At 40.3% G+C, this 120,424-nt stretch overlaps 5 protein-coding genes across 7 annotated transcripts; 1 reads left to right on the forward strand and 4 right to left on the reverse strand.

The window, feature by feature from the left end:
• Positions 1 to 2,590: 2,590 nt before the first annotated feature.
• On the reverse strand, positions 2,591 to 29,069 carry LOC105937490 (TBC1 domain family member 10A). Of its 3 annotated transcripts, none has more exons than XM_036148096.1 (11): positions 28,620 to 29,069; positions 18,197 to 19,135; positions 13,290 to 13,389; positions 13,079 to 13,186; positions 10,189 to 10,295; positions 9,056 to 9,170; positions 5,466 to 5,531; positions 5,198 to 5,387; positions 4,176 to 4,330; positions 3,384 to 4,019; positions 2,591 to 3,350 (listed from the first exon to the last, which is right to left on the reverse strand). In XM_036148096.1, the coding sequence occupies exons 2-11, from the start codon at positions 19,117 to 19,119 to the stop codon at positions 3,105 to 3,107; spliced, it is 2,646 nt and encodes an 881-aa protein (XP_036003989.1). In that variant the 5' UTR covers positions 19,120 to 19,135; positions 28,620 to 29,069; the 3' UTR covers positions 2,591 to 3,104. The 3 variants fall into 3 exon arrangements, with proteins under 3 accessions (XP_036003989.1, XP_036003988.1, XP_036003987.1); XM_036148095.1 differs by having other exon boundaries at positions 3,381 to 4,019; XM_036148094.1 differs by having other exon boundaries at positions 2,591 to 4,019.
• Positions 29,070 to 31,525: 2,456 nt separating this feature from the next.
• Positions 31,526 to 45,465, reverse strand: hsd3b7 (hydroxy-delta-5-steroid dehydrogenase, 3 beta- and steroid delta-isomerase). The gene is made up of 6 exons (XM_036148620.1): positions 45,212 to 45,465; positions 41,197 to 41,352; positions 38,111 to 38,219; positions 35,820 to 35,919; positions 35,161 to 35,323; positions 31,526 to 32,439 (listed from the first exon to the last, which is right to left on the reverse strand). Exons 1-6 carry the CDS (start codon positions 45,372 to 45,374, stop codon positions 32,027 to 32,029), a joined length of 1,104 nt encoding a protein of 367 aa, XP_036004513.1. The 5' UTR covers positions 45,375 to 45,465; the 3' UTR covers positions 31,526 to 32,026.
• A 4,101-nt stretch (positions 45,466 to 49,566) lies between these two features.
• On the reverse strand, positions 49,567 to 97,860 carry setd1a (SET domain containing 1A, histone lysine methyltransferase). Its single transcript, XM_036147739.1, has 21 exons — positions 97,729 to 97,860; positions 95,702 to 95,846; positions 95,513 to 95,611; positions 93,780 to 94,050; positions 93,531 to 93,661; positions 90,057 to 90,313; positions 87,497 to 89,135; positions 82,208 to 83,197; positions 80,170 to 80,337; positions 79,080 to 79,155; positions 78,856 to 78,998; positions 78,580 to 78,616; positions 78,311 to 78,503; positions 77,490 to 77,533; positions 75,729 to 77,014; positions 71,044 to 71,395; positions 68,691 to 68,872; positions 55,894 to 56,004; positions 54,558 to 54,677; positions 51,592 to 51,729; positions 49,567 to 51,492 (listed from the first exon to the last, which is right to left on the reverse strand). The coding sequence occupies exons 2-21, from the start codon at positions 95,837 to 95,839 to the stop codon at positions 51,319 to 51,321; spliced, it is 6,549 nt and encodes a 2,182-aa protein (XP_036003632.1). The 5' UTR covers positions 95,840 to 95,846; positions 97,729 to 97,860; the 3' UTR covers positions 49,567 to 51,318.
• A 2,647-nt stretch (positions 97,861 to 100,507) lies between these two features.
• Positions 100,508 to 108,608, reverse strand: ccdc47 (coiled-coil domain containing 47). Its single transcript, XM_012878827.3, has 12 exons — positions 108,315 to 108,608; positions 108,116 to 108,217; positions 107,182 to 107,356; positions 105,629 to 105,750; positions 105,476 to 105,541; positions 105,271 to 105,372; positions 105,035 to 105,145; positions 104,836 to 104,921; positions 104,678 to 104,736; positions 104,485 to 104,594; positions 101,347 to 101,514; positions 100,508 to 101,137 (listed from the first exon to the last, which is right to left on the reverse strand). Exons 1-12 carry the CDS (start codon positions 108,600 to 108,602, stop codon positions 101,057 to 101,059), a joined length of 1,470 nt encoding a protein of 489 aa, XP_012734281.2. The 5' UTR covers positions 108,603 to 108,608; the 3' UTR covers positions 100,508 to 101,056.
• Positions 108,609 to 111,234: 2,626 nt separating this feature from the next.
• On the forward strand, positions 111,235 to 118,906 carry dcaf7 (ddb1 and cul4 associated factor 7). Its single transcript, XM_012878828.3, has 7 exons — positions 111,235 to 111,626; positions 112,450 to 112,608; positions 114,286 to 114,397; positions 114,884 to 115,002; positions 116,277 to 116,486; positions 117,695 to 117,812; positions 117,912 to 118,906. Exons 1-7 carry the CDS (start codon positions 111,489 to 111,491, stop codon positions 118,082 to 118,084), a joined length of 1,029 nt encoding a protein of 342 aa, XP_012734282.1. The 5' UTR covers positions 111,235 to 111,488; the 3' UTR covers positions 118,085 to 118,906.
• The last annotated feature ends 1,518 nt before the right edge of the window (positions 118,907 to 120,424 follow it).

The raw sequence follows: 120,424 nt of genomic DNA on the forward strand, positions 1-120,424 counted from the left end.
GGCCCCGTTTTGTTCCTTTTACCTCTCCTTAACACTGTACGTCAATAACCTGGAGGCCCGAACCGAGAATGAGAAAGCTTAGAATAAAAGCAAAGGAGACGCGTCAAGCTTTGACGTGTAACAGCAGAGGACATGACGTGCAAAAAAATTAAAAAAAAATAAAAAAAAGAAGATCCTCCGCTAAACTACACTCTGCAGCCGAACGCCCTTCCAGTCCCCCCAGGTGTCTCTCACGCTTAGAAAAATAAGTCAGATCAAAATAACAATTCATAATATACTATATCTGATTAAATTAACCCTTCTGTACATAAATACAGCCATACAGGGCGAGTGTAGACGTCAATGCTACATTGGCACACCTTGCACCGCTTTCCTACAGGTCCTTCAAGGCTGAGACTTCAAACTGGAGAGCGAACAACTTCAATGGTGCAAGTGCAACAAAAAAAAAAAAAAACACATCCTTCATTGTTTTTAAGATGCTCTAAAAAAAAAAAAAAAAAAAAAAAATCACAGCCTTCATTGTTTTTAAGATGCTCTAAAAAAAAAAAAATCACAGCCTCACCACTTAACGAGCTTAGGGAGTGAAATATTGAAATGTGATTGGATGAAACGTGTAAGGTTGGATCAGTTGGATTAAAATTAATACCAGTTTAAGGATGTTGGCTTTGTCTAATGTGTCAAAACACACCATTTTTCAAATATATACATCTATATATATAGATATATCTATATATATATATATATATATATATATATATATATATATGTATATAGATGTATATATAGGCCTGAAATAAAGCCAAACATCCTCCCCGTTAATCATTTTCTCACGGACAAGAAACACCTTTAAAAATGTCCGTCATGGTGTCTATCCGCTCGTCGGCTTTACAGTGCAGCTCAGAAGTTTACATACACTCACCGTCGGCCTGAGTGGTTAACGGACCCGTTCCTTTTTCAGGGTGGACTGAAAATACACCGAGAACTTTGAAAATAAAAGTTTAAAATAAAAAAAAAACAAGAATCGGGTGCCCAAAATGTTAAATCTGTTCCGGACTTTCTCTAACCCGATGCTCAGATAGAGGCTCCACTAGCCAGTTGGCAGAGAAACCATACGACAAAGGTCCTGCTGCTGAATATTTGACCCGTCTTCTTGGCAGAACTCGTTGAAACGGGTCGGTTTCATGTCACAAGCTCAGCTTTACGCCATAGCCTAAACATCCCTGGCGTCAGAATATTTATCGTCAGCCTGCTTTGTCCACTCTGAAGCCCGTTTTGCAAGCCAAAGGTGTTCTGGAGGGGGAAAAAACTATATATAACGATTGTGCTATAATGCCAAAATGACAGGAATTACTCTCAGAAGAGTCAAGATGAGGCCTTCTGTCAAGCATGGTGGTGGAAGCATCATGCTGTGGGCGTGTTTGCCCACCAGTGGTGCATCGGACAGGATAATAAAGGAGGAACGGCTTCAACTGACTTAAACTAAAACAGCTGGAACATGAAATTAAACTGAAACGGATAAACCAGGCTAACATTTAGCTTCTGATTCCTTATTTAAAATTAGTAGATTAAGCTTAAAAAGGCGCCTGCGCCTGGAAACTAGAGCTGGGCGATAAAATCGATTTAATCGATTAATTCAAATTTTTTAAGGTTTAGATTTCAGATAATGTAGATTTTATTTTGCCAACGCACTCATTGGGCTTCCATGAAGAGAACAGCAGCAATTCTTAATTTACATGTTTTTTTTGTTTTTTTTTTACTATAATAAAGAGTAAAGTATTTTAATTTACTCATTTACTTTTAAGTTAGTTTGAAGCTAAACAAGTGAAGTGAAGCAGCAACATTTTGTTATATTTTCATTTATAATGGAAGGACCGCCATCTTGTTTTACAGGCGTGTTTCACAGATTGTATTTAGTTGAACTTTGACATAAAAGCGAGCTTTTAAAATAACGTCTTTAATTTCTTCTTTGTGAAACAAAAAGGAGAAAAATAAATCGATTAATCGGATTTGTTATACTCCATATCGCCCAGCCCTACTAGAAACTATTTTTCCGGGATCTTGGATATTGACGCCAGAAGGTTGATGATTGCTACAAATTACATGTTTTCTCTGCAATCTGCAAACAAAACGTGAAGTATAATAATATCTTATATTATTAGAGGAGTAGGTAAATATTTGAGCCCAAATGTTGTTTTTCTTTTTAATTTGTGAACCCAAGCTTGCAGTAATTTATTGTAGGATCAGTTCTCCTCAGAAATAAGGAACGGTTCTGAGCGGCACTGTATTTGTGCTAATGACAGAATAAAGTAACGTTCTGGGAAGAACCGCAGCGATGATTCGACGTTAGTTTGAAATTAAAGCAAAAAACAAAAAAAAAAAAGGAAAGCAGGCTGCTTAAAATCATCAACACACTTCACTACTCTACTAAGGCACGCACTCACTCACTCATTCATTCATTTACCAAGACAATAAATACATCCTCAACATCATAAAAAGCCTTTTTGTCTTCAGTGCCTACATTTGAGATGGCCATTTTAACCCCCCCCCCCCATATATCCAGTTTAACCTGTCCACAGATAAGACTCGACAGAACAGCTGCAGCTAGATTTTAATTTAAATTAAATTAATTTAACACACTATGACACAGTTTCTAGCGAATCCCCTCGTGTTTCTTTTAAGAACTGCCATCAGCCTGATTGAACAAAGTAAAAGTCGGTAACGACTGTAAGTTTCTCAGCAAATAAACAAACAAAAACAAAACAAAAAGCAACTAATCTGATTCCCAGACGGCGCTCCAGTTGTAAAAAGTTTCCAATGTCAATAAAACTTGGAGTGGGAGTGGGAGTGGGGGGGGGGGGGGGGGTGGGAACCAAAGCATTAAGAGGTGAACTAGCCCTCCGGGTGCCATTAAAACCAAAACCCAGTCGTCTCCATCAGTCGTTGAAATATATAAAGTCTCAGAACGAACAGGAAGCCGTCTCCTCTTTTAACTTAATCACCGTTTCAGGAGTTTTTTTGACCTCTTTTTTTTTTTTCCCCCCCGGCTTCCCTTTTACATTTTCCTGGAATGACAGGGAGAGGAAAAAAAAAACAAAAAAAAAAAACTAGGTTGAATCCTTCGCCGCCGCAGCTCCGTTCTTCTCTTCCGCCTCTCCGCCCCCTTTGTCCTTTTTCTTGCCCCCTTTCTTTTTCTCCTTTTCTAGCCTCTCCTTTTCCTTCTTGGCCCTCTCCCTTTCGACCTTCTCCTTCTCCTTCTTTTCCTTCAGCTTTTTCTTCTCATCCTCCTTCTCCTTCTTCTTGTCCTCTTTGCTTTTCTTCTTCTTCCTTCCCTCTTCCTCGCCGGACGCCGCCTCTTTCGGTGGCGCTTCCTTCGGCGCCGCCGCCTCCTTCGGCGGCTCTGGCTGCAGAGGAGCGTTGTTGGCCGTGGGAGAGGGGATGGTGGGAGTGATCTGCTCCGAGACGATCTTCGGGGAGGGGGACAGCGTGTTGGGGGGAGGCGTGCTTTGTGCGGGGGCTTGTTGAGCCGGCTGGCTCTGCGCCGCGGTGCCCTCTGCCGTTTGGGGCGGCCCGGCGGACGATCCGGCGACTAAAGGGCTCTGGACGTGAGGCGCCGAGGCCTTCTGACCTGCTCCTGGAGGAATGGGAGGTTTCTGGTTCGACGCAGCAGGAGGAGGAGGAGGAGAGTGGGGAGGAAACGCGTCCATCCCCGACGGCCCGGAGAAGGAGCCTTTTTTAGGCTGGGAGAAAAAAGGGGCCCTGGATTTGCGGAAGCCAGGGAGCGAGAGGAGGCTGGATGAAGCCCGCAGGGGGCCAGGGGGCGGGGCCGAGCTCCCGAGGAAAGAGAAGCTGCCGCCTGAGCTGATGGCGGAAGCCCGCCGCTTGTACTCGTAGATGGCTCTGGTGCCGTGGAGCCGGCGGCCCGGCTGGTGGGTGAGCTCCCCTCTGGACTCCCTCCACTTCCTCACCTGGACGCTGCACTCCTTCTCGATGAGCGCCTCGGTCACAGGGAGCGTTATGACCTGGGCATAAAAAAAAACAAAAAAAAAAAACCAAGACAGACAGAGAGGAAGTGAGGAGTTGGCGACTGGTTGCTACATGGAAAAAAAAGTGACTCATAGCATGAGTCTGTGAGGAAGAACAGAAGCGGGATTGTGTAAAAAAAAAAAAAAGTTCACCTCCTGCACCAGGACGTCCTCTCGGATGGTGTCGGGCGAGATGTTTCTGAGGCGCTCCATGGTCTCGTACATGCCCTGCAGCTCCCGCAGCTTTTCCACCGAGCCCAGCATCTGCTTCAGCAGCACCAAGCCCACACGGAATATTATCTTCACTCCTGCAACCAGGGATTTAAAATAAATAAATAAAATAAATCAAAATAAAATTACGTTTCTCTCAATCAAGAGACAAAAGCCAGCTCACACTGCAAAAACAGAACTAAAATAAGTTAAACTTTTCTTGAAATGAGTGTATTTTTACTTTATTTGAGCGGGTAAGTAAGATAATCTGCCAATGAAATAAGATTTTTTGCACTTAAAATAGGAAAAAACTCATCTCCATCAACTTATTTCAAGTGCATTATATCTAATTATTTTATTCTAGGGTAAAATTACTCCTTCCATTGGCAAATAATCTTATTTACCTGCTCAAATCAAGGACAAATACAGTAATTTCAAGAAAAGTTTACTTATTTTTTGGTTCTGTTTTTGCAGTGCAGATCTAAGGTTTATCAGACAAGCACAAAGAAAATGCAGTTTTCACACGATTCTTAATCTTTAAAGGGTAGAAACAATGCAAAACAAACTCATCATTATGTGGAAAAAGTATTTGCACCTCAAACCTCACAACTGGTTACAGCACAACCTGGTATCAACAACTGCTTTCATGCTTTAGCAACAACAGGTGTCGACCTTTTAGCCTGTTTCGTGTCATCAGACTAGTTGTATTTAGGCTGATTTTTAAATTCGAAACGTGTGGCTGGGGAAGCTGGACCACAAATGTTATTAATCCCAGTTAATTTAGGAGTTAACGAGGAGAAATTAGCATTTTAACATATGGTCAGGGTGGTTTGGATAGTATTTTCCCTTTAATAAATTAAATTATCACTTAAAAACTGCTTTTTTTATTTGCTATCTTTGTTTTTCTTAATTTGTTTTAATTAAAAAAATAAAAAATAAAGGCTGGAGGTAAAAAGCAATCATACCTTCACAGAAAAACATGTCCCAGACACGCAGAACAGACGCCCAGGGTAACGTGCGCGAGAATATGCACATGAACCACTCGGTCATGTAGAGGATGGGATCGATCTTGAACTTCTTAAGATGGCGGTACGCCATCGGACACGTGCGCCGCAGGAGGGAGAAAAAGATCTCTCCGTCCAGCTGAATCGCTTCCTAACAAGAAGGAAAGGGAGCGTCGATTATCCTGTGAGGCTCGTTGGAATGAAAAACGGACGCGGTTCGTTCACTCACCAGCCCGGCGCTGTAGTAGCCAGGAAGATACTTCTCGCAGATCTGGACGAGGCACCAAAAAGCTTGCTGTAAAACACAGAATTAAATGGCAACATTCAAGGATTAGAAAAACAGGCACATGATCTGATTAGGTTACAACTAAATATCCTCCACAAAACGCATTTAGTGCATTTATATATTTATTTTAGGTTTAATTAGATCCTTATTATTATTATTATTATTATTATTGTTGTGTTATATTACCATGTTATAAAGGTCACTCATTCCTGCTGCTACCTGATCATACTCGCTGCTTTATAAGTGTAACTATTAGAGTAACGACTGCAACCATGCTGTAATAACTTATGTGCAATAAGCTATTTAAACAAGGTGCTATAATCCGTGCATTAAGCCTGTGCAATAATCCTGTATAAACTGTATAAACTGTGCAATAAGCCTGTGCAATAGTCCTGTATAAACTGTATAATAACATATGTGCAATAACATATTTATACATAGGAGTGTACAGAATTGTATATTGTATATAGCTGTATAACTGTATCTAACTGATTCTACTTACCTACTTTGACACCTTCTTCTGACTTTTGACTATTGAGCCGATGGGACAAGTGAATTTCTCCACTGTGAGATCAATAAAGCTTATCTTATCCTTGTTTATTTTATATTTATATTTTTAGATACCGAATAAACAAGCTGTTTCTTTTTTCTTTTTTTAGGTGAAAAATTAAGCAATGTGTGGCGCTACAGTGGCGCACTGAATCTAATGGTCATCCCGCCATCCAGAGTGTAATTCCCGACCTTTGCTGTATTCCTTCTTCTCTCTCTGCTAATTTCCTGTCTGCTTACTGTCAATAAGAGCTGATACAGTTACGCATAACACTTTACCCAGAGGAAGGAAGAAAGACAGACATCAGCCATGTTTACATGCACAAAATTTCACCATCGGATTGTACCGTTTATGCAGGAACGTAATCAATTAATCCGATCATAACGTGCGTGTTAATGCACCTGGCTTTATTCAGAATAGAACCACTCTGACATGCACTGTTATCAAATTCCCCTAAAAAAAAAAAAAAAACACAGAAGAAGAAGTGCTTCTGTCTTTGCTAAAAAAAAAAAAAAAAAAAAAAAGTAAACAAAGCAGTTTTATACGAGTCTGTTTGTCTTCCCAGCGCCCAGGCTGGACTTCCACGATGTTCTAATTATGGTTGAAACGTCACTGAGAAAGCAACAATTTTATTTTTTAGAAAATAAAAGTATGAGGAGCCCTGACAGTTTTGCTTCCTGACGTATTTCCACCTAACCTGACTCTAGCCAGATGACTTTCGCTCCGCCTAGCTCCACTCATACATCTGGAACACCGCCATAGGAATTGCCTTTACTGAAGGCTGGGCCTTATCAAAAATTCTTGCATATGATTGGATAAGCCACTTGTCTGTCATCTTTATCGACGTGCTATTTCAACCACTCACACCGAAGCTAACCCGTGACGCTGATGAGAGCGACGCAGGAAAAAACTAAACTTTTTTTAATGTGTTTGCGGCTCTAGCGGCACGCGTTTTATTGACAGTGAGCTGACAGGAAGAGGGGGGAAGACAGGCGGCAAAGCGCCGAGGGTCGGAGTCGTTGCCGGGCCGACCGCGTCGAGGACTAAAGGTCTCCTAACATGGTTCATGCTAACCGCTCCACCACGGGCGCGCCCCGGAAAACAAAACTTGCCAAATCCGGTCGGGAGAAGGGCGAAAACATGGTTTCCACCAACAAAAGCCTTCAGAGCCGTTCTCTGATGTTCTTTTAATGAAACAATATTAGGTAGATTGGACAACATGGAAGAAATAGCAGCATCAATGTTAACGCTTGCTTCCTCGACGAGCCGCCATTGCTGTCTGAATCAAAACAGTCTCACGTCACGGTCGCTTCTCCACTACGTCACATCTATGAAACTCCAGCCCTGCGTCCTGATTGGCTGGACAATAAAATTGGTTGAAGAAATCACTCTCTATGGGAGAGGTCCCAGATGGATGTGAGTGAAGCTAGGCGGAGCGACATACAGCTGGCTAGGGTCAGGTTAATTTCCACCACCTAACAACGCGGAAATAAGTCACATTTATGTCAGGCGCACATGCGCACTAGGTCAGTTTGCCGAATTCTGAATAATTTGAGCCTGACAAGCGTTTATATGCGCATATATATGCGTCGGATTATCAATCAGCATAAACCACATCTCTCATTGGGATTACAATTTCATTCCAATTGAGCTTAATCCGATCATCCTATTCCGATTGGCTTGTTTACATGACGCTTTTTTATTTCGATCGGCCCTTTATTCCGATTACCTTTGTCCATGTGAACGCAGCTACTTATATATAAGTTTTAATAAAAAGTTAAGACACCTCACCCTTGTTCTTGTATTATTTTGATATCTGTATCTGCAACGATTTTGAGTCATGACAGCTCCCCTTGCGCAGCAAAAACAGAACAAATAATAATGTTTTATTGAAATGAGTGCATCTGTCCTTGATTTGAGCAGGTAAATAAGATTATCTGCCAATGGAACTCATCTCCATCATCTTATTTTAAGTGCAGTATCTCTAAATATTTTATTATAGGGGTCAAAAACTCATTCTATTGGAAGACCATCTTATTTACCTTCTCATATCAAGCACAAATACACTCGCTTCAAGAATATTTGACTTATTTGTGGTTCTGTTTTTGTCTGTTGTGTCTGATTTTTCTTATGTTCCCACTCTGCCCACGTTTTTCTGTTGTGCGTAAACTGAGTGGGCACTGGCGTACACGCCAACACAGATACATGATTTCTAACCCAACAAGGAGCGCGCACACACACACAAAAAAAAAAAGCAGCAATATGGATGTGACACAATAACGTTAACTAATCTTCCTGTCCTTGGGTCTTGCATCATGTTGGAATGATTTTAACTTCACGGATTATGCCACAGCCACAAACGTCACCTTTTTTTTTGTGCTAGTGCAACAAAAAAAACAAAAAAAAAAAATCACGAAAGCACGAGTTAGCAAACAGCTCCAAGAAGACGAAACTCTGCAGATAGGTCAGGAATAAAGCTGCAGGTAGATTCAGGACAAATTCCTGGCAGGAAATTTGTTTGAGGTAGCAGAATATTTAAGGCGGTGGTAATAATCCACCTTTAAGCAGAACAATAACCTCCCATCATACAGCTAGAGCTGACATTTTCCGGTTTAGATCAAAACATGGGTGTTCAAATGGCCTAAAGTCCAGACCTAAAGCTGTCTGGGCATCCGTGGAAAGACTTTAAATCGTTCAATCAGATTAAGTTGAAGCTTTTTTGCTTAATTTTGGGCTATTTTGTGTTGGTCTCTCACATAAGATTGGAATAAATACATTGATTTTTGTGGTAACATGACAAAATGAGAACATGTTAGAGGGTTAGGAGTACTCTAATTATTCTGATGCACATGTAGCATAGCTTCAGGGTAACTAAACAACACCCATTCAGTTTTTTCCAAAAGGGCCTCAGTAGCTTTGAACAAGTAATTGTAGAGTTAACACGTTTTTTTTTCCATCAACAATGTCATGGGGGAGCTCCAACCTCTGCAGGCATGTGCATGAGCAGCACTGCAGCCACCGGAGCCTGGGCCTGGCAGTAACCCTCGTCCGGCCGGTAGACAGTGTAGGCCTTCAGGATACGGTATAAATCCTGTTGTCTGTAAAAAAACAAACAAAAAAAAAAAAAAACATTTGTGATCAATGTTTTTCAAATGTTAAGAAGTTCAGAGGTTTTATGGTGAAATTTCTCCCTATTCTGGAGGGCCAAAAATATAAATCGCTTCTTAAAAGGTGCATAGCCACGTTATTTGACTTTTTTTATTTATTTATACGTCAGTAGCTCACTCTGGCTGCATACAACGTTTTTATGAAAGATTATCACATCCTGAAGACGTATTAGTTGCTATTTTGGGCGTTTTACGCTTTGTTTTTGCTCAGTTTTGTTAGTAAATAAAGGCTTTTGTGTTTGTTTCTAGTAACAGAGGAAGTACAACACTGCGCATGTGCAGCAGGGGTTAAAACAAGGAAGCGGCTAACGGCTATTAGCATCTCCCAGCGAAACAATGAAGAATGGTCCAAGATCCAGTGCAAAAAAAAAAAAAAAATCTGATTCCAACAGGGAAAAGACTGGAATGTCTCTGGGAATCCAGTATAAATGTTGGTGTTCACTGAAGCGGACAATAAACCTGCCGAGGCTCAGATGTGACGCAGAGTTGACTGACGTGAGTAAATGTTCTGATATGAGGCTCTTAAAGTTGCTGTAGATCAGTTTATTTAATTAATAACGTTGGTCTTTGACCACGCCGAGCTGCCGCTTTACTGCGAGACATAGCAGAGGGTCAGGCTCTGTCTGGCATTATTTAATTTTAGTTTATTAACTAAGCAAACCGCCATTATGAAAGTTATGCAATACTGTCGCTAGATGGCGCCACATGTGTTTATATCTGCTAATCGCGCCCGTTGCTTAATTTTTTTACCCACAAACAGGACCATCAAAACATTATCAGGGTGGAGGCTTGGTGTATATAATCTTATTTTATCATGATCAAACTGTTTTTGGTCTTTTTTTAAAGCATATAATGTGGCTATATACCTTTAAGGTTTATGAGCCATTTTACGATAACAGGGCTACCTTTGCGGGAAAACATTAAGATGTAACTTTTTCCGTAAATTTACCCATGTCCTCCGCGTGCAGCAAACATCTCGTGAAAGGGGAACTGCCGGTGAAGATCTTTCTCTATGATGTCGAGCCATTTAGCCTCGCCTGGTTCTCTCTCCAGCTCCTGCAGAGGAAAGTAGCCCAAAAAAACAACAAAACAAACAAGAATTATATATATAGGATAGACTTATTTCAGATGTATGATGAAATATGACACGTGGGGTCAGGCAGAAGTGTTTAAAGTAAAACAGTTTTAAAAGAAGCAATGCTTCTTTAAAACAATAAGGATTAAAAGCTTGTGACTGGGGGCAAAAAAAAAAACAGAGCCCTTACAGAGGATTAAGAGTCCTGATAAGAAGCTTACGCCTTCTTTGGTTTGTGTCTGTAGCCATTTAGTACCTGCAGATTTAAAAGTGCTCCACGCAGTCACAGACATTTGTTCAGCTAATCAAAAGGCTGTCTAATATTTATAATTCATAATAATAGAGCTGCATGAAACGTGCGATAATACTGGTAAATGTCCCCATGACGACACGAATGGGAATAAATTAAGAAATACTAAACAAAATAGGTTAATATCGTTCTGCTTTGGGTTTCGTTGCGACACTGAACCCAGACAGTACAAGGCTGGGTTGTCATGATGCTAATATTTCAAACTGGACACAAGACACTAACAAAAATACTCAATAACACTACAATTTTTTTTTTGAAGGCACCGGGTTATTTTCGGTTAAGAGCAAAAAAAAATATAGGATTAATACCAATATCACAAGCAACGTTAACTTGCTTTATCAGGGCAAAAGCAAAAAGCAGGGAACAATTCAGCCAATTTTGGAGAAATGAATCAATTCTGTGCCACTTCCTTCCTTAACAAACACAAAAGATAACACTAATTTAAGTGTTAAAGTTCTTTATGGACCTTTGATCACCTCCCTACTGAAGCTGCTACCCCCCGCGACCCAACCCCGGATGAGCTGGATGAAAAGATGGATGGACCTTTGATTCAATCTTGCAATTATTCTGTCACAATCACTCATCTTTAATGTGCCACCGTGTGCCTCCATTTGCATGTAAATTTGCTGTTGAAACAAATAATAAAAAAAGGGTCCTACTAAACTAGATCTGGTGCTCTACCATGACCAGGGTTATTAGCCTCCAATAGCTTAACAGAAGATTTCACTGGCACTGACTGTCAGCTGATTAAAGTTTTCTTGTGTTGATTTGAAACCACAGAACGAATGAGATGAAGGGAGAACCCGGTCGTTGGGCTCTCTGCGTCTGTATAGCTAAGATTTACACAGATGGGGTTAAGCTCATGTCATGCAGGAGGTTCTCTACTTCACTTTTGCAAATCGAGTCGATTTACAGACCTTTTCAATGTTGCGCTAAAACATCAGAGTCATAGGGTTTGCTTGTAGCGTTAGCATACATTGCATCGTTTAGCATTTTGGTTTTGGTTTTCTTGTCTGTCTGCCTTATAGGGAAAGTTTCTCAACGTTTTGTGTTTTGTTGTCTCTCTTGTTGTGTCTCTGCTCTGTCTTCTGTAACCCCAGTCGGTCGAGGCAGATGACCGTTCATACTGAGCCCGGTTCTGCCGGAGGTTTTTCCTTCCCGTTAATGGGGAGTTTTTCTTCCCACTGTCACTTCATGCTTTCTCAGTATGAGGGATTGCAGCAAAGCCATGTACAATGCAGATGACTCTCCCTGTGGCTCTATGCTTCTTCAGGAGTGAATGCTGCTTGTCAAGACTTTGATGCAATCAACTGGTTTCCTTATATAGGACATTTTTGACCAATCTGTATAATCTGAATGATTTGACTTTGTAAAGTGCCTTGAGATGACATGTTTCATGATTTGGCGCTATATAAATAAAATTGAATTGAGAATTTAATTGAATTAAAAAGTGCTGTATGTGTTTTTAGACTTAGACAACTTTATTTGTCATTTTGAACAAAATTTTGTTTGCATACAGCTTGAAAAATCACAATAAATTGCACTAAATTTCAGGATAAAGATGCAGCAGCAATTTATGTAAACAATTGAAATGTAAACAATGTGATTCCTGGTGTCCAGCAGAGTATTATTTAATTATTTTTCTGGCTGTACTCGACATGTTAGCAGAGTTTAAACAGGGAGTCTGAGCGTCTCTGTTGCAGCGCTGCGGTCGGAGGAAATGCCACAATTTAAGCTTATGTGAAAGGGTCATTTTACATAGACTGGTGCTAATGAATATCTTTGAATAATTATTTTTTGTTTTGTTTTGATTATACACATACAAGTAACTTATAAATACCAAGTAAGAAGTCCATCCAGATATTTAAAAAATTACCAAATCTCCATCATCCCCGCAAACCGGTTTTATGGAGAAACTTGCATCTGGCTGCAGCTGCAGCTTTTGCAACTTGATGTTCTCCTAAAACATTTTCCTGCTGCATTAAACAAGCGTCAGCAAATATATCACTAACATGGGGCGTGCTCCGATATTGCAGGGGTACAGAGCACGACCTATATATGGAGGCATTTGTCCTCGGCACGGCTGACCAGGGTTCGATTCCGGCCTGAGGTCCTTTACTGCATGTCTTCCCCCCCTCTGTTAAACCCCCTTTCCAGTCAGCCTACTTTGAAAAAAATTAGCCACTAGTGCCAGAAAAAGAATAAAAGATAAAAAAATATATATATCACTAACAGAGAGAGCCTGGATACTTGTATAATTTGCTATTTGTTGCAGTTTGTTGCAATACAGATATCTTGCACAATGATACTGCAAGGACAATAAATGTGTGCTATATTGTGCATCCTTAGAAATAATAATAATGAGTTTAAAATTTAAACATTAAAAAAAAATAATAATCTAATACATTTCAGGATTATTCCAAGTAAAGAAAGAGAGGACATGAGTCGTTTTACCTCAAACTTTCCGGGGTTTTCTTCCAGCAGCTTTTGGCTGTCAGACAGCAGCTGCCAGGCTTTGGACCTGAGGGAAGATGGGATTCCCTTCCTGCAGCGCAGCTTCACCTGTAATCCACAGACACTGCGTAAAGTATAACCAGTCCAAGTCATAAAAGGCCTAACTTTTAAAATCGCACATAAATCCCACATGAGAGTTGCCATTGGGTACCTTCTGGAAGCGATGTTTGACCCATTTATCCCAGTGGCAGAACATATCCAGCCATTTCATCTCCCGCTGCCTTGCAACTTCAACTCGAAGGTCCTTCTCACTGAAATAGTTGGTGATTTAAAACAACTTCACATTACTGACGCAGATATTTCTAAAATCACACAGCAGTTTTTTACATCATGGAGTAATTTGCACCTACAGCTGCACCTTCAAAAAGTTCAATGTTGTGAAAAAGCTCCACACTCATTTCAGAAAGTGAAACTCATGTTACAGTTTTAATTCAATTTAATTAAATTTTATTTATATAGCACCAATTTATGAAACATGTCATCTCAAGGCTCATTATAAAGTCAAATTCAATCAAATCCTCCAGGTTGGTCAGAAAGTTTCCTCTCTAAGGAAACCCAGCAGGTTGCATCAAGTCTCTCCAAGCAGCATTCACTCCTCCTGAAAGAGCGTAGAGCCACAGGGACAGTCGTCTGCATTGCTGATGGCTTTGCAGCAATCCCTCGTACTGAGCATGCATGAAGCGACAGTGGAGAGGAAAACTCCCGTTTAACAGGGAGGATGGTGGTGATCTGATTCGAGCCTCAGTCCACTCCTTGTGAGGCTCTACTAAATTCTGACGTGGATTATACTCAACAATCCTATGGAGTCTGCAGTTATCTCTGCTGTGGGAACACTTTTTCCCTTCAACTTTCTATGAATACACTTGGTTACAGCGCTCTGAAGAACCAGCTTCCTTAGCAACGACCTTTTGTGGCTTCCCCTCCCTGTGGAGGGAGTCAGTGACTGTCTTCTGGACATCTGTCCAGTCAGCAGTCGTCCCCATTCATCATCTGCAAGCCATGATCATCAAAATTACAAGAACTAAAGGGCAGAAATATTTCCCTCTACATGTAATGATGACTCTATATCAGAAATGAGTAGGGCTGAACAATTAATCGCATTTTCAATATAATCGCGATTTTAAAAAAAACACAATTTCCAAATCGCAGAGTCTGCAATTTTTGGCTATGTAACAATTAGGGAATTAGACACGTCCATTAGGTGTTGGTAAAATGTTTAAAGTGGGTTTGCCTCCACATGGAAGGGAAGACAGTTGCAGCAGTGAGATAATCTAATTGTATTACTTGTTTTAGAGTTTATATAATCATACATAGCATTAAGTACAGGTCAATCAGTTTAATACATAGACTTGCTTGTTGGTTGGTTGCACTTCATGTTCAACAAGGATTGATGTCCAAATCAATTAAAAGCTGTTCTCTTGAATAATATTCTGATTAATAGAAACATTAAAAGTTCTTGTTTTGAATAGTCCTTGTTTACAAACATCTTTATTTAGACGCCATTTTAGTTGCTTGTGGTTAACGCGGAGAAAATTCAAAATTGCAATTTTGGTTGAAATATATTGTAGGCAGAACGCAATCATTTCTGCTCTGAGTTTAGACGCTGTGGGTCTTTTAGCAACTAATCTGCACAGCGAGGAAATAAAATGATTTGTTGTTTGTATATGTTTAAAAAGACATGATAAATTAAACTGGGAAAAAAAAAAAAAAAAAAAAACGCATTAAATCGCAATATTAAGAAAAAAATCGCAATTAGATTATTTTCCAAAATCGTTCAACCCTAGAAATGAGTTAGAAATCTATTGAGATGTAGCTGCAATAGCAAAAGTGTTCAGACACACACAAAAAAAAGTCTGAAACGCAAAGAGCAGAAAACTACATCCAAGGAGTCTAAATTATTTATCAGTGGCAGTGCAATTAGCCGGTCAGATAAACAGCAGCCGATCTGACCAAAACACAGCGAGAGAGCTGTTGGGTTCCTATGTGTGGGGGGGCGAGTGACACCACAGATACACAAAGTCAGTCCGTACTGAGTCACAAAAGCGCCCTCAGCACCATCTGAGTCAGACCGAGGAGAGATAAAGGACAGCGACGCGTTCGACGCAGCAGAAAAGAAACGGAGCACAGAGGAGGGCCGGGGAGAGACGCAAACACTGGGAAGATTAAAAGGAAGCTAGCTTAGCTGAACAGGTGATTAAATAGGTAATACTAAACATTTCAGCTTTTTTAAAAAAAAAATCACACTTAACTGTTCATCAGATCCTCAAACCACTTTTAGAATGACATATCCAAACCGATCTGGCCCTGCGTGATAACTTAATTTCCCCCTACAGCCTAATTACTAGACTTGGCAGAGAAAACTGCCATCGAGGGCTTATGGTACCTGAGCAAATTAGGGTCTTTATACGTCGCTCTAGAGCAGGGTTCCTACAGCATAAGGCAAGTTAAATTCAAGACTTTTTAAGCCTTTTTAATGCCACTTGAAATAAAAAGTTAAGACCAACTTCACGATAAACAAGATAAACCTGGTTGCGACAACTTAGGGCTGGGCGATAAATCGATTTAATCGATTAATTCGAATTTACAATTCTTTAAGATTTCATTTTTGGAAAATCTGGATTTTATTTTGCCAATACACTCATTGGGTTTCCATGAAGAGAACAGCATGTGATGCTGAATATATGTTTAGGCAAATATATTGTCAAAATATTGTTAAGTGGAAACTTTTTTTTTACCATAATACGAGGTACTTCATTTACTTATTTACTTTTTTTTTTAACTTAGTTTGAAGTTCACAAGTGCAGTGAAGCCTGTTCTTAGCTCAATGTGTAATACCACTAGCAGCAAATGTTTTGTTATATTTTCATTGTTTATAATGGCACGGCTGCCATCTTGTTTTACAAGCATGTTTCACAGCTTGTTTTTAGTTGCACTTTGAATTCAGGTCAACTCTTTTTATGAAACAAAAAGGAGGAAAAAAAAAATCGATTAATCGGATTTGGTATGATAAAATCAGAGATTTATTTTTTAATCCATATCGCCCAGCCCTACGACAACTTCATCCAAATGTTTATTTTAACATAAACCATTACTTTCTGGCTCAGTAGACATGTTAAAGATTTTGAAAAACATTCCATATAGGAAGAAAGCTAAAAAACACACAAATTACATATATATTTTTTAACAACTACTGAACTGAATTCACAAACTTTGTTTTGTTCCCTACTAAAATAAACTATAAATCAGTGCCAACTCTTTTTAACAGCTATAGTCCGGCTGCAACAGTTTTTTTTGGTTCCGCTATCGGGACGGAACCAATAATGGTTACATTGAGCCGTTCAGTAAATTTAAAAAATATATAATTGTGTTAATTATTTTACTGTTTGGTAAGGATTACAAAAATAAAATCCTATTTATGACCTGGTAACAATTTTAAGACCTAAGAAAGACTGATTTAAGACATTTTAATGCCAATTAAGGCCTTAGTTTTATATTATAGAATTCAATGCCTTTTAAGATTTTTTAAGGATCCGCAGGAACCCTGCTGGAGGCTTTGATTGAGCCACAATGATTGAGCATGAACGTCCGGTTTATGCTCATCCCACAACATCTGACTTGCAGAGAAGAAGTCACGCCGCTGGGTATTTGCACCAGCGAATGCATCAGGCGTACAATCGTACTTTGAGGCGTGGCCGCGATAACGGCACATTGTTTGCACACATGCGTGATGGTTTTTGTGCAGCGTTTAGATTATGTTGTTGAACCCTGATTCTGCGCTGCAAGCTCAACAGGCCGGCCAATCCTGGGAGGTTTTCACTTTGGTGGACGATGGCTCTCGCAGTTGAGAAACAAAGTCTCGGAAAAAGGCTTTCTAAGCCTGTCAGACGTCACTAGCTGCGTTTACATGGAGAAAAGTAATGGGAATAAAAATGCGTCGAGTAAACAAGCCAGTTGAAATATTGTGATTGGATTTTGATGCAATCAACTGGTTTGCTTATATAGGACATTTTTGACCAATCTATATAATCTGACCCAATCTGTATAATATGATTGAACTTGATTTTGTAAAGTGCCTTGAGATGACATGTTTCATGATTTGGCGCTATATAAATAAAATTGAATTGAATTGAATTAAGCTCAAAAGCAATGAAAACTGTAATCCGAATGAGAGAGGTGGTTTACGCCGATTGATAATCCGATCAACATGCATATAAATGCTTGTCAAGATCAAGTTATTCTAAAAGTGGCAAACTGGCCTGACTGCGCATGTGCGTCCGACGTAAACGTTACGTATTTACGCTGTGAAATGCCTGGAAGACAAACTCTTATAATGTTTACCATTTTATGTTGTTCAGCAAAGACGGGAAGTTCTTCTTCTGTGTTTTTTTTTAGGGACATTTGATAACTGCGCATGTCAGAGTGGTTTTATTCTGAATAAAGCCAGGTGGATAAACTGTGTGCCCAGAAAACCGCACAATCCGATTCTTTTTTTTGGCGTTTAATCCGAAAACATTTCAATCCGATTGTGAAATTTTGTTCATGTAAACAGATGAAACCGTAAACTGACTTAGTTTCTCATCTGTCATTGAGTTTCTTTATATCAGAGTATGATGAGTTTATCTTTTATGCCTACTTCATGTTGTAAGACAGGGTTTATTAAATGTTTTTTTTATTCTAATCAGTCCTGGTTACCAGCTTTCTAAAGAAAGTTGTCTAATCACAGTTAATTGATGATCTAAGATCAGAACCAGGTTAGTTTGGATAGTCTTTTTCCCTCCTTTAATAAAAAGGGAAACCGTAAACTGAATTTGACATTTACCAACATGATTTTTTTTTGTCTGACATTAAAATGAGTTTGATGATCTAAAACACTTTAAAAAAAAAAAGCTGAAACAGAACATCTCCAGAAGCAGCGCTCTCTTATTCTCCGAGCACCGATCTGTCTGAATGACGCAGCTAAACCTAATGTGTGTGTGTGAAACAGACCAGGAAGTATGAGCGAATATGAGCAGCATATTATGAGCAGCTGGGCGTGTTAGCGATTAGTCGGTGACTTACGCTGCATCGCTGTACTGATTCCCACCCAGGAATCCGTATTTATCGGTGCGCCTCGTGGTTAGGCCGTTGATCTCGGAGTCTGAGCCCAGGGAGCTGCCGTCCTCTCCCAACCCGGACAGCGACTCCAGAGTTCCCGAAAACAGGCTGGCTGAGTCCAGATAGCTTAGGGTGTCAGGGGCCGGCTTTGGGTTTGGCAGCGGGGCGACTGGCTCGTGGATCACAGGCACGGTTGGGCTAGACGGTGCCGCTCTGGTTGGTGTAGCGGGCAGATCTCCCTCCCAGGCTTCACCGGGGGGACAAACTTCAGGCTTTGAGGACAGAGGAGACGGCGGCGGCGGCGGCTTATTCGCCGGTTTTTGTGCTTGTTGTGGTGGCTGAGGTTTCTCCTCATCAGCTGCTGCTTCTGCTGCTGGAGGGGCAGGTGTCGGGTCGACATCAACACTCGTCTGCGGCGGAGCGACGTCCACGGCAGGGTGTGCGTTAGAGGAGACGTGGACGTTTGGGTACAGATTAGGACCGGGGTTCAACGGTTCCTCTGGAGCTTTTGTCTGAGCTGCAAGCTCAGAGTTATCCGTCTCGGCGTTTAGGGGACCTGCAACAACTTGGTCACCGGTCACGGCATCTCGTTTGTTCCCCGCCGGCTCAGGAGCAGCTGCCGGGTTCAATGAAGGCGGATCGGGATCTGCTGTCGGCTTTGTTGAGCTGTTAGGAGGCTGGGCGGTGCAGGGCGAACCGCCTGAAAGTGCTGACGAAGTGTTTCCAGTCAAAGCTTTATCGTTGTAAAGGGAAGACTTGGGTAGAGGCATCTCCTTCGTCGACTCGGTGCAGCTGGAAGCAGGCATCACTGACGGAGCGATAGGTGGCGCTGCACTGGGGTCACCCAGTGGAGGTGGTGAAGGAGGCAAGGTGGACAACTCGGCCATGGTTCCAGTTTAATCTCTTTGGAAAAATTGAGAGAAAATAAAGATTACAGCAAACAAACAACAAAAACAACAACAACAAAAAAAACATGTCAGAATACAAAACTGTTACAATAAGCATATAAAGAGTCATGGAAGATATAAGCTATTAAATGCATACATAAAACCAGAACATGTAATATTTTAAAATGTCACACTTAGTTCAACATAGGGCTGGGCGATAAATCTATTTAATCGATTAATTCGAATTTACAATTCTTTAAGATTTCATTTTTGGAAAATCTGGATTTTATTTTGCCAATACACTCATTGGGTTTCCATGAAGAGAACAGCATGTGATGCTGAATATATGTTTAGGCAAATATATTGTCAAAATATTGTTAAGTGGAAACTTTTTTTTTTACCATAATACGAGGTACTTCATTTACTTATTTACTTTTTTTTAAACTTAGTTTGAAGTTCACAAGTGCAGTGAAGCCTGTTCTTAGCTCATTGTACCTTACCACTGTAATACCTGTAATACCACTAGCAGCAAATGTTTTGTTATATTTTCATTGTTTATAATGGCACGACTGCCATCTTGTTTTACAGGCATGTTTCACAGCTTGTTTTTAGTTGCACTTTGAATTCAGGTCAACTCCCTGACAAAATGCTTGACATAAAAGCAAGGTTTTAAAATAACTTCTTTAATTTCTTTTTATGAAACAAAAAGGAGGGGAAAAAAAATCGATTAATCGGATTTGGTATGATAAAATCGGAGATTTATTTTTTAATCCATATCGCCCAGCCCTAGTTCAACATGCACAAAAAATATTTTATTTCATAAAATTTAATCACAGCTTTTAATATGCTTGAAGATATCCCCTTTTTTTCTGGCTACTACGCCCCCCCTTGCGGCCTAAAGTTTCTGCTCCGCGCACCTAGGAATATTTCCAGACCACGCTGACAGTCTCGCGCCGAAAAACATGGTGGACATTTACGAATGTGGTACAGAGTCCATTTGTCACCAGAGGGGGGCAGACTAGTGCAAAAACTCTGGAACTCTGCGCTATACAACTTCAAAAAGCAAAAAAAATGTCAAAACATAAATGAACAAAATGTTTATGATGGCACTGAGTAAAAAGAAATGAATATTTGGGTAATTTTCCTATCTGGCTTTATGCAATAAGTGACTCATTTCTGCCTGAAATACACAATGAAATTACAAGAAGTGAGTAGGTTGGGCTTCCTGTTTAAACTCATTTTATGACAGCTGGAAGAGCCCCTTTACAATTACACTGATTTCAGCACATGCATTGACCTAATTTGAAGTTTTCACTAAGATCTGCTGTGGAAAATGCAGTGACCAGTCTAAAATAGACATTTTCACACTGGTAATTAGTTATTACGAGATTCTGGGGTATCCAAATAAAAATTCGTAGTCTATCTTATTGGAAAAGAGAATTAAAAAATAAGTGCCTGAACCTAATAAAGTCTTGTATGTATACTTTAAAGTAAAACAACAACTAATTTTTGGGCTGTAGGAAGCTGTAAAATCTGAAGAGAACCTACACAAACATGGAGAAAACATGCAACCTCTATACAAAACCCCCCTGACCAGGATTTTAATTCAGAACCCTTGTTTCAAGGCCACGGTTCTACCACATGCCCCTTAGCAATCTTTACAAATGACATGTCACCAGGGTGGTAAAAATAATTGATATCTCAATATAATTGACACCAAAGAACAAATTATTACCTAAAGATACTCATATGCGTCAAAATCGACAAACTAACCTATTGTCATTTGACCAGATCGTTGCAATTCTTCTGTTAGCAGCGCTTTAGCATTTATTGTCACGTTTATTTATTTAGCAAACATGATTCTGTTGAGAAAGTCCCATGTTGAGATTGAAAAAGGTGAGCTTTTAATGTTAATAAAATGTTTTTAGGCCTTTAATTCTTTCTTTTTTTTATCCCAGTGGTATAGAAAATAGTGTCAATGGTATCGATATAAAGTTTGAGGTTTGAATTCTGTTCACCGCCATTCATTACAGTCTTAATTTACATTAGAAGTGCTTCGCCCCACTGAAGGACCCAGAAATGTTTCCAAAATATAAAAGCCAGTCATAAAAACTCAAGTCAGACTTAAAAAAAAGCCACTCTGTGGACGTTAAAACTGTTAAAACTGCATCACGTTTTTTTTTTGTTGCATCCTGACATTTTAACTAGATATGTTCTACAATGGGAGGATGCAGAGAAGCTTTATTTCTTGCTTATTTTTGCGCATTTAATGTCTAATCGTTAATTAAGATTTTGATAACCGTAACGGATATAGCTCATCTAATGCATAAAATTGCTAATATACACACTAGAATCCACGCACATTCATTCAAATACTCAATATATCGAAGGCTTTAAGACAAACTAGGTCTGTCTTTAGTAATTTTTTTTGAAAATGTGGATGTTGTGATCGTTCCGTTTCCTGTTGGTGAGGCATGATCTGTGTATATTGACTATGTCCAGTAAAAATTAGAATCAAATCTATTTTTAGTGGATGGCCGTTGTCCTACGGCGCCCCACGGAGGCTGTGTAAATGCTCTTTTTGATTATATCTGTAGCGGAGGGTGAACTGAGGTAAATTAGGGTAGTAAATCTCCCAGAAGACATAAGCTAATGTTATCTGTTTTAATATTAGCTTCACAGACACGGACAGCACAACAATAGGGTTCTGTTGGTCTGAGCTCCCCTGTCCAGGTGCATTTCCTCAGGTGTGCGGTTCTCAACCACGCAACGCAACGTAGTCCAGCAGCTCAAACAGAACAAACCATTACTTCTCCATTTAGTTGTGAAGGCATTGGAGGCTAATGTGGCTAATAATAACACAGGCAGTGGAGCCACACTGAAGCTGACAATTAGAGCAGAAAAATGTGGGAACTCATAGCAACCTAGCCTGCTGCTGTAGTCGATCACTGCAGAAAATATAATGCTAAATTACCAGAAGGGCAGAAATTTAACATGGTAGCTGCTGAATGCATTTGCATGGATTACATCCTTGGTTATAAATGTATGTTTTTTTATTTGCGCCAGAGCCATGCTTGTTTTGAGACGCAGTTTATTTTAGTTCAGAATGAGCGTTTATTTGTCCCCCAGTAGTAAAAATGTATCCGTACCAACAGTAGATTTACAGGCAATTAAACAGAAACAATTCTAATAAATTAATTGCGCAACTGAATCAAAGCTGCATACCACCATGAAGGATCATAACACACAAAGTTTTATCTTCTCTAATATTTTGTGAAACACGGAAGTGACACCTAAATGATTCATTCTCCTAAACAAAAGCTGAATTGTCCCCTACTTATTAGTTTTGCCTCAATTAAGGAAGTTAAGATTGTCATATTGTCAATAATAATATTTTGGTCTTAAACAGAAGTAACCCTGTGCCTTCTAAAGATGTTGCCGTGGGATTGAAAACGGGATTGTTTCCTAGGTAATAAATTATTGCAACAGCAAAGCACTGCTTGTATGCAATATATAGCAGAATATTAAATTTTAAGTGTCTTCTGCATGGTAATAATATCGGGCTCAGATCTGTTGCATGTTTTTAGTGAGCGAGATGCTAAAGCTCACCAAGAGAGGATGTGATTAATCAAAAAGGGAAAAAGTTGGGTAAATAGAGGATAATCATGTAAATGTCGTCAAAACTTTCAGCAATAGCATCCCTACTACAAGTTTTACTGATCATTTCAATTCAGTTCATTTTCTATGCGGCAATCTAAGGAAACCCAGCAGGTTGCATCAAGTCTCTCCAAGCAGCATTCACTCCTCCTGAAAGAGCGTAGAGCCACAGTGGACAGTCGTCTGCATTGTTGATGGCTTTGCAGCAATCCCTCATACTGAGCATGCATGAGGTGACAGTGGAGAGGAAAACTCCCCTTTAACAGGGAGGAAAAACCTCCAGCAGAACCAGAACCAGGCTCAGTGTGAACGCTCATCTGCCTCCACCCACCGGGGGATAGAGCAGAGACACAGAAGGTATCGTGTAAACCTAATCTATATTGTAATTTTTAAGCAGAACAACGTTTTGAGGAACTTTCAGTTAGCAAGCGTTTGCTTTGTGTTTTCACTGTGACATGAACGACACGACACCGAGACCAGGAGGCTGGACCGGTACGCGTAAATCTCACTGCTGGGGAACTGCATCAATGAGTGGCATCCCGGAGTCACACAGTTACCCCAGCAGCCATTGTGCACCATCTACATGCCAACCGGGTTTGGTAGTGATCCCAGAAACAAAAGTCTTTACTCTCCTACGATCACAATAATCTGCATGTGGAGTTAAACCCCAACGAGAGCTCAACTGGAGTCATGGGCCCTGGTCAGGCGAGTCTAAGCTTGAGCTTTTGAAAACAATCTAGCTGCGATTCAAGCCAAACTAAAGACTCACGCCCAAGTCGTGTTGCATGGACGGCATATCAAACTCTCTGAATTATCAGACGTCAAATACAAATGTGCTGACGTCTGTTAGGAAAATTAAAATGAGAGATCACGTGGTGGTAAAAAAAAGACAAAAAAAAACAGGATTATGATTCCAAACGTATCGACAAATCAACACAAACATGGTTCAACAAACGCAAAATCAATTTCAGGCTACAGACCAAATCCTACAGGAAAGCCACCTGAACAACAGATCGCTTCCTCTGTGTGCTAAGACCTGGTGAGATGTTACGAGAAAATACTGACAGCTACCCTAATGACCAAAACTGTGCTATATATATATATATATATATATATATATATATATATATATATAAATAAATAAAACAGCATAGGGCTGGGCGATATGGATTAAAAAATAAATCTCCGATTTTATCATACCAAATCCGATTAATCGATTTTTTTCCTCCTTTTTGTAAGAAATTAAAGAAATTATTTTAAAACCTTGCTTTTTATGTCAATCATTTCGTCAGGGAGTTGACCTGAATTCAAAGTGCAACTAAAAACAAGCTGTGAAACATGCTTGTAAAACAAGATGGCAGCCGTGCCATTATAAACAATGAAAATATAACAAAACATTTGTTGCTAGTGGTATTACACATTGAGCTAAGAACAGGCTTCACTGCACTTGTGAACTTCAAACTAAGTTAAAAAAAAAATGTAAATAAGTAAATGAAGTACCTCGTATTATGGTAAAAAAAAGTTTCCACTTAACAATATTTTGACAATATATTTGCCTAAACATATATTCAGCATCACATGCTGTTCTCTTCATGGAAACCCAATGAGTGTATTGGCAAAATAAAATCCAGATTTTCCAAAAATGAAATCTTAAAGAATTGTAAATTCGAATTAATCGCTTAAATCGATTTATCGCCCAGCTCTATAACAGCATAGTAATAATAATATAGTAATACTAATATCTTTATTGTCATTGAAAAATGCATTGAAACATACATTACAGCGAAATTTGTTCTCTGCTTTTAACCCATCACCCTTGGGGAGCAGTGGGCTGCCGTGTGCGGCGCCCGGGGAGCAATCTGGGGTTAAGGGTCTTGCTCAGGGACCCAGAGTGCCGGCAGTGGGGATCAAACCGGGTACTTGCATCCTTCTCTGAGTGCAAGCGCGCTGCTCTAACCACTAGGCCAACACCTCCCCCCCAAGTGTGGCAGAAGTGCTAAGAATTGCATAAGGTGTGATTTTGTAAAATAATTTTTTTTTTCTTAGGCTTTGCCTTAGTTTTAATTTTTTAAATGAGATTATGTAACTGCAAGAACAATGATAAAACTGAGATCCTCCTCATAGAAACCAAATCTATATGATCCAAAGCTGACAGCCTTTCCCTTTCACTTGTGGTTCATTGGTCTCCTCTTCACCTCAGATCAAGAGTCTGCGTGTCATCCTCGATAGTTCTCTGTTTGAGTGTTAGCTTAGCGCGGGCGCTAGCTGCACTTTCCATTGATTTCCATTGTTTACAGAATCATAGCTAACAACTATATTAGCTAGCTGTCACAGTTATAGAGTAATGTTGCATTAGCCTGCTATTTTGTTTTCATTTGACCAACTGGGTTAAAGTCAACAATAACCTTGTTTTATGATGGTTATTGGCTTACAGCCTTTACATTTATAGGCATAAATGTTTGATAAAATGCACTTCTAATTTGTACTTACGTACAATACCATTTAATATGGTAAGGGGATTGTTTAATTGAGTACTCTATGAATAATTGTTTTGTATATTTTAATTTAACAATTAAGATAAATCATGTACATGTTTATATTAATATAATGAATATAATGTTTATGGTATTAATTACAAGCTAAGCATTGTTAATTATTGGTCATGCTTATACAGGCCAGGATCTTATTTTCCCATTCGATGGGTGTGGAGCTAGAAGTAGGCCTCGAGCCTTAGCCCAGAAAAAAGCCAAATGCATCTCCCATCAGTGCGGTAGGAGGCGCTGCAGCTTTCTCCCCCCCACCCACACACACCACATATACTAACGTTGCAATATCATTTGATCTCTTCCCATAACCAAACTTTTGGGACAATTATACCAGCCTTGTAAAATGCAATATGAACAGGAGACTGCAAACCACGCATGGATTTAGTGCCGAATTTGTTGGACTATGTTCATTGAAAAAAATAGAACTGACTTTTTTCTGTCTTTATCGTGTACAACTGTAAATATTGTTTTTTCTTTTCACATATTACACATCTACGCAACATTAATCGCCGTCGTCCCTCCCTTTCCCCTCACTGTGAAGCCATTCTCGTCTATAACCCTGTCACCTCCCGCATTGATTACTGTAACTTCCTGTAACTTTATTCTCTCTGGCCTTCCTCAAAAATCCCTCCATGAGCTACAAATGGTTCAGAATTGAGCTGCTCGCATTATTACCAAAAACCCTCTCATTTCATCACATCCACCCAGTCCTACAGGAGCTCCACTGGCTCCTGGTTAGATTTAGAGTAGAAATCATATTCAAGGCCATTTAGCACCATAGGGGAGCAGAGCTTTCTCCCACTTTGCTCCCAATCTCTGGATCTCTCTCCCTCCAGACTGTGTACGGTGTCCTTTAGTGTTCTGAAAGGCTCTTTTAAAAAAATAATTGTAATAAATAAATTTTTCTCTTTCTTTAAGCTGTAATTTTAAGACGATTTAGCAGGTTCCATCCTTGCGTTTAATCCGTTGTGCCTCTTCTACCTTTTAGTTTACTGCTTTCTTTCCGCTCATTTTAAGACCTCTACACAACCAAGCTTTAAGCTGCTCTACGTTGCGTTTCTCAATTGAAGCATGTTGAAGAAAAGCTCCCAGGACGTCGTAGTCCTCTTCCATCATTATTGGTTTTGCAGATGCTGCCATTCTGAGTTTGTACTCCGGGCAAACGTGACATCATTCACGAAAAGCCTTGTTGTCAATATTTTCATACCGTACTTGGGTCTTGTACAGCCATCCTTTTAATGCAACGTGGATTTCCTTTTGTTATATTGCTTGAAAAAGCAATCTATTTGTATTGGTGTGCCTATTTTATAGCCAGTTGTAGCCTTTGCAATAATTATAAAATTCTAAAACAGTCTATTGTTTTATTGTTCTTTTATGATAAACACTGAACATAATAATCATATCTACATAACTGGATTGCAATTGATAGGCGTCTTGACTCACCTTTCCCACCACACACACTATACTGGTATAGATTAGTGTATAATCCAAAAAAACGTAAAAAAAATTAAAACAACTGGACTTCTATTCTGAATCTGAAGATGTTTCTCTTCCCATCAAGGAAGCTTTAATGAGGAGTTCCCAGCTTTATAGACCTGCAGGCGAGGCCTCGTTAGAGCTTAGATTCACCTGTAGATTCACCTGGAACTGGTCGCCCCTATCAATGGAGAGTTGTTAGCCTGGTTCACAGGACAAATGCTGTGGTCACATGCAGAGGTGTGAACTGGGGTGAAACTTGGCAGGAATCAAACCCTTTTGCTGTGTTGTAAGTTTTTGAAAGTTGAAACCTGAGTCCTCCTCCTCCGTTTAAAGTTCGTTTTGTCTCGCTTTACCTAAATGGCTTCCTTCACATCTCTCTCAAACCATCTGTCTTCTGTCTAAAATGTGAACTTTTTGGTCCTCAAAAGAGTGTCCTTTGTCTTTAAGGTGCAGGTGGACGGCAGAGTCTTGTCCTGAGGAGGTAGCTCTCCTGTGTTGAGCCAATCATCTGTGGAGAGGTTGTTTGGTTTCTTCGATATAAAGATCAGAACATTCCTGCACTGCACTGAACCGCATACACCACTCCGCTCATCTTAGGTTTGGGGGTTTTGTCCTTAGGATGGACCAGCCTCTGTCTGAGGGTCCTGTCTGGTTTGAAATGTACTGGGATCTCGTGTTTTTAGAGAAAAATCCTCCTGAGTCGTTCAGAGACTCCAGCAAGTGAAACCTCTTCAGCATAAAAGGCCAGTTGTTTTGTTTTTATCTTTCTTTTTTTAACTATTTTAGATCGATCGTGACCTGGATGACTGAGAATCTTCACCAGCAATAGCGTACAATGTTTTCAGATAATTCATTACCATATCCATCAAACTCAGTAGTATTTAAAGTTCTGTTAACAGGAAAGTCATCCAAATACATTGACATTTCAGCTGCGAAAAAGTAATGACATATTTAGTCTGACAAAGCTGTGACTGAGTTACTAATTAATTTTTATTTTTGTTTTAGGGAAAAGTAGCTACTAACTATAACTAGTCACTTTTTTAAGCCACTTGCCCAAAACTACATGTAGAGGGAAGGGCTTTGCGGTCTGTGGTATTTTTAAGCTTGTTTTATAAAGATTGTGCACAAAAGAAAAGTTTTACCAAACACTTATTGCACTCTAGAACCATGAGAACCAGTTAAACCTATTTGCTTAACAAAGATCCGATAGTTTAACGTAAAGAAAAGGGGGGGGGGGGCTACTGTCGTTTTGCCGCAACTCAATACATGTCATCGCATATTTATAAATCAAGGAAATACAATAAAGACTAATATAGACCCACGGGAAACACTTGGCGGCCACTGCAAAACACGCAGAGCTCTGAACCCGTGTTACAAACGACCCTTTTAAAGCTCGTGTGCTGCAGACTTGAAAGCTTACGACACACAAAAACCTCATTAGAAAGCTATAATTTGCAACAAGCGTACAATTCAGTAGCCGTAAATGAATGCATGTAACCCCAACAAAGCGTCCGAGCCACCACGGAGATGCAGCATTTCGCTGATAAAGCGGCTTCATGCACGCAGCTACGCGGTGAAGGTGCCTCAGCAGCGAACACCGTCGCCGCCTTTGTTGCCATATATCCTCCCACGAAGGCCGAAGCGACTCAACTTCCCGATTCGGGGCTAATGGTTTACTAATAGCTGATAGTTAACACCCTCGCTGCCTGCCGAGGCCTTGAGCGAACAGCCTCCACGGCCTCGCCCTGCCCAGTGCCCCGGTAAAGCTACAACTTTGCCCCCTCCCCTCCCCGCCGCCGCCGCCGCCATTCAACTCACCAACAACACCCGGCGTGTCACTTCGGTCCGTCCGCCTGGGTAGCCAGGGGGTTCCCGTCGGTCCCTCTCCCCGCCACAGCTCCGGTTCTGCACGGCTCCTCCGTTTACAGAGAACACGATAAAGGCCAGACCGGGATAGGAACCGCTACACGGGCTGAAGCAGTCAGAGGGGGGGGAGCAACCGTCCGGCTAACTTAGCTTATTTTAGCCTAAGGTAGCTGTTAGCATTGAGGCTGTTAGTGTCCCGTTTCGCTTAGCCTGGCTAGCTAAACGTCTCAGATAGACGTGCCGAGCTGCTGCATACCCCCCCGACGAAATAAAAGCGTCAGTTTTAGTAAAAACATTACATTTTGAGTCAAAAATAACAATAATAAATCGATCCTGCTACAGCCGCGGGTGTGCATCCATCCAACAGCGACCGAGCGTCCTGCTATTGACAGCTACGTGCGGGTTCGCGTCAATGTCAACGGGCGCGCGCACGTACAGCAGCCTCCCTTCCGTACACATCCAGCTGATTTGAAAATTAGTCTTTTTTTTTTTTACCCCTATGTAACGGATTAATATGATTTACTAATAAAATATGCGACCATTGAGTGATAATTTTAATTAAAAAAAATTTGACCACTCAATAAAGCAGATGTTGCGTTTAAAATCACATATTATTATCACCACTAGATGGAGTAATGCTCCTAATTTGAAGAATCACTGCTTGTAAACCACAACATAAGTTCATAATTAGAAAAATTCTCAATACAACTCTTGTTTGGTGTCTGTAAAGGAATAAATTATCTAAATAACCGTGTCCTTGTCTCTTTCTTGTACAGAGCCAGTTAATGAGCTATTGCATCGACTAACTATTGTGCACTCTTTGATTTTTGGTCCTATTAATTTACTGGCCCGGCCCTTCTCTCTATTTAACCGTTGATTTATTTCCAAGACTCTATATATTGTATGAGTGGACCAGTGTTTATGTTAGTTTTCTCAAACCCTCAGTTGATCTTGGTATATATTATCTCACACTGAACCTGGTTGTGCTTGAGGTTTGTCTTCAACGTCACCACATATTTCTCAATATGTGGTGACAGTGAGGAGTTAAAAAGGTTAGTGACACATAAAAAATTGATTTGGCTTCCTTGCATAGCTAACTTTTGACTAAATTGCAATATTAACTAAATTAAACTCCCTCATTCAGAATGAGATTAGGCTGGACTTCATTCAAAGTAAATGTCTATAAGATTGGATTGTGTTAGTTTAAATTTGAATAACTGTGTGGCTGTATTATTGAAAATATACTAGACCTGTTTTGCTTGCAAATTCCGTTCAAGGTGACATTTTGTTGAGTATTGTTAAGATATAATAAACTGAATTGGCTTCAGAAGACTTTAAAATGATTTTACATATTACCTTCATCTTTTTCTTCCTAAATTACCAAAACCAAATTAATATTTGTCATGTTCTTGTCTTGAAGGGCACTCAGGGATTCTTACATATAGTTTTATTTAAAAATTTATTGATTTACATTAACAATCACAAACCACTAACGTTGGATTCCTTTAGCTTCACGCTCAGAAATGAGTGGCCAACATTGTAGGTTAAAGTATACAAATATTGATAATAAGCCAGTTTATCAAGGGACTATTGTGCCACGTTAACCATGTATTTATTATCTAGAAATAAAACGATGCATCTTGAATGTTTGATGCATAATGTCATTTATCCATTGTCTATGCCTGCTTAGTCCTCACAGGGTTACACCCAGGAATTTAATGGAAATCATGGTTCAACCTAATTTTTGTAGAGGCCTAAAGAGTTTTAAAACTCAGGGTTTAAAAAAAAAAATCACTGACTTGGTGGATTCAGTGATTCGGATTGTACTGTTTTGTAAACACATCCCTCAAATTACACTTTAAATAAGATTTGTATCCCTGCAGCCCTACTAATATTAAAAACACACATCAAATCATGTGTGTGTGTGTGTGTATATATATATATATATATATATATATATATATATATATATATATATATATATATATATATATATATATATCCAGTTAGTCTGTGGCTGCTAGTAAAAGTAACAAAGACATAGAAATGCCTGCTCACATTTTAAGCCTACTACTAATTTTGGGTTGCTATTTCCCCATGTCAGACTTGTCTGTTGTTTTGGCTACAGTTGCTACGGAAATCCCCAGAAACAGGAGAAACCCCACAAAACCGAATTCATGTCCCATTACTCTGCCCAGGAACTCCCTTTTGAACAAGTAACTGTAAGCCATCTGGCTCCCAAGTGACAAGTTTCCACTAGAGTAAGAAGGGAGTTGGCGCTTTGTGTAGGAGAAAATGTAAACAGCGTGTCCACAGCAACCAGAGGTGAAGGCGGAGTCGTCACTAGGTGGAAAGGAAACATATGGATACAGAAACAAAAGAAGTAAATAAATACAAACCTGAAACTCCAAGTTTCCAACTGACTTGCAAAAAAACAAACAAAAATAATATCCATGGAAATACTTTCTGAAGTTTGGAGAGGAAAAAAATGAAGGGCACATGAAGAATAAATTACTCTTTATTCATAATTATAAAAAGATTTAAACAAATATATTCTTATGATACAGTTTTAAATAAAAACACATGTTAACAAAATGCACACATATACCTGTTCTGTTGCTTTTGGTTCATGACTTAACGAGTCTGGAAGCTGAGCAATCCTTTTTTCCCCCAAACAAGCAAGTGACCAAAAGAAATAAAGTTGCGTGAATGCTACAAGTTTTTATAGCTGTTCATAAAGTGCATTGACTTTGTGTTTAAAATACAATAGTTGACATGTTTGGGCCATTCTCTCTGACTTTCAAATATCACAAGCCCTCGTCATAAGGACATATTTACTGACATAATCAGCGTTGTTGTTTTTAAACTGTCATGCCTTTAAAAACTACTATGAAAGCAACAGGTCATAATTACATTGCTGGACGGCGTCTACTTTTCACAACAGATATTTCATAAATCTTGTATAAAAATACTTTACAAAAAAGAATTGCGCAAGGACACGCAGTACCGGGAGCTGAAGCTATCACAGCGTTGGTAACATGACTTCAGAATGATAATTGCACAGAGGAATAGCTATTTCATTTCAATAACTGAAAGACACTGGAAACAAAAATCCTTTATATTAAACATTAATTATGATATATATTATGACTAACAGCAAGGAATTATCCTTTATTGCGATTAAGATGTGATTAAAACAGTTTTTTTTCCACACGTTTCCTCAGCCACTGCATATAACATGCAGGTTTTTGCTGCTCTTTATTGCTCGTTTTCCCACCGAACAGCAAAACGGTCTCCGCCTCGATCCTGCTTGTCTGCATGACGGCGCCTGAAATGACTTTGTAGTGGTTGACGTTACGCTAGCAGTCCTTTGGTTTGTCGGATGGGAATGTCCTGATCCACGACTGCGTACGCGCTAGACACTGATTCCAGTCGTAGAGCGGCTGGTAGTGGAAGTATCTCTGCGCCTTGTCCGTTTGCACCGTGAAGGTGGTGCTGGCCACGGCCAGCGTGTAGCGGTTCAGCAGCGGCGTGTAGTTGTACATGGGACTCAGCACCCAGCGCAGAAAGTCGTTGAAAAAGGCCAGGAACCAGAGGATGATGGCAGGCATGGACACCCTCCGAAAGTTGAACTCGGACAGCAGCGTCATGTTGAAGTCCTCGTAGCTTTTGTAGGGGGACTCGTCGTAGCAGAAGAAGGCTTCGCCGCCGACTTTCTCGGGATTCGCCCTCAGGGCTCGAGCTGCCAGAACATGCATCCAGGCGACGTTACCTGGTGGCACAAAAAAAAAGGAAAAAAGAGAGGGGGTTAACACCAAGTTTGTTCTCTGCAAAAAATCCACTTAAAACCTACAAGTAAGCATTACAAAAACACTTCTACACTGCAAAAAGGAAACTAAAAGTAAGTAAAAATTTCTTGAAATGAGTGTATTTTTCCTTGTTTTGAGCAGGTAAATCAGACTATTTGCCAATGGGATAAGATTTTTGCACTTAAAATAGGAACAATTGATCTCCATCATCTTATATCCAGTGCAGTTTATCTAATTATCTTATATTAGGCATCAAAATACTCATTCCATTGACAAATAATCTTATTTACCTGCCCAAATCAAGGAAAAATACACAAATTTCAAAAAGATTTTACTCACTTTTAGTTCACTTTTTGCAGTGCAACATTCCACTTAAAACCTACAAGCGTTACAAAAACATTTCTAACCTCAAAATAGATCAAGCCTTCAAAAATACGTGTCATTAAAAAGAGAATTGCATGCTTTTCTCCAAATATCACAGGGTTGAGAAAGTTAAAAGAAAAAAAAAAAGAAGAGATCCTGAAAATATATGTGTGGTAGGTGTTTCCCTTTTAATCCTGAAATTGGGGGCAATTACTTTAATTACATAAACGGCTGCATTAGAAACAACCACCCTTATATTGTGGCTCCAGTTGAAAAAGGGTGTTTTTCAAATATGCTCTACAGGAGCCTGTTTAGACCAGGGATTAAAATAAGTACAGCGGGGTGTGCCTTTCTGATCAGCTCCACCTCTCACTGCAAGCCTTATGCATCTACCTGCTTTGGTAGACGTTTAGGGATGTTGTCCTTCTGGAAGGTGAGCCTTCACCCCAGCCTTTCACATCTTTTTGTCTAGATTTTTATCATGCATTTAGCTCCATCTACCTTCCTATCAAACCCTGACCAGCTTCCCTGTCAAAGAAACGCATCCCCAGAGCATGATGCTGCCAACACCGTGTTCCACCGTGTCTATTACGATGTGCGGTGCTTCGTCGTCTTCACACGCAGGTGGGCCAAAAAGTTTAATTTGTGTCTGATCTGATCAGAGCACCTTTTTTCATATGTTGGCGTTGCATCCTAGGGCTTGTGGCAACCTTCTTCTCTCCAGTCTTTTTTATATATATATATATATATATATATATATATATATATATATATATATATATATATATATATATATATATATATATATATATATATATATATATATATATAAAAAGGGCCAGATTTGCTGAGGGTACAGCTTGTTACAACCAGGGCTTTGAACCGGTTCAAGGAACGAAAACGAAAACCGGGAACTTTTTGTATTTTACAGGGAACAGAAACGAAACCGGAAACTTTATTGTTTTTTATGTTCTGGAACTGGAACACTTATTTAAAAATAATGGTAACCGGTTAATATCGGTTTTATTTCGTTCCTCAAAGTTTTCGTTGCCTAATTAACTAAAAAAAAATAATTATCATTTTCCTGCACACGTTACCATGACGGCTGAGGTTCACTTCCTGTGTGACATCACATCACACATTCGCTGACTGAATGGAGAGAGAGCGGCGTCTCCACTAGAGCTACACATCTTAAATAAGAGGTAAATTACGATCCATCGTTAAGTAAAACGCTCATTCCAAAACACAATATCAATAGCTGGTTTAAGCTGGATGAGAAAGATGTGACATAATTCTATAGCATTAAACAGCTGACAGGAACGAAATTAACCGTTCCGGGAACAGTATTTTTTTTGTTCTAACCGGTTCGGGAACGTCAATTTATCGGTGGAACTCATAACCGGAAACGTTATAATTCCGTTTCTGTTCGGAACGAACCGATTGGGAAAAAAAATAAATAAATAAAAAAAAAAATCGGTTCAAAGCCCTGGTTACAACTAGTGTTGCACCGATACCGATACCAGTATCGGCCGGGGCGCCGATACCGCACTAAAATGTTGGTATCGGTATCGGCGAGTACCAACAAATAGGTCACAGATACCATTTTGATGTTTGTATGTCACTTGAACGCAGCCTTCTCTCTCCCGACACTCACTAGTTCTACTGGATTCACTTTGTCTTAGTCTTTTTTCCTGCTTTAATAAGGTAGCAGCTTGACAAAGCCATGATAGAAATTATTTTACATCCAATTAGTATGCAGTTCTTCATATATACACACACACACACATAAATTTTAAAGTAATGGTATCGGTCAATACTGTACAGCCAGGTATCGGTATCGGTGCCAAAAAATGGCATCGGCGCAACACTAGTTACAACTAACACCTGTTGAAGTATACCGCTTCTCTGACGAGATTGGTGACCAAATCTGGTTGGTAGAGTCTCGATGAGACTGCATAAAACCCAGATTATGTGAAATATTTCTACTACATGTTGTGCCTCAATAGCACTTGTTTGGACACATCAGTTTTAAGCTGCTTAAGAGTCTTTATTTGGATGTAAACCAGCATGAATTTAACCATTAGCAGGTGCAACAGTAAAAAAAAAAAGCCTTCTGAGAAATGTGGAGGAAGTGTGTTTTTTTTTTTTTTGTGTTGCACATACTTCTGCTTTGTAGTTTTGATCTGAACATGGCTCGTATCTTGAAATCTACTTAACCTGAATATTTGTTTAAATAAAAATGTAGTGAAGCTCGATTTGTTGGTTGCTTAGAGAGAAAGCAACCAATAATTTTTTTTTTTTAAATAACTGGAGGTTTTTACCTGCATAGACACGCCCGTGTTCAATGTGAGCTGGGACGCCACCGATGACCAGGCCTCCCCTTTCTGCAGCCAGGTTGTAGAAGTCCTTCATCAGCTGGTGGCCTTCGCCATAGATCCCCGTCGGTCTCAGCGAGCAGGTGTATAAACGCTTCCCACCCTTTACCTGCACAGGAAGCAAAACAGAAAAAAAACTGTGTGTCAGCAAATTGTGATGGCTTCAATCAAACAGTAAAAAAAAATAAAACACAACCCTAAATGGATCAACTAGAAGATTTAATGGGTTCGGATTGCATAAGGCTGAACTAAAACAACAGTGAGACCGCTCGGGAGATGCCTTGGCATTCTGTGGCAGAGAAGTTGCACAAGCGCCCCCCCCCAATAAGGATTTCGCCATGCTGAAACCCAACCAGGCATTTGACAGCGACTAAATAAACCGCAGCTGTGAGATGATTTTTCACGTTAAAGACAACCTTATTCCTGGGTAGTGCAGGAATGTGGAAACTATCTCAGAGAGTTGCATGCAAATATTCTGGCTTTGTTTGCATTATACATCCTTAATTACACCCTTCATAGTTCCAATGTGCTTTTTAAAATCACCTTGCGCTGCAGGAAGGTGGTTAAAAGTGCACAAAAAAATGTTTTATTAAAACAAATCTCACCGTTCTGCCGTTGGCTTCCAGGACTACTTGCTCTGCCTTGGCCTTACTCTTGGGGTAGGCCATAGTGTGCTTTATTTCATACGGCGTGTCTTCATTGCCTCTGCAAAGACAGAAAAAAACCTTTTTTTTAAGCATTAAGGATGAATGATGACACTCGAGCTGTACATTTATTTGTGAAAGAACTTAAGATAAGCAGATAGAAGAACAATGCGTTGTAAATAAATCTGTCAAAAGCAGCGACTCAAGAGGAAACCTTCCACAGGTGGATTCAGTTAAATACACATACATAAAAAAAACAATTTCAGCACCTTTATTCTATATAAGTTTCTGTGCAGACGTTTGAAGCTTTGGATCTTGCCTGCATTTATGTTGCCAAAATAGCTCATGTCTCTAACAAGAGAGGACAAAGACTCAGTCTTGAACAATGACTTAATGTTGTAGCTATTGGCAGAAAGGTGCTGGATTTTCATTGTGATGCTGCAGCAAGTTTTGAAAAAAAGTATCACGTCACTTTCTGTGCATAGCCCAAATAAGTTTCAACTTGAAACTGCAATCAGTCTCTTTTCGTGTCATGATCTCATCTACATCCAATGCAGCACACACCAGGGCTTGTAAAAATCAACACGCGGTGAAAGAACCGGTCAGATTCAGACAATAACTCGCTGATTTTTAGACCGCAAGAACTGAAAATGTGATCAAATGTTTGCATTATGGTATGGAGTCCTGTAAAAAAAAAAAAAAACAACTGTTGATTTCTGAATCCTTCAGACCAAACTAATTTTAATGTCAGGTAAGTAAAATAAAAAAAAGCAGCTTTTATAATGATGAATTAATGGAAAAGGCGATCTAAGCCCTCAGAGATCATCCCTTCATCAGCGGGTGCTGTTTTTATTTACACAGCCTATAAACCAAATTAATTACATTTATAAAAAATACTACTTTTGATTTGTATCGATTTCCTTAAGGAAGATCGTCAACTGGCCTCAGTGGGAGGAGAGGAGGCCTTGGACTGTGTTTGGTTCATCGATTGGTTTCGACCTTTAGTTTCTCGAGTTAAATCGTTTATTTACACACATCTCTGGAAAATAAATTAATTTAAAGTGAATGTTGCCTCCTTCCTTTTTGATTAGGAGTGGTATTGGCTGTAAAAAAGCTGGGTTGACTGAAACATTCTCCGTCTCTCAAACCTTACATGAGCATTTTGACCGCAGGTGAAATTATGAGTCAACATTAATTAGCCTCGTTATAGAAAGCTGGGTTCAAGTAGGATAAAATATGTCAAATAAGCTTCTTTTGATGTTTGACTGGTATAACGAAAATGTGGTTTGTGGTCTGAAACAAGTGTAAGAAAAAAAAAGTTAGCTAAAAGGTGCCAAAACTTTTTTTTTTTTTAACTCTTCTGGTGGTTTTATTTCTGGAAAAACTATTTTTGAAGGGAAGTTAAGATAAAATGAGTCACGTTTTGCAGCTGTAATTTGCTCGATGTACAGCTCTAATTTTATTTCTGTCTAGTCAGGGTCCCTTGTTTAGACTCACAGTCATCTGTGATGAGTGACTGCGTGCGTCATGACATTGTTTTCCAAAATAAAAGGGATGAGATGCGAAATAATCACGTGGTTTCTACCTAAAGAGCCACTTAATGTCAACATGACCTACGCCTGTAGTCTCCAGTCTTGTACATTCTGTGGCTCGGTAATTGCTCTGAAACAGCGCAGATGTGTTCAGACAGCATGTAATTACAAAAATCAGTCTTCTTCAGTTCCCCAAAGACTGAAGAACATTCAACCTCCAAGCGTTTAGTCAACACAAGGATCACAGAAGTCGTGCTTAACTGAAAATAGAGATATGGCGCTGTTGTTACATGGCATTATGATAAATGTTGATGCCTGTTTGCAAACAAAGCCACAGGCGTCGTGCCTGCAGCTACTCTGAACGTCTGTCATACCAGAGTGACGCACGGGGGGGAATAATGGAAATAAATTACAGGTGGGAGACCGATATGTTAAAATAGCGGGAGAAAATGTTGGTTTTTCTTTCCAGTTTATTCCCTGAAATTTAATTCAGGGTGTCCCAGATGAAGCGCCTGCATTGTGGACAATGTGAGCTACGAGCATTTTAATCCATCATGTCATAATCATATTCTGCGCAGCAAAACAGGAAAGGGATGAGGCCAAAGCGGCCGACAATGTGGAGTCTAAATTAACACCATGTGGGTTTGGTAAGTAGAACACATGGAGACTCGAATGGCACATAAAGATCAAAGAGGACTGTGCAGGGAAATGACGTTTTACCTCTTGAAGTGATCTCCTTTAATGTTGGGTCCGATCACTTCCATGCTGCTGGTGTAGACGAGGCGCTCCACGCCGCATTCCACGCAGGCTTTGATGACGTTCTCCGTTCCTGAAAGGACAGGAAATGTTCTTTTTAAAATAAGCTACATTAGAACGCGGCTATATTTCCCTTTTAAAGCCACACGGGCCACTCTGACAAAGCTGGATGTCTTTTAAAAAAAACAAAACAAGCTTTGATATTCACTCAGCATAAAGATAATCAAACAATACATTGAATTAAACAGCTGTGCCTCTGTTCGCCCAATCATCCTAATGAAGTGTATGTGGACTATATAAACATGCTAAAAGCAGCTTGAAACTGGTATTGGATCCACATGTGTTCTGTTTATCGGAAACCAACCCCCCCCCCCCCCCCTTTATTTGCTCCGACTAAATCTGGACCGCTATCATCAAAGGCGGACATCCATTGGAGAGAAACACGAGAAAGGAGTGGAAACTGGAAACCACTTATTGTGGAATTTAACAATATATTCACCTTTTTTTATGACATTTTCTGACATTTGAAAAGATAAAGTTGGACTTGGATTTCTAGCAGGGACAAAGTTCAACAGCTCCACTGCTACATTTCGTGTTGATTAAAGACTAAAATTTAGCATTAACTTTAGAAAATGCTTTATTTTGTGCTCCACCTGTGTCCCTTGTATAAAACCCAATCCACTTTTAGAAACATTGCAACATATTCTTTTAAATTTTCTTTTGAATAAATGCCATTATAAACAGTTATCCCCTAGTATACACGACAAAATTCCATTAACTTTCAGATTTTCTTTTAACCAATTAAATGCCAGTTGAATGTACTAAATGCTTTTCATTGAGGTTGCATTTAGAGAACCAATAACACATGCCATTTTAAAGACAGTTCAAATTAGGGAATAAAACAAAATTAAATAGACGGTTAAAACTTATTCTGAATGAGATTCTATGGCAAAATAAGAAAAAGAAATATGGAAAGGAAAACAGATTGTTTTATTTAGCTTAAAAAAGGAACACGAAGACCTAATAAAAACGAAAAGGAAATCCCCAAATAAATAAGCTGGCCAAAATGTATCCAATTCAACACAACAGAAAGTTATGAAAAGTTAAATTGTAAAGTAAAAAAAACACAGATAGGACTTTCAAATCATTTTGAAGCATCAATCTTGCCTACCACCAAGATAAATGATGCAGACATGTTTATTTTAGAGCTTTAAGACGACAAGGTTCTTAAATCTAAAGCATATTTAACGTTTAAATCCAAGAGACAGAGAGACATTTTGCCTCTGAGTGAAAAGAGTGTAGAAAACCAGAACACATTCCCTGCATATTTCTCAGAACTGAAGGAGGGACCAGGCTGATCCACTTAGTTTTGTAAAGGAAAAGGAAAAAAGGGTCAGAATCAAAACCTTTATTTTGTGTTTTTGTGAAACTATCAGCATGCTGGAGTGATTCATCTAATTAATCAACTCAGGCTGCAGGAACTGTGTTAGCCTTCTTTTGTTTTTGTGGAAATGAGCATCCAGAAAGGCTTGCAGCAGCGTCAGCTAACGAGCGACAAAAGTATCTTTTGTCCTACTTGCTGATTCACTGCTTTCTGATTCCAGCCAAGAATCGGTTTGAGTCCAAACAGCCAACAAGGAGCATGAATTTAAAAAGTCACTGTTTTTCCTTTTTTTTACTGAAGGAGTTTAGATCCAGACGGTCTACGTAGAAGAACAAGAAAAAAACAAAAAAAAAAAAAACAGCTCCATTTTTTAAAACAGATATTTATGATTTAAAAGATTAGACTGCTGCAATTAATGCTGAATATTGTGTTCACGCCACACTGTCGGTCCACAGATCTGACGGAGCCGATGTCAGCGCCTTCATGGGAAAGTTTAAACAAAAAATAAATAAATAAAATGTATTTTTTTTTTAAATGAGGCCCCAACAGGGAGAAAACTTTAGGTTTCTGGTTAAAACGCCTGTCTTAAAAACCTGTGAATTGTTGAGAGTTTATCATCTACTGCAGGCTCTCCTCGTCTTCTTTTGTGAATAAACTTCATGGAGCTTAAATCTATTTTTTTTATCCATTTGAAACTGTTATCTTTGCCATTTGCTTTGCATAAATTCAAGAAAAAAACAGAAGAAAATTAAGTTTGCCCTTGTGACCGGCTGCGTTAAAGAGCCGAAAACAACCTGAAATGATCACAGTTAAGAGCAAGGAGGCTGTTTTCTTAACCCTTCATCCAACTCTCTGCTCTGCAATTTGCATTGTTCATTCAGTTTTGTTTGAAAAGGGGGGTTTTGGACTTGATTTTGGGAAAAAAGAAGATAAAAAAATAAAAGGACCTGACATCACAACACATACGATAGCGTGCTGAAACCTGAGTGCACCTGTAGATGAATGGGTTCATTGTTGCCTCCCTTAAAGCTGTGAATGAGGGCTGCATGTTCTCTGTTTAGGAAGGTGGTGATAAAAGTCTACAAAGAGGCTTTTTTTTGGCTCACAGGGAAATTTTCTAAAGCAAAATTTAATTTTCAAAGACTTTTTTTGGCGGGGTAACATTTCTGCTGGGAGTCAAAACTTTGGATCCACAGCGCCGCAAGACCTTCAGCAGTAAAACCCACCAGCAGTGGGCATCGCTTGGAAATCCTAGTTATCTGAGCAATGCGATTGCATGTTTTCTCTTTAACACAGCCGGGATGATAAAGTTCTGGAGAAGCCTGCGTTTGACACAAGACGCTAATAATTGATTCCTCAGAAACAGGTGCGTAGGAGAACCAAAGCATCTAAAACATGCCAGACATTGTTCCCTGTGGACCAGCACCAGTCCTTAAATCCGGTTCTTGCACCTGGTCGCCGCATTCGAGATAACCCTTTAACGTTAAACCTGTCAGTTGTTGGCATTTCTGAGGATTCAATTAACAAAAGCCGTCAGATTTCCTGATAGTTTCCGCTTTGATGAGCCCTGGAAACTGCCCAGAGGCGTGGGATTTCCAGAGAACCTGTTCCTCGTCGTTTCCTCCTTCCTGTTATCAGTCAGACCCATCTGCCTCCGGGGGCGTACCTGTAACGTTGACGGAGTAGATGACGTCCTCTGGGACTTTGTGCCAGACGTCCACCAGACTGGCAGCGTGGATGACAACGTCGGCCCCCCGCGTGGCCTCCAGGACGCTGTTGTAATCCGCGATGTCCCCCTGGATCACAGTCACCTTCGCTCCGTCTGCGTCAGAAACAGGAAGACACGTACGGCGACAAGTCAATCCAACCATTCCTGTATGTCAGGAAACATAACAACTGGATTTCCAAAGAATTTCCGGAGAGGATGAGGGCACATTTTCCTTTTGACATACGTGACAAAATAAGGGCTATAATTTCCAAGGAGGAGCTCAAGGTTCCTGCTAAAGTAAAACTGAAATGATACAAGTATGTTGTACTAAAGGTTTGAGGTGTGCTTCAGCTAAAGGTTTATAAAGCGGTTGCTAAAATTCAATGCAGTAGATGGCGGCTCTCATTGCGTCTTCAACCCGCGTGGATCCTGATTAACGGCCCACTGGTGATCTGACAGAGGTCAGAAACAAAGCAGACATCTGCAACACGTCCACTCGCATTAAAAAAAAAGGTCAGAGCGGTTTATGCAATCGACCATCTCTTAACCCTGGATCTTTAAACAAATCGGTCATCGTCCCCTTTTCACAGGAGGGTTATTTATCCAAAAGCCAACGAGTGTCAACATCTGTGATTTTGTGGCGCCACCAGTGACCTTCCAGTGTAAAACATGTTTTAGGACAGGGGTGTCAAACTCATTTTGGTTTAGGGGCCGCATTCAGCTTAATCTGATCTCAAGAGGGCCACACGAGTAAACTCATTGCAAGATTAAATAGAACTAATAAAAGTGGACTTGTTGTTGATTTTTATATTAAATGAATTACACATTTACACAATATATTATGAATAACCTCAGCGTTTTTAAGAAAAGTATGTGCAATTTCAACAATACTTTTACTCAGTTAAACGTTTACTTAAGTGCATTATGCATAAGAACTGATCACAGTGATTGTACAATGTTGAAAAACATTTATTCACATTTTATGGAACTTAAAAACACTGTCCTGCATGACAAAATACATCAAACAGATAGAAATTAAGAAATTATTTAAAATCAATTTTTCCACATCTGAAGCTCAGTGCTACCATCTGCTGATTAAAACACAGCGCCCCTCGTGGACAATATAGGAACTGCAGATTTTTAATAAACGAAGTACATGTTTTTTCAATAATTGTTTTATCATTCTCTTCCCTTTATCTCCTCTTTCTTTCACATTTTCTTTTTTTCTTGTTCTTCTTCGTTTCCTCTCCTACTTTCCTATTGTAGTCTCCATATCATTTGAGATATTCCCCGCATGAATCATAATAAAACTATTCACATTCATAAATCAAGCAGAGCACTATGGCAAAAGCAGTACTGCTACACTTGTGAAATCAAATCTGATGAGCTCTTTTTGGCATTAAGACAACAATTTATTGCCACATTGCCAGACAGGACATTAGAAAAAAAAAATATTTTTTTGAATAATGATAATGCATTTAGCCATCGGGCCGGACTAAATTGTTCGTCGGGCCGGAACCGGCCCGCGGGCCGTATGTTTGACACCCCTGGTTTAGGAGTTTCCAACTGGAGTGACTGCGATATAAAAGTTAAGAGGCTATAAAAAGAAGAAAAAAAGCTATTATAGCAATTTAGCCGAGTCCTATTATACTGTTAGATTGTTACTCTGACCTGAAAGGCTTCACAGGATCCATTCCTAGAGTAAAAAACCCCGCTTACTGCACACACAACAGTTTAAAAGTCCTTAAAAACAGGAGCCCATTCCACATAAATTGTAATGTTTGAAGTCTTTGAAGTCTATTTTGGTCTTGGGCCCTTTTGAATAAGCCATTAGTTTCATCCTCAGGGACCAGCTGATCTGGATTTATACTAAATAAAAGTAACCAACAGCATTGAGCGATGCAGCTGCGATATAAACAAAAATAACCCTCACACCAAAGTCCTTCCAGACTCTTTTAGTCTGATAGTGAAGCAGAGCCTCGTTATCATTTTCAAGGTCTTGAACTCCTAGCTTATCTTTGCCCTCAAGCCTAGTCCTCCAAACGCTGATATAGTCCAACAGAGGCGGAAAAAACTAAAATAAACTGGACTTTTGAACCTTAATTCAGAGAATCTGGTGCAATGCCTGACCCCCAAATCGTTTTAGCGACCACAGATGAAACGATCCGCCGGCTCAAACTAGTTTTTAAAAAAAAAAAAGCTGAGCGCCAAAGCCAGCGGCTCATTTCTCCCCCTGCTCCCGTCAGCCTCAGCGCAGATGTCAGGTTTTTCTAGCTGACCTCAGATCTGTTGTTGAATAACTCATCACGCCTCAGTCACATCTCATAATAGCCGATCAAAGCTGAACAAGCAGAATTTCCACTGGGTGGCTGGTGCATTCATGCAGCCAGAGGAGGGGTTTTACTTTATGAAGCATATAACGCGAGGAGACAGAAAAGCCAAGCATTTAGCTGGAGACTAATTGCCATATAATTTAGCAAGGAAACTGCAGATCCAGACTTATCGCCGGCTTTCAGCTTTTGTAAGAAAACAAAATACTGAACACCAGGACGCTTTGAGGGAAATATTTGTCCATTAATCATGAGAGCTGTCACTCCCACTCCCACCCTTGAGGGCTGGTGTCTTGCAACCTTTAGGCGCGCCTCTGCTTCAGCACTCCTGCCTCCAATGCGAGCTCATCAGCAGAGCCTGACTGGATGTCAGGGAGGTAGTTTAGCCCAGTGCATTTCTACCTTTTTTTTTTTAGCCAAAGTACTTTTTTTTTTCCCATTGAAAAAAATAAAATAAAATCACAAGGCACACCACCAACTACAAATGTTAAACAAATGTAGCTGCCTATAATAACAATATATCATTCTTATCAAAGGGTCTTGGATAAACACCAAACATTTATTTTTTATCATCTTTTATATTTCTTCTTTCAAATAAAAAAAGTGGACTTAACATGTCCACTTCAAACAAAATACAGCTGGAACAGAGCCACAACAGTGTGGTCTTCAACTTTAAGGAGGTAGTAGAACACTTGTAAGTGTTTTACAAACTCTAATTCTGTCCAAAAAGCATTCTGTTAGCAGGGATACAGGAAATAGTGCTTATTCTGACAGAAGCAATGATATTTGGGAAAGAGTTTAGTGTTGCAATGTGAAGAGTGAGTTGCATGTACAAAATGTCAATCTCAGTATATTTCACTCACTTAGTGTGAAACCTGGGCATGTTTGGATGAACACAGAGCTGTTATATGCGAGAACTGAAGAAGGACACACAAAGCTCTTCCTCAAAAGTCTCTCTCTGTTTTTAGTTTTCATATATATATATATATATATATATATATATATATATATATATATATATATATAATTGAATTGAAAATTTAATTGAATATATCATTTAGGCTTGGGAAGCTCACTTCACACAGATAAGTTGAGGAAAATGGGAGCAATGTCAGAATAGCTTTGTTTGCCAGAATGGGGGAACTCCTATGGCTGCAGTCAACCAAAAAACTGTCCAAAGGTAGATCAGCAAAGCTCAGCTTTAAGCCACGATTTTGTCTCAGTTCAGTTAGTTTTTCCTGCTCCTGTAAAATCATTTCCACTAAGCTGCGTGGGTCCCTAGCCATTTGGTTCAAGTGTGAGAACAAGAGACGCGTCTAAAAGTAGCAGGAGACAGGCAGTCAAGGATTTAAATCTGAGATCAGCTTCTCTTTGACCCGAAACGTGCAAAATAAATAGAAATAAATTGATATTTTTGATTTAGATGTTATTTAACAGACCCGGCAACCAAAAAAAATGCTAATTTTCAATTCATCTTACACTGCAGTAAGATTAACGCAACAACTTCAGTAGGTTGTAAAGGCTCAGCAGATCAAATTTATCCGCAGCGTTTTCCAAGAATTAAAAGCTTCAAACCGCATTATACGCGACTGCAGACAGGATATCGCGATAGCTGCGAAAGAGACGCTCCGCTCCGCTCTCACCTGCGCGCCTCCGCTCGCCAAGCCCTGGGTCTACGTGCTTATCGAAGACCCGCACCTCCTCCAGCCGGTCCTCCTTCTCCAGCAGAACGTCGAGCAGATGCTTTCCGAGGAAGCCGCAGCCGCCGGTGATCAGGTAGACAGGAGCGCGTCCGTTTTCCGCCATGGCTGAGGTGGAAGTGTGCGTGTGTTTGGGGGAGCGCCGCAGCCTAGATGCGCTCACGTCCTCTGTGTGTCTGAGAGCCGTCAGCTGGAGGAGCTAACATATACATGTGGGCGTGTCTGGGTTTTTTTTTTTTTTTTTTTTTTTTTTTTTTTTAGCCGTTGCTTTGCAATCTTACTTACGACCTCTAAATCATTTATGTGAAACCAGTCATGCAAAAACAAATACTAGACATTGTGTATAGAATTATTTTTTTATTACCTGGCACAGTATTTTGTCCCCAATTAAAAACTAAAATCCACTGTATCACGGATCCACACACACACACTATATATATATATATATATATATATATATATATATATATATATATATATATATAAAGATGGAAATCTAAAATTGTTTTTAATTATTTTTTTAAAAAAAATTGGGGTGGGGGGGGATTTAAACCGGAAAAATGCAGTTGAACGTTCATCTTGGAGCAGCTCTTTAATTAGCTGTGGTGAGAATCAGATTTCCTGTCAGCATTGTGTGTTCGCATAACTGCATCAGCAATTCTTGACAAGTTGCCAAAACCATAAACCATGGCAGTGGATGTAGTTTGACAGCGGCACGAAAGCTTTGATGGAAGCTTACATCAACCCAACTGATGCTTGCGCACACATTTTGTTTTATTGTAATGAAATTGGATAATCATAAGGGGAGTTGTGGGATAATTAAAAAAATCTAGAGGTGGGTCCAGACCTCAGTAAGGGTGTGGGATATCCCCAACCTACCGTTCAAGGAGGGTTAAAAATGTCTCTTAGGACGCAAAACTGCTGAAGAATAAACACTAACAGGTAAAAACATTGAACTCCATCAAATAAAACTGCCCCCCCCCCCACACACACACACACATAATTATTAGGGGTGTAAATCACCAACATTTGCACAATACAATAATGTTTCCATTAAATTCAATTCACAAGTCTGCGGTCGATATGATGCGATAGCATCTGCAAAAACAATTTTTTTTCTCCTAGTTTTAAAATAATATTAGATCACCTGTTGGATATAGTCTTATGCCTTGTGAATTTCAAAGTAAAGGCGCATCTTAAGAATGCTGATATGGATCGATGTTTTAATTTAGCATCGATGTGATCGGAACGTTAATCGATACAGAACGATGTATCATTACACCCCTAATATTAATCTCTTCTTCCCTTTATTTGTTTGCGATGGAGGTCTAGATTTGTTAATATTATATGTTTAATAATTACGTATGAGTTGGTATCCTATACGAAGCAGCTCCGTTTTTGTTGGTTTCTCCTGTGAAATGGCTGCGGTTTGTCATTACTGCAAGAAAATCCTAACAAATCCCGTTAGACCTCAGTGATACTGGCAGCGCAGGTCATAACAATGACGTAGCTGATGGGCATGACAAGAGAAACATGAGAAATTGTCATACTCTGTGCTCGTGAATACAATAACACCAGTCTCCATACCAACCTAGGCCAGTAGTGCTCATCCAGCATGAGTCACCGAGTGGTGACTGTAACCATTTGTTGGCAAATACTTGAGGCTGTAAATGGAAAAAAATTACATGTTGTAGTACAAGAATGGAGCATTATTAATGTGTATAGGTTACCTTTGGCTTGGATCAGAATAATTGCGTAACGATCTCTTATTAGGAAGTGGTACAAAGTTCACATGAATATAGGCATCTAACGTTTTTAGATAGGTGTGTAATTTAAAGGTACGTGTATTCTTACCCAAAAAAAAAAAAAAAAAAACATAACATACGCTACTGTGTTAGACTTAAACAAATGCAAAATGTTTTTTGTAGGGAGGTGCAGTTTGGAAAGATTATGCGTTTTAAAAATGCAGCTACACTGGGAGAATGAAGGGTGGACCGAACTTCATGTCAGCAAGCTCGTCTTTTCAACTCCAAAAATCTACTTAGCTGGATCTGCACTGAATAACTCACTGCAAACGTTTTAAAAAAAATAAAAATCAGCTGAATGGCTAGCGGTAGCTTCAGATCAGTCCAGAGCCTATAATATATAACCCTAACCACAGAGGAGAGCGGATTATCCCCAACAGCTGCTCGTGCTGCATTCAGGTACAGCTGGGACACCAAGATGTCAAATCAACTCCAAGGTGATTTAAACAGGTTTTATTCTCAAATGTGGGCAGTCTGATTTATAACACCTCTCAGCATCAACACTGACTGTTTTAGGGAGGCTATATTGTTCTATAATCAAGCTATTTGGCTACTTTACTCTTTGAAGGAATCACACCAAATCTCCAGTCAGCTCTATACTCATAACAGCAACAAAATTGTTCTATACTCGCACTATATCCACTTTTTTATGTTAAAAAAAGATTATCTGTTTAGTTCTTGCAGAAGTGAATATATGTCGTTCTCTTGACAGAAGCATAATAAATCGTACTAAACCGTGATCTTTGAGCACCGTTACACCCCGGATAGTCAGGTGGAAGCAGCTATTTCAGTTCAGGATGAACACTGAAACAGATTTAGAATCCTTTTTTAAGGTCATGACATGCGGTGAGAGCTTTTAAAGTAATACCTACATATCTAACCTAATCAGTTCAGAGCCCACGTAGACAACCCTTTAATTTCCCTTTGACTGATAATACGGTTGTAATTTTATTACCTGCTTAGCCTTGAACAAACTCTGCCCCTAATGACCTGCTGATAGTGTGAAATAGCCTTGACAAAGAAGACCAGTTTAAGGTTAAAGACTTTTACAATGTGAAAAGAGAAGAAAGAAGTATGATTTAAAGGGGATACTGGTACAAAAGAGAATGTAATGATTTCATAGTGTAAATAATTAAACTAATTTTAGTGTCAGAAGATGAGTTAAAGCACTGGCCTCAAAAATCTACAGTACCTTAGGCAACTCATCAAGGTGAACATCAGTCGACGGATTAGAACCACAAAGCAACAGGTGAAAATGTCATTTAGAAACTCCCATTAGTTATATATATATATATATATATATATATATATATATATATATATATATATATATATATATATATATATATATATATATATATATATATATATATAAAAAAATACCTTGATTTTCCTGGCATGTGCATCATTCCCAGCAAGCCTGAAATGGAAAATGTTCAACCCTCCTGTGGTTTAGAGGAATCTCTTACGTTATAACCTTTACCACAGAAACACACACCGCTCTCAGGTCATGGCTCGGTTCGTTTCTGGTGTGGAAAAAAAAAAAAAAAAAAAAAAAAAGTAAAAAGAAAAAGCAAAACAAGACACGGATGCCAGAATCTGTCTGAACCCGACGCAGGGATTTCCCAGCTGAAGGTCGGTGCCATCTTTCCTCTTCCTCTATCCCTTTACAAAACATTTTCAGAGAAGTTACTGTTAGCAGGACTGGAAAAAAAAAGTGTAATTTAATGGTAAAAAAAAAGAAAGAAAGAAAACGTCAGATTTTCTTCCTTTTTTTTATTTAAAAAATATTTTTAATGCACCATTAATAAAGGGTTCAACGCATTAATACAAGAGAAATATTGCAAATAATATTAAAATAATCAAATTAAAAGGGAAAAAAAAACAACAATAAAAAATAAATGAATGAAAGGTATGTACATGTTTCCTCGTCATGGAGAGAGGAATTAGGAACAACATATTTACAGCTTGGAATCGGTTTGTTTCTACGAGAAACAAACATCTCTACAATATTTACATGTACTTCTTTGATTTTTATTTTTATTATTTTTTTTTATTTCCTTTTTTTCCCCCCCCGGTAGTAAATAGTCTTGTGTTGTATGGAAAGCCTTTTGTTGCAACAAGCGTTATAGTACAGGGATTTTCTGGTGGCGGAGGGGAACACAAAAAAAACAAAAATTAAAATGAAAAAGGGAGTCTAGTTAAAAGCTCCAACATCGAAGTTAAACTTTGGACGGCCAGAGCTGTGTGGAACAAAAAAAAAAAAGAAACAAAACAAAAAAAGCCCCGCTTGCTGCAATGCAACGCTCACCCTTACCCAGCAGGAACGCCGCCATTCAGCCACCTTCACAGACATCCACTGCAAACCAATCATTTTTTTGCAAAGGTTGTCGGGTTTGTTGCTAGCAGCTACACACTTATCTAAAATAAATAAATACTAGTGAATTCCGGAAAAGCAGAGGAGGGAATATCTTTTTTTTTTTTTTTTTTTTTTGTTTTTCTATTGAAGATATCGGAACTTATTAAGCAACAGAACATCTGCCTTTCACCAATAAACCAAGTTTGAAACCTTTTGACTTATTTTCAAGCTGAGAAAAGAATCAGCAGAGAGTCTGAAATAAAAGGCCGACATTTTTGTGTTACAGACTCATCCTGTCACTCATATTACTGATATACGTGCTTTTAAAAGGCAAGGCGACAACTGGCTTAGAGCTGACGGTTCCTACAGTTTTCCCTTCTTATGCCAAATTTTTATGGACTCAGATGCATTTTTTTTAATATAAAATCTTGGATATTTGGGTGCAAACTATTCATAAATTCAAAAATCTATCTATTGGATTAGCCGAATATGGTTTGGAGTATCCTACAACAAATATAAACTTTACCAATAGTAAAAAACTCATTTTTAGTGTTTTGACATTTTAACCAGACTTCTTTAACTCTCCCGTTCAACCTGAACTAGAAGTTGTCTAAAGTTTAAAGCATGGTTTAATGGCTCACACTGATGGGTAAAATGTTAAAATCAAGGTTGTATGTGGCTAAATTAAGAATGTCGCTTTAATATGAATCATTTTCAGATTTTTGTCCTTTAGAAAACTATGGATGAGAGAGATTTGATGTAAAATTTAACATTTTCTACATTGAATTGTCTTTTTTTTTATGCACTAATTCAGACCTGAAAGGTGGATTTTCTTTAACTACGCAGGAACCCTGACAGCAAATAACTACTGTTTGCACTTGTTTATATGGTTTAGCTAAACTAAAGGGTGCTTTATGCATATAAGCCATTTGCAACATTTTGGAAGAATCTGCATGACCGTCATACAGAAGAAATGCAGAATGCATAAGAATGCCGCAGATAAAAGCAGGTACATCAGTATCCACACATCGTTGAATTGGAAAAAGACACAAATAAAAAATAAAAAAACATTTGTTTTGCTGCTATGAGAGATATTAACACTTTTAGGCGACACAAGACTGTTTGAAATCAGATGGTTAATGCACAGAACAGAAGGGACACAGGACTGGTTGAATCAAAAAACCCATTTTTTTGGGGGGGAGGAGGAGGAAGCCATTTCGGTTTAAGACGCTTTCAATAAATGCAACAAAACAACAATACTATTTAAGCACAGCGAGATTATTCCAATGAATGCTGCAGGGGAGGAGAAAAAAAAAAAAAAAAACAAGTTCCAAACCAACCATCAAACTCAGGAATCTTGCATAACTGAAAAACCCCTACCTGAAAGAAGTTTCTTCATTCTAAAAAGTTTGCCCGACGACGAGCGATTTTTAAAAACCCTGAATTAATCTGGCATTCCTGTGCGTTTGTGTGGCGGTGAATCTAGACGGCGGCTGAAAAAGAAAGGATCTAACACTTTAGAGGGGTTATTATTGTCTATCAAACGGATGCTGGCGCGGGAATAGAAAAAAAAAAAAAAAAAACTTTCATGACTCCTTCAAGGGAGAACTACAATACTGGCGAGGAGAAGCCGCGGATGAGGACCTCCGCCGATGCCGAGTCACACAAACCCAAACCAAAGGGGGGGGGGGGGCTTTAACGACAACGAAGAGTGTGCGTGAAAAGTGCAAGTGTGTGCGACGCCGTTTCCTCCTTACTGAAGGGACCGCCGAGGCCGTCCAGGAAGGGAGGCGGGCCTGCTGACAGGGCTTTGTGTCAGGGTGAAAGGAGCGGGAAGTAATCCAGCTGCAAAGACGGAGGGGGGGGGGGGGGGGGAAGTGCTGTCGCTAGTTGAGCGTCCCCCGGCAGTTCTCCGTCCCACACAGGCACGGGATCTTGTTCTCCTCCAGGGGGAATTTGTAGTCGTAGGTGATCTCCTCGTTGACGGCGATGGGCTGCTTGGAGTAGATCACGATCTTCTTCTGCGACTCTATGGTGATCACCTTGGCGTAGCAGTTCGGCTGCGGGCGGAAAAAAGGAGACGAGGGTTACGGTTAGGAGCTGCGGAGCGGGACGTCGGCGGGTAAAAGGGGGGGGTGGGGGGGGGGGGGGATACTCACGGTGCAGCAGTGGTTGATGAACCGCGCCAGGTTGCCGCACTTGGTGGCGTCTATTATCGTGTCGTGGTCGACTCTGAACAGGTAGCTGCTCCCGATGCCCTGCTGAGCGTACCGCTTCTCTCGGTTGTCGGCCACCATCTGAGTGAAAAAAAAAATAATTAAATTAATATGTATGAAATTAAATTAATACGCATGAAAAACAGCAGCAGAGGTCCAATAACCTGACTCACGCCAGACGCATGTCGCTCCGTCTAGCTCCACTCATCCATCTGGGACTGATCTATAGGAATTGCCTTTACTGAAGGCTGGGCCTTATCAAAAATCCTTGCATATGATTGGATAAGCCACTTGTCTGTCATCTTTATCGACGTGCTATTTGAAACCACTCACACCGAAGCTAACCCGTGACGCTGTGAGAGCTTTTTTTTTTTTATGTGTTTGCGGTTCTAGAGGCACGTGTTTTATTGACAGTGAGCTGACAGGAAGAGGGGGGAAGACAGGCGGCAAAGCGCCGCGGGTCGGAGTCGATCCCGGGCCGACAACGTCGAGGACTAAAGGCCTCCTAATATGGTTCACGCTAACCGCCACGGACGCGCCCCGGAAAACAAAACTTGCCAAATCCGGTCGGGAGAAGGACGAAAACATGGTTTCCACCAACAAAAGCCTTCAGAGGCGTTCTCTGATGTTCTTTTAATGAAACAATATTAGGTAGATTGAACAACACGGAAGAAATAGCAGCATCAATGTTAACGCTTGCTTCCTCGACGAGCCGCCATTGCTATCAAAACAGTCTCACGTCATGGTCGCGTCTCCACTACGTCACATCTATGAAACTCCAGCCTTGCATCCTTATTGGCTAGACAATAAAATTGGTTGGAGAAATCACTTTCAATGGGAGAGGTCCCAGATGTATGTGAGTGAAGCTAGGAGGAGCGACATCAATCTGGCGGAGTCAGGTTAGAGGTCTAAAGGCCTCTTCGCTAAAATAATTTCTTTAAGGCCTGCAAACCAGCGAGCTGGACCTTCTCGTCAAAATAATGAAATAATCGTAGATTTTCTGAAGGTTTGCCGACGTTTTTTCTTTCAGTCTTTGACAAAACAGCTCACTGTGCAAAATAAGTAGAAAAGCAGAGGACAAGAAGCGCCTGGCCGGACCTGACTAATGCGTCCTCCTTCAGCTGATTATACCGCTGCCTCACCGTGTTTGTCCTAAAATACCACTTTGTGTGTATTAAACATTTATCTCTGGTACCTTTAACAGACTAAATGTAAGAACTGGAAACAAACCGTGTCTCAGAGACAGGCTCCAGTAAAGCATCCTAAAATGAAGGCGCCTGTTATGCGTAGACAGCAGTGCTGTACGGTTTTAGGCCTGAATACGTTACAGATTAAACGAATAGTGGTTTTTGTGTTGTTGTTGTTAAGACCTTAAACAAGCCTGGAGAATTACTGATCAACTCCACTTTAAATTATTACAGAGCCTGGCTGCAAAATCTAAACAAATGAATGACTCAAACTTCACGTTTAATGATTTATGAATATATTCTAAAGACTGTTGTAGCTCCACTCATCCATCTGGGACTGATCTATAGGAATTGCCTTTACTGAAGGCTGGGCCTTATCAAAAATCCTTGCATATGATTGGATAAGCCACTTGTCTGTCATCTTTATCGACGTGCTATTTGAAACCACTCACACCGAAGCTAACCCGTGACGCTGTGAGAGCTTTTTTTTTTTTATGTGTTTGCGGTTCTAGAGGCACGTGTTTTATTGACAGTGAGCTGACAGGAAGAGGGGGGAAGACAGGCGGCAAAGCGCCGCGGGTCGGAGTCGATCCCGGGCCGACAACGTCGAGGACTAAAGGCCTCCTAATATGGTTCACGCTAACCGCCACGGACGCGCCCCGGAAAACAAAACTTGCCAAATCCGGTCGGGAGAAGGACGAAAACATGGTTTCCACCAACAAAAGCCTTCAGAGGCGTTCTCTGATGTTCTTTTAATGAAACAATATTAGGTAGATTGAACAACACGGAAGAAATAGCAGCATCAATGTTAACGCTTGCTTCCTCGACGAGCCGCCATTGCTATCAAAACAGTCTCACGTCATGGTCGCGTCTCCACTACGTCACATCTATGAAACTCCAGCCTTGCATCCTTATTGGCTAGACAATAAAATTGGTTGGAGAAATCACTTTCAATGGGAGAGGTCCCAGATGTATGTGAGTGAAGCTAGGAGGAGCGACATCAATCTGGCGGAGTCAGGTTAGAGGTCTAAAGGCCTCTTCGCTAAAATAATTTCTTTAAGGCCTGCAAACCAGCGAGCTGGACCTTCTCGTTAAAATAATGAAATAATCGTAGATTTTCTGAAGGTTTGCCGACGTTTTTCTTTCAGTCTTTGACAAAACAGCTCACTGTGCAAAATAAGTAGAAAAGCCGAGGACAAGAAGCGCCTGGCCGGACCTGACTAATGCGTCCTCCTTCAGCTGATTATACCGCTGACTCACCTTGTTTGTCCTAAAATACCACTTTGTGTGTATTAAACATTTATCTCTGGTACCTTTAACAGACTAAATGTAAAAAATGGAAACAAACCGTGTCTCAGAGACAGGCTCCGGTTAAGCATCCTAAAATGAAGGCACCTGTTATGCGTAGACAGCAGTGCTGTACGGTTTTAGGCCTGAATACGTTACAGATTAAATGAATAGTGGTTTTATTGTTGTTGTTGTTGTTAAGACCTTAAACAAGCCTGGAGAATTACTGATCAACTCCACTTTAAATGATTACAGAGCCTGGCTGCAAAATCTAAACAAATGAATGAGTCAAACTTCACGTTTAATGATTTATGAATATATTCTAAAGACTGTTGTTTTTTTTTTTTAACTAATGACCTTTAACTGTTGCTGACCAGATGGCACAAAACTAGAAGAAGCAAGCCGATCGAGCTGGCAGAAAAGCTTCAGACTGACCTGTCGGATGTTTTGCCCGACGTACTCTATGACCATCTCGTCGGCGGCGATGGGCTCCATGGCGAACAGGCCCCACTCGTGGATCCGGCTGCGTCCAAAGCGCAGCTTCTTCTTCCGGAACTGCGTGAACAAGAGAGGAGGTGGAAATAAAAACGGGCTCTTTGTTTCTCCACGTGGACTTTTTGCTGCATTAATCAACACTAACACGCTTATAAATAGAGTGGCTCATGTTACTCTTAGCTACCTTTATAGTTTTACTGCTATAGGCTTAGGCTACTGGAGGATATCAGGATCTAATTTTCTCACTCTATAGAGTTCTGTTCTTCAATTATGCATTATGTGTTGTCATTTCTTCTTTAACTTTCTGTTCTCTCTCTTTTCTCTTCATAGTAGGTACACCTGGTCTGGCGTTCTGTTAACTGTGACATCATCCAGAGAAGACGGCTCACCCGCTACTACCATCTAATGTAGAACAGATTACTAGATCAATGTGTGCTTCTGTGCTTTTTTGTCTCTCTTGTTGTGTCTCTGCTCTGTCTGCTGTAACCCCAGTCGGTCGAGGCAGATGACCGTTCATACTGAGCCCGGTTCTGCCGGAGGTTTTCCTTCCCGTTAATGGGGAGTTTTTCTTTCCACTGTCGCTTCATGCTTGCTCAGTATGAGGGATTGCTGCAAAGCCATGGACAATGCAGATGACTCTCCCTGTGGCTCTACGCTTCCCCAGGAGTGAATGCTGCTTGTCGGGACTTTGATGCAATCAACTGGTTTCCTTATATAGGACATTTTTGACCAATCTGTATAATCTGACCCAATCTGTATAATATGATTGAACTTGACTTTGTAAAGTGCCTTGAGATGAGATGTTTCATGAATTGGCGCTATATAAATAAAATTTAATTGAATTAAGTTGTTGATTTCTCTGTGAAGCTTTAAACTAAAGTATATAAGTAAATACATATCTACTGTAACCAACTGTAGTTTCACTAGAATTATTAGAAATCTGTTAATACGAGCAGAAACAGCAACTTTAAGTACTTTCTGTCCACTTCTGTTGCTTATTTCAGACGTTGGAGGCAAAATGCTCTCCACCCAAAGATAATCCCCCTTTTTGGTTTTCTTTTACACATTTTTAGCATAGTTTCATGCTCTGCGTTTGGCTTCGCGTGCCTTTTTTTTTTATTTCAACCACCAGAAACTGACTATTGTTCTTTGCTGAAAGAGACAGCCTGCAGCAGAAATTAAAGCAATATATTGTTCTCCGTATGAAGTTTGCATTCAATGGCGTGTTTGTGATGCCGTGCTCACAGCAGGGGGAATACCCAGGGGTTGGCCGTACCTTTAGCTGGTTCAGTTTAAGTAGGTCAGAGTCCATCACGGCGGTGGTTCCGATGACGGTGAGGAGGCGGCGCTGCTCCGAACGCCTCTCTGATAGCAGCCGATTGGCTCCCTGTTGGGAAAGGAGAGAAACAGGAGAGCTTCAGAGCGGGCGGCCCTGAACGGTGTATCACATTATCGCTTTGGCCTTGAGTGCCGCGGCGCTGCTGATGCAGACGTGCACCTTGACCCGGTTTTGCAATATTCACCCGAGCGCGGGTGAACCTCATATTGAAACAAGTGACGACAGACTTGAACCGAGGACGGGACGGAGTATATACGCCGCCGCGGAGGGAGGTTTCCATTTCCACAACGTAAACTAAACCAAATGTTTTGTTTTTTTTTTATTCCAAGACGATGCCGCCAACCAAATTATTCTCAGCTGACAATTATTCAAGTTTATAGAAAACAGACATCATCGGTTATGCACAGGCTGTTTACTTCATATTTGGACAAAACCATCCCCTAAAGCACAGGTGTCAAACTCAAGGCCCGCGGGCCAAATCCGGCTATCAAGGTAAATTATCCGGCCCTCGAGAGCCAAAAGAAAAGGCATATATCCTTTTAAAGTGTATAAAGTGGCTAAAACTGTGCCTCCTGTAAGTGTAACTCACCCCAATATCAACTTTTTTTGCAGATAAACTGTATAAGCTAGGCCTAAGGGTGCTACTTTTATGTTACTGTGCATTTTTTATACTACCGTGTGAACTGGAATGAAATTATGAAATGAAAAGTATCGTTTCTACACATGCAAGCGGCCCTTTTAATTACTTCATGATGCCAAAGTGGCCCCATATACAAATTAGTTTGACACCCCTGCCCTAAAGAGACCAAAACAAAACATTATTAGCTTTGGCTGTCACTTTGTACATCTTGTATTAAATAATACTGCATGTTGGTTGTTTGTACCTCTGTAATACCTTTTTGGTTTGTTTTGCTCTTTTTATCTCTCTTTCTGCAGGTTATCTTGTCCTCTTTATTTTCTCTACATTGTCATTTTTTCTCCCTTATAATGCTTTTGTCTTCCTTTTTTTTTTCTTTAACCTTCCTGTTTTTGTGTCCACTGAACATGAAATAGTCCCAGCATAAAATCTAATAAAGCTTCTTGCATATATAAATCAAGCGGAGCTCCATGGTGAAAGCAGTAAGGCTCCACTTGTGAAAGTAAAATCTGTTGGGCTCTCTTTGGCATTAAGACAACAATTTTTAACGCTACATTGCCAGACAGGACACATGGGGGGGAAAAAAAAAAATTAAAAAAAATAAATAAATAATATATATATATATATATATATATATATATATATATATATATATATATAAATAAATGTACGTATGCAGGTCAGGCATCGTAAAGCATTAAAATTGGTTCCAGTCTTCATCCAGAGTGCAGCAAATGTATCAAATGCTATTTTCTTCTCGTTTGCGAGATTTCAACTCTCATTCTTTGCGTTTCTATTCAGATGTTTTTCTGTCCCTGAGCGGTGCCCAGCTGTAGTCCTTGAGAGCTCCATCACGCTCAAATCAAATGCCTTTCTTCATCGGCATTCAGTCATTCGGCTCTGCAGATGCCCGATAACGAGCCACTCATGCTGCAGAAGTAAGAAACTGCTGGTTAAAACTTTGCAGAAATCTACAGGACTGCAGTCGGGCGCCCCCTCAGCAAACAAGACTATATATATATTTTTTTTTACAGGAAATATGCACATACTGTGCATATATAACAACAGGATCATCAGCTGCGGCCCATATTTGCTTTTTTTCCTGTATCGCCATCGGCCGGTATGTGCATCTAATCGCCGATCCATTATCCAAAAACAATGGTCAATCACTACGCTTACAGCATCTAACTTTATATAATGTGTGTTTTTTTTCTCCTCCTTCTCCCACTGAACTAAAGAAGCCCTTTTCTCATTAAGTGCAAGCAAAGCACTGAAATTAGAGTCGAGATGCAGGTTTTTTTCCCCATGTACCTTTCAAACTGTGCTCTGAAGCTGATAATATGTTAATATTAGCAGGTTTAAACACTATCTTTGATGAAATTTGCTATCACTGTGCCATTTGTATCATGTAAATGGAGGAAAAAAAAGCAATACTGGCCTTAAGAATGCTCCCCTCCCCAATATAAAATATAATATACACCAATATAGGGTATCAGCTAGACTGATTGGCCTTAAAACAAGCAAACTGTAGGTCAATCTCTACTATACATTTGTCCATGTATAATCAGACCAACCATAGAAAGACCTGATCAAACTAGGCAGACCAGCTTTTGCACAAAAAGGTCAACAGAAGTAAATTTTTCTGCTACCTGGACACAGGCAGAGCGATTCATTGCCTCTGCTCCAAACAACGCAGCAAAGGCTCGTCTGTGCTGCTGTCCTCAGATCATTAGCGATCCCAACTGCGTTAAATTAGGGATGTCGTCAAAACGTGGGCTGCTAACCATCTCCGGTATTATTATTATTGCGGTTATGGTCGACAGCCGATATTTGTTGACATGTACTGCAGTCTTTGATGAGAGGGACCCAGATCTGAATCCAGGTTTGCGTCACGAAGGACATCTGGTGTAAGAACTGCCAAGTCTGCGTGCAAGCTGTGACGGCTTGCTGTGGTGAGCTCTGAATAAAGATGCAGCCAAAAGGACTCGCACACACTTCCCTCCCCTTCGGACCTGCGGTCTCAAACTCCAGTCCTCGTGAGCCGACGTCTGCGCTTCAACACACCTGACTCCAATAAGAGCTCATTAGCAGAGCCTGACTGCATGCCAGTGAGCACTGCAAAAACGGATCTAAAAATAAGTAAAATGTTCTTAAAGTTAGTGTATTTATCCTTGATTTGAGCAGGTAAATAAGATTATCTGCCAATGGAATGAGTATTTTGACCCCTAAAATAAGATAATTAGACACCCTGCACATGAAATAAGATGATTGAGATGACTTGTTCCTATTTTAAGTGCAAAAATCTTATTCCATTGGCAAATCATCTTATTTACCTGCTCAAATCACGGACAAATATACTAGTTTTAAAGAAAAAATTACTTATTTTTAGTTCTGTTTTTGCAGTGAGGTCATCAGGTCTGTAGGGCAAGGGACACTTTTGGGGAAATAAAGTGCATCACTATCCCCGTCACATGACCAAAACCAACCCAACATGGCCAAACCGGTCCCCTCCAAAAACACATGATGGAACTAAATGTCTGTAATTAATTTGTTGCCCCTGTTTTACTTAAAGGGCCGATGCAATACGTTAAAAACAAAAACACAGCCTCTCAAAAACTTTTCTGCTGCCTTGCTTCATAAATTCTGTTAAAATTTTAGTTTTGTGCTAATTTATGTTTCAGTTTTTAAGTCATTTTGTACTGAAATAAAACTTCATAACCTAACCTAGGGCTGGATGATATAGAAAAAAATAGTATATCGATAAAGATGAAATCATATTGATCGATATTGATAATTATCTACAAATTCAAAACATGTTTTTTAAGTGCAGCCCTGGGCATTTTATGCTGTTGCTTAGCAACCTATTTTTAGATACAGAACACAAAGAAACACTGAATTCAAACTCAACCCTTTATTCAACCAACTTTTTACCAAAACTGCAACTTTTTAAAAAGAAAAAAAAAAGATCACATGCTCTCTGTACTTTGAAGGGGGCGGAGCTTGGTGAGTGTTTCTTGGTCTGTGTTGTGATTGGTTAGGAGGACGTAATGACTAATATTAACCTACCTGATTGGCTAGAATGCAAAAGGAAGGAAAACTGTTATTCTATTGAACTTTTTATTGACCCTTTTTTATATTATCGATATAAGTTTATCGATCGATATATATTGTTACTTAATTATCGTCCAGCCCTAATATAAGGTTTGAAAGTGTAAGAGTTGCGTAAGAATCTGTGTCCACGAACATTTTGTGGCGATGCACCTTGACTCAAAAAAAAAGTTAGGAGTTTGGTTTGGAGCAAATTTAAATAGTTTGGAAATTTCTCAACTAAAGTAAGCTAGATGTTTAGGCACAAAATATTCAGTATGGGAGAAGACTAGCATGTCCTATAAGCTAAACATGCAAATGATAAGCTAAACATGCAAATGACGTAAAAAAAAAAAAAAAAACCCAGCAGATAATGAAACATTCACTGAAACTTCCAGTTTCACAAGAGACAATAAGTGCATGTCAGTAACCTGTCTTCGTGGAAAGATGGGGAAGTGGTATGTGTGCAATGGCTGCCGGTAAATGCATTTAGATAGAGGAGGCATTTAAAAAAAAAAAAAGGAAACGCCTCCTCTATCTTTATCTTGCAATGAGAACGCCGCGCAGACGGCTGCTGTGGTCGCAGCAGACGGCATTAAAAACACCGAGCAATTCCCAGAACCAACTTTAACACACACAGAGCAGACGGTAGTGTTCAATAACATCATTATACATAAGGTCTGCAACATGGGGGAAAAGAAATCCCCATTTCTGAACTTTTATACAGCCAATTAAATCGCCCTATGAAAATAATGGCTTCCCTACATTGTTTTTTTCCCCCCTAACTATTCTCTATGGCGACTGTGAGTCATCAGAGGCATTACAAAACAACGATACCACACAAACAGCTCAGGCCCTTCAGAAACTTTTTCCAGGCAACCAAACATTGTGTGAAGCATTAAAAGCCTCGCAACTGACCAAACGTGCGGCAGTGACTGGAAAAGGAAAGTGTGCTTCGTGTCAAGCTGGAGACGGCAGGAGGAAATCGCTTGGTAACATAACAAATCAGCAAAAGTGACATCACATGTGATTAAAAGACACTGGAAAAATGTTTGGTTTAGAAAAGAGACATTTAGCAGATTTAAAATAACATTTTCTGTTTGAAAAAAGGTGGAGCACACTCGAATTATAGAGGATTTAACTTGTGCCTGTCATTAAAAAAAGTACTAATTTCTGATACCAAGGATCCTGTGTCGCCCCTAGAAGCAGAAAAAGGCTAGACAACCCATCAGAAACAACAAAAAAATAGATATAACTGTGAGTCTGGAGCTCCACAGAAGCTAAAAGCCATTTCATCACATTTTCTGACGAAACTGCTGCAACTTTTGCTTTCAAAATTCATTAAAGACCCAGAAAACAATTGCACAAACATACGACGCCAAACTGAACAACAGGAGCTTCTATTGTGCAAAACTGATGCAAATCAGATGAAATGGTGAGGTTTAAGTTTTCCTAACCCATTCTGACCTTATAATGTCCTCCATTATTACTCAGTCCAAGGTGTGTGTGCTCATACCCTGTACTTCTGACCACATTAGGACTCCATCACTTCCGAGAGACACAAAAACTCATTTAAATAAAAGTGCATTTTAATATAGTTCACAATTAAGCCAAATTTAACCTTTAACATAATTAGGTTTTGATTTGTAGCTTATTCACTGGGAAGGACATAAAAAAATCCCCAGGTTTTTTCGACTGGTTTTGTACACATGTTGTAACATGTCATGATACCGAAAGAAGAAAAAAAAAAAAAGACAATGTGGGTTTTTGGGAAGCAAAAAAAATTTTTGGTGGTTGGGATTAGAAATGCAACCAATATGTAGGAGAAATCCCGAACACAAAACCACACAACACAGAATAACCAGAAACATTAAAACATCAAAGATTAGTGGACATTACTTTAAAAACACCAGAATTTACTGAACATTATATCAATTATTGGATACTGGTTTTAGTTTCTGTAGCCGTTCCTGTTGATCCAGTTTCATGGCCACCTGTTAGTGCATTAGATAAAGTAATGGCTTAAATCATTTTGCTCTGTTTAGAGGTGGTCCAGTCACAACTAACTCGGGGAAATGACACAGGATGCACTCATTCAACAGCCGGATGTAACCACAGCTGGATAGAAGCAGAGAGACCACCAACTCATTCAACCATAACGCCTTATAAGCAGAATAGATTCTCTTGTCTTAAAAAGGGAACATGTCCTTTTAAATCCTTCTCTTACACATTTATCGTCCTCATTCAGTTGTGGTCTATCTATATAAAGTGGAAATGTAATCCTTTTGTCTGAATTCCTCATTAATTTCACCCCCCAACTTCCCCTTTTTGCTCCGGTTCTGACCTGCGTCTGAGAACAACTCGTTTTGGTACTGTCTCTTTAAATCTAAGATTTAAAGAGCTCAACTCCACCCTTTTCGGCCATTTTTGCAGTCTGCTGGGGGACGGTGTAGTGAACGAGCAAACTTATCCACTAGTAGCTTCGCCTACAAAGTCGTTGTGAGAAATAAAAACACTGGATTTGCAAAAATCGTTAACCCTGCAGCTGATGACCTTGTTAAGCATCTCTGCAAAAAAATGCTTTATTGTTCTAAAAACAATAAGAGAAAACAGAACGGATTTAAAAGTATGACCCAAACAGAATATAGAGATATCTACGCAGCATCTGGATAAACTACATTCAGATCTTCGGCACTTCTAGAGGTTCCAGGTACACAGCAGCATGGATTTAAGGGCTAAAAATCTGGAATTTTGCATGATATGTCCCCTTTAAACAATCATCATATAAACGTCTGAAGGTTTTGTCATTTCTAAGAAAAACATCCTGTTCTATTTTTCTTTTAATTCAAGATAAGATAATAAATGAGGATATCATTTTGAGTAATTTAACAGACCTGCAGATGTTTTCCGTCTTTACTGGCAGTCACCATTTATGGTTTCTGTAATAAATATTTTGGGTCCAACCGCACATACTTCTGCCTCTAAAAACTGGCTGTATTGGGGCATTGACTTTTACTTTAACCAGGAGACTGTGACTATCAAAGACAGAATACAACTTTGTCAGAAACATTTCCTGTAAAAAGCCACCGTGATCTAGTTTTTGATAGTTTTTTAATGTTGAAACAACATTTTAAAAAAAAGGATCTGCAGCAGAAATGATGAACCCATGTAAAATGATGCTCAAACCAAACTGCAACCAAAGCAAAGATAATTAATATTTCACCCAGAACTTTTGTATTTATATAGTGATCCAATGCTTGCCTTTAATCACAGCAATCAAGCTCAACAGCAAACAAAGTAAATTAGGTCTGAATTAACTTTAAATCATCTTTATTTGTTTAGCTGAGTCACAATTAGATCTGCTCCTTAAAACCGAGCTTTCAATGTAATATATCCCATTTTATTGTTGACTCGAATCAACTTTATCTACATATTTTACAACCATTAAAGCCGGGAAATATTTCAAAGCGAACATGCCTGTGCAAATTCTCAGTTATTCGGGTCATGGCGACTTAAATCGGAGGCAAACAGACTTTTGTTCAGTTCTTTCTGACGACGTTTCTACACCTATCCAGGAGTCTTTGTCAGTCCTGGCTGCTTGCACTGAGCAACCTGCTGCTGTTTTTAGGGACATGGAGGCCCATCATTGTAGGCACTCTGCCAGTCAGTGACACACCACCTACTGTCCTGAGTCACTAGAGGATACTGGTTGGTGTGGGTGGAGTACGTGGTCACCTGAATCATGATGAGATGCTGATGTTATCTCTCTGGAATGTGATGGAGGACCGAGCTGTAAACACTGGAGAGCTGGAAGCTCAATCCTCTGTTTAGGGTTCTGGCTTCTTCCACCCTTCTTTCAAACCATCTCCCTGTCTAAAATCTGGACACCATTGCCGTCAGAAGTGAGTCCCTCTGTGCTGTTTATGTATTTTTTGTTACGTTTTGTTTGTAGCCGTCTGCGTAGCCCCGCCCCGCTAGCCTCGTGAGACCATCCTGATCTCGCGAGCTTTCAAGGTTTCACTCGCAGATCAGTCTGGCTACTCTCCGTTAAAGAAAATTTGGAGCCGTTCACCAAACGAACGTCCAATCAGCGTTGGCTTTGAGGCGGGTTGAGGTGTGACGCAACGAGAAGCGCGACAGTTCAGTCTAAAGAACATGGCGGCTTCAGCCGATGAAACTAGCGTTAGCGTGGCTATCGAGCAAGTTTTATCGGAATTACAGAGTATTTCTTTGCTGAAAGAAGAGCAAAACACTGCTCTGGAGGCTTTTCTCAGAGGAAAAGATGCTTTTGCTCTTCTCCCGACTGGTTTCGGCAAGAGCTTGTGGTTGTGTTTTCGTCTTCGCTTTTGTCATATGCTTCGTTGATCTGATTGGTTTATTTGGCCCGTCTGTCACCAACATAGGCCAATCAGCTAACCAGTATTTTCGCCCCTTCCCAAAATTACTTCAACAGAAGGTTTCCAGGTGGATATGCGGAGCTAATCCACCTGGCAGCGTCAAGTTACCGCCCCGCAGCATTAGATCACAGACACAACTCCGCTCAGCTGTGGTTTTAGGTGTTCTCTCTTTGGGATGTTTTTGCCTGAGGTGTGTTATTAAGGTTTCAAATTTACAGGTGTGTTGTGTCTGGAGACAACTCACCTGAGTTTCTCAGACACTCCTGACACATACTGTATGACAATGTTCTTACGCCTCTCTGTTTCGTTTTATCTGCTAGTTTTTTTTTTTGCTGGTCAATTTAATGGCCAGTTAGGATAACCACATGCCTAAAGGGATTTACTGACATGCTTGTCTTCTTTTTTTGTTTCTTCTCTGTGGCAGAGCGAACGTTGTCAGCCTGATTACTCAGATAACAGAGAGTTTGTGCTCCTGTGGGTGATGTGAATCTGAACGCAGATATTGGTCTCTGTGGTGGGCTTCCGGTAAACTTCAGTTTTCAAGATCCAATCTGCCTCAATGTGCACAACACAGTCTAGAAAAGGCAACATGTTGTTCTCGGTATCCTCTCTGGTAAACTCGATGTTTTCCAATGAGTTGATGCGATTGGTGAATACCTCACCGTCTTTGAATTGTATTTTGACCCAAGTGTCATCCACTTATCTAAACCAGTGAGTTGGTGCTGTTCTCTTGTAAGCATTAAGCGATCTGCTCTCCACCTCCTTCATGTACAAATAGGCCACCATGGGTGCCATTTCAACGTGAATTGCAGAAAAACTGCCAAATTTACATCACTTCAAAAATCAAACTGCAGAAATTTGTTAAACTATTGTTAAATGAATCAAGTCTCAATGTAATTTTAGATCAATGTTATTTAACCAGCTAACTCTGGTTTGCAGCTCTACTTAAATTAAGACAGCTTTAAGTTGGCTATGCATATATTTTCTTATAGAGCATTAACTTAAATACCATTAACCCACTTAGTGAATCAGAATACACGTGTAACACCGGGTGCAAACACGCGTACTTGGACCAATTTACTTGTGACTGCAACAACTGAGACACATAAATAGTATCGGGTTTAATCATGGCCTCAATATAAAGCCACTGACAGCTGTTTTAGGAGCCCGTTTCATTCCAGCCAGTAAACACGATGCACGAAGTAGCTCAGATAAATAAAACCGAATGCCATCTCTGAATGCACAATAAGTCAAACCAAGACGCAGATGGACTATAGCTGCAGGGATTCCTCTCAGCGAAGAGCAGTAAAACTGGGGCTACAACTCAAGATTAACCAAAATTGGACAATAACAGATTAAAAAAACAAAAAAAACTGTTACACTGTCCAATTAATCTGGATTTCAACATTAACATTCAGAGGGTCTGGTCAGACGATGCAACTTTCATTATTGATGTACAGCTGAAATATCATGATGATGTTATCATGAAAATATGAACTAAAGTCTCAGAGGACTGTTTGTTTCCCACATTCAACCAAGATTAAAGGCCAATAGGGGTCCAACCAATCCAGCATAAGCAAGACTAACCTAATAAAGTGGCCTCAGGTGTAAATAGTCAGAATTTATACAACCAACACTCTTGAAACCAAACTTTTCGTCACACGGGACTAAACTGTCCAGTCAATGGAACTCGAGGGTCAAAAAGTGATGTTGATTTTTTTACTTGCTCTAAATCAGGGGTGTCAAACATACGGCCCACGGGCCGGATCCGGCCCGCCGAACAATTTAGTCCGGCCCTGTGGCTAAATGCATTATCATTATAAAAAAAAAAAAAAAAAAAACAGTGTCCAGACAGGACACTGTTTTTTCCAGTGTCCTGTCTGGCAATGTGGCAATAAGATGCCACAAAGAGCTCATCAGATTTGATTTTCACAAGTGGACAAGATAAAAGGAAGAGAATGATAAAACAATTATTGAAAAAAAACATGTACTTCGTTTAATTGAAAATATGCAGTTCCTATATTGTCCACGAGGGGCGCTGTGTTTTAATTAGCAGATTAAGCTTCAGGTGTGGAAAAATTTAAATCATTTCTTAATTTTTATCTGTTTGATGTATTTTGTCATGCAGGACAGTGTTTTTAAGTTCCAAAAAATGTGAATAAATGTTTTTCAACATTGTACAATCACTGTGATCAGTTCTTGTGCATAATGCACTTAAGTAAATGTTTAACTGAGTAAAAGTATTGTTGAAATTGCACATACTTTTCTTAAAAACGCTGAGGTTATTCATAATATATTGTGTAAAAGTGAAATTAATTTAATATAAAAATCAACAACAAGTCCACTTTTATTAGTTCTATTTAATCTTGCAATGAGTTTACTCGTGTGGCCCTCTTGAGATCAGATTAAGCTGAATGCGGCCCCTAAACCAAAATGAGTTTGACACCCCTGCTCTAAATAAATATGATAATTTTAAATAAACAAATCACATAAACAAATCAAATCAGGTTTTCTGTTGGAAATGAATGTGTAAATCATTGCAGATCCACAGGTAAAAAGGGGTTTTGCTGATTTGTTGTACTAAAAGATAGTCATTCAGTTTACTCATTATCTTTAACAATTTAATTTGACTCTTTAACAATAATAATAATAATAATAATAATAAACTGAACTCTTTTAGAAGTAGCATTATAAGAACGTATAAGGATTTTGGTCAGTTGTTCTTCGAAAACACTTGGTGTATTTAGCCAATGTTAATAAACAAATTCCAAGCAGATTTTAAGGCAGCAAAATCTGTATATGAGTAATCAAATGTCATGGCTCCTTCTTATTATGTAATTAAAGAGAATGTGAAAAGTTTGGTTAGTAAAAAGATGAAGACTTTCTGTTATACTTAATATTTTCAAAGTAAGATTTTAACTTTTCAGTAATAATTTTTGCCTTAAGTTAAAAAAAAAAGTTTCCATCTGCATTAGCCACCTGTGTTTGTGGATCAACGATTTCTTGAAATGCAGCTGAAGGGGGGGCACACAAAATCAGTATAAGGGCCACAAATGGCCCTCGGGCCGCACTTTAAACTGTCAGCAGACGAGGAACGAGCCTTGCGGTGTTTGCTAAATCTTCTGTTCAGACTTGTGATGCCGCATTCACTCATCCTGCACAACCTGACAGCACGGAAAGAGCGGGGAGTGTCTTCAATTGATAATCTGGGGATTAAGTGTTTTCTTCAACGGGTCCATTCTTTTAAATTAGCTTCTGATTGATGTTCATATTCATTGTTTGCTTTTAGTGCATTCATCTGGTTGCCAAGAACTGCGTGAACAACAAGTTGCGGAAAGAAAGCAAAATAAATCTTATTCATAAAATCCAGAGACACTTTGGTCTTCTCTTTTTACAGAGAAAGTGGTTTCTAAACTTTTTTTGTTTTGTTTTCAGGAGTTTTAAACATGTGTCGGCCACCCGCTTCACACCCAGCCACATTGGATTACTCCATGCAAACTTAAAAAACCCCCAACTTAATTTAATTTAACGAGCAAACCGCCTACATTTAAATCTAATGATTTACTAGAAGAAAAGACAGAACTGTTGCATAAAATCAAACCCAGATAGGACCCTCATGGTTAGGGGTTGGTTTGTCAGTAATATGAGAGTTTCTTGGGGACGAACGCCACTTGTGTTGCATTTGTTACGTTTTCGACAAGTTACTTCACTATTTGGCATCAGAACCTTGCGGGCTTAACAGACGCAAACCACCCATATTTCTCTGCCAACCAAACTCCTACATGATGTTATTAGCTCACTTTATAAAAATACATCATATTTATATCAGTTGCCAAACTGTGAGGAACGCTTGTTAGGCAGTTTAAATCTAAAACAATATAACTCTTGACTATTTGCACTGCAAAAACGGGTCTAAAAATAAGTAAAATGTTCTTAAAGTCAGTGTATTTGTCCTTGATTTGAGCAGGTAAAAAAGATTATCTGCCAATGGAATGAGTATTTTGACCCCCAAAATAAGATTATTAGATATACTGCACTTGAAATAAGGTGATGGAGATGACTTGTTCCTATTTTAAGTGCAAAAATCTCATTCCATTGGCAAATCATCTTATTTACATGCTCAAATCAAGGACAAATACACAAATTTTAAGAACATTTTACTTATTTTAAGTTCCGTTTTTGCAGTGTGGTAGTCCCTGTGGGGTGTAGCGAGCCAAGTAGGCGTCTTTGATGCGGGGGGGGGGGGACCCCGGTATGTATCTCGGGTTGCGTCTGGCGCTAAAACTGTGTGCAAGTTGCACTGAGTTGCTGTGGCGACCCCTAAATAAAAAGGGAGCAGCTGAAATGCCGAATTAAAAAGACGCACCCCACAGTGTGTTTTTAGTTTTAGACAGAGTTCTTTCATTTTATACCTAATAAACACAGCCCAGCGGCCATTTGCACATAAGATAAACAGCTACCGAGCGCTCCGAAACGCCTTTTATTGCATCTAAATGTTTAACTAAAGTGGGAAATAACGTTAACGATCGGTAAAAACAACATAAAAAGTTAGGAGGGAAGCACAGAAGTGTGTTTGCTGCTGCATAAACCTCCGAGACGAAGGCCCCACTCACCGAGCTGTCGACGTTTTCCACTTCCCGTATGACCTGCTCAGGCAGGTCCAGGTCCAGGTAGACGTCCTTCTCCTTGCGGCTGATGGCGTAGTAGCCCTCGCTCCTGGCACATCCGGTCAGATGCTCCCGTAGCTGGCTGTCGGCGGCCTTCTTTTTGCGACGGGGGTTCGGCAAATTGGTCAGTGCAGGTCATAGGTCAAGGACAAAGACACAACTTAAACATTTGATTCCCTATTTTACATGTTGGCTAAGATAGTGACAGATTCTCTGGAAGTTTGTCCAGGAGTGAATGCTGCTTGTCGAGACTTTGATGGGTTTCCTTATATAGGACATTTTTGACCAATCTGTATAATCTGATTGAATTTAACTTTGTAAAGTGCCTTGAGATGACATGTCATCCAGGTCATGGTCATTCCAAAAAAGTAAAATAAAGCAACTGGACTTGTTTTCCATAGTTTGAAGCAGTGTTGTAGTCAAGTCACTATGCCTCGAGTCCGAGTCAAGGTTCGAGTCTCCAGTGTTCAAGTCCGAGTCAAGTCCAAGACATTAAAAAAAAAATCTGAGTCGGGTCTGAGTAGGGTTGGGAATTGAAAAGATTTTCACGATTCCGATTCCCTTATCGATTCTGTGAAACGATTCGATTCCTTTTCGATTCTCTTTTCGATTCCAATTTGGGGAAAAAAGAAGAACAAACAGTTTGATGATGAGCATCAACTTTGTTTACTTAACTATCACACGACCTTACAAACTAACAAGGTCAAGATGTCCACAGAAAATGTGCAACTGGAGTATCATTTATATTTGTTTAAATAAAAAAGGAATATAAGAACAAACTTAAATACAGTAGATGAGTTGTTTAGAATAAAAGAAAATGTAAGTTTGTTGTGACAGTTGCTTATTAATCTCTCTTTAGATAACCTCAGTCATCTAAATCTAATGGAGAAGCCATCCGTTTAATGAAAAAGCATTACTGTACAATTTTGGGAAATAAACTCATCTCCCCCTGATTTAAATAAACGAGCGTCACCTTTCTCTCGCTCCCTGAACTGCGGAGCAACTTTGTAGCATGTTTTGTTACATCCATTGCAATACCTAGAATCATGTAAGAATTCAAGCTACCAGTAGTTCTAATTAAACATGCTACTAATGAAGGGCTGGATTAACGAGAAAGGCACACTCCCTTAATAACCCCAAAGAGAGACAGGAAATTGGTTTATTTCCAGAAATGGCATATGATTTACTAGGAACCAGTCAGTGATGTAAAACTAGCTACTTACCACCAGAGTTGCCTTCCATGCTGGTCGTAACTTTGGCTTCTGTCCGGTAAGAATCAAAAACACGGCATTCATTAAATTGTATGCCATATTGTGTGCACAGGTGTTTCTGCCTGTTGGATCTATTTCCTCCCGCGGATGTATATGCCATTTTGCAATGATTGCAAAGCGCCTCGTTGCAATCTTTCTCTTCCTTAAAATGAAACCAAACTTTCGACCGCTTCCCCCGATGGGGCGGCATTTTTTTTGTTTGGTTTTTCGCCTGGTCACGTCGTACTTGCTTACTGAATGCCGTGTGCGTAACTTACGTAAAAACGTGACGTAACTTGCGTAACTTGCTCAGAGCCGCAGCACAACGGAATCGAAAAGAGAATCGTTTAGCGAGCTGCCAAACGGTGCCACAGAATTGAAAAACACGGAACCGGTTCTGAACAGGAACCGGTTTTCGATTCCCATCCCTAGGTCTGAGTCGAGTCCACTACTCATCCGAGTCAAGTCCGAGTCGAGTCTTTATTGATCAAGTCGAGTCCAAGTTCCGCACTAAAGTAAGCATAGCCTACGTGTTTTTAAACTAAAAAAAATAATCCACACTCCACCACATTGCACTAATAATTTAGATATTAAAATCATACACCAAATAATATTCTAATGACATTAAAATTATAGCCTAACGATATAAAAAAAAGTCGAGTCTTTTTCTCAATTTCCGAGTCAGAATGATCTGAATGTAGGAGTCCGAGTCCAAGTTCCAGTCATCAGTGCTCAAGTCCGAGTCAAGTCACGAGTCTCTAAATTTAGCTAATGACTCGGACTTGAGTTCGAGTCTCGGACTCAAGTACTACAACACTGGTTTGAAGACGTATCGCTTCATATCCAGCTTTTTGAATTGAGAAAGCTTCCTGAATAGGAAGCGAAACGTCTTCAAACTATGGAAAACAAGTCAAGTCGCTTTGTTTTTTACTTTCTTGAGATGACATGTTTCATGAATTGGCGCAATATAAATACAATTTTACTGAATTGATGGTTTGTCCACTTATAGACAAGTTTGTGGGGCGAAACCAGCTCACTGCAAAGGATATCAGTGTGATTGACCCAGTGGGTGTCGTTGAGCCAGTCAGAACTGTGGTCGTCCTGTAGCAACTTCTCATAAGTCTTCTTCAGGAAGCTCAAGTCTTCCCCGTCCAGACCGGAGTTCCAGATGTCATAAAGGATTGTCATTTGCTCAAACTCGCTGCGGTTCTCGAACTTTACAGGTAGCGGCTCCGGCGCCGGTCTGGGTTTGGCCCAGCGCTGCGGCGTTACCCCGGCCTCCTGCAGGAAGAGGCGCTCGCTCTTCCTGACTTCTTCGACCGCTTCGTTGTCCGTGTCAGAGCTGGACAGCTCGCCAGACTCCAGCTCCTCCACATCGACGTCTTCCTCAAAGTCCGATTCCTGCCGGGGGGGAAAAAGAAAAGGCTCGGTTAAGACATCCATGATATATTGTTGGTAACCTTTACGCTGCAAAAAACTAAAATTGAGTCAAATTTTCTTGAACTGAGTGCATTTGTCCTTGATTTGAGCACGTAAATAAGATGATTTGCCAATGCAATGACATTTTTGCACTTAAAATAGGAAGAAGTCATCTCTTGCATCTTATTTCAGGTGCAGTATATCTAATTATCTTATTTTAGGGGTCAACATACTCATTCTATTGGCAGATAATCTTATTTACCTGCTCAAATCAAGGACAAATGCACTAATTTCAAGAAAATTTTTACTTATTTTTAGTTCCGTCTTTGCAGTGTAGGCTTCTCTAACATCTTTTATGCCATTTAAGAAGCTTTTACGGTGAGTGAAAGAATTGTCCTATATTTTGTTTCTTTTTTTTAAGCATTCCCAATATAAGTTCCTAAATGTATGCCGCTACGTCTACAGTCCTCTAGGTGCTCTCCTTCTGAGAGAGCTTCTTGTTTGCTGTCAGGTCTGCTGTCACACCTTGATGCACAGCAGCTGAAATCAGTCCCACCTCATCACTGGACTGCATAGAAGCAGCTAAAGCAGAAGTGCGTCAGCGGTCGCCATGATAAGGGCTGAATAGTGCAGAAAGTAAGGAAGGAGGTATCAAAAAGAGCCTGTATGCTCCCTCCTGAGGCTCGTTTGGCCTAGGAACCTCGCAACGTTCCTTACCAGATCGACTCGGGTCCTGCGCCTTCTGATGACGTCACTCTATGTGGTTGGTTTAACGTTTGCTCAATTGCGCAAAATATTGTAATTGGTCTGGACAACTTACTAAAGTAATTATAGCGGGGTGTAGGTTTCATTCGAGAGCGGGATTGCGGTTTGTAAACGGACAATTTTACGAAGAAAATCGCCATGGTCCCTGCGCCTCCCGATGACGTCACCTTATGGCAACACCACTCAAACAAACTAGATAGAGCCCGCGGTCTGCATTTGTAACGAATCAATTTTATTACGTTAATTTAGCGGTTTCTTTTTTCTCAAAAGCTTGAACAAATATTCAAGCCATTTTACAAAAATAAATAAATCAATAAATAAAATCAACAAATATTTGACAATTGGCTCAATGTTTGGAAGAATATTGTTAACAAAAATGGAAGGGCTAGCCAGACTAATTTATCCAGCATATATCTTAAATGTATCAAATACCACAATAAAAAAAGAATCAAATTCATCACAATTTCATCTGGAATAATAAAAAAACATGTGATCAGAAAGATCAGTACAAAAAGGAGGAATGAACGTTATTGATTTTAAAGTGATGAATGCCGTGATAAAATTAAATTTGGCTGCTGACTTTTATTAAAAATGAAATGAGTTTATGGTTTAGTTTCCCTTCACAACTTAAAAAAAAAAATTGGAGGAATTAAATTTCTCTAAGGTTGTAACTTTGATCCTGCAAAATTACCGATTAAATTGTCAGACTACCACATAAGTATTCCAAAATGATGTTAAAAGTTTTCAAGCCTCGACTAATTTACAGGAAAATAACCGTAAATTAACAAAATTGATTTGTAACAAATGGAGACCGCGAGCATAATGTAGTTTGATTTGAGTTGCCATATATAGACATCATCGGGTAGCGCCCGAGACGATCTGGTACCTACACCGGCACCAAGAACCCTTAAGGCATCCCACAATCCTTTCTGTCACGTAATAACGTCGGAGAAAAGGCGGTCTGAAATCGGCACAGGGTTTTTCCCCTAAATAAATACTAGAGTTTTTCAAGTTATTACAAGAGTTTTTCCCGCTAATTAAATATTCTATAATTAGAACAACCGTTTGTTGACGCTGTTAAAACTCTGACGTCGTTGCATTGCAAACAGGGAACTAAAAGCAAGGAAAATTTTATTGAAATGAGTACTTGTAATTTAATTTTAGTAGGCAGGTTTAAATGATCTGCCAGTGGAAAAAAAAAAAAGAATCTTTGCACTTCATCACCTTATTTCAAGTGCAGTTTATCCACTTATCTTGTTTTATGGGTCAAAATGCTCATTCCATTGGCAGACAATCGCATTTACCTGCTCAAACCAAGGACAAATGCACAGATTTCAAGGAAGTTTTGCTTACTTTTAGTTCCCTTTTTTGCAGCGTACATGACGGAAACGCACATGGATGACGAGAGTCAAATCCGGGCATCTGAAAATGAACTACAAAGCGCGCGTTGCTCTCTTCTCTTCGGACATTTTCGTTGATTTCCGTGAGGTGGGCTGCGCTGATACGAGTTTATCGCGGCGAACGCCGACGCACTTCCTCTTTGGTTAAGAGTCCTGACCAATTAAACCTTTTTCGCATGCAGCCACACTCGTCCAGTGCTGCTCTTTCATTTTGGGCCTCTGTGATTTGGTTGCTCAGACAATCAGTAATTCTGTGGTTCGCTCGGTTTTCTTTCTGTACCGATATATTTTAGAATACTTTGTGTTAGATGGAAACCTTGGTAGGGGTTCGCTACCATTTTCCCTTCATGTTTTTCACCTGTTTTGTTGCCAGCCAGGGAAATTACGCATTCTACCTTTTTGTTTTGGTAGATATGAGTTTTTTTTTTCTTTCTAGTCAGAACGGGGCATTTTTGTTTGTTGCTTTTGGCCTTAGAGACCCTGAAGTTAACCGCTTCTCCTCGTCTTCGTCAAAACCTGAACGGTAGAAAATGAATACCTTCTGAGCTGAGCTTGTTTCCACGTTTGTTGGTCGCAAGATTTACTTTGTAGATTTTGCGCCTCTTAGATTTCACCTTAGAGGGTTGCAACATGTGGACATCGGCAAGAACACCTACGACATACATTTTTGCACTGCAAAAACAGAACTAAAAATAAGTTACATTTTCTTAAAATAAGTGTATTTGTCCTTGATTTGAGCTGGTAAATAAGACTATTTGCCAATGGAATAAGATTTTTCCTCTTAAAGTAGGAACAATTCATCTCCATCATCTTTATTTCAAGTGCAGGATGTCTAATTATCTTATTTTAGGGGTAAAGATACTCATACCATTGGCAGATAATCTTATTTACAGGCTCAAATCGAGGACAAATAGACTAACTTTTAAGAACATTTTACTTGTTTTTGCATCCGTTTTTGCAGTGTGGCAAAAGGTTCTCAAACAAAGTCAACGCCTCTAACCCACACGGCATAAAAACATTACAATCGTGTAATTTACCGTAATTTGCCTTGTCTGTCAACAAAAATAATGGATGATAAATGGATGCCACAGTCGGTATATCGCCGTAGGTATTTGCTTATCTGCCTTCGCACACATATCTACTTTAGTCATATCTCATTAAATGTTATGCAAGTCCATCCGGTTCTGGAAAGGTTGCCCATAAGGTTTAGTATGTTTCTAGGAACTGATGAAGATTCCTCCCAGGGAGCTTTGACGAGATGAAAAATGATTGTCGGAGTAGAAGTTCTGGCTCGCTACGTCCGCTCTAACTCGTACCTTTGTTGTTTTATTGGGCTGAAGGCCAAACTGAATGCAGGCCAGTCAAGTTCTTCTTGATACTTTTGGCAATAGAGTTTATGATGTGAGGTTTTTGCCAAAAAAAAAAAGAAGATAATTTAAAACAAAACTGCGCTTGCAGCAATTCTGTAAAACTGTACGTGAAACCTTCCTAAGAAAGGCCTGACGAGCAGCACGTAGCTGGTTCACGTGGTGCATTACTTTATCTAGCATTCGCGCCGTTTTCGCTGAATGCACTGACACACATCGCTGCCTCCCCGCCTGAAACCATCTCTTCTTGTCACACTGCAAAAACGGATCTAAAAATAAGTAAAATGTTCTTAAAATTTGTGTTTTTGTCCTAGATTTGAGCAGGTAAATAATATTATCTGCCAATGGAATGAGTATCTTGACCCCTAAAATAAGATAATTAGACATCCTGCACTTGAAATAAGATAGTGGAGATGAGTTGCTCCTATTTTAAGTGCAAAAGTCTTATTCCATTGGCAGATCATCTTATTAACCTGCTCAAATCAAGGACAGATACACTCATTTTAAGAAAATATTACTAATTTTTAGTTCCGTTTTTGCAATGCAGAGGTCACGAATGACTCAAGGCCTCGCTGTAAAGATCATTAACTTCACTGTTTCTACATGGACGACACATGACATGTTCTGTTTTTTTTTGTTTCCGCTGGAAAACGCCCGCATGGCGTAACCAGAGATGGCAAGAAAACGTGCTGCCATTACGCAAAACGCTGACGGTGGATTTTAAAAAAAAATGACGTCACTGCCATCTCACACGGACATCCCTGTGAGCTGAAAACTACACACCTCTAGTTTACGCTTCCTCTGCTTCTTGCCGAGCTGTTCCTTCTGCTTTTTGGCGCGGTGGGGCTCGAGGTTCTCTTTGTCTCTTCGCTTCCTCTTCTCGCTCTTGTCCTGCTCGAGTTCTGAACCTTTGCCGACGTGACTCTTCCTCTTTGGCGACGGCGCCACAGCTGCCACCCGTCTGTCGTCGTCAGAGTCCCGGAGATCTCCCAATGGAGACAGGTACTCTCCTTTATCCACCCTGGACGGTACGGCCTCTCCGATAACCTCCTCCGGCGCCTCCAGCACTCCAGAAATAGAGTTGAGGTCTGGTGAGACCAGGACAGACGGATCTTGCCTGGAGGCGGTCTTTTTGGCGCTGGACGGTGCGGCGAGCACAGGAGGCCTGCAGTAGTTGTGCTCCAGAAGCACGACGACGCCTCCTGGGCTCATAACCAGAGCCAGGGATTCGGGGGAGAAGAGATCCCCTTCCATCTTCTGCTCCTCCGCCTCGTCGGACGTCTCCGTCTCCTCCGAGTCCCCGGCTTCAGGGTCCATTTTCAGGGCTACGTCTGCCAAGACACTCAGGTCGGCGGTGGAGGCGGAGGACAGCTGCAGGAGGCTTGCTCCCGCCTGCTCCCGGATCCTCAGCCTCTGCTCGTTGTCCTCTTCCTCCTCCTCTTCGTCGTCCTCCCTGACAGAGTGACAGGAGGAAGCAGAGATGCTGGGGGTCCGAGTTCGGCCCCTGGACCGTTTGTTGACCGGCGGCGGAGGGGCCTCCTCGAAGGCCATCCTACACATCGAGGCGTGGTCCAGCGGCAGGTTCTGCACAGTGCGACATACCATGACCGGCGGGGCGGGAGATCTGGGAGAGTCTTTGCCTGCGATTCGCTTGCCAGGGGATTTGACAGGCGTGGCTTGAGGGGAAACCAGCGCCGGCTTTTTGGACTCCTCGGCGTCTTGGGTCCTGCTCGGCGGGGGGACGATGAGGGCGTTGCCTTCGCCTGGCTTTGAGGCGAAGGGAAGAAGCTGGATGCCGTGACTGGGGCGAGTTGAAGGCGGCGGCGGCGGCGGCGTGAGAGCGACGGGAGAGTCCGCCGGCTTGTCGGGGGTGGGCGGAGCCTCGTTCGCCGTTTGCGTTGGCGACGGAGACGCAGCCGGCAGCGGAGCTCTGCTGTCGTTCTCATCCGTGGAGAACGAGACGGTCTTCCTGCGCTTCTTGAGAGGGGGAACGAAAGCGTTCGGAGACGACGGGCGCGGGGGCGACGAAGGCGCCGCCGTTATATCCGCTTTGCTTTCCTTTGTGACACCTAAAAAGGGAGTGAGATGGATATCAGAGGATTATCAAAAAATACAAAACAACCTCGGTGCAACTAACTTTATCTATTTATTCAATTCAATTCAATTTTATTGATATAGTGCCAAATCATGAAACATGTCATCTCAAGGCACTTTACAAAATCAAGTTCAATCATATTATACAGATTGGTCAAAAATGTCCTATATAAGGAAACCAGTTGATTGCATCAAAGTCCCGACAAGCAGCATTCACTCCTGGAGAACCGTAGAGCCACAGGGAGAGTCGTCTGCATTGTACATGGCTTTGCTGCAATCCCTCATACTGAGCAAGCATGAACCGACAGTGGGAAGAAAAACTCCCCATTAACGGGAAGGAAAACCTCCGGCAAATAATGTGGACACCAAAATAACCCCCGCCTTGATGCATTGCATTTCTATAAACTGCTTTTCCTGCTAAGTGCTTGGAGATAAGAACTGTTGACCAACCTTTTTTGATGTCCAAACTTGGAACAGCAGCTGCAATAATTTCCCTAAAAGAAAAGAACAGAACAAAAAATTTGACCAATAATTAAAGACTGAATTATAAAAAATAAAAAAAAATAAAAAAAAGAATCGGCCCAGAGCCTCTGGGCCGATTCTCCCATTTATTAACTCGCATTACCATCGTGACCCTACAGATTTCTATTTCATACCCGTAAATAAACATCTGTGTTTTTCAAACCATCCCATAAAAGTTTATTCGTAAGTGTTTTCATGAATTATGTAGCTCAACAGATATAATTTGATTCACCTGTATAGACTAGAGGCCAAAGGCAAAACCAGAACCAAAATAAATAAATAAATCTTTGTTTTGGTTGTGATCCTCATTTGGGCCATAAGCCTCTTAGTAAATATGGCAGATTATGATCCTTAATCATACCTGGAATATTTTTTTTTATTTAAATTTATTTATCTATCTATCTATCTATCTATCTATCTATCTATCTATATCACACACACATGATTTGATGTGTGTTTTTAATATTAGTAGGGCTGCAGGGATACAAATCTTATTTAAAGTGTAATTTGAGGGATATATATATATATATATATATATATATATATATATATATATATATATATATATATATATATATATATATATATATATATATATATATATATATATATCTGTCCATATAACCACTATTTATTTCAGTAGACTATGAACGGGTATAAATGTCTCCATGGCTGTTAGAAAAATGGCAAAAGGGGCAAAAAGAGCAGCAGCAAAACGATGCTTCCCAGAGTATCTGTAAACAATATACCTGTCGTCCTCTTTCTCGGTTGTGCTGTCCATCGTCGACTCGTCCATGGAGTCTGGATCTGCGCTTTCAGCCAGTTCTCCTTCCTCCACATCGTCGTCCTCCGAAGAGGATGAAGAGGACGATGCTGAGGAGGAAGAGCCTTCAGAGGACGAAGAGAGGCTCTCGTCATCGCTGTCACTACTGAGACCGTCGTCTACAACAGAAAATGTTCACGTTAAGCCAAAAAGCCCAAGGATGAACACTGAAGGGATGATGTGGTTGTGCTTTACCATCTGATTCCTTGTCACTTTCCACTTCTTCATCCTCCTGCCAATGAAAAGCACCGTTGGACGTGTATAAAAAAAAAAAAAAAAAAAACCCTGGTGAAATGCTGCCATCTAGCTAAAAACAGGAAATACTTCTGAAAATGTCAACACGTCTAAAACCGAGTTTGTAACTCATCAAAACTTTTGCATAAAACGTTTTTCTTTTGCCCATAATGCCCCAGGCTGATTTGAGGAGTGTGTCGCCGTCTTTCAGAACTAATTAAAACCAGTTTCTCGTACCTTTTCGCTCGAGGAGCCGTCAGACGTTTCCTCTCCCTCGCTGTCAAGCTCCCAGGGTTTACGACTTCTCGGCTTCTTTTTCCTCCTCTTGTTGTCCCTGTCGGCTGCGTGCCGGTCTGCTTCGGGCATCCTGCCGTCCGCAGCTGAAACCCACACATTAATTTAACAGCTGTTGAATCTATGACTATTAAGCCCCTGCTTTCAAAGGCGCAACGTCAACAAACCTTCGTCGTCTTCGTCTGGTGGAGTTGAAGGCCGAGGCCTCTTCAGGTCTCCCTCCTGAGGCTCTTTCCTTTTCACCTGCACCGTTAAACATTTGTTAATGAAAAAAAAAAGCAAATATATATGCTCCAATATTTCCAGCTATACTTTAAAGCTACAATAATTAATATTTCAGTCTGGGAACACTGTAGACTAGACGTCGCACACCTTCAGAAAGCAGTTTTTTTTAAATATATGATAAAATAATGTAGCGCATATGAGATATAGTTACCCTATATTATGTATTCCCTATATTTGGGCACTTATACTAACATTAATCAGATTTTTAAAAGAATTTAAATATCATGAAATGTTTGAATGTACTTTATTATAAACACCCAACACAGCCGGCTCCTTCCTGTCTGGCTGCGAAGCTGCTAGCCTCTCAGGAGGAAAGGAAAACTAGAGACGTCAGTCCTGTGTTGCCCATTTAGTGTCTTTGTTGCTATATTTACCAACTTTTCAGACCCCTAAAGTGTCTTTTTCAGTGTTAATGGCAACTTTGCTGAAAACAGCGATTGTTCTGGAGTGGAGGAGTAACCAGACAGCAGCGAGAGCAGCTATGAGGGTCCCCTACTTCCCTCAGCGCCGTCTCACAGGCACAACCCAGCTGCTGCTGAAAGTCAGAGCAAAGAGCGCAGAGAGCAGACCCACGCCAAAATGAATCATGCATGCACAAAAATGCTGGCCATCCCGCCCTGGAAATAAAGATGACGTAAATATAGTTTTAAAGGAGTCATTTTTATCGCTAAACCTGATGCACTAAAGTAATTCCCAGAATTTGATTCACACACAGCTTCTATCACTTAATAATTCACTTTGTGTTCTTCTGATAACTGTCTTGTGTTTTTGATTTATGCAGTGTGGATTCAGGCAATGGATTAAAACTCACAAATCACCTCATAAAAAGGTCATTTTTAGTTCCAAACACATTTAATCAGTTTTCTTAATCACTTTTTTTGCCTTGGCAACCCCCTCAGTTTTAACACTCTTAAAACGGAGAACAAAAACCCATTTTTAAGCAACAGCTGCAGGCCACCATAACACTTCTACCTTGAAGGAAGGTAATCGTAACGCTCCACGAAGAGAAAACCCCTCTAGGCCTCCGCTCTTCGCCCAATCCACAAGAGACATCAGAGGCTCCCGAGGACGGCTGACCTTCTCCTCCTTCTTCTCATCGTCCCGCAAGGCAGACACTCCCCTTACCATCGTCTGGAAAGGCTGGGAGAGAAAACAGTTGCTTTTAGGTACGGCAGTCGTCAATCCAGCTAATTGCAACAGGAATGATAATTGCAAAACAGATGAAAAATGTATTTGTGTAACAGATGAGATTGAGAGCCACTAATTTCAACCTACATCAAATTTCCAAAAGTTTTAAATCTAATTTTGGACATTAACTATATTTTTTTTAATTTTATTAAACAACAACATTGCTGAAGTTGGCTTTGGGTTATTTTAAAGTGTGACATCTAGTACAAACTATATCCGCTCTGTTTCAAAACCTACAACACTTGGACTCTGAACAGATGGTTCTACATTATATATAGATTATTTCGCCTGATACCTTTATTTTGTTGAAATTGGTCACTTTTTTTCTAGTTTTGAATAAGCTCATTTATATGTGGGTTATATGTTTGTGACTTGAAAACTAAAAAACCAACAATCGGTTGATTTGTTGTACCTAACGTCATGTTTTTGTCCAAAGACAAAAAGGAGATCCTCCTCCATGTAAATCGACGTAAAGAGCCCTAATTTTCTTCAAGATACTGGAATACAAGAATAAAGCCTGAGAATTTGAACACCATTGCCTAATCTGTTTTCTTTTAATCATATGCATTCACGTTTGCTAAATTAAAAGATCAAAATCCCCAATTTTCCAAACTTTTGAACCCCTGAATATCCTGTTTTCTTTGCCAGGCGCTGAGGATGAAGAAAAGTAAAGTAGGTAGGAAACCTGAGGATGGTTGGGCGACTAGGAACTAGGGCTGAACGATTTTGGAAAATAATCTAATTGCAATCATTTTTCTTAATATTGCGATTTAATGCGATTTTTTTTTCCAGTTTAATTATCATGTCTTTTTAAACATATACAAACAACAAATTATTTTGTTTCCTCGCTGTGCAGATTAGGTGCTAAAAGACCCACAGCATCTAAACTCAGAGCAGAAATGATTGCGTTCTGCCTACGATATATTTCAACCAAAAGTTGCAATTTTGACTTTTCTCTGCGTTAACCACAAGCAACAAAAATGGCGTCTAAATAAAGATGTTTGTAAACAAGGACTATTCAAAACAAGAACTTTTAATGTTTCTATTAATCAGAATATTATTCAAGAGAACAGCTTTTAGTTGATTTGGACATCAATCCTTGTTGAACATAAAGTGCAACCAACAAGCAAGTCTATGTATTAAACTGATTGACCTGTACTTCATGCTATGTACACTGCAAAAACAGAACTAAAAATAAGTTAAAATTTTCTTGAAATGAGTGTATTTGTACTTTATTTGAGCAGGTAAATAAGATAATCTGCCAGTGGAACAAGACTTTTGCACTTAAAATAGGAAGAACTTATCTGCATCAACTTATTTCAAGTGCATTATATCTAAATATCTTATTTTAGGGGTAAAATTACTCATTCCATTGGCAGATAATGTTATTTACCTGCTCAAATGAAGTACAAATACACTCATTTCAAGAAAATTTTAACTTATTTTTAGTTCTGTTTTTGCAGTGTATGATTATATAAACTCTAAAACAAGTAATAAAATTAGATTATCTCACTGCTATAACTGTCTTCCCTTCCATGTGGAGGCAAACCCACTTTAAACATTTTACTAACACCTAAAGGACGCGTCTAATTCCCTAATTGTTACATAGCCAAAAATTGCAGACTGCGATTTGGAAATTGCGCTTTTTTCAAATCGCGACTATATTGAAAATGCGATTAATTGTTCAGCCCTACTAGGAACCTTCTGAACTTTTTAGACATTTCTTCAAAACCTGGTGCAGCTCTCCTTTAAAGATGGATTAAAGCAAACAAGTGTCAAAGAATATAGAAAAAAAAAAAAAAAGGGACGTAAACCCCTTTACCTTGGCCTTGGTCTCCTTCCTGTCCCACCACTCATCGAAAGTGGCAAAGGCTACATTCTCCACCATCTTGCGGTTCAGGTCCCTCTGCATGATGTTCTTCATTTCCTGGATCAAAGAGGCCAGGACCATCTGAACCGTGGCTTCGTGTGGATTCTCCGCCAACATGGGCATCCCCTCCCCAGAAGCCGGGTACTCGTCTCCCTCCCCGGCCAGCATGGTGCCGTAGCCCGACGGGGGCATGTAGGACTGGAAGTGTGGAGGTATGACATGGGGTGGCCAGCCGGTGTGGGGATGGGCTATGCTGTGGTGCGGTGCGCTCGCTATCTGCGCGCTGTGCGGTTCGTGATAGGGATAGGACATATGGGGTGGCATGTACCTGTGGTCTTGGTCGTAATGAGCGCCTACCCCACTGCCCTCTTGGTCCATGTAGGGGTGGTGCGCGTGGGGCGGCGGCATAGAGTGAAGATGGTAGGACGCGTAGTCTCCGGTGGCAGCCTCGCCGGGGCCCGGCGTGCCATTGGATGAAGACATGCGCATTTGGTGCAGGCGACTTAACATGTGGGTTTGCATTTGGAAGGACATGGGGGTTCCACCGCTGTACTGGTTCATCAGCTCCATCGAGGTGGCGTAATCGTACATGTGGTGGGGAATCGGAGGAGGATACTCGGGGTGCAGCTCCATGTGAGGAAGAGGAGGGATCCCCGGCGGAGGCGGCGGCTGAAGGGAGTAGCCGGGCGGAGGAGGCGGCGGTAAATGGGGAGGGTAGGAGGGTATGGGGGGGTGCATGGAAGCGCCGAAGTGCTGTGACGAATCAGAAATGGGCGGCGGAGAGGACGAGGGGTCTGCCGTCTGCGAAAGTCCAGCTTGTGAGGAGGATGGGGTTGATCCTGAGGTGGCCGCTGGCTGATGAGCCGTCACCGTTGTTATGGTGGTCGCCTCCTGGTCGTCGTCAGAGATCTCCATGTCTTCGCCGGAAGAGTGAGGGGATGCCTGACAAGACAAAGAGATCGTAGTTTGGGAAGCCGCCCCACATGTTTATGAGCGTTCAGCAGTGAGAACGTCATTCAGGGAAAAATAAATCTCACTTCCACAAAAAAAAAAAAAAACCCAGAGAGAATAAAAAACATTTTCCTGGAATGAAAACAAAGCAGATTTTTCTTGCAGCTCTTTATATGCCTGAAATGCAGCAACTTATCCCCAAGAATGCATCCATACCGCTTCACTTTTTTCACATTTTTCACCTATTCTACACTTACAAGCGTGTTATCTCAGATTTACCCCAGTGAGCAGTTAGGTTGGCTTGACGTGTACACACGTACATAAATAGTTTAGCTGCGTATAGTTTGGCTGCGTAAAGTTCGGCTGCGTAACGTTCGGCTGCGTAACGTTCGGCTGCGTAACGTTCGGCTGCGTAACGTTCGGCTGCGTATAGTTTAGCTGCGTAAAGTTCAGCTGCGTAACGTTTAGCTGCGTAACGTTTAGCTGCGTAACGTTTAGCTGCGTAACGTTTAGCTGCGTATAGTTTAGCTGCGTAACGTTTAGCTGCGTAACGTTTAGCTGCGTATAGTTTAGCTGCGTAACGTTTAGCTGCGTAACGTTTAGCTGCGTAACGTTTAGCTGCGTAACGTTTAGCTGCGTAACGTTCAGCTGCGTAACGTTTAGCTGCATAACTTTTAGCTGCGTAACGTTTAGCTGCGTAACGTTTAGCGGCGTAACGTTTAGCGGCGTAACTTTTAGCGGCGTAACGTTTAGCTGCGTAACGTTTAGCGGCGTAACGTTTAGCTGCGTAACGTTTAGCTGCGTAACTTTTAGCTGCGTAACGTTTAGCTGCGTAACTTTTAGCTGCGTAACTTTTAGCTGCGTAACGTTTAGCTGCGTAACGTTTAGCTGCGTAACGTTTAGCTGCGTATAGTTTAGCTGCGTATAGTTTAGCTGCGTAACGTTTAGCTGCGTAACGTTTAGCTGCGTATAGTTTAGCTGCGTATAGTTTAGCTGCGTATAGTTCAGCTGCGCAAAGTTCAGCTGCGTAAAGTTCAGCTGCGTAACGTTTAGCTGCGTAACGTTTAGCTGCGTAACGTTTAGCTGCGTATAGTTTAGCTGCGTAACTTTTAGCTGCGTAACGTTTAGCTGCGTAACGTTTAGCTGCGTAACGTTTAGCTGCGTAACGTTTAGCTGCGTAACGTTTAGCTGCGTAACGTTTAGCTGCGTAACGTTTAGCTGCGTAACGTTTAGCTGCGTAACGTTTAGCTGCGTATAGTTTAGCTGCGTAACTTTTAGCTGCGTAACGTTTAGCTGCGTAACGTTTAGCTGCGTAACGTTTAGCTGCGTAACGTTTAGCTGCGTAACGTTTAGCTGCGTAACGTTTAGCTGCGTAACTTTTAGCTGCGTAACTTTTAGCTGCGTAACGTTTAGCTGCGTAACGTTTAGCTGCGTAACGTTTAGCTGCGTAACGTTTAGCTGCGTAACGTTAAGCTAAGTAAAGTTTAGCTGCGTATAGTTTAGCTGCGTAAAGCTTAGCTAAGTAAAGTTTAGCTAAGTTTAGCTATGTCAAGCTAAGCTGCGTAAAGTTGCGCTGCGTAAAGCTTAGCTAAGTAAAGTTTAGCTAAGTAAAGTTTAGCTAAGTAATGTTTAGCTAAGTTTAGCTATGTAAAGGACTGGAAAGAACCGTGCGTCTGCGCCATTTTTAAGCTCCGCTGCGGTCTCTGCAACTGGAGATGACCACTGAGATGCTTTACTGGATCGGACGTCACGTGACTACGGCATGACGTGCAGGCGCCATTACCATACATCGAGTCAGGGCTGCTGCAGAAGCAGAGATTGGTCCTTTTTAAAAGGCCAATAAACTTTTATAAGTAGAATGAAAAGCTGCTTTGATAGGTTGACATGAAGGTAAGTTAAATCTAATCGACATCAAATTTAGTTTGTGAGAAGGAAAAATAAGTAAAGATCAGCGACGTACACAGAGGTATGCCATGAAAAGTAGTACAGCATTTGTTTTACCTGTTTAATAAAGGTTAAATATAATACTATAATACAAGGATTGCAGTATTTGTCTTGCTTGCTCTATTATGAACAAATATAAGTTTTCAGCTGAACAGAACCTTATTTGTGTGTCTCTGCGCAGGAGAAAGCAGTGGGAGACTGTCCTCTGGGAGCTTCAGGGAGGCAGCTACACCCAAAAAGACTGAGCCACATCTACTGCGTGGATTGTTTGTTTAAAAAAAAAATTCAAGCAGGACCCCCAGACTGAGCATTTGGTTTCGCCCCAGGAGCGAGAGACGGGCGGAGACATTGTGAAACATCCCAGTGGCCAGTCCGCCTCTGATAACCCTCTTTTTTTTTGGCCTAGATTTGTTTAGAAAGCCCGAAACCAACAAACTGTGACACAATAACGCAGCTTGAGGTGTTAAAAAGAAACTGACAGCATGGCGATCTTTATAACACAGTCGGTTTACCAGCCAACACCATAACTGCACAGATCCCACACTGCTTATTGATTTGTGTTTAGGGAGAGTACATATACCATTGAAGATTTTCCCAACCTTAATTTGAGCCACATTTTATAATTAAGAAGAATTAAGATTGATACAACTGTTTTTTTTTGACAGATGTGCGCTCATTCTGCATTAGAACAGCATTGTTTTGCAGAGGAGACTTCATGCATAGCGATGGTGCAGATGGTGAACACCTTCTGTAGAGGCGGATACAGGATGTCCTATCCAGTAATAAATATATATATATATATATATATATATATATATATATATATATATATATATATATATATATATATATATATATATATATATTGTACATTAAAGTTCCCGAAACTGTGGATCATTAGCAGCGAGAAGCAGATCTCCAAATGTAATCAGAGCCGTAATTGTTCTCATGCTGCTATAATCTGGCTCAATCCTGGTTCCAGCTAAACTGTCGGAATAATATAATTATTCTCACTATGACAGTAGCGTTGGGAACAAAATAATAAATAAAATAATCATAAAATTTTATACATCAGGCGGTTTTTGTGCCGAAGGCGTCAAAGTTTCTCACTGCCGGAAACTTTTGGTATGAAAGCTGCACGCTTTTTTACGCATGAGGCCCTCAGACACCGTTTGGATTGGGAAACACATTTATATCGTGCTTTTATTTCAAATTTTTACCGGATTATCAAGAGTAAATAAACTGAATTTTATTGAATACTTGGCAGCTGGCTGTTACAAAACCAAAAGGTTTAGGAACAGGAATCCTATTCGTAAAGCTTTCATCTTAACTAAGAAATGATTTGAAATGCTAGTTTTGAAAGATTTATACATGCAGCCGGACTCCTTACACCATTTCTGATGCTTACTGAATACGTTCAAGACAGTTTACGATGATAAAGTAAACTGAAAATCGATGAAAGGTCCTGTTCTCCAGAACTGTCCTGGCCAGATTTATGCAGTTACATTAAAAAAAAAAATTTCTTTTGTGGTTTTGCCGTCAAGCAGACAGTAAATTGAAGAGATAATGCTCATTGGAAAATAGCAAATCATGAATTATGATAATAGAAATCCAGGTATTTATTATCCAAATGAGCAAAGTTAGGAGTAATTTGGCGTAAATCTAGCAGCTAGGTGACAGAAAAGTGCTTCCAAATAAAAATAAAATAATAATATGCTTTAATAAAAGCAAAGAAAGAAAACTACTTCCAAAGTGATCCTCGATTTCAGTGAAATATGCATCAATTAGTTGCACATTAAGACACTAAATTTTAATAAATAAAATCCTATAGAAATAATGAATTATTTTCACAAACAAAATAGGATTCAGTGACTGAAGTTTTTAATTTCTATTTTCCCATGTTTTATTTTGTTTCTACATTTAATTCCAACTTGCTTTTATTCGGTTTTATTTTCCTATGTTTTAATCATGTAAAAGCACTTTGCATTGTCTTTGTACTGAAATGTGCTATACTAATAAATTTGCCTTGACTTGCCAAATTGGCTGCATTAAGACCGTCAAAGGTTTGAGACAAGCTGCAATCGTTAAGTTTTTATTATTTTCCTTTAAGACTTTCTTGTAATCCTCATAAGTGATTTGAGTTGCTGCTCGTTTGGACCTCGTGTGTCTTTGAAATTAGACTAAAAATAAGACATTTTTTCTTCATTCACGTCAAAACGCTTGTTTTAGGAAAACCTTCTGAACAAAATCGCAGCTACAGACGAGATAAATTCATTTTGTTGTATAGATTTTTTTTCTCAGCCCTGGTGACCATAACGACCAGTTAACAGGAAGCCCGTATCGTACCTGAGTTTGCCCGTTAAAGGGAGGCGTGTGGGCTCCTGTCCGGACCCCTGCCTCGGCGGAGCCCGCCTGAGGAGCCTCCTGCTGCAGCGCTTCAGGCCCAGAGCTGTTAACCTGGGGCGGGGGTTCCTCTGGAGGTAAGATGTGGGGAGAATGGGCGGAGGAGAGCTGCGTTCCCGCCGTGAGTGCGGTCGGACTCTTCCTGCCTTCTCCTTTCCCCCGTTTTCTACCCCTGTGGCCATCTCTGTCTCTCTCCCCCTTCTTCCTGTGCTCCTTCTCTCCGCCGTCCCCTCCGTGTTCTTGCTCCCTTGCGGAATTGCTCCTCCGCTCCGCTCCCTCTTTACCCCGACCCCTCTGCCTCTCCTCTTTCCTGTCTTCCTCCTCCTCCTCGTCGGACGCGAGGAACGAAAACTTGGCCTTCTGCTCCTTCAGGAGCATCTCGATCCGGGAGTCCAGGCTGCTGCTGTGGTAGACGAACGGCAAGCTCTCGTTGGTGGAGTCCGGCTCCGGGGAGGAGTCCCGGTGCGGGGGCGGCGGGGAGCCGGACGCGGAGGAAAGATGGTGAGGGAGGGAGGCGGCGGAGGGAGAGTTGGAGGAAGACGCCATGTTGGGCTGGGACGGAGAGGAAGGTGGGGGCGTCTTGGGCGGGGCGGGCGGCGTGGAAGGACGGCGTTTGGGTTTCGTCCACTGGTCTTCGCGGGCAGGACTGTCCTGGTTAAAATCCAGCGATCCGAGCGTCTCAGCCACAGCTGCCGCGATAACAGAGGCTGGCGGGAGCGGTGGAGGAGGAGGAGGAGGAGGCGGAGGCAGCGCGCCGTGATGCTCGGCATGGTAGTCCTTATCGGCGCCGCCTGATGGCAGGGATCCTTTCTCGGCCGGACCGGTACCGGCGGAGCGGGCGGCGGGCTCCGGTCCCTGAGGAGGGGTCGGCGCGGGATCTTTGGAGGAGTACGCAGCGTAGGACGACGGCGGCGGAGACAAGCTGTTAGACGAGGAGCGGTACGAGTTGGAATTGTATCGGGGGTCCGAGCTGTTGGGGTAGTCGCCGTCTCGGTCTCGGTCCCGGTCGTGGCTGCTTCTCCTGCGGCTGCCGTGGTGGTTGTGCGAGTGGTGGTGGTTGCGGTGTCTCTGGTGGCCGGCGTCAGCCGTCCGAGAGCCCAGGCTGTCCCGCCGGTGGCCCCTGTCCTCCCTGCGGTCTGAATGGTGGTGGGAGTGATGGGAATGGTACTTCGAGGAAGAGTTCGAGTCTTGCTGGTGATGGTACGACGACCTCCTGGAGCCAACCGCCCCAGCGCCGTACCTCCCCGCTGCTTCCCGGTCCCTCTCCCTGTCCGACAGCGGAGGCTGGTCATACTGGTTGCACATGGGCGGGGGAGGCATCGAGGAGTGATGTGCCATGTGTGAGCCGGGTCCTCCAAGACTGGGGTAGGGGGGATAGCCTGGTGGCTCATTGGGACGGTATGGTGTGGTTGGCGGGTAGGAAGGACGACCGCGGTGGTAAAGCGACGCCTCCTGGTCCTCAGGGTAACGGGAAACCTTGTAGCCGCCGACAGATGAGACAGCAGAAGATGAGGATGAAGACGGCAACATGTCCTGAGGAGGGTAGCCGCTGCTCAGCGAGCCTGCGTTGTAGTTAGGATGCCTGCAAACAGAGAGATCGTTTAGAACAGGGGTGTCAAACATACGGCCCGCCGAACAGTTTAGTCCGGCTCGGTGGCTAAACGCATTATCATTATAAAGAAAATTTTTTAAAAAAATTTTTTATTTTTTTTTCCAGTGTCCTGTCTGGCAATGTGACAATAAGAATTGTTGTCTTAATGCCAAAAAGAGCTCATCAGATTTTACTTTCACAAGTGGAGCAGTACTGATTTTGCCATAGTGCTCCGCTTGATTTATGAATGTGAATAGTTTTATTATGATTCATGCGGGAAATATCTCAAATGATATGGACACTACAAGAGGAAAGGAAGAAGAAGAAGAAGAAAAAAAAAACAAAAAGGTGAAAGAAAGAGGAGATAAAAGGAAGAGAATGATAAAACAATTATTGAAAAAGAACATGTACTGTGTTTAATTGAAATTCCGCAGTTCCTATATTGTCCACGAGGGGCAGATAATTTTTATCTGTTTGATGTATTTTGTCATGCAGGACAGTGTTTTTAAGTTCCAAAAAATGTGAATAAATGTTTTTCAACATTGTACAATCACTGTGATCAGTTCTTATGCATAATGCACAAGTAAATGTTTAACTGAGTAAAAGTATTGTTGAAATTGTGCATACTGTTCTTATAAACGCTGAGGTTATTCATAATATATTGTGTAAAAGTGAAATTAATTTAATATAAAAATCAACAACAAGTCCACATTTATTAGTTCTATTTAATCTTGCAATGAGTTTACTCGTGTGGCCCTCTTGAGATCAGATTAAGCTGTATGCGGCCCCTAAACCAAAATTAGTTTGACACCCTTGGTTTAGAACATCACGTTTCAGTCGGAAATCGCAGCTTCTTTTATGAACCGGAAAAGACGCTGTCGATGATTTTCGGTCCTGACGATAAAACATCACCTGCTGCTGGAGTAGCCTGAGTCTTGTGAAAAGGGCGTCCCAGATCTGGAGCTGTAGGGAGTTCCTCCTCCGCCCCCCTGAGATGACGCGGAGGAGCCGGGGGTGTAGGGACCGGGTAGAGAAGATGGTGGCGTGTCGATACGCTGATCCCCAAAGCCCGTATCAGCAGAACACGGGGTCATGCTTCCCGAGGTGAGGGCTTGGACTCCTGCTGCCAAAACTGCGAGATCGGTGGAGAACCGACGTCGGATTTCCGTCTGCGATGAAGAACGACAACCGGATTTCAAATTAGAAACTACAAGACAGTAAAAATGATGCAAAACTGATGGCCAACTGGAATCATAGCAGCCATAAGCTACCGTTTCTGCCCCGTCCCAAACACTTTGGTCAACATCGGACTCCTGAAAACTCATCGACTTCAGACAAACACTGCATCTACTGCAGCTTTAAGAACACAACATCAGCACTTTGGTAAAAATAATAATACTTGTAATAATTGTTTTTGTCAATGGCTCAGTTTTTGTGATCAAAAAATCTAAATTTACCGCATTTTCTGGATTATAAAGCACACTTAAAATCCTGGTGCACCTTATTTATAAATACCGTTGTGCTTAATGACCGATTTCACGTGGTACAATTCTGTCAAAAATCTGTTAAAATAAGTAAGTATGATTTTGGTTAGCAACGAATGGATATTTGGAGCATTACGGTACACTGTGTCACTACATGATCGAACCCCTGAGCTCTTATTTAACTGCTCAAATCAAGAAAAAAATACACTAATTTGAAGAAACTTTTAGTTCAGTTTTTTAGTAGACAGTTGTTTTTTTTTTAGTTTAGTTCACTTTTAGTTCCCCTTTTGCAGCATGGAGCAATATTACACACTTGGGAAGAATAATGAATGCGCCTTATGGTCCGAAAAATAGTTTAAATACAAATTAAACTACCTGGAAAGCAGCCTTACTGGGGAGATCAACATTTTTAAAGTATTCAGAGAGATGTCCTGTATAAACTGTGCAATTCCTGTATAAACTGTATAAACTGTGCAATAAGCCTGTGCAATAGTCCTGTATAAACTGTATAATAACATATGTGCAATAACATATTTATACATAGGAGTGTACAGCATTGTATATTGTATATAGCTGTATAACTGTATCTAACTGATTCTACTTACCTACTTTGACACCTTCTTCTGACTTTTGACTATTGAGCCGATGGGACAAGTGAATTTCTCCACTGTGAGATCAATAAAGCTTATCTTATCTTATCTAAAGTCAGACAGATTAAGCAAATAATGCAAAGTCACCCAACCTGTAGCTGAATGTGCTGCTGTGGATGTTGCCGAGTTCAAATCTTTTCTGGAGCTGCACAAGTTATCAAATCCCAATCGCCGTCTTAATATTGGTGCATCGTCACAATCATAAAGGACTGCTTGGATGTTGGATTGTTTATTATTTAGGCAAGAAGATTTCCGGTGCCATGTAATACAACTTTGTTAGTTATTTAGTGAACTTGGAAGGATTAATATGACTGTGTTCATCTCATGTTCTCAGCTCATTCTCCGTTGCTTTAGAACCACCGCTATAAGGGAGAACTTTACTTTTGTAGACAGAAAAAGTGGCAAAGCATCTTTTCCCAAGCAGTTTTTCCACCAAAGCAACAGTAAACGACTTTAAACAAATAAAAAACATGAAAAATTATGAACGTAAAAGTAAGAAAGACATGAGAATTGATCCCACATTTACATCCGCCCTAATTCAAAATGATTTACTCTGAACAGAAACGTTAAAATCAGTTGATCTACAATACTTTGCAGAAGTTCTGCAGACTTTGAGGATGTTTGGTTTTAATGAGCTCCTCCTAATAAATCTTTCTCAGGAAAACAACGCTTGTCATGATCACATTGTTCAGTTTCCTCTGGAAAGTCAGACATTTACGATGCTTTGGAGGTTTTTTAAACAAATGCAACATGTGAAAAGAGGACAAAAGATACATTTTATTCTAAGAGCACTTTATAGCATAAATCTTAGTTATGAATTACACTGCCCATTGTCGCATTTTATTTTATTCATTCATTTTAATCCAACTTAAAATCTATTGTCTGTTATTTTTTCTCCTCGATAGGTATAACAGTTATCTTGTGTGGAAGTGTTTTCACCATTGTTGATACTAAATGAGCCAACTGCCTTTTCAGGATTTTAATTTCTCCTCTTGCTCGTTGCAACTGCTTTCAAAACATTAATACTGAGAAGTTATATGGCAAATAAAGAGAAAAACAGTGAGAAATCCTGTATTATTGTTCATTTCCACATGGAAATGATCTATCTTAGCGTTTGTGCAGCAGCAGGTTCCCTGATGGAGGCGCTAATGCCAGCTGAGTCCAACCTCCATTTTCTTGTGTAGTGAAGGACTGTTCACAGTTATCATTCAGCTCTGCAACTGTTCACGTCCTCTTTGAGCTCTCTTGGAGGTAAACATCCCAGCCGTGGTCGTTTTCCTCCGTTTCTCCTCTCACATGCAAAGCGCCTACATCCGCCTGAATGCACAGCAAGCGTTGCACGCCAAGGCGACGGGTTTCTTAAGAATCATTTCTTTAAATCAACTAATAGACTACAAGCTGTGAACTGTGGAGAGGTTGGCAGGTGAGGGGATGCTGCTAGAAGTCCCGGTACGCGCTGGAGGCTAGCAAAAAGTCCTGGTAGGCTGAAGGGTAAACTTTAAGTGTCTTATCTTTCTTTATACCAATCCCAATTACAGTTTTCATTATCATTTTCAAAAATATCCCAGTTGCATGTGTTATTGATATGGTGCAGTCCAAATCACCTCTCATGAAAAGTGTGGCCCACTGGGTGTAAAACGCCAGTCCAGGCCCTGTAGACGCATTCACAACTTTGTGTCATTTAGAAGCATTTTTGCCAAAACATTTGACTGAAGCATGTTTTAGAAATATATATTTTTTTAAAATCACTATTTGGATTTGCAAAGACAATTAGCTTTTATCTGTCTCGCAGCCAATAGTCTAAATAAACACAGCTGAACATGAATTTTGTGAATGATATAAAAAGCAAAGAGGAGAGGGCTGACACGGCCACTTAAAATTTACATCAGTGTCAGTGAAGCGTTCTGCTCAGGGGTAAACAAACTTGCTACAGAGAAACATTATTTTAAAAAATAAACTTGCTAAATTTATATTGGTCATGTTGCTCACTATATTTCCTGACTTGCAAAAAAAAAAAAGTTGCTAGTTTAGGTTCTTTTTGTTCTTTAAACCAGATCAGCATCATCACTACTAGTAATTTTTCTTTGCAGCTGTACTGGAACTGCTTAGATTAAAACAGGGGTAACATAATAATAATAATAATAATAATAATAATAATAATAATAATAATAATAATAATAATAGCAACCTAATATAAATAGTCCATTCCTGACTTATAGACACAGCTGATCATTTACTAACTGAAGTCATACCGTGTCCGTCTGTGGTTGAGCTGGGGTCTGAGACTGAACACTGTCTGTCAAAGCCTTCCCTCCAAGCGGCACCGTCTGGGGAGTGTAGGACCCATTTACTATCAGGTCATAGTACTTCTGCCTTTGTTGACCTGGAAAAAAAGAAGAAGAAATGCTTTATTAAGTATACCATTTGTGTTTGACTACTTCCAGTAACTTGGCTTAATGGCTCTACAACAGAGACCTCAAAGGAAGGGGTTTATTTTTTACCTTTTATATCTAGCTGAGCGTGAATCATGTTTCCCATGACGGAGGTGTTGTGCAAATGCTTGACTGTGTCCTTAGCTCCTCTTGTGCTGGTGAACAACACCCTGGCCAGACCCAAGTGCTTCCTGGTCTTCGGGTGAAACAGGATCTCCATCTCCTCCACTTCGCCAAACTTGGAACACATTTCTGCCAAGAAAGGCTCCTTGATGTTGTCATTGAGCCTGGCAAAGGTCACCTCTTTGAGGGGTATGGGACCCACGTAGAACTCGTCGAGCTGTGGCAAAAAAACAAAAAGACGACAAGGTCAGAGAAAAAGCCGAGAGAATCCGATCTCTGGAAGTCGCAGACACGGAACAGCTGATGTGCAGAAAGACGGCAGTTTTAGAATGATAATGTGCCAACTAGGGCTGAACAATTAATCACATTTTCAATATAATCGCGATTTAAAAAAAACGCAATTTCCAAATCGCAGAGTCTGCAATGTAACAATTAGGGAATTAGACACGTCCATTAGGTGTCGGTAAAATGTTTAAAGTGGGTTTGCCTCCACATGGAGGGGAAGACAGTTGCAGCAGTGAGATAATCTAATTGTATTACTTGTTTTAGAGTTTATATAAATCATACATAGCGTTAAGTACAGGTCAATCAGTTTAATACATAGACTTGCTTGTTGGTTGCACTTTATGTTCAACAAGGACTGATGTCCAAATCAACTAAAAGCTGTTCTCTTGAATAATATTCTGATTAATAGAAACATTAAAAGTTCTTGTTTTAAATAGTCCTTGTTTACAAACATCTTTATTTAGAGGCCATTTTTGTTGCTTGTGGTTAATGCAGAGAAAAGTCAAAATTGCAATTTTGGTTGAAATATATTGTAGGCAGAACGCAATAATTTCTGCTCTGAGTTTAGATGCTGTGGGTGTTTTAGCAACTAACCTGCACAGCGAGGAAACAAATTGATTTGTTGTTTGTATATGTTTAAAAAGACGTGATAAATTAAACTAGGGGAAGAAAAAAAAAAAAAAATCGCATTAAATCGCAATATTAAGAAAAAAAAAATCGCAATTAGATTATTTTCCAAAATCGTTCAGCCCTAGTGCCAACAAAGAGCGAAAATGCATCAAGCAAGACTGTTTTAACACAACCGCAAAGGATGGTAACTTACCATTTACCTTGTGAATAATAAAGTCATGCGATTACTTATTGAATTCAGAGTTCACTACGAGTCATTATAGCATGACATTCACCTAACACCACTGGCATTAAAAATATAACAAGACACGTTTTTAAAATGCAGTTAATACAATTATTTCTTAATACTTTAAGAAGTATCTGAAGCACGTATGCTGGTGTTCATCACACAAAAGTTGTAAGTCCATTGAATTCGTAAACTTCTCTGGGGTTCAAGTTATCCTTGCTTCTGTATTATTTGCCTACATCATTTCACTGCTGTTGCTAAGCAGCAAGCATTGAAATGTACGTCTAATTATTCACCTTTGCATTTGTTTCCCACGCAAGTAAACGTCTTAATTCTTCCGGTGGAAGTTTTCTCACCTTCAAATTTTTGCAGCTAGCAATGATACTTTAAAACTGATCATACGTCGGAGCAAAACTAAATTTAAAGTAACCATAATATGACACTGTCTTCCTATGAATAGTTCAAGCTCCAAACTACAGCAGGTTTTAACAGTTTTGAAAATGATTCCTAACCGGACCTTTAATACAAAGGAACCCACCTTGAACTTTGGCACTGGTAGGGACATCTCTGCATATCTGGACCATAATCTCCGGGGTCTAGGGTCCCGGATTTCTCCCACAGGGGGAAATCCAGAGTCCTAAACAAAAATAACGAGAAAAGGTGGCAAGTCTAAAATACAGCCTAAGACATGTGCGTTGTGAAGTCAATGCACTCTAATTTGACTTACTGGAACACTGAAATGCACTCCGTCATATCTGTAAACCTTCTGTGTAACTCGCCGAATGGCTGGGTCCTGGACGAGTTTGTAGCTTTTCCACTGCAAACTGACTGCTTTTTGTGATTCGGTCCCACTTTCTGGATCCATCCTATAACTGAGGAGGAAAGGGGAAACATTATAGCAAAGAGTCTTGAGCAAAATTCCATAATTTCCTGGCCATTTTAATTAGTAAGTACATTTATATTTAAAAGAAATTGTTTTACAAGGTGGTCAGCCTTTTTCTTCTGTATGACCCAAACAATACAAAAAACACACGACAGTAAGATTGCAGGGACAAAAACCCCTAAAACATTACCAGTTTTGCTGGGTTTATGATTTTTAATAAAGATTATCTTTCATTCAAAAAGTTTATATTTTTCCTGACTCAAATGTCCTGATTTTCAGCCATTTCTTTACTCAGACTAAGGCTTTGTATGAAACCCTTTTCTTTTATAACCTATCACCGTTTATGAAACCACTCCAGGTGGACGAGTCTATCGCTTTTTTAGACTTGGACAACTAAAAAAACAGTTAGAAAAACAACTTAACTACAAAAGGTTTGCTAAGGTCAAGACTTGATATGGTAGATTAAGTGAAATATCACATTACAGTAACAGTATCCATCTTTAAATCTGGACTGAGATAACTTATAGGAACCCTAAATGTTACCATTTATTGCAATAAGGTTTGCAAACATAAATACTTCTCCACATTTCATTTTTGTCCATATTTTGAGACTTTTCCGGACTATGAAGGTCCTACATAGTCCAGAAAACTGTTCCAGCTCCAAACTACAGCAGCTATACTACGGTTTTAAAAAACTGGTGCAACTTGAGATTAAATGTGTGGTCTTACGATCCTACTTAGAGCAAAACAGAATGAAAATAAAACAACGTTGGATGTTTAAACGCTAAGCGAAGTTGCAACAGACAAGTTACATATTGATTGAGATCGTTAATGTTTTAAGAAATGCGAATATGTTAAATAGTCCTGGAACACGCGAACATCTATTCGCTGTTTCACGTTTATTTTCAAATTGGTGTAAGAACCCCAATTGCACCAGAGCAACCTGAACAAAATCGACGTGAAATTAACCAAGACAGACGTGAAAAGCCGCAGTAGTTGCAGACGAATAACTCTCGCCTGCAAAAGGTGCGATAAGCTGCGTCACAACATTTAGCCAGAGATCAACTTTTCTGACTTCTGGGTGCTGGTGATATATCCCGAGATCGCTTTCAAATGCGTAAAATGTCTGGCATCGCCATCGGCAGCTCGCTGTCGGCTTCGGTTAAGCGGCTGTCAAAACAATGATCGGCGCTACGTCACTGATCAGATACTTTAGCTAGCAACCTGCTGCTAGCAGAAGCTAAAGTGTTGCCCCACAAAACGCGAATAATTGTTCCAGCAAGCGGCAGATCGGAGTCGGCGTTCGGCGTATCTGTCCGCGTTCCAGAAACGTTCCTTAGAACATAAATCGCACGTCGCCGTTCAGTCCGACAACGTAAACCGAAGTAAAAAACGAGTTGCCTTCTCGCGTTAGCTAGGGCAAACCGACGCTGCCGAGGGCTAATGCTAACTAGCATCACCAAGTTAACAGTTTAAACTTTGAACTTGGGAGACCATAACACGCGCGCGTCGGTTTTATAGGTGGCAATCGCGATGTGTGCATCTTGTGGAAACTTCACTGAACCGGCTTGCCCTTGGTTCCCCCCCCCTCCACCTCTTAGAGACCCGCTCATCCGAAAGTAGCCGCCGCCGCCGCTACAGTGTAGGCAGCTGCAGCCAGGCCCGCGAGACCAACAAGAAAAACACTGGGTCACAAACAGACATTAAAACACAGCCGACCCGGCGTTAAAGCACAGCTAACGAACTAAAACAGCACAGCTACCATTCCGGTAATTAGTCGAGGGGTCAGCGACCATCTGCGAGCGCCAGAATCATTGTTTTCTATTTCAAAATCCAGATATTGTTGAGAAAGCGGCCATAGCGTAACCAACCTGAACGCCTCGCCTGCTCCCCATCAATGTATGCTAATGCAGCCCGCGGTTACTCAGCGGCACTTTCCTCTTCACGGACACAAAACAAACAACAAATACCCAGGGTACTGAGACATATATCAACACTTTAAACTAAATAAAATAATATAGCTATTATTACTAAAAACATTTCTCTATTATCAGCTAGGTGTATATGCATCTTAAAATTATTCTTGAATCTGCTTGTACTTTTTCCAAGTCTTGAATGGTGACTAAATCGCCCCCTACAGGCGTAACAGTGAAACGCGTAAGGAATCGCGTGAGTAAAGCAAAACCAGGAATCAAAAATGTATTTTTTTCCCTCATTTTAAATGGTTTATATTTTTATTACAGCATTGTTTGAAACCAGGGTACTTAAAATGTAAATATTACCAGCTGATTTTTAGAGTTTGAAAACCGTTACATAACTTTTTCATAACTTTGTAGTTACACGACAATCATGGTTGAACATTCTTCTGCACACTTCTTTTTAAAAACTGCTTTTCTCCTGCACTGTTACATTCTTATTACTGCTGCACTTTATATTGTAAAGTTATTTCATTTCAATTGCAATCTCATTACATTATCGTAAGCTGTAACCAAAATTACAATAAAGTTTGTCTAAGTCTAGTAGGTATTACATTAAAATGGAAATTTGATGACACCCGCCTGCTTTCCTGAATGACTCCTCCCTGATTGTTATTCTATGGTTTGCTGAAACTGACAGTTCTGTGGAATCACTTCATTGAATTGGACTGGGTTTACCTGGATTTTACATTTAACTTGACTGTAATGGATTCTGCTGTAGCTGACTTATGTCAAATGTTTGTTTTTTTTCCTGTAAAGTGCACTGAAATTAGTTTCTCAGACATTCCGCAATAAAGTAAAATCAAATTAAAATACCTCAAAATTCACAGAAGATGCAAGTGGTGGTCATGTTTCAAGTAAAAAGGCACACATATCACCTGTGAAGTTATTGTCAGTGTGGATTTTCTGTTTAAAGAATCTAAACAGATCGGTATCTTCATGAGGTTTGTCAGTCATTCATTGCCTGGATCTGTTGGATGGGGACATTTGTTTCCCTTTACAGTCACCCCATACTTTCTCATGGTGCAAGATTATGGTGAGCAATCGTCTCGGTGTGATCTGCTGCCAATTGTTGCTGTTCGAGTTCATTTTATATTTATTCAGTGAATTAGATTGGGCTAAATGAATCTGGGTTGTATAAAGTGGACTTGTTTATCTTTTAAATTGTTGTGTGAGGATTGTTTTTGTGACAAATTATAACAACTATCTTAAAATTGGCTACAACTATATGATGTACCCTGAAAATATTTTTTAACATGTATAAATTTTACTGGCGGGACAATAATCAGTGACACTCACACGCAAAGACATTAAATATATGGCGACTAATTAAAAAAATAACCCCACTGTGGCTGAGATTTATTGCTCTTTCACACAAGTTTTGAATACCCAAAGTGTTTTAAAGATGATTTCTCAAGTGAGCTTTTGCAATCTGTCTAAGTATTTGATGCCATTAGTTTCTCCAATACAAATTTAGTTTAATGGAAATCCAGTTCATCACCACTGCACTAAGTAATTAAGGTTTAAGCTTAATTTTTTTGCAAATCTCTTTATAAACACATGGGGACAAATTTCTTAATTCCCCTCAAAATGTATGTAAAAATTTAAATAACCCCACATGGAAAAATTGAGAGTAAATTCTTTCATTTGAGGATCATGATCCAATGTTACAAACTGGTGTACCTAAAAACTCATGCATACAAAATGCAACAGCTATTTTTGTGATTTGTCGTTTACAATTTAGGTTTATAAGAGTTTTTTGAGGTCAAGAACGAGCAAGAAGACCCAAATTTAACTCGCCAACACCCACAGTGATGCAGAGAATTGTAAGATAAAAGAAAAACAAACTCACTGCTGTACTAAATAAATAGTATAATAGTAAATGGTGGTATCATAGGGTCGCCAAGTCCTAAAAAAAAAAAAACTATTGGACTATCTGCATCTTGAGCTGTTTTTTTTTTTCAGGGTGGAATGCCATAAAAACTCTTTTTCCTGCTTTACTATTATTAATGAAAATTAAAATGATGCTTATTGGTCAGATAAGCGAGAGCTTGAGCTTTTTGGTGTAAAAAACAAAAATCCAAGGGAGATTTCACATAAAATAATTTAAAAGAGCAATGAGAAGTGAAGCACCTCGTGCATGCAGTTAAGTAAGGATTTGTAATGCTGCGGGGCTGTTTATTTTTGAAAGGCTCCGTGAATCTTGTCAGCATGGACTCAAATCTGGTGCCCTGAAACTGAAAATGTGTCACTGCTGGGTCTCTTTTCAGGACAATAATTCAAAACTTACAGCCAAATCAACAGCATGAAACTAAACCAAGTCAGTGCCCATACCTAAACCCTGTAGGAAAAATGTGGGTTGAGCTCAAAAACACGAGACTGCAGAGGAATGATCAAAGTTTGCATTTGAAGATTACCCAAAGTGTATTTTCATCGCTTTCAAACGAGTAATGAATAATTGCAACGTGTCCATTCTCCACTGTATCCATTTCAGCATGATCAGAAATAACCCCACTAATATTACCCACTGACACAGCATACAGGTTAAATTTAGCACGAAGCCTTCCCTTTTCTGGTGCCTGATTTAAGCTCACACCAATACGAACTATTATTCTTTTCAAACTTTTGTATAGAAAAAGAAAAAAGAAAACTGGGTAAATGGCAAATGCAAAACTATAATTTTTTTTAAAGACTTCAGTGCATTTATTGTTTGCTCAGATAACCATTAGAAACAGCCTGACAGAAAAGTATTTGACACACATATATATATATTAAACATTTCCTTGACATTATCGCTTAAAGTTTACGATAATTCTAATATATTAGCAATGAAATCACAACAATGCTTTCAGTCCTTTAAAAACGTGGCAAAACACCACCGAATAGTGTCCTCTTACCAGCAACTTGTGTTTAAAAACAATCATTAGGCTTTAGGTATTTCAGAGAAACATTTGACGAATGTTAAAAAAAAAAAAAAACCTGACTTGATGGTGGATGGAGATAGAGTTTACAGAGTTTTTAGGTTTTAAACACATGAAACGGAGCAGTGAGTGATGCAAACAGCAAAGCCGGACACGACCAGAGAGGCAGGATGTCTGTTGGGAGGTTTCTGGCAACCATTGAGCTGAAGTTGTGGACACTGACTGGAACAAGCGGAAGAAAACTGAGCAGAGCACTGATTTTCGATGTGCCTGAATGCTTTTTTTTTTCTCTTGGTGATCGTTCACATGGCTTTCACTTTGATCTGCTTCATCTTCATCTGCTTCTTCTCAATCTTCTTCTGCTCCCGCCGCTGAGCTGCTTCCTGCATAAAGGAAAAGGCTAAGAGTTAAGAGTCAATAATTAATGCTACGGTTATGTTTTTATAGCGCATGTGAAGTTGATTTAGCTCATCAAAAAAAAACTGCAAAAGAGGAGGAAAAAAAACTTTAATTATGTTCTAAAAAAAAAAATTTAAATAAAAAATAAACTTTTCGAAAGATTAAAACCAAAAGTCAATCGAAGGGTTGTGACCTCCAGCCGACGCTGTCTCTCAGGGTCCTCTTCGTTCATGATCCTCTCCTTCTCGGCTCTCTTCTTCTCCTCTCTGCGTGTCTGGGCGGCTTCCTGGCGCTGAGCGTGGGTCTGCTTCAGGAAGTTCTCCTCCACGCGAGCCCGGTTCCTGTCCGCCTTTTGCTTGCCCTAAACATACAAGGATGCTTTGAAAACAGCTTTCCCCTAAAAATGTCCAAACATTTCAATACATGGGTCAAAATTGTCAAGTCAAAGGAACTCGAGAACGAAAAATTTAACACATTTTTTCCTCTAAACCAAAAAAATGTTTTTTTTTTACCTGTTATACAAAATATGATCATTTTAAATAAATAAGTCAGTTGTTTTTGTATGAAAGGAATGTGTGAATCATTGTAGATCTAAAATGTATATAAAAAAAAAAAGGTTTTGCTTATTTGTTTGTTAAATGATGCTCATCCAGTTAGCAAATTATTTAGAATAATTTAATTTGACTCTTTAACAATAATAAACTGAACTGGTTTTGGTCTAGCGATATAAGAACAGTATTTGGGTCAGTTGTTCTTTGAAAACACTTTAAAGCAGATTTTAATGCACCAAAGTTAGCATTTAAATAATTAAATGTCATTGGATAGATGTTACTATGAAATTAAAGAGAATGTCAAAGTGTGTTCATCTCAATTGTTTACATAAATCGCTGCTGCATCTTTATCCTGAAAAATAGTGCAATCTACTGTGATTTTTAGAGTGATTCTTTTCAAGCTGTATGCAGACGAAATTTCGTTCTGTACGCACTTTGTGCATACAAAATGACAATAAAGATATCTATCTATCTATCTATCTATCTATCTATCTATCTATCTAAAAGATGAACACTTTGTTGTACTTAACATTTTCAATTGTAGGATTTTCAGAATAAAGTAACTTTGCAGGATAGTTTCAGGATAAAGTGCAGCATCTAGGAAAATCTTCTATATGCATCAGCCATCTGTGCTGGTGGACCAAATCCACACACACTGGTCCATAAGGCTGGAAATCACAAATATCATTAAAGATTTGTTCCTGTATTGTTGGAAGACGTTGTTTTTGGAGGATGTTTCCATCACTCTTAATTGTCTTAACAAAAATCTAATAAGTTTTACAGGATGTAAAACTCTGACGAAAACAGCTGACCAAAATATTAGAGGAAGATAAATTAAAAGTGGATCAAGTTTTAGTCGGGTTGATACTTCATAAAAAAAAATCTTTGAAAAACGAAACTGTTTCAAATAAGAAAATCTGTGTCAACGTATTGCAAAATATGATTTTAATTCAGCTCCATTCTAGGATGCTCACTTAAAGAAATTATTTTCATTAGAGATCCAATAAGCCTCAGTGTCAACAATCATCTGATTCATATTGTAGCTGCCTAAATGAACATTAAATTCAGTCAAAAACAAAAATACAATGACGTGACCAGAACTAAAATGTGAAATGAGAATTACAGCAACTTCCTTCGTATTTTTTATTCAGGGCAGGGATGTTGGCTAGAATTAGGAGGAAGCCCGCTCTGGACTGGGTCAGCATGTTTTACTGCTGGCGCCACACTGGACTCATGGTGACACTCAGATTTTTGTTCCAAATATTTCAAACAAGCAGAGGAATAGTTTAGGGATGGGTACCTTTCACATTTAAAAACCGGTACCCAGTACCTGGGAATCGGTACAGGTGCTTAACAGTACCCATTTTCAGTACTTTTTCGTGTTTATGTAGTAATAAATGTTAATTCATTAATAAAATCTTCAATTTAACATTTACTTGTCAGTGTATAAACTTGTTTGGATCTACAAATGAACCTTATAAATTTTTTTTATGAATTTTAATACATTGCCTGAATCCACAGCACATTTTTCTTTTTTTAACCAAAACAGCATTTATCAGAGGCACAGAGTAAACGAGGTGAATACGGATTTGAAGCTGTGTGTGAATAAAATTCAGGTAATTGTTTTAGCGCAACAGTTTCAGGGAAGAAATAAAAACATATTATCCTGCTTTTAAATCAGGGCGGGAACGTTTGCAATGAGGGAACGGAGGGCTCTCCTCTCTTTGCTCTGACTGCAGGCGGGTTTCAGGACGAGGCATCAGCAGCTGTCTGTGAGACCGTAGGAAGACTACAACTGAAGTATGATCGCTTCCTTCACTTGAAGTCACCAATAACACAGAAGAAAGACGCTAAATTTTAATCCAGTTGCTTTTTTTTAAAAAAGGTCACTGGGTGGGTCAGAAAAGTCGCTAAATATAGCGAGAAATTTACTAAATTGGCAGCTGTGAGCAGGTGCTTCCTCAGATTAGAAGCATTCCCATCGCTGTTCTTGCACTTTGCTTCACAAAGTGTTGCAGCGAGCCTAATCTGTCTCACATTGTGGAAAGTGGAGCCATACTTTCGATCAGCCTTGCTTTCTTGGACCTTCAGTGGCCACTGACATCATCACGCTTCTTGTGCACGTAATGCTGCGTTCATGTTCGGCATGGAAAATCGGGCACTCTTCCTCTCCCTCAGTGTCACAGTGAGACGTTTAGGTACAGAAACATGGTACCATTTGATTTTAAGTGAATCGGTACCCGGCAGTACCTATAAAAAGTACTGAATTTGGTTCCCATCCCTATTTGCTGTCCGTGCTGGTACTTCCTGCAGCATTTCCTTTCTTGTGCATTTACTATGCAGTGCTGCAGATGCGGAGACAGCTCTGTACTGCTAGTGATGATTTTTCAGGACACATCATCCTAAAAGCTTATTGCTTGTGGTGTTTTTTTTTTTTTTTGGTTGTTGGATGGTGCGGACAGCTGTCTTTTCAGCTGCAATATACGACGCTGACGCCATTGTCCTTTTCAGCCTTGGCTGCATTCTTTTCCATTAATCATTGAGAAATACGATGATTTGAAGCACATGTGATCCTCCTCCACACAGACTAGTCTACTAATTAGGCTTCATTCAGATTCCTTCACTGTTTCCCAATAAACCTCTTTGCAATGAATTGAAATACACACGTTTTGTTTTAAATGAAAAAAAACAGACGACCGTGGGAGCTGCCAGCACAAAAACAACCTCTGCGTTGGCGACTAAACCTGCTAACGTGGCGAGGCTTCTCACGTTATACTCACCTCTCTGTTCAGACGGAGCTTCTTGACCTTATCGATGCTGTAGATCACCATGTTCATGAGAGGAAGCAGGGAGTCCATGTCTTTGGGAGACGTATTGCCATAGCCAGGCACTACAGAGCAAAACGTTGGTCAGAGCCAAGCATCAGATTTAGCAGATTGTGTTTGGAGAGATTAACAATAAAGAACCCCTCACCATTAAATGTAAACAGTAGTGTCTTCTTGGTCTCAGGCAGCTTTAACGGCTGACCCTCCCTGAAAACCACAAACAAGAACATTAACGTCACAAGAAAAATAAAGAAATAAAAAGAAATGCGCCTCCCGCATCAAACCAAGATCACATAAATTACTCACTCTTGCATAACTTTTGGACCAGAAAACTGATCCGAGAAATGGATCGACTCGATCTTGTCAGCGTGGTTGGTGATGTAGTGTACCATCTACAGAAACGCCAGCGGCAAGCCCGGAAAAGCAGAACGTAGCTTTTTATAGACGTGCAGCAGATTAACCACCATTGTGTTTGTTTAGAGGGAGCGTAAGCAGGACGCTTCACCTTGTTATCCATCACGCCGTCCGTGACCTCACCCATCTCGCTCAGAATCGCCATGGACTCTGGAAGCCCATACTTTGCTCCGGACTTCGGCTTGTCGCTGCAGAACTCGCTCTATTAGGAAAAGACGCAGAAATGTTGTCAATTAAGAAAAAGAAAAACAAAAGCCAAAGTTGATATGAGCTAATCTCTGTATAGAAAAAGGAAAATCCATGTAAAAATGTCTGGAAGATAGTCACCAAGTCCTGCATCTCCTTCTGCAGCCGAGCCATGGCCTTCTTGGAACCCACAGCAAAGACGAAAGTGTCCATGTCCTCCTCGTTAAGAGTCACTTTGATTTGCTGCAGGCAAAAAAAAAAAAAAAAGAAACAGGCGCTAAGGCTTAACCGTTGGTCGGAGGAAACGATAACATGCCGCAAAGTCTGCTGCAGGATAACTGCGTACCACTTGGTCACAGGCGGGCCTCATCATCCTGGTCACCGTGTTCAGGAGGTCTTGCCTCTTCAAGAACTGCAGCAGCCAGCAGTAGAGTTAGAAAACACCCGCAGTTAAAGATTTAAACGCATGGCAACAAAAACACAACCGGGTGCCAGGTACCTTGAGTTGAATCAGCATGCCTTCACAGCACACACGCCCAGAGCACCACAGGTTGTAGATGTGTTCGTTCTCCTGATTCAGCTTCCCGGTGCTCACAGGTTCTTTACTGGTGCCATCGTCGCCTAAAAAAAAAAAGACAGATCCACGGCAAGAAAACTCAACGTCCACTTAAAACCTCCAGTGACGTGCAAAACCGTTAACATCCACTGAAACTTTTCAGTTTGTCACGCTGCAACCACAAAAACCCCCAAAGTAGCGCATAGCTGTGAAGTGGAAGAAAGATGACAAATGGCTAAACCTTCTCATTAGTAGGGCTATGCATAAAAATCGATACAAAGATTAATATCGATGTTTTTAAAAACGATTTAATATCGATATTCTGGCTTTCAATGTCGATATACCTCCCAACCCCCAGGGGCGCCATTACAGCGGCCGACAGGATTTTAGACGCACCTTCGTCCCTAAAATCAGACATTTGGGCACATTTTTGGTTTCCGTGATGCGTTAAATGCTTTGAACCAAATGCACTTTATTTTCCTATTAATATATCAGTGTTCAATAAATTGAAGATAAACACAATATTTGTCTGTTTTTTTTTTGATTGAATGACTTTGAGCATTAATTTGAAAGTAATAAATATCAATATTGGAGTCAAATCAAACTGAGGTATGTTTGAAGATTCGTGTTGAATCGGCTCATCCTAGATGCTGCACTTTATCCTGAAACTATCCTGCAAAGTTACTTTATTCTGAAATCCACTGCAATTCACTGAAATTCTCAAGCTGTATGCAAATGAAATTTCGTTCTGTACACACTCTGTGCATACAAAATGACAATAAAGTTTGTCTAAGTCTAAGACACCCAGCCCTACTCATGCTCTCAGGCTCTGCAGACCTCTGCTAAAGCGCTCATATTGGAGTCAGGTGTGCCGAAGCAGAGGCACAGCTAAAAGTTGCAGGACATCAGCCCTGGAGGACTGGAGTTTAAGACCACTGATCTAAACGACTGCATTTAAGTCAGGCAGCTGATTTGTTGTCCAGGAGGAGGTTGAACATCCACCTCGGTCCTAAATCTGGAGGCTTTAATATGTTTCCTTCTAGCTTTGCTCTGTACATAGCTTCTTCCATCTTCTTAACAACTCTGACGCCCTGTTCCTCCAGGAGAAAAGCATCTCCACACCATGATGCCGTCACCATCGTGTTTCAGAGTCGGGATGCTGTGCCAGGGTGACACGCGGAGTTACCCTTCACCAGAAACTAAAATCCTGCTCTAATCTGACCAGAGGACCTTATTCCACCAGTTTTCTTTGTTCCCTATATGAATTACAGCTAAATACATCATAGCTTTCCTTTAATAATGGTTTTCTTCTTAGTCTTCTATAAAGGCAAGATGAAAGAGTAGCGGTTCTCCATCCTGGTCGATGAATACATTTCATAACCTAAACAACACGACAAACGATGGAACAGTCCACTGGGTGTGAATACTTTTGCATGGCACCGTAACGGATCGTGCAGTGGGCATCGATGATACGACAAAGCGACGGATAGACTCACCCACGAGTGCAAAGTTACTCTCCAGGAGCTCTCTGTGGGAGTTGAACCAGGCCTGAGCGAGCCGGCTGTTCTTGTTCTTGCCGATGATGTAGTTCATGATGTAGGACAGCAAGCCCGTCACCATCAGGATCTCCATGTAGTAACTTTCCCAGCTGTTCTGAAGGTGCGCAGGGACCTGCAGACACACGTGAAGTGCACCGTAGCTCAGCAGCTCCTAAAACTCTCAACGTCCGACAGTAGCGCTGGACAATTATTTGCAATATAATTGCAATAACAAAAAAAAAAAAAAAAAAAAAAAAAGAAATTTCCTAATCGCAGAGGTCTGCCATTTTTTGCTATATAACAATTAACGGATCAGACGTGTCGTTTAGGTATTGGTAATTATGTTTAAAGTGGGTTTGCTCTACATGCAAGGGAAGAGAGTTGCAGCAGTGACATAATCTAATTGTATTGTTTGTTTTAGACTTTATATAATCATACTTTTTACCAGAAACTTTCAGGAATCTCACCACAGCATTAAGTAGCGGTCAAACTGTTTAATACATAGACCTGTTGGTTTGTTGCTCTTTATGTTCAACAAGGATTGATGTCTAACCCAATTAAAAGCTGTTCTCTTGAATAATAATATTCTGATTATTAAAAACTGATACATTTCTTATTTTAAATAGTCCTTGTTTGCTAACATCTTCATCTACAGGCCATTTTTGGTTGCTTGTGGTTAATACAGAGAAAAGTCTATTAAATGGTTGAAATATGTCATAATTTTGACTTTTGGGCTAAATCCTACAGCATCAGCGGACAAATCTAAATGGGCATTATTTGTCTAGGAATTGATTTATTCACTTAGCCCTTTACAATAATACAATAATCCTATTCTCCGCTGGCAGCACATGAAACAGAGGAATTAATCCCCAGAATTTAAAACCTGCTTTACCGTGTGGATTATGAGGGGGTCCTTCATGGAATGGCCCGTCTTCTCCACGTCTCCATATCCCTCAAACTCCTCCTGGTCGTATTTGCTGTACATGTCTTGATCCTTGGAAGAAGAAAAAAAGTTATAGTAACATACTCAGATGTTATTAGTCATGGAAATACTCTTTAAATGTTAAGTGGGACAGAATGAGGTCATGTACTTGATTCTCAGAGTCCTCGAAACCATCCTGACCGTCCTCCAGCTCCACGGTGGCTTCGTCTTCGTCCTCTTCGGGCTGCGAGGAGGGCGATGGGACACGTGGCGGGGGGGCCGTCTCCGCCTCATCCGTTAACTCGTCATTCATGTCCTCGAACTCAGCGAAGTCGTTGTCGTCAAAGTCGGCCAGGTCCTCGCCGTCGTCAAAGTCGTCATTGTAACGTCCTCTGGAGGCGGGCAGGGCCAATAGGAGCAGCAGTGCGGGTACCAGGAGGAGATACGGGCTTCGCATGGTGCGTTCTGAATTTGGGGTCAAGTGAGAACACAACAAGACGATAAGGTTTGACAAAACAGCCAAAAGAACGGGAGAAAATGACACGTCCATCCCAGAAACAGCCCTCTGGCAGAAGGATGGGTCATACTGCAGCTTCTAACCATCAGAGCATAAAAAAAACACCTCGTCCCAAACCGGTCTTAGCAGTTGGAAACAAACCAACAACAATGCATGTAATAATAATAAAAATTGGACAAAATGCCAGACTGGGTGTGATTGAATCCTGCGCTGCTTTGATTTGAATTAAAAGGAGAAGTTATAGAAACCTGCGACTGGTGAAATGTGCTGAAATGGTCATTAAAGATCAGCAAAAAAAGAAAAAAAAAGTATCTGATTAGTGTGTCCGAAACGTACATCAGATTAAAAATGTAAGGAATTGAACAGGGATTTCCTCACCGTCCGACAAATTTGGAGAACTTCTGTAAGGTAGAGTGTTTAAGTATGACAGTTATTGTGATGTGGGATGCTGGTACAGCTGTTTTGAATTGTGCACAACCATGAAACCAGATTATAACATCTTTTTTTTGCTTGTTTGGTTTCCCCCCTCCAATGGATTCACTTGTTTCTCACTTGAACTGCATATTTAGATTTAGATAGAACTTTATCGATCTCACAATGAAAAAATTAACTTGTGACATCGGCTCTTATAAGCAACAGAAGGTGCACAAAAGAGGAAAAGATGCATGAAGTATATACAGTGCATCCAGATACATACAGTGGATTGGAAAAAATAAGAGATTTAAGGAGACTTATTTACAGTAGGGTTTTAAGGTATACTGAATTACAATAAAAGTCTGGAAATGTTATTTATCATGGCAATCTTAACCTATTATAAACTGACATATGCTGGTTTTCTAGTTATACAGAAAATGGTTTTCTTAAAGCCTGACGTTATTAAATGTGGTCTCTGCAGCCAATCACCCACCACTTCACCTAGCCTAGCATAGCCTAATGTGGACTTCACCGAAGAAGGCAACACTTAGCAAATAAATACTTCCTCGATTAATCGCAAAGTGAAGAAAAAAAACATTCCTTACGACTAAAGCTCACCAGACGACAATAAAAAGTATATATTTAAGTTAAGAAGGGACTTCTTCGGTAAAACTTACAGTCGTTGTAAGAGTTTGTGGCTAAATCTGAAAATGCACGGCGGTGTTTAGCTTGTTTAAAAGTCATTAGCTTTTTCTTTTTAATTGTTTTAGCTTTCTATTTAAAACGTGTAACTGGCTAATGACATGTGGATTAAAGCCCCCAAACCAGACCCATCCCCCAACTCTCACTAATTCTCACTTAGTGTTAGCACGTTCACCATTAGCATGCTAACTGTGGTTGACTGTCAAACAAGCGCAGAGCTCAGCGGAAATATGTCAATTTTCTCCTCAACACCACGGGCAATAACAGCCTCCTTAACACCGAACGTGTGAGCAAGTAACTTACCTGGTTACTAACTGTATCAAAAAAACTAATGCTGCTTATGAATAGGAAATCGGAACTGTCCTTGACGTGACGATAAATCTAGAGCTGCAAACTTCCTGTAAACACAGGATACGCGTACGACCTTTCAAAATAAAATCCTCACTTCCGGATGAACGTTCCGTTTGTGTTAAATATTTTAAAGTATCATTCAGGCCGTGTTTATTGTTTCTAATTATTTAAAACACTAAGTTTCTTTCAATATAAATAATTTTTATTCAATTATGTTTTTTATTTTGACGATGAAATACGCATAACTTTAAACTGGACAAGTCACATGCACGTTCTCCCTGTCACCACTAGAGGGCAGTAATAAAATGATTTGACATTTTTTTGACACTTTTTTTTTTACATTATTTTACTTATGTTTCTCAGATTGGATTTTTTGATTTTTAGTGAGCTTGTACATTTCCAATTCGTAGCTCCCTGCACACCATGAACGCACGTACCGCCCATTAAGTTTAATAATTTCGTAAAGCATTGAGATAAATAGGAATTTACGATCTTTTGTGATGTAAATAATATTTTACAAAGTTGTAGAGAACTTTAAATATTTATCAGTTGAAGAAAAAGAAAAAAACAGCATCCATACGCCAAAACCAGCCTATCCTTACAGAGTCGCGGAGGACATAAATATACAGTAACTTCTAAATAAGGGAACGCTGCCGACAACAGTAAATAGTCGCCCTCTAGCGGTTTTACTGAGGAACTTACTGTTAGTAAAGTTAGACTGAGCAAAACACAACTGCTTCCGGTATAAACCCCAAAAATAACAACAAAATTACAGAAAAATATTTGAATACATGAAAAAAACAACTATATTTTGTCTTTAAAAAAGAGCAAAGAAGCATCTTGCCTGCCACGGTAATCGTTTCTTTTAATCAAAACAAAACAAAAAAACTTTCTATAACAATTTACATTTAAGGTAAGGCTTCACATCATAAATAAAAGCTATTTATATAATTTGGGGGGTATAGTCATATTCCATTTGAATTTTTTTTCTTTCGGAAAAATTAAAGGTTTTTAATTTTGCTGTTTTCTACGCATCCTTTTTAAAAACAAACAAAAACGGACAAAAAAAAACAAACAAGGGTTTTATTTTGAAAATAACTACCGGAAGTTGGTCGCATTCCGTCCGACCTGATGGACTTAATGCTTCGAACGAATCATGCTACCCTTTGTTAGCAGAAGTGGAGAAAAATCGTGTATTGGTTAACGTTGCCGTAATCGATCGGTCGTTTTCGTCTGATCTCCGCGTGTCTAACCTGCAAAGTGAAGCTAGTCGGTGGCGTTTTATTCCCAGGCCAACTTCTCTGACGGCTAGTTAGCGGGTTAGCTGCCGAGACAACAGCCGCCGCGGCTCGGGAGAGGATGTCTCTTCACGGGAAAAGAAAAGAAATCTACAAGTACGAGGCTCCATGGACGGTGTACGCCATGAACTGGAGCGTCCGCCCGGACAAGCGCTTCCGGCTGGCCCTGGGGAGCTTCGTGGAGGAATACAACAACAAGGTGCGCGGCGTGTTTTCATTAGCAGCTAGTTGTATGCTAGCTGCCCTGCGCACCGACAGTGAACACATCACCGCTTATTGTGCTTTAATCGAGAGCAACATCTCATTTTGCAGTTCAATTAAATTAAACTTTATTTATATAGCGCCAATTCATGAAACATGTCATCTCAAGGCACTTTCCAAAGTCGAATTCAATCAGATTATACAGATTAGATTATACAGATTGGATCAAATTATACAGATTGGTCAGAAAGTTTCCTCTCTAAGGAAACCCAGCAGGTTGCATCAAGTCTCTCCAAGCAGCATTCACTCCTGAAAGAGCGTAGAGCCACAGTGGACAGTCGTCTGCATTGTTGATGGCTTTGCAGCAATCCCTCATACTGAGCATGCATGAGGTAACAGTGGAGAGGAAAACTCCCCTTTAACAGGGAGGAGAACCTCCAGTAGAACCAGAACCAGGCTCAGTGTGAACGCTCATCTGCCTCGACCCACTGGGGGTTAGAGAAGACAGAGCAGAGACACAGAAAGCACAGAAGCTCACATTGACCCAGGAGTACTTTCTATGTTAGATGGTAATAGTGGATGATCTGCCTCCCCTGGATGACGTCACAGCTAACAGAACGCCAGACCAGGTGTACCTTCTATGAAGAGAAAAATGACAGAGAACAAAAAGTTAAGAGCTGAAATAACAACAAGCAATGCAAATTGGAGAGCAGTAGGAGAACTCAACAGAGAGAGAGAAATAGACTCAAGTTCTCCAGGAGTCGTGTTTGTTGTCGTTTCAAAAAACGCCTTGTGTTTTTTGTTTGTTTGCTCCCGGTCAGGTTCAGCTGGTTGGTCTGGAGGAGGAGAGCTCAGAGTTTGTCTGCAGGAACACGTTTGATCATCCTTACCCCACCACCAAGATCATGTGGATCCCAGACACCAAAGGAGTTTACCCAGACCTGCTGGCCACCAGCGGGGACTACCTGCGCATATGGAGGGTAAGATGAGCCACAGAGAAGAGAGGAAGCCAGATTAAAGGATGTTTTAGGGCTGGACGATATAGGGAAGAAAAAAAGAGCATGTCGATAAAAGAAAAATCATATGGATCGATATCGATACTTCTCAACAAATTCAAAACATATATTTTAAGTGCAGCCCTGGTCGTTTTATGCTGTTGGGTAGTGATTTATATTTAGATACAGACACAAACACTGAATTCAAACTCAACCCTTTATTCAACCAACTTTTTACCAAAGAAGAAAAAACACATGCTCTCCGCAGGGGGCGGAGCTTTCCTGGGTCTGCGATGTGATTGGTTGGGAGGATGTAAGAACTGTAATATGAAACCTCATGGCTAAAATGCATAAGGAAGGAAAACTTTTATTCTGTTGAACTTTTCATTGACCCTTTTTTCTATCATCAATATACGTCTATCAATCCATATATATCGTTATTAAATCATCGTCCAGCCCTACCCTGCATCAAATCCATCAATGCGTTTTGATCCCCCATCCATTCTGTCCCCACAACTTGCTACTGTAAAAATATCAGTAATAATTTTGATCGTGAACTTGAGTGCGTCTATTAAGACAGACTGGAAAAAGATTGAGATGTTAACAATGCTCGCTGTGAGCGAATATTTCCTCCGCCCCTGTTTAAATTACACGACTGAAAATATCCGCACGGTATGGTCCTGTTTTCCACCACCAGGCCTTGATGATTATTTCTGGAAGTTCATTATTGAAACTAGTTGTGCACATGATTTTAAAACTCCTAAGACATGTATGTTTTAGAGGAGCAATAGCGAAGAACAGTGTCGATTGTTTCAGAAAGGACCCTTATATAAAACCTGCTGGGAGACTAAAAGCTTCATTGAAGTGATGTGTGTTCACCCTCGTTTAAAGTTATAAAGCCACATTATATGCTTATAAAAAAAGAACAAAAACCGTTTGATCATGATGAAATAAGGTTATATACACCAAGCACTCCATCCTGATAATGCTTTAATGGTCCTTTTTTTAGCAGATACTAACAGATGTGGCGCCATCTAGTGGCAGTATCGCAAAACTATCAAAATGCTGGTATACTTAATTAATAAATCAAAATTAAATATTGCCGGACTGAGCCTGACCCTCTGCAATGCCTCGCAGTAAAACAGCAGCTCGGCTTGAGCGAAGACCAACCGTTATTAATTAAATAAACTGATCTACAGCAACTTTAAGACCCTCATATCAGAACATTTACTCATACTAGTCAACTCTGCGGTCACATCTGAGCCTCAGCAGGTTTAACGTCCGCTTCAGTGAACACCAGCGTTCAGACTGTATTTCCTGTCTTGGAATAATAATTTATTTTTCACTGGATCTTGGACCTTTCTTCATTGTTTTGCTGGGAGATGCTAATAGCCGTTAGCCACTTCCTTGTTTTAACCCCTGCTGCGCATGCGCACTGTTGTACTTCCTCTATTATTAAAAATAAACACAAAAGCCTTTTATTTACTAACACATTGAGCAAAAACAAAGCATAAAACACCAAAATAATAACTAATACTCCAACAGGATGTGATGATCTTTCATAAAAACTTTGTATGCAACCAGAATGAGCTACTGACGTATTAATAAAAAGTCAAATAATGTGGATATGCACTTTTTAAATTGCTATCTATTGTCTCCCAGGTCAGTGACACAGAAACGCGCCTCGAATGTCTGCTGAACAACAACAAGAACTCTGACTTCTGCGCTCCGCTCACCTCCTTCGACTGGAATGAAGTTGATCCCAATCTGCTGGGTAGGAATCTGAAGCGTTGCTTGGTTTTGATCCTGTCCTTTAATTTATGAAGATTAACCTGATTGTTCTGTAGGACTGTGCATGAAAATCGATACAAAGATTAATATCTTTGTTTTTAAAAACAATTTAATATCAATATACTGGCTTTCAATATCCATATACCTCCCAACCCCTAGGGGGCGTTATTACAGCGGCCGACAGGATTTTAGAAGCGCCTTTGTCCCTAAAATCAGATGTTTTGGCACATTTTTGGTTTCTGTGATACGTTAAATGCATTGAACATTGAATGCATTGTTCGATAAATTGAACATAAATATATTTGGCTGGATTTGTTGATTGAATGTCCTTGAGCATTGATTTTAAAGTAATAAATATCGATACTGGAGTCAAATCAAATCAAGCTGAGCTATGTTTTGAGAATCGTATCGAATCGGCTCATCCTAGATGACATCCAGCCCTATTGTTCTGTTTTATTTTGTCTTGCAGGAACATCCAGCATCGACACCACCTGCACCATCTGGGGGTTGGAGACCGGTCAGGTTTTGGGACGAGTTAATTTGGTTTCCGGACACGTGAAGACCCAGCTTATTGCTCATGACAAAGAGGTTCGGTTCTTCCTCATATGAGCCGAAATACTGTTTTAAAGCTGTGTTTTTTTTTTACCAATAGTTCTCCAGCCGTTCTGAAGGTCATTCACAGTTTCTGTATGATATTTGAGTGATATTCCATTTTAAGCTCAGATTTGTTCATTTTTTAAGATTTTTGTCAACTCTCAACTTAAATAGGAAATATTTTAAGTATAAAAGTGCATTTTTGGTGATCTTTCTGTTGTTTTCCAAGGCACAGAGTTGCAAATATAGCTTAAAAGTTTAGTTGCGTTAGAAGAATGTAGGCAGTGGCGGTAGACCCGTGTTCTAACGCCTCAGTCCTCCACGCCCCCTCCTCTCGCAACCTGTTAAATAAAGGCCACTAGCGTTAAAAAACAGAACAAAAAACAACGTAGGTAAAATAAGGGCGGTCTTAAATGAGGAAATAATGTGACAAAAGGCAAAGAAAAATCTAATTACACTCAAACTGGACCCAAAAATCAGACACAAGAAGTTTATTTATAAATTAATGGTTGCAAATCATAGTTTGGGTTCGAATTATTCTCATATCTTTGGACAACAGTAGGTCAGAGATGCTTTAGACCAGAGACGTCCAGCTCCCTTCCCCAGGATCCATTTTCCTGCAGTGTTCTGAATCAGGTGAACGGTGCCTCACCTCTGAAGAACCTGCTGGTATCTCGAGGAGCTAATTCAGGCCTTCATTCTGCTCTGGAGGAGCAGCAACACGTCTCAAACACACAGGCCATTGGCTGTTGAGGACCTGAGAGTAAATTAACAGATATTATTTCAGACTCATTATAGGAGAACAAGGTCCGAAATTAACACTCACCAGACGCCAAATGCGAGTAAGTTTTCCGTTTGGCGAGTAAATTTCACAGGGCTAGCTGCCACATGGCGAGTAAATATCTTAACCAAATAAATTGTGTTTTTCAGTCATCATTTGATTGGATGCTTCTTTATGTTCCTCTGCTTTCAGCCTGTATGACAACAAATATACACAAACACTCGCACATGTGACACGAGAACGACATCAACTACGTCACGTCCGTTTGCTAACAGCTAGCGCTTAGCTCAGGCTAATTACGTAGCGGGAGTCACTGAGAGTTACATTTGCCGGTAAAAAATATGCTTGGCTGGGTGATTTTTTTTTTTTTACGTCCACCGGCCAACATGGCCGGTGAATCGGGGAGTTAATTTCAGACACTGTAGGAGAACAGTTTTTAAAAAAAAAAAGCATTTAAACACCGAGGAACATTTCTGTGTCTCCACAGGTGTACGACATCGCGTTCAGCCGCGCAGGAGGAGGCCGAGACATGTTCGCCTCTGTGGGCGCTGACGGATCCGTCCGCATGTTCGACCTCCGGCACCTCGAGCACAGCACCATCATCTACGAAGACCCGCAGCACCACCCGCTGCTCCGCCTCTGCTGGAACAAGCAGGACCCCAACTACCTGGCCACCATGGCCATGGACGGCATGGAGGTGGGTTTGGAGAGCAGATGATGTGACGTAAAAAATGCATTACATTGATATTAAACCAGAGGCCAACAAAAGTTGGTGGTTGGTAGTAAAGCATGTCAGAAAAATGTGGTCTGCTTTTGTATTCAGCTCTTTTTATTTCTGTCACCTCTAAATAAAACCCAGGCCAACCATCACCTTTAAGTAGCTCTTCTAAGTGGAGGAAAAGTCACAAACACGCCGTCCCCACAATGAAGCACGGCGGTGGCAGCATCATTCTGTGGCACTGCTATTCTTCAGCAGGGACAGTGAAGCTGATCTGGCTTAATGGAGATAAATACGTTACAGTCGTGGAATACCAAGAAAACTAAAAAAGAAAAGTAAAAAACAAAACAAACGGTCTGGAGTAATGTGGAGTAACAAGCTTTATACTACTGCCCAAAAAAGGCCTTGTAATGGCTTAGATAACATGAAAATTCAACTGAACAGGTCCAGCCCTTAGTAATAGGCGGTCGTTAAAGACATTAAGCCAGCAGATTGAATCGAAACTGGTCCACTCCTCTGTAACGAGGAGCTGTTAGCAACTCCTCGTTACAGAGGAGTGGACCAGTTTCGGAAGCGAAACGTCTTCAACTACGAAAAACAAGTCCAGTTGCTTTGTTTTTAACTTTTTTTTTGGAATGACCATGACCTGGATGACTGAGAATCTTCACCAGCAAGAAAACTTGAGACCAGGCTGGAGACAAACATGATGTTAGACAAACATGTTACCAAAGCTACTGGCCTGGTCAAAGTCCAGAGCTGAATCCAGGAGAATATGTTGCTAGGCTTGAAAGTCGCTGTTCTCTCCTTCCAGGGTGACTGAGCTTGAGTTTTTCTGCAAAACGTTCCATTTCTAGATGCGCCGTTGGAGACGAAAACACGTACTTTCCTCTGCAGATGTTTCTGCAAAGTATCGACCTGAAGGGGCCTGAAAACAAAAGCATTCCACACTTTTCAGATTTCTTTTTAACAAGTATCGGAAAAAACAAGGAGTTGTGCCCTACACATAAAACCCCATTAAAACACATTCATGTTTGTGGCTGAGATGAATTTTTTTTTAAAGGCGACGAATAGCTATGCAAGGATCTGAGGACTGGATTACATTTCCGTACGCCCCTTTTAAAGTTTACCTGCTTGAGGAGATGGCTGCCGTCACTGAAAAGGCTTCTTGACCGATGTTTCTTTGACAGGTGGTGATCCTGGACGTCCGCGTGCCGTGCACTCCCGTGGCTCGGCTCAACAACCACCGCGCTTGCGTCAACGGCATCGCCTGGGCACCTCACTCCTCCTGTCACATCTGCACTGCCGGTGAGTTTGACAGTCGGGATTCTGGGAAATTACGCCCGAACAACTGTGTGAAAGGTGACGAGGAATCCCCTTTATCCTTCCCCTCCCCTCCCTCCCCAGCCGACGACCATCAGGCTCTGATCTGGGACATCCAGCAGATGCCTCGCGCCATCGAGGACCCCATCCTGGCCTACACCGCCGAGGGCGAGATCAACAACGTCCAGTGGGCCTCCACGCAGCCGGACTGGATCGCCATCTGCTACAACAACTGCCTGGAGATCCTGCGCGTTTGAAGCAGCAGAAAATGAGCCCCACGTTTCACATCTGGACTGTTTTTTTGTTTGTTTTTTTTGTTTTTTTTTAAGTAGCCCTTGTCCTCCTGCTTTCAGGCCGAACGAACTTTCTAAACGTGCGTCGGAGTATCACGAAGTTGGTTTACATTTATCCGCTCTTCTAATAAACCTGTTTTAAGCTCTTATTTATTTTTTTGCCTCAGCAGCTGTAGGAAGTGTTGGTGTTTTTATTGAGTTATTCTTTTTTTTTTTTTTTTTTTATATACTTCTCGGCCAGCTGGGAGATGACCTGGAGCGGTTTAGATCTTCTCTTTAGTTTGAGGTTGATGCAAACTGCTGTAGGCATCAGAAAATAACACGTAGGATTAACTCATAGCCTTCTTGTGGATGCATACCATATAATTGGGTGAATCAAAGCATCTGTACAGTATGTTATAGTCTCGTTTACCTTATGTTGGAGTAGAAGATGTTTAAATGATCATCTTGGTTAATGTGCTCCAGGTGCTGATGCAACTGACACTTAAAAGTCTACCAGAGCGCCGTCGGCTCGCTAAATATCCCTATTTGTTGAAGTTCATTCTTTGAGACGTTGCATTTTTCTTCATTTTCGAGTGAGGCTTGAAACGAGCGGAGACTTTCTGCTTCTCTCTTCTTTTGCCGTCTGCGGTTTCTGTCCTTGTAGCATGCCAATTGCAAGGCAAAATGTACATAAGTATAAATATATCAAACCTAAGATGTTGGTAAGCCAAGTGTTCATGTTGTAGTGTTTTTTCAAAAAGTTTAATATTGAACTTGCTCTATTAAATTGTAACCTCCCCGTGACTTAAAAACTGATTTTATTGTGTTTTTCTTTTCATTTGCCTTTTTAGATAAGTGATCATTCTCAGTGTTCATCCTGTAAAATATTAACTGATAGTCTTATTGAGATTTTACATGGTGTGATCCATAAGCCGTTCAGACTGGTAGAAGCCGGTGGGTCTTTAGATTGGAGATGCACTGATCCCATACCTGGATCAGATATCGGTGCCGATATTGACTACCATATATTTCAGACCATAAGGTGCAGCGGATTATAAAGCACACTAAATATTCTACCCAAGAGTGTAATATCACTCTCTGTCCTCTGCTGGAAGGACAGAGAAGCTGGACTACACAACACTGCCCTGCTTCTAACATGAGGCCAAAATAAATGTAACTTTTATATTGAATTAACTTGCTAGGTTTATTGTTGCTAGCGCATACTCTGGGCATGGGCTGCCTTAGATTTACATGAATGCACTTCTAGTTTAGACATTACAGTCAGGCAGTCTTGTAGACAGCTCAGGGGTCCTATCAGGTAGTGACATAGACATTATAAACGTAGATGCCTTATTGGGGGGGTTCTGCCTATGCTGCGGATGCGTCAGAGCGTCCGCCATGTTGAATATGGCAAATTGGGAGTTAGACTCAGTCACTTAAACAGTATCAGAGGGACTTTAATCTCAGAATATACTTTATATTCGTAATATTTTTATTTTTGTGATATTACAAATTTATTTTCGTATCCCTTTAGCTTCATTCTCCTGACTTTATTCTCGTAAAGAATAAAATTAATTATAAGAATCTAACCTGGCCCTTTTATTCCAGGATTAAGATAGTTCTGCAAACTGTGACTATTCTGGAAATTCCCCCTTAATTGTCATAATATGAAGTTTTTCCCATAATATTACCACTTTTATCTTTTTTTTTTACTTTATTCTCCTATGACTTTTTCTCATATTAGTAATTTTATCTCTTTAATACTAAGTCTGTTGCTAATCTGGGTCTATACCAGATCTTAAAAGGTTCACATGGTTTTATCATACATACATACATACATCTGTAATCTGGACATATACTTTTATGTAAACACACCTACTTATTTAGAATACTTCAAAATCTATATATGCACATCGATCAAAACAGCGATCAAAAGCCGATTTGGCTGCCAATGTCTATCAATTAATCTCTATTTTTTTTTTTACAAGTATATGTAATCTCCATCTATATCTTTCTATCTGAATACTTAAAACATATAAACAGGGAACATAGACGTTATCTACTTTCTGCTACATACAATATGGCGGTGACGTTGATGTACAAACCTGCGTCCAATGAGGTGTCTACGTTTGTAATGTCTATGGTGACGTTGTACCATAATGCTCAGAATATCTATTGAGGAGTCATACTTACACATTTTAACACATTTTTGTGCACACTGTACCACATTAAATCAGTCAGTAAGCACAACGGTAATAATATATAAAGGTGCCCCAGATTATAATGCACACCATCAATTTTTGAGAAAATGTAAGGATTTTA

This window comes from Fundulus heteroclitus, chromosome 16, assembly GCF_011125445.2.
Source record: "Fundulus heteroclitus isolate FHET01 chromosome 16, MU-UCD_Fhet_4.1, whole genome shotgun sequence".
NCBI lineage: Eukaryota > Metazoa > Chordata > Actinopteri > Cyprinodontiformes > Fundulidae > Fundulus > Fundulus heteroclitus.

Excerpts from the sequence above, each read along its gene's own strand:
- LOC105937490 (XM_036148094.1), bottom strand. The coding sequence starts at position 19,119 with ATGGCCGAGTTGTCCACCTTGCCTCCTTCACCACCTCCACTGGGTGAC. Across the intron at positions 9,171-10,188 it reads GCTGCACGCGGAGGACATGG|ACAACAGGATTTATACCGTA; the intron begins GTAAATTTACGG and ends GTTTTTTTACAG. Across the intron at positions 5,532-9,055 it reads TCATGCACATGCCTGCAGAG|CAAGCTTTTTGGTGCCTCGT; the intron begins GTTGGAGCTCCC and ends TGTGTTTTACAG.
- hsd3b7 (XM_036148620.1), bottom strand. The coding sequence starts at position 45,374 with ATGGCGGAAAACGGACGCGCTCCTGTCTACCTGATCACCGGCGGCTGC. Across the intron at positions 35,920-38,110 it reads AAAGGAGATCACTTCAAGAG|AGGCAATGAAGACACGCCGT; the intron begins GTAAAACGTCAT and ends CTGTCTTTGCAG. Across the intron at positions 32,440-35,160 it reads ACACGGGCGTGTCTATGCAG|GTAACGTCGCCTGGATGCAT; the intron begins GTAAAAACCTCC and ends TTGTGCCACCAG.
- setd1a (XM_036147739.1), bottom strand. The coding sequence starts at position 95,839 with ATGGATCCAGAAAGTGGGACCGAATCACAAAAAGCAGTCAGTTTGCAG. Across the intron at positions 90,314-93,530 it reads CTCAACCACAGACGGACACG|ACGGAAATCCGACGTCGGTT; the intron begins GTATGACTTCAG and ends TCTTCATCGCAG. Across the intron at positions 89,136-90,056 it reads TCAGGCTACTCCAGCAGCAG|GCATCCTAACTACAACGCAG; the intron begins GTGATGTTTTAT and ends CTCTGTTTGCAG.
- ccdc47 (XM_012878827.3), bottom strand. The coding sequence starts at position 108,602 with ATGCGAAGCCCGTATCTCCTCCTGGTACCCGCACTGCTGCTCCTATTG. Across the intron at positions 105,751-107,181 it reads GAGTAACTTTGCACTCGTGG|GCGACGATGGCACCAGTAAA; the intron begins GTGAGTCTATCC and ends TTTTTTTTTTAG. Across the intron at positions 101,515-104,484 it reads AGCTCCGTCTGAACAGAGAG|GGCAAGCAAAAGGCGGACAG; the intron begins GTGAGTATAACG and ends TTGTATGTTTAG.
- dcaf7 (XM_012878828.3), top strand. The coding sequence starts at position 111,489 with ATGTCTCTTCACGGGAAAAGAAAAGAAATCTACAAGTACGAGGCTCCA. Across the intron at positions 114,398-114,883 it reads AGTTGATCCCAATCTGCTGG|GAACATCCAGCATCGACACC; the intron begins GTAGGAATCTGA and ends TTTGTCTTGCAG. Across the intron at positions 115,003-116,276 it reads TTATTGCTCATGACAAAGAG|GTGTACGACATCGCGTTCAG; the intron begins GTTCGGTTCTTC and ends GTGTCTCCACAG.